The sequence below is a fragment of the Cricetulus griseus genome, chromosome 4, assembly GCF_003668045.3.
Source record: "Cricetulus griseus strain 17A/GY chromosome 4, alternate assembly CriGri-PICRH-1.0, whole genome shotgun sequence".
Classification (NCBI taxonomy): domain Eukaryota; kingdom Metazoa; phylum Chordata; class Mammalia; order Rodentia; family Cricetidae; genus Cricetulus; species Cricetulus griseus.
Window position 1 is genome coordinate 215960525 of NC_048597.1, and position 114624 is coordinate 216075148.

The window sequence follows — 114624 nt, forward strand, 5'->3', positions numbered from 1 at the left end:
CTAAAGTACCAAAGACAATGAAGCAACGTTGCTTTGTTTCAAATTTAGCAACACTAAGAAAATGTTTTGGTGAACAGTTTTAATAAAATACAGTCCTTTGCTTTTCATTTTAAAAAAATTTAAAAGTTGGGTTATGGAGTTGGAATGATGGCTCAGCAGTTAAGGAGTGCTTGTTACTTACTTTATATAGGGTGAGAAGATCAAACCGTGGTTTCCAGCACTCACATAGCTCCAAAGATCCCACACTCTCTTCTAGCCTCTAAATGCAATCCCCCCATCTCCATACACACAGAGAGACAAATAAAAATAGTAAATATTACTAATCAGAAACAAAAATATGCTGGAGAGATGGCTCAGAGGTTAAAACCACTAACTGATCTTCCAGCTACTTGGTGGCTCAGGACCATCAGCTGCCCTCTTCTGACCTGCATACAGAACACTGCATACACAATAAATAAAACCTTAAAAACAAGCAAACAAAAATAAAATTTTGGACCAGTGAGATGGTTCATTGGGTTAAAGTGCACTTGTCACCAAGCTGTCCTGAGTGCTGGGATTAAAGGTGTGTCTGAGGGTTTTTTTGTTGTTGTTTAAGACAGGGTTTCTCTGTGTAACTCTGGCTCTCCTGAAACTTACTTTGTAGACTAGGCTGGTCTTGAACTCAAGAGATCCGTCTGCCTCTGCCTCTGCCTCTGCCTCTTGACTGCTGAGATTAAATGTGTGTTCCATTACTGCTCTGAAATAATGTGAGGTTTTTGTTTTTTTTTGTGTGTTTGTTGAGACGGGGTTTCTCTGTGTTAACAGATCTTACTGTCCTGTAGATCTACTCATTCTGTAGATCAGGGGGGCCTCAAACTCAGAAATCCATCTGCCTCTGCCTCCCGAGTGCAGGGATTAAAGGTGTGTACCATCACCTGGTAAAAATGTGCATTTTTAACCACAAGACTTAAGTGGTCTCAGCCAGATGTTTGTGGCGCACACCTTTAATCCCAGCACTCAGGAGGCAGAGGCAGGCTCTGAGTTCGAGGCCAGCCTGGTCTCCAGAGTGAGTGCCAGGATAGGCTCCAAAGCTACACAGAGAAACCCTGTCTTAACCCCCCCCCAAAAAAAGAAAGACTTTGGTGGTCTCAGAAAGACCCTGGAGCACTACAAGCCGTCCTCTGACCTGCACATACATTGATTTGACCTCAGCTCCCCACCCCCAATACACACAAAATGAATGTTTGAAAAAACAAAAGTTGCCAGGGAATTTGATTGCTTGTAATCTCAGCTACCAGAGAGGCAGAGATATGATTATGAAGAGTTTGAGGATGGCCTGAGTTACAGAGTAAAACTCTGTTTCAAAAGAGCCTCCCACCCCAGTGAAATGATTTTTGAGTCTGTTAGAAAACAAAATCAAAGCCCGGTGTTGGTGGCACACGCCTTTAATCCCAGCACTCAGGAGGCAGAGGCAGGAGGATCTCTTGTGAGTTCGAGGCCAGTTTGGTCTCCAGAGCGAGTGCCAGGATAGGCTCCAAAGCTACACAGAGAAACCCTGTCTTGAAAAACCAAAAGAAAAACAAAAACAACTCTCCCATTATCTGGCAAAAAATTAAAACAAGACTTTTGTCCCAGCATTGAACCCAATCCTCGAGCATAAAGTGAAAGTAGTTTTACTTTGAGACAGGGTAGGTTAGCTAAGGACAACCTTGAACTCCTAATACTCCTCCCTTCTCTGCCTGCTGGAGTGTTGGAATTTATACTGGTGTAACCATGATTCTAGAGATAGCTCAGTGGTTAAGAGCATTTGCTTTTAGTTCCTACACCCATATGGTGATTCACAACCTCCTGTAACTTATTTCTGGCCTCCTTGGACACCAGGCATGATAAATAAACATATACATGCAGGCACTAACATATAAAGATAAATCTTTAGGACTGGGTATGATAGTACACACCTTTAATTCTAGTAGTGGTGAAGCAGAACAGGCAGATCTGAGTCTGAAGCCAATCTTGTCTACAAGAAAAGTTCCAGGTTAGCCAAGCCTGACCCTGTCTCAAAAAGGAGGGAAAAAAAAAAAAAAAAAAAAAAGTGAAGGAAGGAAGGAACTACTATTAACTGGGTATTATTGTACCTCAAAAAGACGACTCTTACTTTAAGGGCTTATTAGTTTGGAATTTTAATTGGTTGGGTTGGGTTCAACCACTGTGGAGTCTCTTATCTGAACTCCTCCCTCTCTCATCTCCCCCCCCCCCCTTTCCAGAGACAGGGTTTTGCTGTGTAGCCCCTGGCTGTCCTGGAACTCACTCTGTAGACCAGGCTGGCCTCAAACTCACAGAGATCTGCCTGCCACTGCCTTCCTAGTTCTGGGACTAAAGGTATGTGCCTCCATTACCTGGCACTTTTCTTTCTCTGAACACCTGTCTTTACATACACATAAAATAGATAAGTAGAAAGAAAGAGCCGGGTGGCGAGGCACATATCTGTAATCCTAGCAGTTAAAAGGCTGAGATAGAGGGATATAGAGTTCAAGGCCAGCCAAGCCTAAATAATAAGACCCTGCACTAACTTGAGACCCAGGTTCTTATTTAGTGACAGTATGTGAGAAAAGTAGTTGCATGTGTCAGTAACAAATAGAGTAACATTGTAACTAGAGATTGCATTGTAACTCTAGAATTTCCAAGTTGCCAAAAGAGGTAGCACTGGTCTGAGGTGCCAGCACTCTGCTTAGATAGCAGGATCTTGAGTGTAAGGCTAGCTCCAGCTACATAGTGAGTCTAGCTGGCTTTAAATTTAAGGAGATCGAAGAGTGGAGGTGGCACATTCCTTTAAAACCAACCAGCACTTGAGAGGCAGAGGCAGATGTATCTCAGTGAGTTCAAGACCAGCCTGGTCTACAGAGCGAGTCCCAGAACAGCTGGGACTGTTCTACATAGAAAAACACTGTCTGGAAAAACAAACAAACAAACAAACAAACAAACAAACAAAAAACAAAACAAAAAAATCATGCATATCAAGAGGCCTCTGCCTCTTGAGTGTTGGAATTAAAGGCATGTGTCATCATGCAGGCTTTAAAAACAAAACAAAAAACTTACTTTGGAGAGATAGACCAACATGAAGTGATCTATAAAACACAGAAATAAAAGCACTCAGAAAAGGGGCTGTAGGATTTTATTTCCCCACATTCTTGGAGGTGGGCCAAAGAGGACTTCTGAATCTTTAACTAGTAAACCTACATATGAAAATGTGCTGTGCCTTAACAGTTAACAAAAATCGTAAGCAAAGAGAGGCTCTTCTCATGGCCCATGGCAGGCAGTGGTGGTGCATGCCTTATGATCCTAGCACTCGGGAGGCAGAGGCAGATGGATCTCTGTGAGTTTGAAGCCAGCCTGGACTACAGAGGACAGCCAGGGCTACCCAGAGAAACCCTATTTTGAAAAACTAAGAGAGAGGGAGAGAGAAGGCTCTTCTCACTGATTAGATTAGGAACATGAATCTAAAAGCCTGACAGCATCACGTTAGCTATGTTCACTCTCTTACTCTGACAGCAGGCAGTGTTCCCCAGCTCAACGCAGCACTAGCTGACCATTTCAGCATCAGATGTGCCCATATGGAGGCATTTTCTACTTCTTATCATTAGCTCTGTTCTTTATCCATTGTGGAAAGAAAAAAATTATCAGAATTCAGTCACCATTGAAAAAAAGTTTATTTAAAAAAGTTCTAGCAGCAAGAACAGTAACAAAACAAAAGAAAGAAGAGATGGACAAACAAAACAAGAAGGAGGTTGTGTCCTGTGGGGTGTCTCCACTCTTAATCGAGTTCTTTATATCGAGCAAACATAACTCTTCGAACAGCATCTCGGTAAGTTTCATTGGACTGTCTCTTGCTGGTTCTTCCTGGGGCACCACCAGGTCCCCTCATCCGGCCTTCAGTCTGAAGAACACAGAGTGAAGTGAGATCTTTGGATAAGGAGTATCACAATGCCATGATTTCAAATAAAGGCGTCAATGTTAGACACATTAGTTTTAACAGGAATGAGATGAGTCAGTCTTTGAAGGCTGGCAATTTCAGAGACCCAACCTTACCCAAATGGGCAATATTTCCTATGATTAACTTTTCCAGGGGCTCTTCCTGAAATATAAGGAGCTATGTTCTTCCAGGGAACTATGACAACTTCATGATCCCCATATCTTAGTTATCAAAGACCTCTGCTGACAATCCCTCTCATAGACAGGGGTCTCTACTGGCTCCCTGGCTCTTTTTAGTTCCTTGTGTTCCTCAAAGCCCCAAGCCCTTTTTTTTTTTAAATCAGTAATCAGGCTTGAGAAGTGAGTACTTTACTCCTAAGCCACAGCCACTAGCCCTCCCGGTTCTTTAACCAAATGACCCTTTACTCTTAAGCTTCCTGGCTCCTAAACTGTCCTCACTGCTTACTCTTTATATAAAAGTATGATAGACTCTATTCTAACAACTCTGCCTTCTTCTCACTGTCAGGGAAATCACCAAGAACTCAGCACAGCAAGTTATAACACAGGATGGAGGGGAGGGGATGGTGAGTTGGATCAGTGCAGAAAGGCACTGCCACTAAACCTGACAACCTAGTTTCATCCCTACATGGTGGAAGAACTCATTTCTAGAAATTGTCCTCTGACCTCTATTTTGTGCATATGCTGAGAGGCCAGATAGTAAAAGTTAAGTCTATTCTATGATCATATAACTCCCAGGAAGACAGAATTCATCTCACCTCCTCTGAAGAACCTAATCCAGGATGGCTATATCCCAGGCCTGTCCCTTTCCTCCAGCCAGCGGCTTGCTGGGCACAGCCTCCTTTGCTATTAGTGTCAGTGTCTTCTTTATCAACAGGGTTACGATCACTATAAGAAAAACAGATATACTTCTACCACCATTTTCCAGGTGACCTGCCGACCTCTTGGTTGAGACCTGTTTCCTATAAAGTATATTAAGCAAAACTTGATATCCACGTAACTAACTAGGTTTGTTCTAGGGGTGCAGAGGTGATAAGATAGGGCCCCGATCATGGGAAAACATGAAAACATTACCAATAGATGCTTAGAGGACAGTAAAGAGATCAATCAGAGATGTGGCAACAGTGGATATGCACTATAGAAATATAACAGAGGACACACAAACAGTCATCACCAAAAGTGAAAGGGACTTAAGCAAGATGACACATCTGAATGGATCTGGACAAAGGAGGCTAATGAGCTAGCAAGTGAGCTGATTTGTCTAGTGAGGGGTAGCAGGCACTGATAAATGTAAAGCTATAACATCTGATTGTAAAAATGAAACAAAAAATGCTGTGAATACTACATCACACTTGATACTTTAGGCAAAGAAACCTTGTAGGTCAAGCCTCTCATTAGGTAACACATGTATTCAAAAATAGCTAATACTGTTTCATCATTTTGTTTCTTTGCTATTCTGGGAATCAAACCAAGGGTCTCAGATATGTTAGGCAAGGCCTCTATACTCTCACCTTACAAAAAGGACACAGACTTCTTTCTGTCTTTCTTTTTAAAATTTATTTATTAGAGTGGGAGGGCTGCCTGAGTGGTTAAGAGCACTGGCTGCTATTTCAGAGAACCTGGATTCGACTCCCAGTACACACACAGTAGCTCCCAATTGTCCATAACTCCTGTTTGAGTTGATCTGTTATCTTCTTGTGGTCTGAGTTGGCACTGTATGCACTTGGTACACAGACATACAGACAGGCGAAACATTCACATGCATAGAACAATAAAAAAATGTTGTTTGCTTGATCTTTGTGGTGCTAGAGATTGAACCTAGGGACTCAGGCATGCTAGGCAAGGGCTCCGTTGTTGTTCCATCCTCAACACAACAAAAGTCAAGCTTCTGTACACCAGACAATTTTGGTAATAGAAAATGGATTAAAAATAGAAGAAGGGCTGGAGAGATGGTTCAGCTGTTAAAGGCTAGGCTCAGAACCAAAAATATAAGAATAGGAGAAAGAGTTGCCTTCAACTAATAGGGTACATCTTATCAGGACCCCTCTCTTTCTCTTAACACTTGTGCTTAAGAAAAGAAAAAAATCTATTTTAGCTGGGTGTGGTGGTGAGTGCCTTTAATCCCAGTACGTGGGAGTCAGAAGCAGGAGGGTCTTTGTGGGTTCAAGGCTAGCCTGGTCTATAGGGCAGAGTTCCAGGACAGCCAGGGCAACACAGAGAAACCCTGTCTTGAAAAACCAAAACCAAAAAAAATCTATTTTAAAATATCTTTAATAGGTCAGAAGAGATACTCAGCACTTAAGAGCACTTGCTGCTCTTACAGAAGACCCAGGCTCAGTTCCCAGCACCCATAACAGGTGGCTCAAAACTGCTTTTAATTCTAGTTTCAGGGAATTCAGCACCCTCTTCTGGCCTCTATGGGCACCTGAATGCTCATACAACTTCCATACACACAAACACATAAAATAAATGATACAGTCTTAATTTTCTTAGACTTACCCATTTTATGTGTATGAACCTTTTGGTTGCATATATATGTACCAGGTATGCTTAGAGCCCTCCCTCACAGGTGAGGAGGCACCAGATTCCCTGAATTGGGGTTATTTACAGTTGGAAGCCAATCTGTGGGTGCTTGGAACTGAAACTGAGTCCTCTATAAGAACAATAGTACTCATAACCATTTCTCTAATCCTCAAATACATAAATCCTTTACAAAATATCTTTAATAAACTCCCATTCCATTAAAAAAAATGAGAAGGAATGAGACCGGGAGTAAAGAATCCAGTTTAGCTGGGTATGATGGCACACACCTTTAAATCCCAGGACTCTAGGTAAAGGCAGGAGGATCTCTGTGAGTTTGAGGCCAGCCTAGTCTACACAGTGAGTTCCAGTAAAGCTCCCTCCCTCCCCAAGAGCCCAGTTTACAGGTGAGTCAGAATGAGGGGACAAGACTTAATTAGGAATTTAATCACTAATTGACATAGCTATAGTATAAAGAAAAAAGATTCCGGTGTGGGAGCATACAACTTTAATCCCAGGATTTGAGAAGCAGAGGTAGGCAGATCATTGTGAGCTCTAGGTCGGCCTGCTCTATAGAGGTAGTTCTAGGACAGCCAGGGTTTCTCTGTGGCTTTGGAGGCTGTCCTGGAACAAGCTCTTGTAGACCAGGCTGGTCTTGAACTCACAGAGATCTGACTGCCTCTGCCTCCCGAGTGCTAGGACTAAAAGCATGCGCCACCACCCGGCCTGCTCATGAATCTTTTTGTCCCTTTTTTTCCTCCTTTCCTTTCACAGCCTCAGATATCCTCTTGCTATATAAACACCCAACAGAAACCTAAGAATCTTCAAGCCCACCAATCAGAAAACCTGGTAGATAGAGCGTTTTTTCTCTGATCTAGTCAGAGCTTGCCTTTGGCAACCATTTCTCATTAGAACCACAACATAAGCATCATCATATTCTCTCTTGAAGCTTATCTTCTTTATGTTTAATAATCTCTAAAATAGATTAATAATACCCCACTTTAATGATTTCCTGCTAGTTTCAAAGAAAGTATTGAAGATGAATTGGCCTCTAATCTGTTGGGCAGCCTTATTTTCTGCCACTCAGCAACATACTCCAACTATTTATCTATGTCACAGGTCAAATGAATCATGAGCTCCTTAAAAAAAAAAAAAAAAAGAATCCTATTATATATAGATTTCTCCAATTGAAACACTCCCCTGTTCCCTTCTTACTGGCTTTCCTACGAGACACATCATGACTTAAGTCTACTCTATTCTTTGGACATAGAACCAATGATAATATATGGCTTGTCCACTTGAGTATTTTTTGTACTTAGTACAGTGGCAATACATCATGGATTTTCAGCAGATTTGATATAATTATGGCGTTTATAACTTGGGAACTGTTTGACTGGAAACAAACAGAGGAAGTTAAGAGGTTATACATAGCAGCAGCCAACCAATTACTTCAGTATGCAACTGTGAGAATGGAGATTCCAAGAGAAATAGTCCAATTACTAGGCTTGTAATAGAGGTACCGGTATTACAGACACAGAGTTTTGAAGACAACAACTGTAGCCCTGGCTTTCAATACAAAAGTACTTTAGGCACACATATTTTCGGTGTAAAGACAAGAGGATCAAACAGTCATGGTGGGTCTTATGTCCATGGAGCACAGATAAAACTGGCTTCTAATAACATCACATCTCTCTGAGAGAGAAAGTAGTAGAGCATTTGCAGAAGATAGTTCTATCATTAGCTCTCCAGGCTGCAGCTGAAAATCTGTCATACCTGTCAGTTTCCCTGGAGTATTTAATCCGTTTCCTTTCTGGAGAATCAAAAGATTGGAGCTTTTCTCTTCGATCGTTTCCTCTTTCTTTAAACCTTCCCTGTGGGGAACAGAAGAGCAGATGGGAGGGGAAGCTCTCACATAGTCGGGTGTTACGTTAGGGGTAGTTTAGGGTTAGGGACACAGGTCCTGCTATGCTCACAGGATATGAGATCATGCCAGCTTCTCACTTCAGACTCCCAAGTGCTGCCTGCGCATGAGCTTTATCATCATTTTTATGAGACAGGACCTCACCTTGTAGCTTAGTTGGTCTTGATCTCACTGTATTCCTCCTGCCTCAACCTCCAAGCACGGGAACTACAGGGAAGAGCCAGCATTCCCAGCTTTTTCTTTTCTTTTTTATCTTAAATAAATTTTAAAAATTTGAAAGCTGGGTATAACACCTTTAATCCCGGCACTCAGGAGGAAGAGGTGGGCAGATCTCTGTGAGTTCAAGGCTAGCCTGGTCTACAAAGCAAGTTCTAGGACAGTCAAAGCTACAATAAGACCCTGCTTTGGAAAGAAAGAAAAATTGAGACAGGGCTAGCTACAGGTGTGCTTAATCATGCCTGTCATGGTGTGGTCAGGGGATGTTCAGGATGACATGTGGGGGGTTCTTAAGGAGTGGGAGACACGTGGGAGCTCCCTTCTCTCTGGCCTCCCTACCTTGCTGCCTCAGGGCATGCTGTGGCTTGCGCTTGGCTGGTATTATCTGAATAAAGATATCTTAACCTACAGGCTCATGTCTCAGGATCTCACTAAGGCCTTGGCTAGCCTGGAACGTCATGTAGATCAGGGTGGCCTTGAAATCACAGAAATCCAGCTTCTTTTGCCTCCTTACTGCTCTAATCAAAGGCATAAGTCACCTTGCCAGGCAATTTATTGATTTTTGGTTTTCCAAAGACAAGGTTTCTTTGGTAGGCTTTCCTAGAACTAGCTCAATAGACCAGGCTGGCCTCGAACTCATAGAAACCACATGTCTCTGACTCCTGAGTGCTGGGATTAAAGGTGTATGCCACAACTGCCCAGCCTAATAATTTATTTTTAATTATATGTATATGTACGGGTCTGTGTATGTAATGCATAGGAGTAAAAGTGCCTGTAGAGACCAGATGTTTTATATCCTCCTGGAGTTGGAGTTATAGGTGCCTCTCATGGGTGCTGGAAAATGAACCTAGGTCATCTGTTATAGCAGTAACTCTCTTACCCATCTCTCTAGCCCCCACAAATGTATTTTTTTTCTTTTTTGGAGGAGGGGGTTTGAGACAGGGTTTCTCTATGTAGCCCTTGTTGTCCTGGAACTCACTATGTAGACCAGGCTGGCCTCGAACTCAGGGAGATATGCCTGCCTTTTCCTCTTGGGTGTTGGGATTAAAGGCATGCGCCACTACCTGGCTCATGAGTGTATCCCTTTTTTTTAAAAAAAATATTTTATTTATTAGGTATACAGTGTTCTGCCTACATGATGCCTGAACACCATAAGAGGGCACCAGATCTCATTATAGATGGTTGTGAGCTGCCACCATGTGATTCCTGGGGAGCAGTCAGTGCTCTTAACCTCTGAGTCATCTCTCCAGCACTCATAAATGTATTCTTTTTTATTTTTATTTTTTGAAACAGGGTTTCTCTGTATAGCTTTGGAACATGACCTGGAACTTGCTCTATAGACCAGGCTGGCCTGGAACTCAAGAGATCTGCCTGCCTCTGCCTCCCGAGTTCTGGGATTAAAGGTGTGAACCACCACCGATTATCGATAATTATATTCTTAATCATCACATAACATTCGCCTGAGGCAGCTTGGGTGGTAGTGACACACACACACACACACACACACTCTCTCTCTCTCTCTCTCTCTCTCTCTCTCTCTCTCTCTCTCTCTCTCTCTCTCTCTTTTAAATTTTTATTTTTCGAGACAGGGTTTCTCTGAAATAGTCCTGGCTGTCCTGGAACTAGCTCTGTAGTTAGTGAGCCACACACCTTTAAATCCAGCACTCGGGAGGCAGAGGCATTCCAGGACAGCCAGGGCTAAACAGAGAAACCTGTCTCAAACAGATTTGCCTGAGGCTCATCATGGGCTCTGTAACTGGAGGAGTGAGTCTGCCTAACTGTGCAGTTTAAGTAGCTAGTCCATTTGGACTAAGCTACTTCCTCCAATTTATCCTTTAAAATAGTAAGAGATATTATTTTAGTAGCCCTATCTAACAATCCTTCACTTTTTTTTTTCTTCCCTAAGACAGGGTTTCTCTGCATAGCACTGGTTGTCTTAGAACTTCCTCTGTAGACCAGGATGTTCTCTGCCTCCTAAGTGCTGGGATTAAAAGAGTGTGCCACCACCTCCTGGCAATCCTTCACTTTTTCAAGTGGTTTAAAAACTAAATAGTTAGCCAATGTTTACCTCACGTTCTCTCCTCTCCAGATAGGCTAGCTCTTGCTCAGACTGTTTTATCTTCCGGTGGATTTCCAGGTTTTGCTGAGAAAAGAGGAAATTTTATGAGTAAAGGTCTAGGAAAAACAACATAACAGTTCTAGAAATACTTCTAGGGCTTTCCTAAATGGTGCGTACGACTTCAGCTGTTTTGTTTTGACTGACTCTGAAAAATGACTATTATACCCTCCAATGAACAACCTCTAACTGGTTCTGCCTTAGTTCCATCACACAGATTATATAGAAAAACACATAAGAGAATTTCATTCTATTTTTGCCAAAATGAAGATAAAAATCTGGTTTATCGGGTCAGAGCAATGACTCAGAGGTTAAGAGCACTGGCTGCTCTTCCAAACAACCTGAGTTCAATTCCCAGCAACCACATGGTGGCTCACAACCATCTATAACGAGATCTGGTGCCCTCTTCTGGCCTGCAGGCAGAACACTGTGTACATAATAAATCTTAAAAAAAAATCTGGTTTATCTTTTTTTTTTTTTTTATGTATATGTACGAACCCTCTGGGACTGGAGTTACAGATGTCTGTGATCCTCCACATGGGTGCTGGTAATCAAATCTGAGACTGCTGCAGGAGCAGCTGGTACTCTGAACCACTGTGGTGGTTTGAATAGGAGTGGTCTCCACAGGCTCAAGTGTTTAAATGTGTGGTAATTAGGGCAGAGGATTGGGAAGTGCTGCCTTGGAGTAGGTACAGCCTTACAGGAGGAAGTGTGTCACTGGGGGTTGTGCTTTGGGGTTTCAAATGCTCAAGACAAGCCCAGTGTCTTGCTCTCTTCCTGCTGCCTACTGATCTGGATGTGGAACTCTTAGCCACCTCACTAGTGCCATGTCCGTCTGTGTGCCACCATGCTTCCCACCATGATGATAATGGACTAACCCCCTGAAACTCTAAGCCAACCCCAATTAAATGTTTTCCTTTATAAGAGTTGCCATGGTCATGGTGCAACACTGACTGAGACAATCATTGAACCATTTCTCTAGCCCATGGTTTACCTTTCTTTAAGGTGAAAACAATGAGAGAGAGGGTCTTGACAAACCAGAAAAGAAACTCACAAGCCCCACAGTCTGCCTATCAGTTTCCCATCCATCACCCCAATCACTAGATACCATTCCACAGGCCCAGGGATAAAAAAGGAGCACCAAAGCCCTGAAAGAAGAAAAACTCGACAGGCAGTGGTAGTACACAGTTGGGAGGCAGAGGCAGGCGGATCTCTGTGAGTTCTAGGCCATCCTGGTCTATAGAAAACTTCCAGGACAGGATCCAAAGCCACACAGGGAAACCCTGTCTTGAAAAACCAAAACCAAAACCAAACCAAAACAAAAACCACCACCAACAACAACAACAAAAAATGGAAGCATGAACCAGCAAAATGGTTCAGTGGGTAAAGGTGCTCATTATGCAAGCCATGGTGATCTGATTCACAGAACTCATGTAAAGATGGAAGGAAAGAGTTGACTTGACCATAGTTCTCTGACTTCCACATAAGTGCCCTGGAACACTGTGACCACACACTTATCATGCACTCAACCTGGGATGATAAAAACAAAGGAGGCTTAAGTATCTTCATTTGGAGCAATGGTAAAAATTGAAGCGGTCATGGACTCTTCCTGAAATACCTTGTGCAGGTCTGACAGCTGTTGGTGTTTGATAAGAACTTCTTTATTGGGAAACTGCCTTCTGCAGAGTAAACAAGCCAGTTTATTCCAGTCAGTGAGTTTGTCTTCTTCATTCTCTTTTTTAGTCAGCTCCTCCCGCTGCTGAGGCTGTGCTGTGCGAAGCTGCACCGGAGGGGCCTGTTCCTCTTCCTCTTCTTCCTCATAGTCACTGTCTCCTCCATATTCACCCAAGAGACCAATTAATGGGTTTACCACCTTAGGCTGAAAAGAAAAGGCCAGGGCTTATAAAAAGTTTAACTTACATTTGGGAATATTCTGATAAGGATATCTCCTTTCATTGTTCTTTTTTTTGTTGTTGGTTTTTGGAGACAGGGTTTCTCTGTGGCTTTGGAGGCTGTCCTGGAACTAGCTCCTGTAGACCAGGCTGGTCTCGAACTCACAGAGATCCACCTGCCTCTGCCTCCCAAGTGCTGGGATTAAAGGCGTGCGCCACCACCGCCCGGCTTTTTTTTTTCATTGTTCTAAATGACTGGGTTTGGAACATGTCCACTTTTGATGTTCATCTTCTAAATGTAAGTGGCACAACTGAGTTTGACTTTGTAAAGGGCAGGAAAACTTAGAAAAGGAAAGAATTGACAAGACCATGACTTATAAAGGAAACAGGAGGAGTAGTGAGATGGATCATCAGGTAAATGTACTTGCTATGTAAGCCTGGCTGAATTTAATCTCTGAAACCCACATAAAGGTAGGAGACAACTGAGTCCCATAAAGTTGTCCTTTTTATACTTACTTACTTACACACACACACACACACACACACACACACACACACACACACACGCACGCACGCACGCACGCACGCACGCACGCACGCACGCACGTACTAATTAAAAAAGGAAAAAAAAAAGAAAAAGGAGGAGTTAATACCCAGGGTGATGAGAAAACCAAAAGGTAAAGGAACGAAATCAGACAAAAGCCTCTGATTAATCAGTAACCCCCCTGATAGCAGGCAGCAAAGTTTCCTACTATTTATATGCAAGAGGAATTCTTACTTGGGATACACAGAGAATCAAGGGACCAAAACCAGACAGAGGCAGGAACCTTTGGGGTTCATTTCCCTCCCAGACCAGCCCACGAAATCAGAATTAGCCTTACTGGAGGGGGACTCTCTTCCTTCTTCACAGTAGGAGGCAGGGGCTTCTTAAAAACATCTTCTGGGGGGGACTTCCCCTCACTTGTACTTTCTTGAAACTGGCCAACGACAAAGGTAATTTTTATATAATAATCACTAATAAAAATGTGTTAATGAGTTAGTTTTGTTAAAATCATCCTAGTTTTCCAAATCTTTAAGCATGTTCAACATTATAGTGATTTTTGAAATGCAGACCTTTGAAAGTGTAACATTTGGGTTTGGAGTAGATAAGCAGCAGACCACTTATACAGCATTTCATGGACCCCAGTAAAACCCTCAGCACCAACAAATAAACACCCAGCGAAACACTAGTGTAATTGTGTGTGTACAAACATTTAGGTACTAGATGAGGTATTGATATACAGCATTGTTTTATTCAGCCTCTATTTACAACCCTCGTAGATTCTAAAAGGCATTACTATCCTCAAAAGGATTAAGAGTATGTTAGAGGGGGGCTGGAGAGATGGCTGAGCAGTTAAGAGCACTGGCTGCTCTTCCAAAGGACCTGGGCTCAATTCCTAGCACCCACATGGCAGATCACAACTGTCTGTAACTCCTGTTCCAGGAGATTCAACTCCCTCACACAGACATATATGCAAGCAAAACACCAATGTACATACAATACAAATAAATAATTAAAAAAAGAATATGTTAGAGGTAGAGACAGAAACTAAGCGCAAAGGAAGCATGATTCTCAAGTTTAAGTTCTTAGAGGCACAAAAGTGACAAGGGTAAGTCTCTCTTTTCTTTTTCTGTTTTTAGACAAGTGGAAATACCAGGAAGTGGAAAAGAAGTTACAAATTGAACCTCAAACAAATTCATTCATTTTCACTAATACATAACTGATATGAGGTGACCCAGGAGTGGTGGCGCATGACTTTAATCCTAGTACTCAGGAGGTAGAAGCAGGTGGATCTCTGTGGTTCAAAGCCAGACTCGTCTGCAGAGCAAGTTTCAGGACAGCTAGGGCTGTTACACAGAGAAACCCTGTCAAGACCCCCCCACCCCCCAGATGTTGGGATTTGAGTTGTCATTAAAAAATAACATTTTAAAATTATATTTATTTTGTGTGTCTGTCTACATGCACACAATGGCTTGAATATGAAGGTCAGAGGACAACTTGCTGGAAAGGTTTCTCCTTCTATCGTGTGGGTCCTGGGGATTCATATCATCAGGCTTAGCAGCAAGCACTTTACTCACTAAGGAATCTTGACAGCCCTTGTTTTTTTTGTTTTTTCGAGACAGGGTTTCTCTGTGGCTTTGGAGGCTGTCCTGGAACTAGCTCCTGTAGACTAGGCTGGTCTCGAACTCACAGAGATCCACCTGCCTCTGCCTCCTGAGTGCTGGGATTAAAGGTGTGTGCCATGGCGCCAGCTCTTGTTTTTTAAAAAAACAAACAAACTTTTTTTGAGACAGTTTCTCTGTATAGCTCTGCCTGCCTCTGTCTCCTGTTTTCTTTTGTTGTTGTTGTTGTTGTTTGCTTAATATTTGAAATTAGGTCCTGGTTGTCCTAGAACTTTTGGCAATCCTCCTGTCCCAGAATCCTGAGTAGTGGGATCATAGGGATATGATATCACGCCTAACTTGAGTTATATTTTTCTCATTTGTAAAACGAAGACAGCTACTATATGGGGTTAAAGGTAAGGGAACTACTACACCCAATAAACTTTTATTTAATTATTTCATTCATTCATGAATGAGAGATCAGGTCTCTACACAACCCAAGCTGTTCTGGAACTCACTATGTGGACTAGGCTGACTTTGACCTCAAAGATCTACCTGCCTCTGTAGTGCTGGGATAAAATGTATGTACCACCATGCCAGGGCTAAATTGTTTTTGTAAAGATTTGTGTTTATTTTATATGTTTATAGTGTTTTGCCTACGTACGTATGTATGTATGTATGAGTGTTGGAGTGTGTGTGAGCTTGAGCACACACACCATGTGCATGCCCAGTGTCCTCAGAGGCCAGAAGAGAGGTGTTGGATTCCCAGATACGGAGCTACAGATGGTAATAGGTTGACTTATGTATACTAGGAACAGAATCCAGGTCCTGCAAGTGCTCTTAACCACTAAGCCATTTCTCCAGATGCAAGAGCCATGGTTTTTCAGCCTGTGGATCATGATTCCTTTGAGGACTAACAACCACTTCACAGGGGTCACCTAAGACCATCAGAAAACACAGACATTTACCATTGAACCTGGGTCCTCTGGAAGAGCAATTAGAGGTTCATCAGTGTATTACCCCCCCCCCCCCCCACCGTTGTCCTGGAATTCATTCTGCAGACCAGGCTGGCCTAGATCTCAGAAATTCACCTGCCTCTACTTCCTGAGACCTGGGATTAAAGGTGTGCACCATCACTGCCCTTTGAGAATTTTTAAAGTGACTTTATACCTTAAACCTAGATCCCCTCTGTTCACAATGCCTCTATTTTACATGTAATTATGTGATAAAAGATAGCAGACTAACAAGTTGTCTGACCTTTGTTACTCCTCTGTCTTTTTTCTCTTTGCTATCTCTTTTAGATGTTTCTTTCTTGCTACTTGACTTTCCTTGACTGGTGGATTTCTTTTCCTTGCTCTCTTCTTCCTCTGGTGACTCAGGGTCCTGGGGCACATAGACTTCTTGCTGTGACACAGTAAGAAAGAAGTAAGTCTATAGAATGTTTGCTTTTCTAGAATTTCAGGTTTAAGGAACACAGCTACCTTCAAGGGAACAGAATGGCACTTTTATAAGGTGAAGAACCCATAACAATCTAAGAACCCATTTCAGGGGTTAGTACACATTTAGGTCACCAATGATTTTCCACATAGGCAACAGATTAGATTCCATAAACTTTTCCACTTTCAAGTAATGAGCATCCAGAGAATAAAATACTCAGAGTAACATACGATGAGTACTTTTCTCAAAAGGATTACTGACAATGTAAATAAAGCAAAAAAACCCAAAAAACCAAAAAACCAAAAAACTAACCTGGGTGTTGGGGTCATAGTAAGTTCCTGCCAAGGGGTCATAGTAGTAGCCAGTAGCAGAATCATATATGTAGCAGTCAGAGGATGCTACATGGAATAAAACCAGAGCCAGCATTAGTTCCTGTCTAATGAAATTACCACTGAGGGCTTACAAAGAATAAAGAAATAATTAGGGAGTTAGGGTGGCTAATTCAAATAGGTGCAGAGCCTACACAAGGTATATTCTCCTTGAGTGAGTGCCCCCAGTTAACAGTCTTTTTGCTACATTTGTGACTACCCAGTTTTAAGTAATAACTAACCAGTCAAGATCAATAAAAGAAAACAAACAAACAAAAAAACAAAACAAAAAGAAAAACAAAACAAAAGTTAACTTACACTGTTGCCCTTGTCGATTTGTATCTGAGGACCAATCTGAATTTCTGTTTCCTCCTCTCCTATCTCGGAAATATTTTTTACCCTAGCAGAGAAAGTCAAGTTAGAATTAAGGAACGGTACAACAATCATTAACCTCAATAGCTATCCTTTTAGTCACCTCAAGGTTTTAAAAGGACATTTTCCTACCTGATAGTAATGCATGTGGTCAGAATGGTCCCCAGAATCATTTCTGCAACATAAAACATGACATATCAAAAGCCTGAGCAAAAGGTGCCTGAGGAATGTGTAACCCTACAAAACTATCGTCCTCAATGTGTAGGAAAAGCAGATACCAACCCAGAAAACAAGCAGGTTGGGGGATCCAGGTACTTGAGTGGAATAGCAGTGCAATCCAGGCAAGGAAATTTGTTGGAGCAAAACAAACTACTAGAGAGGTGCTAGAGAAAAGCTGCACCATCTCTGTAAACTTTTCTCTCTGATGTGTTATCTCCTCGTTAATACCTTTGGTCAAGATGAGTATAGAAGTAAAGAGTAACATTCCAGGATGATTGTGTTTAGAAAAATGGGAAGGCTATACATTTATTTAGGATTCTAAAGAATGAGATAAGCTGAGAGGCGTGCCCCCCCACCCCACCCCAATATTTAAACACATCAGCCAGGTGTGTTGGCTCATGGCTGTAATGTTTGCACTCTGAAGACTGAGGCAGGGGGACTGCTGTGACTCTGAGACTTCCCTGGACCAGTAAGGGCTATAGCAAGAAATTTTGCCAAAAAACCCCAAAACCAACCAACCAACCAAACAATCTGAGCAGTGATGATGGTGCACGCCTTTAATCCCAGCACTCGGGAGGCAGAGGCAGGCGGATCTCTGTGAGTTTGAGGCCAGCCTGGTCTCCAGAGCGAGTGCCAGGATAGGCTCCAAAGCTACACAAAGAAACCCTGTCTCGAAAAACCAAAAAAAAAGAAAAAAAAAAAAAAAAAAAAGACAGCAGGCAGTCAAATTCCTAGCGTACCCAGAAATACTATTTATTCATTCATTCATTCACTTAGAGACAAGGTCTCAGCATGGAAACTTAGCTGGTCTGGAACTTGATCTCATAGAGATCCACCTGCTCTGCCTTCTTAGTGCTGGAATTAAAGGCCTATAACACCATGTTCAGGTGGAAATACTATTTAAAAATAAAAACAATTCTATAGTCAGAATAAAGCACATTACAGAAAAAATGTGCCGGGTGGTGGCAGCACACACCTTTAATCCCAGCACTCACAGGCAGATCTCTGAGTTCTAGGCCAGCCTGGTCTACAAAGCAAGTTCTAGGACAGGCTCCAAAGCTACACAGAGAAACCCTGTCATGAAAAACAAAAAAGAAAATGTGTAAGCATGTAATAGAAAGAGCTCATGCTGAGAAGTCTCTCACCCATGAAGAGCAGTTTCTTCCCTAAAACTGAAGTGAGGTCTTACCTTCGTTTCCCAGTAGCTAGGTTTACAGCTACCATCTTCCCATCAATACTAAATGGTGGATCAAGGTTCTGCAAAATCTTCACTACTCGAAGAGCTTCCTAAGGAACCAAAGACAAACTTGAACCCAAAAGAGAAAAGGCTACATCTTTAGAAAAAGAACTGAACATGGATTATGGATTTTCCTTCTTAGAAGATAAAATTGCTAGGCACAACGCTTTGGTAATAATTTTTTTGTTTTGTTTTGTTTTTTGGTTTTTTGAGACAGGATTTCTCTGTGGTTTTGGAGGCTGTTCTGGAACTAGCTCTTGTAGACCAGGCTGGTCTCAAACTCACAGAGATCCGACTGCCTCTGCCTCCCGAGTGCTGGGATTAAAGATGTGCGCCACCAACGCCCGGCTCTTTGGTAATAATTTTTAAAACTAAATTTTTATGTGACTTAGCATAGTGGTGTACACCTTTGATCCCAGCACTTGAGAGGCAGAGGCAGGCAGATCTCTTTGATTTTGAGGATAGTCTAATTACAGAGAGATTTCCAGGACAGTCAAAGCCACATAGTGAGACCTAGTCTGGGGAATAAAAAACAAAAGCAAAAACAAAACAAAACAAAAAACCCAACACCCCTCAACAAAACAAGAACAAACAACACACACACACACACACACACACACACACACACACACACACACACACACACACACACAATTTTACATGTATGGGTGTTCTGCCTGCATGTGTATCTGTGCACATGTACGCATCTGGTGCCTTCAGATGCTGGAAGGAGTCAGATTCTTTAGGAAGGAAGTTATAGATGGTTGTGAGCCAACATGTGGGTCCTGGGAGTCAAACCCAGTTCATCTGGAAAAGCAGCAAATGCTCTTCATCACTGACTCATCTCCAGCCCCTACCAGAAGAGCAAGCTTGTAAAAATAACTAGTATGCATGTGAGTGCACATGTGTATTTGTGTGTGTATTTGGTGTGTGTGTGTGAGAGACAGAGACAGAGAAGGAACTCATATTGAATCAAAGGCCTCATGCACTGAGCTACATTCCACTTTTTTTTTTTTTTATTAATTTTTAACATAGAGCGAGGTTGCCCACACTAGCCTTGAACTCACACTGTAGCCCAGGAAGGCCTTGAACTTGCCATCTTCCTGCCTCAACCTTTCAGGTAGCTGGTATTATAGGCTGTGCCACCATGTCTAATTAAAAATACACCGTAAAAAAAAAAAAGATTTATTTTTATTTTATGCTTAAGAGTGTTTTTGCCTAAATGTATGCACCTTATGCATGCCTAGTGCCCCTGAAGGTCAGAAGAGGCATCAGATACCACAGAACTAGACTTAAAGGCAGTTGTGCGCTACTGTGTGGGTGCCAGGAACTAAACCAGGCTCCTCTACAAGAGCAGCAAGTGCTCTTAACTGCTGAGCCATTTCTCCAGTTCCCAGGTAAGCCAATCTTAATGAAGGATTACGATCAGAATAAATATTGGTTTCTGGCATACATTTCAGACACTGAAACCCCTTCTCTTAGGCTGCAATCATGATCAGATGAGACCCCATTTACAGAGTACCTGATGACTTTTTAGCATATTTAAGACATAACCATTCTCACTACTATCTTTATATCTTCATAGAAAAGAGCCTTACAACTAAAAATTCAAACCACAAGTCTTTACTGAAACTAGGCATGGTGGCGCACACATTTAACCTCTATGCTCAGGAGGCAGAGGCAGGTGGATCTATGAGTTTCGAGGCCAATCTGGTTTACAAGTAAGTTCCAGGACAGTTAGGTAGAGCTATGTAGAGAGACCCAGTCTTAAAAACAAACAAAATTATCTATTATATACTTCATGGGAAAAGAGGAAATGTCCTACTATTATCACTATAAAACCATTTGGGACCAGAAGAAAAAAAAAATTACACAGAAAAACCCTGTCTTGAAAAATCATCTGAAAAAAAAAAATTAGAAAATACACTAAAATGTTGGAAGGGTTCAATGCTTAGATTCGTCTGGGAAATCCACACAGGGCAATAGCTTACCTAATTGAACATTAGTCCCAAAGGAGAGAATTCACTGATTCCCCCTGCCCCATATCTCTTTATAAGTTGAGACAGGGGCTCACTTTGTAGGACAGGGTAGCTTTGAACTTGTCATTTACATGCTTCAGCCTCTAGTGTGCTGGGTCTACAGGCCTGCACCCCTACACCCTGCTTCCCCAAACATCACTGAGGGCTCTTTAGTCATTAGCCTTCATTTAAAACAGGAAAAACTTGGGACTGGAGAGATGGCTCAGAGGTTAGGAGCACCGACTGCTCTTCCAGAGGTCCTGAGTTCAATTCCCAGCAACCACATGGTGGCTCACAACCATCCATTATGAGATCTGGTGCCCTCTTCTGGTGTGCAGATATACATGGAAGCAGAATGTTGTATACATAATAAATAAATAACTCTTAAAAACAAAACAAAAAACAAAAACAAAAAAACAGGAAAAACTCACTGCATGGGAGTCAAGGTCTATAAAGCCGTAAGTGTGACCCATGGGGCCAGTTCTATTCTTGATAATACGGACGTTGGCAGTAGTAAGATGGACGTAGGGCTCCAGCACTTCAACTATTACCTCAGGCGGAGTGGAACGGTAGATACGTTTTAGCATGATTGCTAAATGAAGCAAACACAAATAGAGATATTAATATGAGACAAATAAAAATTTGAAGTTCTAAGAATTCACTCTACCAATGGTACTTTTTGTTTTAAGACATTTTTTAATAAGTCATTTATTTTTACTTTATGTGCATTGGTGTTTTGCCTGCATGTATGTCCGTGTGAGGGTGTCAGATCTTGGAGTTACAGACAGCTGTTAGCTGCCATGTTGGTGCTGGGAACTGAACTTGGTCCTCTGGAAGAGTAGTTAGTGCTACTGAGCCATCTCTCCAGCCCCACAAGGTTCATTTTTATTTAAAATAATAATAATAATAATAATTTCCTACTTTTCTTTTCATTACCAATACTTACAAACAAAAAAATCATGTTTTACTGCATTTTTTTAAATAAAGCAATCTGCTATGTGGAAGATACATTCCTCTGACTAGTAAAGACAGTTGAGGTTGTACAGTTTTACTAGTGCATAGCTGGGTAGAAGCCACAGTATAAACCACCCACCTATGCTTCCAATGTGTCACACACACAACCTGAGAGATTTCCACTCACTTTTGCTCTCTCCATCCTGGCGTGTCTCTCCAGACCATGACTCCTTTTCTCTGTCTCTTCGGAAAGTAAGCCCTTCTCTTCGAGAGTGAGGAAAGTATCTTTCTGAGTCTCTCTTTTGATGTCCTGATCTTGATTCTTGTCCTTCTTCCCGCTTTCTGAATTCATGTTCCTTATCAGCTGGCCGTGGTTGGTTGGGTTGTTTTTCTGAGGGTACTGGTATGGATGTTTTCTGAGGCTGAGGATAGGATACCAGTTCTTGCTTGACTTCTGTCAGTAGGAATTTAAACAGAAAACACCTATGACTTTATGAAACCGACCAATGTTTTTAATATCATCTCAAAAATACCTACAAAAAAATCTTCTGATGGTTCTTGAGAAAAGGTCATTTTTAAAAAAGTAAACAGGGTCTAGAGAGATTGCTGGGCAGTTAAGGGCAATTACTGCTCTGGCAGAGAACCTGTTTCAGTCCCCAACATCATATGTCAACTCACAATCATCACCTGTAACCCCAGTTCCAGGGAGTCCTATATCCTTTTCTGACCTTGTGGGTAGGCAAATATACATATAAATTAAAAATAAATAAATCTGAAAAAAATTAATCATGGGGCTGAAGAGATTGATGCTGGAGAAACGGCTCAGCAGAAGAGCAGTCTTACATAAAATAAAGTTAAAACTAATAACAAAACTGGAGATGTGAGATCAGCCTTGTCTACAGATCGAGTTCCAGGACCACCTCCAAAGCAATACAGAGAAACCCTGTCTGGAAATAAACAAAACAAACAAACAAAAAAAAACAAAGAACAAAACTAATCACTTAATAAATGCTTACATACATACAACAAATTAATCCTAATACATGCTGGACCTGATTATAATGACCAACAATAAAAATATACATAGGATAGCCAGGTGTGGTGGCGCATGCCTTTAGTCCCAGCATTCACAAGGCAGAGCCAGGTGGATCTTTGAGTTCAAGCCAGCACTACATAGTAAGACCCTGTCTCAAAACAAAACAAAAAACAACAACAAAATCATTATTTTTGAGACAGGGTCTCACTATGTAACCCTGGTTGGCATGGAACTCTATATAGATAAGGCTGGACTCAAATTCATAAAAGATCCACCCATCTCTGCCTCCTGAGTACAGGGATTAAATGTATGCACTACCATGTCTGTTTCTCTCCAAGTTTTGTTTTCCACCCAAGACAGGGTTTCTCTATGTAACAGCCCTGGCTGTCCTAGAACTTACTTTGCAGACCAGGTTGGCTTCAAACTCCAAATTTTTAAATCAGTGTGTATGTATGTGACCTGTGTGTGAGGACCATAGTGCACATGCTGAGGTCAGAGACAACTATCAAGAATCTGTTCTCTCCTTCTACCATGCTTCTGTTGTACTGCTTCATATTTTAAACTAGCTGTCAGTCAGAATAAGGTTAGGGAGGAGAGCCAGACTAGGAGAATGCTGGGAGGAAGAGGGCAGAGTCAAAGGAGTTGCCAGTGAGAGGGAGCAGGAGATGAACATGCCATGCTAATAAACCTGCCAAATGGCAGAGTGTAAATAAGGAATATGGGAAATATAAAAGCTAGTTAGTAATAAGCCTGAGCTACTAGCTGAGCATTTATAATTAATACAAGCCTGTGCTGGTTATTTGGGACTGGCAGCTGGGACTGGAAAAGAAACATCTGCCTACAGGTGCTGGAATCTAAACTCAGGTCCCTGAAAAGACCATATATTTCCTTTTATGTTGCTGTTGTTTTTTTTTTTTTCTTTTAACTTTTTTTTTTTTTTGTTAGTTTTGTCTCGTTTTTGTTGGAATTAAAGGTGTTTACAACCACTGCCCAGCTAGGACTTTATATTTTTTAAAGCACCGAGCCGTCTTTCTAGACCCTGGGATTTCTAATGTTTAAAATAAAACAAACATAATTCATTTATTGTATAAGATAAAAGCCATCACTTTTCCCACTCACCTTCTTTTGGGCCCTTGCAGAATGAACAAGAAGACTGATGCCCACCTGTGCTGGCCTTACACTGCAAGGAAAAAAAAAAAAAAAGACTAAAATGTGACCAAAACCATTTTTAGAAACCTTAATGAATATCCAATACAGCAATACCTGACAAAAAATGAAAGAAACAAGGAAAATAACCCCATTTATTGATGATGACAGACAGAATATATGAAGTGACTTTGAGAAGTGCCTTTTGTTGTTGTTTGAAACAGGATTTCTTTGTGTAACAGCTCTGGCTGTCCTGGAACCTGCGCTATAGACCAGGCTGGCCTCAAACTCACAGAGCTCCAACTGCCTCTGCCTTCCAGGTATTGGGATTAAAGGCATGTGCCATCACCGCCTGGCTGAGAAGTGACTTCTAAGAAAGCATCTAACAAGGACCACAACACCTTTGACTTGAATAGGGACCTTCAAAAAACAAAAAACAAACAAACAAACAAAAAGCCCCCAAAACAAAAAACACATAAACAGACACACACACACTAAGGAAATTGCCTGTTAAATGGTTTAAAGGATACTACTGCCCAAAGCCATTGCCATTTATAGACCGTACCTAAACCTTAGTCTTATTACACAGTTCCTCATTCTCATTTGGTTGGATTTTTAAGAATTCACTACCAGCTTGCCTTTTATCCTAGCACTCAGGGGGCAGAGGCAGCAGATCTCTGTCTACAGAGTGAGTTCAAGGACAGCCAGGAATGCACAGAGAAACCAGGTCTCAAAAAACTAAAACCAAAACTAAAAAAGAATTCAACTATCAATTCCTTTCCCAGAAATGGTCAGTGAGTAATAAGGAACTAGACACATGGAGTACTTGTAGCACTAATGTAAAAGACTTTAAAGGAAAGGGAGTCTTCACTATCTTAAGACAAGGGAAGAAACACTTTGTTATATGAATATAGTTCCTATCTGAACTGGGTATGGGAGGAATCAAACATATCACTCAACTGCCAAAGCCCTGAATTTTCAACAACTAACCTCAAAAGCAGAGAGTTGGTTGGCACAAACAAAAGAACAGGAACCATGAAAAAGATAATATTCAAATAGGACTTTGTTAGGTAAGAGTTTGCCAGATACAAATAAGAATAGCAACAGCAGTAATGGCTAGTGCCTACTTTATATGTCATCATGCGATAATCCTAATAACCCTACCAACCTCACAACCTCACAATATAGGCACTAACAATTCCTGGTTTGTAGAGGGAGAATGTGAATTCCACAGAGGATAAATTATTTTAGTGGCATCACCACAGTCAGTTTTTCCACAAGTAGATCATATACACTTCCCTGTCTACTGTTAAAGTAGCAGTGGTGAATTCCTATCAGGTGAGGCCCTCTGTCAGCCATCAAGTGTCATACTAATAGAATGTAAGTAGATACAACTTATGCCCAGGTTTGACAGAAGCTTTAAGACCAACAGCTGCCGGGTATGGTGACACATGCCTGTAATTCTAGCATTCAGGAAACTGTGGCAGTAGGACTGAAAATAGATTTTCCCCCCTAACACAATATATCCAGATTATGGCTTCCCCTCTCTCTATTCCTCCCAGGTCCTTCCTATCTCCTCCCATCCAGATCCACCCCTGACTTCTGTCTCTCATTAGAAAACCACAGGCTTCTAAGGGATAACAATAAAATGTAACATAAAACAAAAATCAATATATCAGAATAGGACAAAACAACCGGCATGTTGAGAACAGTCTCACACTGGGGACTATCATTTAGCCTAGGTCCAAGAATGAGACATATGATTGAAGAATGTGCTTGCAATTAGTCTGTTTATGACAGCATAGTTGGAGTAAAAAAAAACTCCACTTGGGAGGCAGAGGCAGGCAGATCTCTGTGAGTTCGAGGCCAGCCTGGTCTCTAGAGCGAGTGCCAGGATAGGCTCCAAAGCTACACAGAGAAACCCCTGCCTCCAAAAACCACAAAAACAAAACAAACAAACACACAAAAAACCAAAAAACCTCCAGCTGGTCAACAGTGGGGTCAGGATCTTAACTCAGTTAAGTACTATAAAACTTACCTATTTTAAATGTACAGTTCAATGATTTCTAGTAAATGTATAGAATAACCACTGCCATAATCTTATTTAAAGTCATTTTCATCATTCCCAAAGAAACCTGGTGAAGTTATTTTCCATTATTAACACCAGGCCCATAACACATGATCATTTCATCAAGGTGACACTTCTAAGGCTCATCTAAGTATTAGCACTCCACTTCCTGTTATCTGTGCTGACGCTGGAGGCACACACCTTTAATATCAATACACAGCAGGTGCAGGTGGATCTTTGTGAACTGTCTACAGAGCAAGTTCCAGGTCAGTCACGACTACACAAAGAAACCCTGTCTTAAAAAACCAAAAACCAAAATAAAAAACCAACCAAACAACAACCATGGTATTGACATTATGGATAAACATGAAAATTAGAGACTCTAAAATAAATTTATAAGGAATTCTGATAAGAGTGTCAAATGATTAAATTGGTGAAACAGTTTCTTCAAATGGGACTGGTAAGAACTGAAAATCCCATATGCCAAACAACAGTTTGCACACAAAACAAAATAAATTAACAGAGACTAAAGATGTAACTTTATGGTAGGGTCCTGGGTTCTCCATCCCTAGCACCATAAAACAAATACAATCAAAACATTTCAATACATCAAACACCTCAATATGCCAGGTGTGGTACAACTATAATCCCAGTATTTGGGAAGCAGAAGAAAAGGCAGACAATCTCTATGAGCCAGAGCTGCATATTAGGACCCTGTCTTAAAACCAACAAACCAACCAACCTTCTCTTCACCAACCTCTGATGTATGATAGTAAAACTTTTAGACTTACACACAGGGTTAGTCTTCATAAATCTTATTGGGAAATTTGTGTTTAGCAACAAAACCCAAATAAATCAACTAAAAAGGGCAAAAGACTCACTAAGTATTTCTCCTAAGAAGCTACATAAATGGTTATATAAGTTACTCAATCATTAGTACTTAGGGAAACACAAATCAAAACAAAGAGATAGCTCACTGGGTAAAGGCATTTGCTGAGAAAACTGAGGATCTGAGTTTTATCCCCAGGCACCATAAGAAAAGGCAAGAGCCATCTCCTCCAAGTTGTCTTCTGACCCCCCTTCAACATGGCATGTTTGTGTACACACACACACACACACACACACACACACACACACACACACACACACATGAACGGCTGGTGAGATGGGTAAAGACTCCTGTGGCCAAGCCTGACAACCTAAGTTCAATCCCCTGGAGCCATAGTAAGAAAGAACTGACTCCCAAAATTTGTCATCTTCCATGATGCCATGGCAGGTGGGTACCCAAATACACATACAGTGCAATAAAAAAATGTTTAAATGATAAAATGCTGCTATATACCAACTAGGATGATCATCATCAAGAAATGGTAAACATTGCCGTGCAGTCATGGTACATGTTTTTTTAAATCATAGCACTCGGGAGGCAGTGAGTTTGAGGCCAGCCTGGTCTATAGAGCAAGTTCTAGGAAAGCCAGGGAAACGCCATCTCGAAAAATCCAAACATCAAATAAATAAATAAAAATATAACTATCAAATTTTGGCAAGATTGTGGAAAATTTGAAGTCCTTTATGCATGTATATGATACAGCAGCAGTGTATAGAAAATGGTTTGGTAGTTCCTCAAAGAGTTGATATAAACTACTATGACCCAGAAATTCCATTCTTGGGTACATATGCAAAGAATTAGAAAGGGGTGTCCAAACAAAAACTAATACACAAGTTGTTTTATTCACAATAGTCAAGAGGCAGAGATAACAAATACACATAATTTGATGAATGATAAAATGATGTAAATCTGCTTAATATTCAGCTACAGAAAAGAATGAGGCAATAGCTAATGCTATGAATTTTCTGATTCCATTGTAGGAAATGTCCAGAATAGGCAAATTCAGAGACAAAAATTAATAGCAAGGTAGGCCCTAGAAGAAGGGAGCATGAGGGAGGAAAGAGGTAATTAAAACTTTGGAGGGCCAAGAATTCAGCATAGTGTGTCTGCTTATTAGCATGCACAAGGCAGGCCCTGTGTTCAATGTGAAGCACCTCAAACAGATTTGATGGCATGTGCATGCTGTTACACAGAGAAACTACAAACAAACACAAAACAAACTAAGACAAAGGAAGAAAGCTAGTAGACAGCATTCCTCCATGGCCTCCATTTCAGTTTTTGCCTCCAAGTTCCTGCCTTGAATTTCTGCCCCATCTTCCCTTCACAGAGGACCATAACTGTTAAGATGACAAATCTGTCTCAGTTATGGTCTCTATTGCTGTGAAGAAACACCATGACCATGGCAACTCCTATAAACATTTAATGGGATGAGCTTGCAGTTCAGAGGTTTAGTCCATTAGCACCATGTTGGGTGGCATGCAGGGAGACATAAGTTCTACACCTTCATCTGCAGGCAACAGAAAGTGAATTGTGTCCCAAAATGGGTGTGGCTTGAGCAAAGGATGGATGCCTCTCAGCCCACCTCCACAGTGACAGTGACACACTTCCTCCAACAAAGCCACACCTCCTAATAGTGCCACTTCCTATGGGAGCCATTTCCTTTCATACCACCACATAAACCCTTTCCTCCCTAAATTGCTTTTAGTTATGGTCTTTTATCACAGCAATAAAAAGCAAACTAGAAGAGCAGCCATACCTGGGTTTTATATGGGCACTAGGGATATGTATTTATGTTTTCTTGATTTCACAGCAACTACTCTTACCCAACAAGTCATCTCCTCAGGACACAGACACACACACACACACACACACACACACACAGAGAGAGAGAGAGGAGAGAGAGAGAGAGAGAGAGAGAGAGAGAGAGAGAGAGAGAGAGAGAGAGAGAGAGAGACTATCTCATAATGGATGGTTGTGAGCCACCTTATGGTTGCTAGGAATTGAACTCAGGACCTCTGGAAGAGAAGTCAGTGCTCTTAACCTCTGAGCCATCTCTCCAGCCCTTGGTGTATAATTTTTTTTGTTGTAGTTATTATTATTATTTTTAAATTATTCTCTCATATTCTCCTCCCCCTACCCCCAGTCTCTCCCTGACATCTTCCTTCTCCCTGTGTAGTTAGTTTTGAAACAAGGTCTCACTGTGTAGCTTTGTCTGGCCTGGAGCTCATTTTGTAGACCAGGGTGGCCTTAAAAATCAGAGATTTACCTGTCTCTACCTCCTAAGTGCTGCTGCTGGGATTAAAGGTTTACACCACCATTAATAGGCAAGGAAGCTCTATAAGTAGAGACTTGTTGAGACCCCTTGTCCCACCTGTTCCTGTGCCAGATTTTTGAAAAAACTAATTTGCCAATTGCAAATTCCTTCCCTTTTTTTTTTTTTTTTTTGGTTCTCCAAGACAGGGTTTTTCTATGTAGCTTTGGAGCCTGTCCTGGAACTTGCTCTGTAGAGTAGTAGACTAGGCTGGCCTTGAACTCAGAGAGATCTACCTGCCTCCTTCCCCCCATTCCCCAAGTGCTGGGATTAAAGGTGTGGGCCACCACCGCCCAACATTTATTTTAAACTATTAGCAATAAAAACCCGAAATTACATTTCAGACTCATTGCAATAGCACCTCCAATAAGAAGAATGGCTTAAAGTTTTCATAGGCAGCATACCTAGAGATATGGAATGTTAATTTCTTTTCTTTTAAAGACCATTTTATTGAGTGCAATACAAGGAAACAGTGGATAGATAGTAACTAGAACATTGCCTCTGGAATGTTTACTTCTAGAACAGCTATTAGTACTTACTCGTTTGCAGTACCAAAAATCTGGGCTTGGTACATACTCAAGAGTGACCTCTTTGTCATGGATCATTAGAGTTCCCTGTAAAAAGAAAAACAGAAGCCATTAACTACAACTCTCAGAGTAACAGAGACATGAAGACAAAGGTGGCCTTTCCAGTCCCCAAGCTGAAACATTTTATGAGAAGAATATTCACCAATACATGAGATGGCTGTTTTAAGCCACAGACTCGGGACATTGTGGCAAAGCAAGCTTAAGTTTAGGGAAATGGGTGGGAGAAGGTAAACTTGTCTTCAGCCTTGGCTCCAACAGGCTGGGGTACTGTCCTTGGGCAGGCTATGCCCAGTTACTTCTCCAGGTCTCGTAGAACACTCTCTTGAGTTCCATCAAGTGCCTATCCCTTGCTCCCAAACACTATTAAGCACAGAGGCACAGGTTCTCTTTCAATTACCTTCTTTTCTATGGCTAACACAGCTCCTCGGAGAGGTAATAAGCTCGTAACTTTGTTATCTATAGTATTTCTTTGGAATACTGGCTATACGGCAAAAGCACCAGAAGAAAGTAGTACAACACCAAAGACAGGAAGAAAGGAGGAAGGTGAAGGTTTAACAGATTATATTCTTATAGCAGCAAACTGTGAATAACCAGTAGCAGCAACACCTGTGGTGGTGGTGGTGGTAGTGGTGGTGGCGGCGGTGGCGGCGGCGGCATCACCATTCAGATTTGGAGCCTACAGAGTGAGCCAACCCTAAGTCTGAGGAGCAACAATTGGCAAATAAGTCTTTGCAAAACCTGGCACAGGAACAGGTGGGACAAGGGGTCGCAACAAGTCTCTATTTATAGAGCTTCCTTGCCTATTTTGGATAAGTCACATATTCTTCTTCACATTAAAAGAGTTTTAATAAACACAAGCCAGCAGATATATTAGAACAGAAAGGGGAAAGGGTCCCTGCTTACTGAGAAGGACCCTCACCCACACTGGTAAGTGAACTAACCGAAGATGCGACTCTGGAACTAGCCCCTGCGCTGTGTTCATTCTCCGCCCTCTAGGGTCCTCTGTGTCTCCTCAGACAGGGCTCTGAATTATACAAGTCATTTCCTTGCAATTGGACCTCAGTTTCTTGCTTGAATCCATACATCTGCCAAATAATGCTTTACCTCTCTGCTTTTCACACCGAAAGAGTCAAGAGAAATACACAGAATAAGATTATTGTCTCATTAAGTAAAACCAAAGGAAAACTGCCCATCTAACCGGGTCTTAGCATGTAGTTTCTGACAAACTGCTTCAGTATTGCTCTAAAAGCTAAAGAATGATACTAATAAAAATTGCTGACATTTACTAAGCACTTACGTAGAGCCAGAATCTGGTAAATTTATTATGTTGTTTAATCCCTAAATGATCCCATGAAGCAATACTTTTACTTTGCAGATAAGGAACCACTTATAGGGAGGCTGGATGACCAGCTAGTGAATGCAAGCATAGGATTCATTTAGGTCTATAGAGAAGGGCCTCTTGGCTCATTTATATACCAATTTGTGCTTGGCATTAGGAACAGGTAATCTATGTATGAAGGGAGAGTCAGGATCCAACATCTCTGTTAAGCTCTATCCATGCAGGAAAACTGGTAAATATAATATCTTTCCAAACTAGAAGACAGTGCATCTCATCTGGGAGAACATGGGCAGGAGAACTGCCTACACAGCAAGTTCCAGGACAGCCAAGGCTACTCAGTCAGACCCCACCTGCCACTTCCTCCACAAAAGTAACAAACAAAAACACAAAATCAGGCTGCACTATAGCTCAGTTTGTAAGGTGCTTACTACCACCATGCCTGACAAACTGAGTTCAATCCACAGAATCCATGTGGTAGTAGAGGACCCATTCCTACAAGTTGTCCTCTGACTTCTACATGTATTCCATGGCACACTACCCACTAATACACTCTTCCTCTCTCTTTCAAGACACAGTTTCTCTGTGTAGTCTTGGATGTCCTCGAACTCATTTTGAAGACCAGGCTATCCTTGAACTCATAGAGATCTGCCTGCCTCTGCCTCTGGGATTAAAGGCCTGTGCAATCACAGGCCTTTCAATAAATATAAAAAACAAAAACCAAAAAAATGCTAAAATACCAGGTGATGATGGCCTTTAATCCCAGCACTCAGGAGGCAGAGGCAGTGGATCTGAGAGTTTCAAGTCAGCCTTATCTATAGAGCAAGTTCCAGGATAGCCAGGACTACACAGAGAAATCCTGTCTCAGAAAACAACAACAAAAACCCAAACAAACAAACAAAAAAGAAAAGAAAAGAAAAGCTAAAACAATGTGGACTCTGGAGCACATTCTCTACATTTGAATCTTGCCTACATTCTATGACCCCCAGAAGAGCACCTATTTTTCAGCTTCCTCATTTGTAAAGCGGAACTAACAATTCTTTGTTTTTTTTTGTTTTAAGTTTTTCAAGACATCGTTACACTATGTAGCCCTGGCTGTCCTTGAACTCAGAGATTCACCTGTCTCTGCCTCCCGAGTGCTGGGATTAAATGTATGCACCATCACAGCCTGGCCAGGGATTAACAATTCTTAAATCACAGGATAACTGTAAAGATTATGTTAATTAGTTCATGTAAAAAGTTTATTATGGATTAAAAAGTAAGGGCTTAAATAAATGCTGATTACTTTGAGAACACTAAATTCTCAAATAGGACTAGGTATCAGTAGGCGAAACTAGATGGGGTTAAATACTCAACTACTTCACCTTCCTAGTTTGTCAAGTAGAACATTTCACAACGTACTTCAGTCTTTTTAGAAACTAAGCTTTCAGAGACAAGGTCTCTCTATTTAATCCTGGCTAGACTCAGGTTGGCCTCAAACTCGGAGAGCCACCTTTCCACTGTTGGAATTAGATTCATCTCACTATTCCCAGCCAGAATCTGTATCTAGTAACATTTTGTATTAGCTGTTAAATTGCTGGTCCAGCTCCTAAAAGACCACACAGAATCTCGCTGACTTTTTGTTATCAGCACCAAACAAGTAGCTAATATAGCTTAATAAATTCTTGTTGCACAGATGACTGAATAGAATCAGGCCCAGAATGCTTGGCATACAGTACCCCTGGAGGGAAGTATTGCTTTCAGAGGACACATCTATGTATTCAACCCCTAAAACAAGAGGTTTGCCATTTGAACAGTGAACAACAGTCATCAGGCAAAGTACTACTATGAATTTGTATATTCTGAATTCACCACTTGGAAGTATCAGTAGATTTAGACATTTCTAAGTCAAGGGATACTTTTTATAATTCTCAAAAGACAAATACACTGTTCCAGTAGCTTCAATGAATAACTTTTTAATCACAAAAATGAACTCCTAGTCTATCCTAGCTAGGAGTCCTCATAGGTATGCCAACTTTGAGAGTATCTCGTGTGTTTCAAAAGTGGTCTCTCTTCTTTCTCTTTGGAGACATGGTCTTACTTTACAGCTCCAGCCTCCCAGGACTCAGAGAAATCATTCTACCTCTGCCTTCTGAGTGCTGGGAATAAAGGGATATATTTCACACCCAACTTAGTTTTCATTTTGTGTACAATTCCAGCAGGTCTTAGGTTTCTACTTTCCCAGGGCTGGAATTACAGGCATGTGCTAACAGGCTCAGCTTGAAAGCAATGATTATTTTTATCTTCTCCTACAGCTCAAACAGGCTTTCTATTTTTTCCCAGCCCCCCTTCCCTCCCTATGTATGTGGTTTTTTTTTTAAGATTTTATTTATTTATTATGTACACAGTCTTCTGCCTGCACTCCAGCAAAGGGCACCAGATCTCATTCAAGGTGGTTGTGAGCCACCATTTGGTTGCCGGGAATTGAACTCAGGACCTTTGGTAGAACAGTCAGTGCTATTAACCGCTGAGGCATCTCTCCGGTCCCTATCTGGTTTTTTGAAACAGGGTTTCTCTGTTTAACAGCCCTGGCTGCCCTGGAAGTCCTTCTGTAGATCAGGTTGGCCTCAAACTCAAGAGATCTGCCTGCCTCTACCTCCTGACTGCTAGGACTAAAAGCATACGCCCGGTTCCCAAAGTATATTTCAAAGAGTTTTAATGAGAAGCTGGAAAAGGCATACATACTTCTGCCTGAGAATGGTAAAGCAGAAACTCACTCTCTACTGCATGGGACTGAAGAAGAGCAAATTCTGAGTCTGAAGGCTACTGAAGCATCTACATCTATGTTTTTTTCACTAGTTGCTCCTAAGAGACAGCCTGTGAAGACTTGTGTTGAGCTCAGACTCTAGATATGCCCCACTTTCTAGTAACCAAGCCTCAAGAATTCATAAGGTACTGGGAAGTACAAGACTACTGCCAACACAAGTTTAGACACAATTATACTTGATACTGAGATTATGATTGCTGTGTAACATAAAAGATCTTTCCATGAAACATTAAAGTACACACAGAAAGGTTCATAAATAGAAGAAAATACATAAGTTTTGTCATTGTAACTTACACTGAAATATCACAATCCCTTTGCTGACTTTTCTTGCAAACACAGGATGAGAATGAGGTCACTAATGGCTGAGAACTAGCAGTGTTGATCAGAACAATACACTACAAAGGCAAACTATCAACATCACTTGATTCTCCTGAGTAGACTGCATGTAAAACCTAGTCAAATGGAACAGACTATCCAAGATTACAGAGTTAGTAATACATACAGTATGAAAGTCAGATTTTCTTTTAAATTAGGCTATCTTAGCTTTAAACTATAGTCAATTGCTTCATGACACTTGCTACACCAATGCGGTAGTTTCTGATAAGATGCCTAAGATAAAGATTAAAGAAATCCGTAAGCAATGGACCCAGATATAGTTTACAGAGACTTACTTCTTCTGCTGTTATTCTTCTTTTAAGATTTATTTTTATTGTGTATTGTGCCTGTGTGTATGAGTGCAAAGATGCAATGGCGGCTAGAGGCTAGAGCCTCCTTGGAACTGCAGTCATAAGCAGTTGCCAGCCACCTGATGCTGGGTGCTAGGAGCTAAACTTGGGTCTTCTGCAAGAACAGCATATACACTTAACCGCTGGGCCACCTCTCTGGCCCCTGTTGTAGTTTAAAGACAGAGTTTAACTATATAGCTCCCATTAGCCCAAAACGTACGATCATCTTGCCTCAGCCTCCTGAGAACTGGGATTACAGGGATATGCTACTATGCTCATTATCTCTTGCTTTTTGAAAGCACTGCTGGTCCCCCAAACTAGCTCTCTAAAGGTGACTGCTCTTCTCCAAAAGTTTCTACAATTACTTTAGGTGTTTCTCTGTGAGGTAAATGGTTGCTATCAAGTTGCTGCTACTTGCACATTCAAGTAATAAAAAATAAAATAAAATAATAGCTACTTATTTATTGATTCTCAAGTAGCCCAGGCTGGTCTTAAACTTCTGATCCTTCTATTTTCACCTCCTTTCTTTTGTAAGTGCTATGATTATATGCATGCATCACAGGCCTAGCTCCTATAACATCTTTTTAAAACAGACATATTCGAGTTGAGACCATATACAACTCAGTGGTAGATTGCTTGCCGGACATAAGCAAGGCCCTAGGTTCAATCCCCAGCACTGCAAATCAATCAAATATATGACATCTCTTTGAGAATAAAAGTGGTACACACCTGTAGTCCCAGGATTCAGAAGGCTGAGGTAGAAGGATCATGAGTTCAAGGCCAGCCTACATTACATTGTAAGAGCCTGTCATAATCAAAGGAACAAGCAAACAAACAGGACAAAAGGAAAAAAGCAAGAAATGAAGTACAGAGCAGAAATTCTGAGGGAAATACCGAGGATTGCCTTGTGGCAATTCTCTAGTTCAGCTGGTTGGTCTTCTCTATTCCCTATGTTTAGACTTGTCTTTGACTGAACAAGGTATGCGATGTCCTTTGAGAATCCAAGTGACGAGGCCAGGAACCCAACCTCAGGGTCCAATTTATGGCTGAGGGACAGACAATTGCAATTTGAGTCACACTAACCCCACATACCAAGTGCTGGGATTAAAGGCGTACACCACCACTGCCCAGCTCTATCTTATTTTTTAAGACATGGTTTCTCAGTTACTCTCTGGAGCTCACTGATTACGCTGGGCTGAACATCCAAGAACCTGCCTGTTTCCACCTTCGCAGTGTTCAGATTAAAGGTATATCCTATGACACTCCACTTTTTCTGTGGGAGCATGGGCTCTAAACCCAGGTCCTCATACTTGTACGGCCATATCCTCAGCACCCCCCCCTCTTTTTTATTGGATGAGGGGGGCATCTCATGTAACCCAGGCTAACCTTGAATTTACTATGTAAAGCTGGATTTGAACTCCTGATCCTTCTGCCCTCACCTCAAGTACTATAATTAAAAGCATGTACCATTATGCCCTGCTTTGTGCTTTAATTTTTTAATTTTTATTTTTATTTCATGTGTATGGGTTTTGTGCCTGCACATCTGTTTGCACCATGTGTGTGCCGTATCGTTGGAAGTCTGAAGAGTGTCAGATTTACTGAAACTGGGGTTATTGATGGTTATGAGCCCCCATGTGGGTGCCAGGTATCAAATACAAGTCCTCTGGAAGAGCAGCCAATGCTTTTAATCACTAAGCCAGCTCTTCAGCCCCTACTCATGCCATCCATCCATCCATCATTTATTGAGACAGGGTTTTGATGTATAGCCCTGGCTGTCCTGCAACTCACTATCTAGACCAGGCTGCCTTGAATTCATGGAGATGTGCTTGTCTCTGCCTCACAAGTGCTAGGATTAAAGGCGTACTCCATTAAGTTTGGATTACTTGTATTTTTTAAAGCAAGATGACAACTTTATGTTTTACTGAGCCCTACTCTAACAGCCTTTCTCTTGGGTCACCAACCAGCAACCAAATCATGACAGGGAGACTTACTATTATGAATGCTCAGCCTTAATGTAGGCTATCTTCAAGATAGCTCTCATCACTTAATTTAACCTGTTTCTCCTCACCTACATTTGCCTTTAGGATTGTTGCCCTTCTTTCATTTTCTATGTCCTACTTTCATGGCTGCCTGGTTGGCTAGCCCCAGGTGTCTCCCTTTTTCTCCCTCATTCTTTTTATCTTTCTTCTCTATTCTCCCTGCCCTCTTCTTGCCCCCTCCCTGTCCGGCCTATCCCTCCATTGGCCATTTACTGTTTCATTAGACCAATCAGGTGCCTTAGGCAGGCAAAGCATCAATCTTTACCTTGTTAAATAAATGAAGCATAAACAAATGTAACAAACCTTTATATAGTTAATGTAATATTCCACAACACCTTATTCAGTACAGTCAAACTTAACCAAGGTTTCAAGATTAATTTGGCTCCAGGAACATAATACATTGTCCTTGACATAAGGAATTATTTATTTAGACAGGATCTAGCACCAAGAACATAGTCTACCTACTTAATTAACATTCTCAATCTTTTTTTTAAAACTGTGTGTGATTTTTGCATTTAAAAATTTTCATAACACATTATTTATGTGGGGGAGGGTGACATGTCATACCATGCATTCATGTGGAGATCAGAGGACTTGTAGAAGTTTATTTTCCCCCCTCTATCATGTAGGTTCTGGTAATCAAACGGAGTCATCTCACTTACCTTTACTTCTTCTTTTTCTTCTTATTTTTTTTTTAGACAGGCTGGTCTCAAAGTTGCTATGTAGGTTATGATGGCCTTAACCCCTGACCCCCAACTACTGACTGGTCTTACAGACATTTTCTGCCACATATGCTCCCCTCTTACACCAATTACTTTGTTTTTATTTTAAATATCCTATTTCAAAAAAAAAAAATCTTTTGTCATTCCCAAAGGAAAATAATGATGTAGTCTTAAAGATAACTGCATTAACTTAGGTTAATATACATGTTTATCAGATTGGCAAGTCTTTCCATTAAATTTTCATTTGTGGCAAAAACAGAGGTAAAATATAAACAAGACAAATAAATATAGCAGCTTCCCATCCTTATCCTTGGTCTCACTTACCACCTTCAGTTGCCTACAGTAAACCAGTCCAAAATATTAAATACAAATTCAAGATAAACAATTCCTCAATTTTAAATTACAGTTTTTAGTAGCATGTTAAAACTTTCTATTGCCCCACTCCATCAGATCTGAGACAGACTCACACGGTACACACTGCATTAACCATTTAGTACCAGCATGTTACCAGATGCACTTAGATTCTGGAGATCCTTTGTATTCAGGTAGTATGGTGTAGAAAGACGCCCTATCTCAGTATCACACTGCTAATTAACATTCCAGTAGTATTTATTTTGTTAATAATGGATACAAATACTGAAGAAGTAATGCTTACAATCTGAATATACTAAAGAAGAGCTATTAAGTTGTTGTTGCTGGGGGCTGGAGAGATGGCTCAGTGGTTAAGAGCACTGGCTGTTCTTCCAGAGGTCCTGAGTTCAATTCCCAGCAGCCACATGGTGGCTCACAACCACTTTGAATGAGATCTGTGGCCTCTGCTGGCATGCAGGCACAAGACTGTTTACATAATAAATAAATAAATAAATAAATAAATAAAATCTTAAAAAAAAAAGTTGTTGCTGGATTTTTTTTTTCCTGGGTTTTTTCAAGACAGGGATTCTCTGTGTAGCCCTGGCTGGGCTGGAACGCACAGAGCTCTGCCTACCTCTACCCTAGTGCTGGGATTAAAAGGTATGTGCCACCACTGCCAGGCATAAAGTTCTACCTTTAATCAGAAATGTTAAATCTTTTAATTGAATAAGGAAAGGTCTTTAATAAGAATGAATCTTTTACCCATGAAACTATGAAGGTGAGTACTTAGTAAAATACTTAGGTAAAATACCAAAAGGCATTAAATTGTATTAAGTAGAAACAAAATATAGAAAAACAGGATAAACAGAATTTATCTGTGGCTGTAGGTACCTACCAAATGTGTTCTTTTTGGATAAATGAAAGCTACTGTAATCAAAAAGCCAAAGGAAGCGGAGCATAGCAGTGTAGGCATGTGAGCAGTCAGTCAGAAGGCTAAGGCAGAGGCAGGAGGGAGCACTGCTGAAACCAGGCAGTCCAGACCAGTCTGGGCAACAATGGGAGACCCAGAACCTATAGCTTTTTAGTTTCAATTGACAATTCCTGAGAAATAAAGTACACTATGAATTGCATAGAAGATGATGCTATGTAGTAATATGAATTCAAGCATTCGATCCTAGTGAGAGGTTCATTAAGACTAAGAGGGAAAAAAAATTTAGGAAGGAGATGGCTCAATGTAAAAGCATTTGTCACTACACCGGATAACCTGAATTTGATTCTCGGCAGCCATGGTAAAAGAGAAATGACTCTTGTCTTCCAATCTCCTTATCTATATATAGCATGTGCATGTTTGTGTGTGCACATAAAATAAATATTTAAAAAGACTCAAGAAACAAACCAAATTTGCATGTCCCAGGAAGCATTGAACAATTGCTGGGAAGAAGTTTCCTGAAAAGCCAAGCTGCCTGAAAGTTATACACGAAGTTCTAGGGATGCAGCTTTTGTGAGTGGTCACCCATTCTGAGGTGGGCTTTTAGGTGATGCAATTGCCTTTGAGTTGTCCACACTCCTGTTAATTAAATCCTCACCCATATTCCTGTTAAATAACACAAATAAATTCACTGGTTTAATAAGATAGACTTTGGTGCAACTGTTACTTTGGTCTGTCAAATATATGTTTATTCATCTTTCCCTGGCAAATGTCACACAGCAAACATATGAAGCTGGAGGAGGCTCAGAGATATAAAATGATAAGCCACCCTAAGACTGCAAGTAAACAGAATCAAGACACTTGTATTCTTGCTGCGATACACCTGGAGGAAATGCTAATGTTTTTAGACGGGAGGCATTCTACCTTTGCCTTTGTTTAGGCGAGTAAAATAAAGAATAACTGAAAGCACATCCAAAGTTGTCCTAATTAGTTTTTTGTCACCTTACACAAGTTAGAGTTGTCCGGGAAGAGAAATTTCAATTGAGAAAATGCCTGCATCAAAGGCATTGCTTGTAGACCAAGTCTGTAGGGCATTTTCTTGATTAATGATTGATATGAGAGGGCCCGGACCATCTAGGGTGGTGGCAGCTCTGGGCAGGTGATCCTGGGTGGTATAAGAAAGCAGGCTCAGTAAAGCAGTGATCCCTTCACGGTCTATGCTTCAGTTCCTCCCTCAAGTTCCTGCCTTGGCTTCTCCTGATGATAGACTATAACATATAGCCAAATAAACCCTTTCCCCCCAAAATTGTTTTTTTTTATCATGGTACTTCATAACAATAAAACCTAATACACCACATAACAACACAGTCCCATTCTGTAACTCTCAGCATTTGAGTCTATTAATCTTGTATTCAAACTGACTCTGACACTGGTATCAATGGTGGTTCATCCGGAGTAATGAGTTACAACTATATGTCACCATACCCAAATGATTTTTATTTTAGAAAATAAAATAGCCATGTAGTAGTGCCATACTCCTTTAATTCCAGAACTTGCGAGGCAGAGGCAGGCAGATCTCTAAATTCAAGGTCAGTCTAGTCTACAAAACAAGTTCCAAGACAGTCTGGGCAAAGAGAAATCGTCTCAAAAAAAAGAAAGAGAGAAAACTCTTTCAACCATGAAGCCTCATCACCAACAACATAGGATTTCTATTTTACTGTTCAAAGTTGCTGCTTTAGTACCAGCTGTTATTTTGTCTTATAAACTGAAAAAAATGAAAAGGGATGAAAATGAGACCTCACATTAATGATACTTTTTAAAAATTTTTCCAGACAGGGTTCCTCCATGTAACAGTACCAGACCTAGTTTAAGAGAATTAAGCCCTGGCGGCTTTACCTTCATGGATGAGCTAGTCTCCTGGAGTGGTTTGGGTCTCAAGAACAGATTAGTTTCTGACAGCAGATAAGGCCACCATTCCTATTTGGCCCTTTCTTGGTCATCTCTGTTGCCCTTTCCATTTTTTAAGCTTTTAAGCCTTTAAAACGTATTAAAAAAACATTCGTAACTATTGTACATGAGTGTGCTATGGAATAGTCATTTTGTACACTGTGAAGGTATGCAGCACTCACAGGTTCAATAAAGAGCTAAATGGGAGAGGTTATGTGTGACTTGTAGACAGGAAAAAAGTGGTGTGCGGATGAAGGATGGAGTTGCTAGCAAACTGAAAATGCCATGCTAAAAAAAGGTACCAGCATGTGATAGAGTATAGATAAGAAATATGGGTTAATTTAAATCGTGAGAGCTAGCTAGTAACAAGACTAAGCTATTGGTTGAGCATTTATAATTACTAGTAAGTCCCTGTGGGATATTTGGGAGTTGGCTGACAGGACATGAAACTCCCACCTACACATATGTGCACATGTGTGCCTGCACCAGTGCGCGCCTGGAGATCAGAGGTCAGTTTTTGGGAGCTGGTTCTGTAGTGGAATGCAGGGACCACGCTCGGGTTGTCAGGATTGGGCAACAAGTACTCTAACCCTCTGAAACACCTCACCAGCACTCCTTTCTGCTATACTGTGAGATGGGATAGCCAGCAACAGATGGCTATCAATGCTATCTGGACTTTCCAATCACCATATTCACGAAACAAGAAAGTACATCTCTTTTCTTTAAAATTATCTAGTGTGGGCATTGCTGTGACAGATCCAACCATGTGTTTTTTGGAGGATTGTGGAAGTACTTTGAGGGTTAGAAAAGTCATTGAGTGTTCAGAACTTGGCAAGCTGCTCTGTGGGAGCTTGTTAGATACCCCTGAGAGCATCGCAAATGAAGAAGGTCTGGCTTGTGAAGCTCAGAGGAACATTTTAAAACTCCATCAGGGTCATTTAGTAATGTGAGTTAAGACTCTGTGGTTCTGGTCAGCTAGGATTGAAAAATCAGCCATGATATACCAGAGACCAGCACCACTCAAGTAAAACTTTTGCTTTATTGGGACAATTGATGCTGGTCCGCTGAAGCTGAGAAATTAGCAGTGATTAAGAAAAATCGCCCGGACTGGAGAGATGGCTCAGAGGTTAAGAGCACTGACTGCTCTTCCAGAGGTCCTGAGTTCAATTCCCAGCAACCACATGGTGGCTCACAACCATCCGTTATGAGATCTGGTGCCCTCTTCTGGTGTGCAGATATACATGGAAGCAGAATGTTGTATACATAATAAATAAAATCTTAAAAAAAATTTTACAAGAAAAACTGACCATCAATGACGTGAATTCTAGGAAGTTTTTCCTCAGAGTTAGCACACAGAGGTGTTCTAAAGGCGGCCAAGGTTGTACTTCGTTCTGGCAGCCAAATTTGGTAGTTGATGAGTCACCCAGGGAGCAATGGTTTTGCAGGCATGAAGGGATCACAGAGAGTAGCTGAGGCTTAGCACTATGTGGCAGGGAAGTCACAGGAGAGGTTATTGGTAAAAGAGCAGTTCAGTTGCAGAAAGAGACCCTAGCACTTTGGAGATGCCAGGACCATGAGATGACCACCAAGAAAAGCAGCTGTAGAATAGAGGTGGTCTGAACTTAGGAGACAATCTGTGTGGGCTGCAGAGAGCAGAGCCAGAGATGTGGCTGCAATCCAGATCATGGGAGGATCCCATACAGTGGGCAGTGAGTTATTCACATAGTTAGAATTCAGTGTTGCTTTGACTTGACTGTGATTAAGCCCTGGCTCTATGCTCTTGAAATAAAATATTTAACTAATTTTTGACTTTATAGGATCCCACAATTGAGAGATGCTGAAATTTAAAAGAGACTTTGGATTTTCTTTTTCCTCCAAAATAGGGTTTCTCTGTGTAGCCCTGGTTGTCCTGGAGCTCACAGAGCGCTGGGAATAATTCCGTGTGTGCATCACACACCTAAGCACACTACCTGCTCTTAAGCACTGTGTTCTCTCTCCAGCCCATTAAACTCAGACTTAATAAAAAAATAAAAGCAAAATAGTGTAGCTAATACAATATTAAAGAAAACCAAGTAAAAGATTGATACTATCTTAACTTTTAGACTGACTATAGAAACAGTAAATAACAGAGCGTGGTACTGATAAAAGAACAAAGACACACAGTAGAGGGCATGAAAAAACTCAAACAAAGATCTTGGACAAGGAGGAAAGGCAATTCAGTAGGATAAGAATATTTTTTGTTGTTGTTGGGTTTTGTTTTCTGTAGCTTAGATTGGGTTGCAACTCACTATGTAGCTTAGGCTAGCCGTGAACTTAAGACTTGATAATTAGAATAATACATATTTTTGTTTTAAAAATTTATTAAGAGCTGGGTGGTAGTGGCACACACCTTTAATCCCAACACTCCAGATGCAGGCGGATTTCTGAGTTCGAGGACAGCCCAGTCTACAAAGCTACATTGAGAAACCTGTCTCATAAAACAACCAAAAAATATTTATTTATTTAATGTGTGAGTGTGTTTTACCTGCATTTATGTATGTGCACCATATGTGTGCTTGTTACCTGAGGAGGTCAGAAGGGGTCATTGGGTGTCCTGAAAATGGAGTTACAGAAGGTTGTGAGTGACTAAGTAGGTGCTAGGAATTGAACTTAGTCCCCTGCAAGAGCACGATACCCATCTGTGCTAGTTAGTTTTTTGTTACTTGACAGAAGACAAGTAAGTGATCCTTGGTTATATAAAAAGCAAGCTGAACAAGCCATAAAAGAAGCCAATAAGCAGTATTACTTCATGGTTCTGCTTTGGTTCCTGCCTCCAGGGTTCTGCCCCAAATCCCTTTTATGACAGACTGAAAGCTGTAAGATGAAATCAATCCTTCCTTCCCTAACTTGCTTTTGGTCATAGTGTTTATCACAACATGTGCAATAAAGTTCCAAAAATGACAAGACTAACAAAACCAGCATCTTACAAATGCTAAGTTTATAAAAATTCAAAATTAGCAAAAAATACTAGCTCAAAGAGAGATGTGATGAAAAGGAAGCACAAAGTTAAAATATATACTAAGTACTTTCCAATTTAGAACAAATTAGAACTAAATTATTTCAGTCCACTGAGATGTGACATCATTTATGTATAGCAAAAATGAGTACAAATTTATCTATCATAGGAGACATACGGGGAAGTTCTCATAAAACTGCAAAACGATTAATGTTTATTTTATCACATTTACAAGAAGTACTTTTTATAAGCTGGGTATGTTGGTGCATGTCTTAATTCCAGTACTTGAGAGGCAAAAGCAGGCAGATCTCTATGAGTTCAAGGCCAGACTGGCCTATAGAGCGAGTTCCAGGACAGCCAAAGATGTTTAAAAGAGAAACCCTGTCTCGAAAAACAAAACAAAAAACAAAAATTCTAACAAAACACGCAAACATTATTATAATTAGGGCCTGAGGTATAGAAAAAGCTAGAGGCTGGCTGTCAGAGCCTAGAGTTTTAAAGCCACAGGTTATATTTCTTCTACAGTTTGACCATACTGCATGTTGCACGTTCTGTCTCTTGCTTGCAGTTGTCAAAATTTAAAATTTTCTTAAGAGCTAATGCACTCATTAGAAGGACTATTCTGGCAGAAAACAACAACAACAACAACAACAACAAAACAAAAACTGAACAAAGCTTGTAGCCTGTGCTACAAGAAACCCTGTCTCAAAAAAGTTAAATCCAGAGACTGGAGAGTTGGCTCAGTGGTTAAGTGCACTGGCTTTTCTTCCATAGGACCCACGTTCAATTTCCAGCGCCTACATGGCAGCTCACAGCTGTGTATAACTCCTGTTCCAGGATATCTGACACCCTCACACAGACATACATGCAGGCAAAACATCAATGTAAATAAAATATAAATAAATAATTTTCAGGGAGTCAAAACTAGTAAATATTTTTAAAAACTAAATTAGGTCCAGCAAAACGGTTCAGTGAATTGGAGCACTTGCCACCAAGCCTGATCATCCAAGTTCTGTCCCTGGCACCCACACTTTGAAAGGAGAGAACTGACTTCTGCAAAATATTCTCTGACCTCCATACATATGCAACATGTCCCCCTTATACCCCACAAAATAAATAAAACAAATATAATTGCTAACAACTAAATTAAGGCCGGGCGGTGGTGGCGCACGCCTTTAATCCCAGCACTCGGGAGGCAGAGGCAGGTGGATCTCTGTGAGTTCGAGACCAGCCTGGTCCACAAGAGCTAGTTCCAGGACAGTCTCCAAAGCCACAGAGAAACCCTGTCTCGAAAAACTAAAAAAAAGCCAAAGGTTCTGAATTCCACTTTATCTTGTATTTTGGTTTGAATATACAAATTCTCCTAAGAACATTCACTAACCCTAACTTTACACTCTTTCTTACACTGTACTTCCCCACATTTATATTGAGGACAGCTAAAAGATACTGAAATAGATGTTTCCAGGAAGACAGGCAAGGATTGCATGATCCAAGACACAAGTTATATAAAGGAGTTCTATACAGGAAACCACACTTTCCTTAGTAAATGTTTTGCGGTGAAAGCTGTTTACATGAAAACACATTCTGAACACTTACACAGATTAATTTTTTACTGTTATGGGAAGAGCTCAAAACTTGCAAACAATGCTTCTTACTTATCTCCCCAAATCTTAGTGCAATGGCACGTATAACAAAAGGACGTGATGTTCTTCCTCAGTACCAATGGACTTGGACAAAAAAGAAAACAAAAAGTATATGACACTGTTAGAAATACATTTCCATTTCCAGGTCAGGCTTGGTGGTGTATATACTTAATCCCAGCACTCAAGAGGCAGAGGCAGGTGGATCTGTGTGAGTTCAAAACCAGCCTGATCTATATAGCAGCTTCCAGGTCAGTCAAGGTTACCCAGTGAGGCCCTTTTTCATAAATAAATCAATTAATAAATATTAAATACAAATGCAATGACAAAGATAAACACAACAGAGACCCTACCTCACAAACAAAACCACTACACACTTCCAGTGAAGGGTAAAATGAAGGTCCCACTTCACAAAGTTTGTTATCTCTTTCTCTTAGACAAAGGTGAGCTAACAGACTCACATCTTCGTATTTGCTGAAGTCATTTCTCTAGACAGACAGCTGATACACATTACTCTGATGAGTTTTCCTAGTCACAATACTGTTACAAAGATCCCTCCTGCTTGACTTCTGCATGCAGGCACTGAGAAGAGACTAGAGGGGCCTTGGTTACCATTTTGAGCAGCCTCACAAATGTATGCATAATCCACCATACTCTACAAAGCAAGCCAGGAGAATCCTCCTTTATCCCAATCCTCTAGATCTATAAATATCAATCAATGATAATATCAAGACAGCAAAAAGTTAGAACCCTCAAAAGTATGCAAAGATGCAATCAGGCCCTGCTCAGAGGCTTTCCGAAGCTCTCTGACAAATCAGAGACTTTTCCAACCTGTAATCCTGTAAGTAAAACTTGAAAAAAGGAGAATGGATGGCCAAAAACAATCTTCCATAAACATTTTATGTACTCTAAGGAATCCCACCTTTCTTTGCATTTTTTGTCCTTCATTAGACTTTCTTTTTTTCTTTCTTTTTTTTTTTTTTTTTTTGGTTTTTCGAGACAGGGTTTCTCTGTGTAGCTTTTGAGCCTGTACTGAACTCACTTGTAGAACAGGCTGGCTTTGAACTCACAGAGATCCACCCACCTCTGCCTCCTGAGTGTTCGGATTAATAAAGGTGTGTACGTGCCACCATTGTCCAGCCATAAGACTCTTTAATTATTGTGGCATTAAGGGCCTCATTCTAAATCCAGATAAAAAAATAAACTTATCTTCCTAGAATTATGATCAGAAATTATTTGGTATGTAGAAAGAGAATACAGAGAAAGGACATGTCCATCTCATTTCAAATGCTTACCAAGTGGCAGTTACTCTGTTAAATAGTCTTCATACATTATTCATCAACAATCACTTCTTGGATATAATCACATCAATGAGTTTCTCTGACTATCTTAATTGGCTCTCAATAGTCTGCTTCATTTTTAAATAGTACTCAGCACTATTATATATTATACTATGTTTAATGTTGTCAACTTACTTGTCCTATTTTTCTCCATTAAAATTAAGTTATATAGTCAATCTTGTTCCCTGTAGCATCCTCAGCATCCTGGCACACAAAAACACTCATGAATGAATGACCTTGTTGAATCCACATTAGGGCCCATTGAGATATTAGAAACAGTGTGATTTTAGACCCACAGAGGTTAAGAAATTTGCCACAGGTAAACCAACTAAGAACTAAGACCTGTCTATAAAACCTATATTCCTTTTTCATGTTGCTGTACTAAAGTTACAAAGGATTTATTTCCCTGGAGATTTCATGTTTGTTTTTTTTTTTCCATCAATTTTTTTTTTTTTTTGCCATCAAAATGATTTATATATGCCCTGAGGTATGAGAAAGGCTACAAAAGAATACTGATCTAATCATGAAGACTATGGAGTTCAGCAAGAGAGGATTCCAAGGTCATGGGAGGAATAACTGGAAATGGGGTTAACTGTAAAGAAAATGAAGATGTATTTTTCAAATTATTTGTTTTGGGGAGTGCACCACAGCACCCATGTGGGGGTCAGAGAACAACCTGCAGTTGGCTCTCTCTTTCCACTCCAGGGATTGAACTCGGTTCATCAGGTTTGGAAAAAGTGCCTTTACTTGATGAACTATCTTTGCCGATGGAGATAAACCTTCCCTCCTATAGGATCCTAAAAAAATAGTAGCCAGTGCTCTTAACCAGTGAGTCATCTCTCCAGCTCTGTAAACATATCTTTAAGAAACAACAACAACAAAATAGTGATTAAAACAAAGCAGTGGCACTCCAGGAAAAAACAGTACAAAAGAGAGAGCATCTGCCATGGTCCTCTCATTTATATTTCAACTACTCACAATGAGACAATGGTAAAGATTGTTAAAAACATTCTGCTTATGAATTATATAGATCAGAACTTCCATTCTCTCTCCAAAATTATAAGTAACACAATTTCTGATCATGAATACTTATTGATTAATGGTGGACAGGCAATAAGAACCCTGTTAAGTGAAGGGATATGGTCCTCTCATCCAGTTCTGTGGTGCCTGAATAGTAGAAAGCGCTTCTACTACTACGACTAAGATGCAATACATCAATAGTTTTCTCTAGAGATAGGTGTGTTGCCTATGCTGATTGGTTTTGTTTTTGTTTGTTTTTATTTTATCAACTTGACACAAACCTAGGGAAGAAGGAAACTCAACAGGGGCGGGGCGTTTCATAAGATTTCAATTGATTTGATAGTGCCCAGTTTACTGGGGGCGATGCCACACCTGGGTAAGTGGTCCTGGATGGTGTAAGAAAGCAGGCTGGGCAAGTAACAAGGCAGTAAGCATCATTCACTTATGGTCTCTGCTTTAGTTCCTGCTTTCCAGGTTCCTGTCCTAAACTCCTACCCTATCTGAACTTCATGATGAACTCTGAACTAAGCTGAGAGGAATCCTTTTCACCCTCAAGTTGCTTTTGGTCATGTTACTTTGTCACAGCAATAAAAAACCAACTAAGACAGTGTCTCATAACTAATCTCAGCACTTAGAAGCTGAGGCAGGAGAACTGTCCAAGGTTCAAATCTATGCTGGACTACAGTTAATTCTAGGCCTGTTTGGGCTACAGAATGAGATTATGCCTTAAAACAAACAAACAAACAAATAGGTAAACAACCCAGAGTACTATCTCCATTTCAATAAGGGAAAATCCCTCCCCTTGAAGAAGTAACAATAAAGCTGGGCATGGTAGTGCAGGTCTTTGATTTCAGCATTCAGGAGGCAGAGGCAGATGGATCTCTTTAAGTTCCAGGTCAGCCAGGGTTACATAGTGAGGACTTGTCTCAAAAAAAAAAAAAAAAAAAAAGAAAAGAAAAGAAAAGAAAAGGGTAGGGGTGGGAGCAGTAAATTCCATTACTCATGTTAAATGGGACATAGCTGATTAGAAAGCACTAGGCTACAGAAAAGATTTCATACAATCATTCTCCTTTGGCAGAACCTTCTTTTGTGATGCACAGATGCTTCTAAGTATAGACAGCAGATAGTTAACAGTCAAACTACATCCCTAAGCTGCCACTCCCATCTCGTGATGGAGGACCTGAGACAAAGCGAACTGATTTACCCAAAGGGGGGAAAAATACAAAATGAGAAGGATTCTATTTAGTAATTCCTTCCCAAACTACTAGCCAGGGTTCAATTAGACAGAGATGACAATTCCAGGTGGAAAGCTGAGTAATTCCTGAAAGTTCAAACGTAGCTGTGGCCTCAAGATTCATCAGCTCTGACTATAAGCAGCCAATGACTTGAACACAAACTCCAACTGGCAGAGAACAGCAGTAAATGAGACAGACACAAACTAACCATTCCTCTTTTTTCCTCAATGGCATCTTTCAAATATAACACATATAGGTAGAAACTTAGAGCCATAGGAATCACCATTAGTGGCCTTCATCCTAAGTCTGGGTATGACCACTGATTGACCTAGAATTCCTGTGCAGGCACATCCTTGAGAGCCTAGATAACAGAGGATCATTTGCATCAGGAACCCACACAACTTTATCACATTGCAGAGGGAAACACTCCAGGTCTGTCAGAATTCCCATGTACAGACTCTGGAAGCTAGTCAAACTGGAACTGGACCCTAGTTTCTAAAATGTAATCTATGCACATTAACTCTTCTAAATAAAAATTTCCCAGCTTTTAAAAAAAGTTTCTTTGTACAACTGGGTTTTGGTAGGGCTTTCTTGTACCTTTCCAAGTGAAATTATTTGAAACCCTCCCTCCCCATATATAAAAATATATATCCTTTCAGCATCATTTGACCGAAGTATAAAGCAACCTGGTTGGCCTCCATGCATCCGATGGCATCTTCCAAGAGTGAAAACTCCACGCAGACATAGCCATAGTCGTAACCTGGGGACAGCATTTAAATACAGACGGGAGTGGTGTTAGTGCCTTGCAAACATAAAAGACACACTTATATCCCCTGTTCTGAACCCCTTAAACACAAGCCCTCCCAACTATCCCCTCCCTCCTTGACACTAGGCAAAGGTGTTTTCACAAACAGAAAAAGTACTGGAGGAAAAGTCTGGGTGTTTCTGAAGTTTGAAATTCATTCAAAATGGCTTTTTTTCCTATTAACCAAGATTCTTTGCCCTCTTCCCCAGATTGAGTAAAGTCACAGAAAGTTCATGTGGGACCCAAAACATTTTAATGGCAGGCTGAATCTTCTGGAAAAATAGCCAACAAGAACAGAAAGTATCTGAAAAAAATGTATCCAAAGAGAAGGAAGAAAAGCAAATTATTTTGAAGCTATGCTAAGAGTCATCGTTCTTCAAGCAGCAACCACCTTCAAAGAGAAGTGCTGACTGAATGATGCAACTATTCCATTTGGATACCACAGGAGGCTTCCGGTTGACAGGCAACAGACCGTTTCAGCCACCACCATCACCACCACCACCCCATTTCAAACTCAAGTCAAAACTAGCTAAAATCTTTATGAAAGGAGGAAGATATAAGAGCATAAATATGAATAGCTGGATCCAAAATTGTGCTTACATGCAAAAAGCTGATGGTAGAGCAAGCAGGGGGAAAGACAGCAGTTGTTAGTAATCAATGCATGTTCAATAACTCTAGGTATCATAAAATGCCTGTCATCTTAACCCTGGAAAAGCATAATCTGCAGCACATACCCGAGGCTCTAATGACCCATGAAACTCGGAGTCATGGGATTTACAGTCTGCTGAACTCTACTTATTAACCTGTCTCATAGTTCCCAATACTGCTGCCACGACTACAAAAATACACTTGTCACTGTGATGTTCCTTCCACATGTGGCTTCCACACTTCCTCCATTTCCTCATAGGATAAAGAAACTCACCTCTAGAACTTACACTATGCAAACAGAACAGAAAAAAATAGATCGTAATTTATTTAGATGAAAAATAAACAGAAGGGAAGAATATAACATAAAACCTATGTGGATTTTAAGCATAAAGTAGACAAGAAGAAACTGATACTCATTGAATTAAGGTATCAAAAGCCACAGTTTACAGGTCAAGTTCTAAGACAGCCAGGGCTACATAGAGAAGCTGTCTTGAAAAAGCACAAAAAGAGGTAACTTGGCTAGAGTCTAACTCAGTAGTGCATAAGGTTCTGGATTCAAAAATCTGCTACCAACAAGAGACCAAAAGAGAGAGAGAGAGAGAGAGAGAGAGAGAGAGAGAGAGAGAGAGAGAGAGAGAGAGAGAGAGAGAGAGAGAGAGAGAGAGAGAAAGAGAGAGAGAGTTGTGAGTTGTGGCTCATGCCTGTCATTTTAGCTCACAGGAAGCAGACACAAAGAAAGTTTCAATTCAAAGTCAGCCTGGACTAAAATAGTGAGACCCTGGAGAGTTGGCTCAACGATGAGCATATTGTTGTTCTTCCCAAGAACCCAGGTTGTGTTCCCAGTACCCACATGAAGTCTCACAATTCTCTGTAACTACAGTTCCACAGGATGCAATGCCCTCTTCTGATCTCAACAGGCACCAGGCGCACATATGGTACACAGACATATATGCAGGCAAAACATTCATACATATAAAACAATAAATCTTTTAGATTCTTTTTAAAAATTAAAAATAAACCACAGAAAAATATCAATTTTGGCAAAATGGGTTTGATTCCTTGTTACATGAAATAAATGGTCTAAAATGTTTTGTTAGTAATAACTTTGACTTTAGACTTGATAACTATTTTAACAACAAAATATTGTTATATAATGATATTATGATAGGAAATGACCAGAAAGAAGAAACTAATGTTTCTCAAAACCTCAGGACTACCTCACACTGAGAGAGAATTTTTTTTAAAGACAGTCTCGTCATGTAACTCTGGCTAGCCTGAAACTCACTATGTAGCCCAGGCTGTCATTCAATTTATAGAGATCTACCTGCCTCTGCCTCCAGAGTGCTAGGAATAAAGGTATGTACCACCACACCTAATTTCTCAGCTTTGGCCAACTCCAGCTTGCTTAAACTTAACACAAAAATCAGTTTCCTCTTATTAGTATACCATACTAATACTTTAGTATACATATTTGTATGCAACCTATTAACTATGCAAATTTTGTTACTCAATTACTATCAAGTGGAGTTTTCTAAACAAACTCAGGTTGATATATACAGTATATATTATATAAAAATATACATAAGACATTCCATATTTTGTAAATGGTTCTAAATATTCTTTCAAAGCATCAAAGAATAACACAAAAAAACATAGATACCTTTTTATCACCAAATTTCTACTTCGAAAACTCAAAAGCATGTCCATAATCAGAAAGGGGTGGCCATGGATCAAACAGATGTTCTCTTGAATGCTTTGATTACCACTAAAAACATTATCAAAGGAGTTCCCTAGAGTATGGAAAACAAAACTCTCTCCATAACTGTCAAAATGAAAAAAAAAAAAAATGACAACACCAGACTGCAAAGCCCTAAATTTCCTTGCTATGATTAAAGAAGCAAACACTGTGGCCCAGAGGAAAACAGGCTCTGTGGGAAGAACAAGATGACAACATTCATACTTTGTTCATGAATAAGCAGGTTTTAATACGAAAGTCACTGGGAAGTATACATAGGAGACACAATGAGCATCTGTATGTATCAACTTTACAATAATATGAAGTTCACAAGCCTACCACTCAAGTTTCTTCTGAACTGAACTCTGAACTGAAATTTTGCTATCAAAAGAACACATATTTAAAGTTTAATTATATAGTTTTTTTTTAAATGGTACCCAATCTTGATTCCAAGCATTCTCTGTATGTATTCAAACTTTATAGTTGTATCATAAAGATTTTCAGAAATTGCCAAAAAACAATGATAATAAGTATTTACATAGTACCTGTTACAAACAAGGTTCTATTACAAAATCCTTTACATGTACTGTTTTAATCCCCACAAAACTACTAGAGGTAATTATTTTGTTTACTCATGGGGAAACAAAGAAAGGATAAGTAATTTGCTCAAAGACGCCTTAGTTTTAATACCAGTGCTAAGCTTGTTAAACCCAAGCAGTTCAGATTCAAATAGATACCACTAATCACCACACTGTATTCTCTTTCATTTTTTTTTCAATATTAAGGGTTGAATACAACTGAGGTATATCAATCTAATTTTGTCTTCTATGCACTTAAAAAAAAAAAAAAACACTACAGCACATGTGTTTACATGCATGCGGAGATTAGAGATCACTTTTTATTGCTGTTTTTTTGTTTTTCCTGACAGGGCTTCTCTGTGTAGCCCTGCTGTCCTGGAACTTGTTCTGTAGACCATATGACCTCCAAGTCAGAGATCTGCCTGACTCTTCGAGTGCTGGGGCTAAAGGTGTGGGCCACTACTGCCCCAGCTCAGAGTTCAACTTTTCAGAATCCTTTTCTCTCCTTTTATCATTTGGGCCTCAGGGATGGCACAGAGGTGTCAGACTTAGTGGCAAGCACCTTTACCTGCTGAACCGTCTCAACAGTCTATCTTGTTATTCAAAAGTTTCTAAAAATTAAAATACAATTATTTCATTTTCCCTTCCCCTCTCCTCCCTCCAAATTCTCTCATGCCCCACCTTCATGTTCCCACTCCAATTCAGGGCCTCTTTTTCTTTGTTACCGTTACATATTTAAGCACATAAACCTATAAATACAACCTGCTGAGTCCACTTAGTGTTGCTTGTAAGGATATAATATTTCAGGGCTAACCACTTGGTATTATTCTCAGACAAGGCTATGCTGCCCAGGCTGACTTATTTTTGTTTTGTTTTACTTAGTTTAATTATCTGAGACAGGGCCTTGCTATGTAGCCCTGTGTGGCCTTTAACTTGGAGCAATTCTCCTGCTTTTACCAACAGAGTGTTGGAATTACAGGAGAGTGTCTCTATTCCTTGCTCCCAGGCTAACCTTAAACTTCAGGGTGCAGTCTAGACTGCTTAAACCTGCTATTCTCCTGCCTCAGCCTCCTGAGTAGTGTCTCTAGGCCCTAGCCTTTCACTCAACAACAAGACCCTAAGATTGATTTAAATAAATAATCTTAATTTCTATTTTTTTTCAGCCTCAATACGAGTCCCACATGCCTAAGGACAATGAGCCCTTTCTGTAACTAAGAAATACTGAAAAGAGCAGCACAATAGTCACTCCTGTTTTAATTTTTTTATTTAATTTTTTTTTCATTTTACATACCATCCTAGTTCCCTCCTCCCTCCCTATTTTAATATTTACAGTAGAATCTATGTGAATGGGCAAAGGAAGTATTCACCCTCAATTCTGGCTGCCACAATTCTTCTGAAAAGTTAAAAACTATAAATTCTTATTATAAAAGATGGCTGTAAAAATTATGCAGCAATATGGAAGTATATAGCAATTAAAGCTTTAAAAATGAATACACCCTTATGGATAATTATGTAAATTGTACAAAAAAAGCCTAGAATTAAATACAAACTGAATCTAACTCATAAGTTAGAGACAAAAATTAGCATATGAGATAAAAACCATGCACTGTCAAAATTATACTTGGAGAGCCCAAGGTGAAGAACAACATACCATCTTTCAATATAGGTAAATCCAACATTGCCAGTTTTTCCTCCAGCGTTGCAACAGATCAGTTTTCCTTTGGTTGACACCAGATGAAGAGGTTGGCTTGCATTTAAGGGCCACAATTATGGAAAATATATCACTTTAAATAACAGAAGCACAGCCAGCACAGTAAATGCTCACACTCAGAGAAACTTGGAATCAGAAACCAAGCAAAGCCTTAGCCAGGTCTTATCCCTACCTCCACGATGATTCAGTGAAAAGGAAAACAGGACACAGAATGTAAGGGAGGGAGGCAGGATTCAAGCAACCAGATGATTACACAAATATCTGAAAATTACTGCAATACAATTGTATACAAAACAATATGATTGTATTGCTATGATGAAATAACCTGGGATTTTCTTGTTTCTCAAATTTTACAATTATGGTAATCTGATAATTTATAGGAAAAGTATAGTAGTCACAGAAGATTATTTTATCTAGAGAAGTAACATTCTGAAGCCCAACAATGAATCCTGTATTCAGAATTACTTGGACTCAAGATGGTAAATACTGCTAACAATTCCACAAAAAAGATTTTTACCAAAGAAAGTAACAAAATGTCTATTTTATTACCTTTTAAGCTAATGTTGGTTTTCTGGAAAGACATCTCGGTAGGCTAAAGGTCTTTGTACTTATTTATATGACTACTAAAAGAAGCACACCTGACTCCATTTTCTAACCTAAATGCACACATCTTCTAGAATGTAAACATCCCTTAAGCTTTTTCAGACAGCTAAGAAAGATAAAAATAGAACAGGGGAAAGAAAAATCTAAAAATGTAACACTTGCAAATCTTGGCTAACAAGATCTGAATTTGCCTGCAGGACTCATGGTGGAAGAAGAAAACCAATTCCCCCAAGTTGTCCTCTGATCTCCACCCTAGCACTCTCTCTCTCTCTCTCTCTCTCTCTCTCTCTCTCTCTCTCTCTCTCTCTCTCACACACACACACACACACACACACAAATAAGTAAATGTAAATTTTCAAATCTTATCGATCTTTATTAATCATTTAATTACCAAAAAGTATTTATGAAAAATAATTAGGTATTTAAAGAGGAATAAGGTACAGAAAACAATCCCAGATTGTTTAAGTCAAATGTTAGTTTACAACAGGCCCACCTTTTTTTTTTAATATATTATTTTATTGATTCTTTGTGAATTTCACAGCATGCATCCTGATCCCATTCATCTCCCCATCCCTCCATATCTGCCCTGTGCCCTTATCACCAGCCACAACAAAATAAAGTTTAAAAGAAAATCAAAAAAACTTAAACCAAAACCAGAAACAAACATTTTAAAAACGAAAGAAAAGTCTCAGCATGGAAACTTTAGTACCCTTTAATCCATACATCTTAACTTGTAGGTGTACAATGCATTGAGTCTCGTTTGAGGCTTCTGGCTTCTGCTATACCCACTGGAACTCCTCTTGGATATCCTGTTGCTGTCCTGTGTCATGGAGATCCTGCAGCTTTGTATCTGCAGATCTGGCCCCTTCACATGCTCCAGCAGTTCATAGATGAGGTAGACGTTGGGGTGGGCCAAATCATAGCCCTGGTTCTGGGCCTGGGTGTTAGTTAGCCTGCCAGTTTCCCCTCATTCACATCACCAAGGCTAGTTATCCAGCATTACCCCATCTAGCTCACCCACTACAGCAGGCAGCAAGGGGCAGGACCAGGTCTTCTGTTCTCAGGCCTCACCAGGACCAGCTCTACTGTTTTGCCCAGGCCAGGTGCAGTGCCAGCTCTCCCACTCTTGTGCCCTGAGGCTAGCTCTCTGACTGCCACAGGTGGCAAGGGGTGAGGGCATGGCAGATGGGGGGGGGTCAGTTCTCCTACTCTTATGCTGCCACCCCCCAGTCACCTGTGCCCCTACCAACAGGTTCAGCTCTATTGTGCTGTTTGGGTGAGGAGCTGGGTCCACTCCACTCTCCCTAGTGCTGCAGCTGGTGACAGGCAGGGCCAGCTCTCCCACCAGGCACAGGCAGTGAGGGTCGGATGACAGGAGAGGGCTCTCTTGTCCATATGGTAGTTGAAGGGTAGGGCCGGATTGCCCAGGGCACACTCGATGGTCAGATCACCTGTGCTCCAATCAACAGGGTCAGCTCTATTGTGTTGCCCAGGCGAGGTGCAAGACCTACTCTCCCAAGCGCTGCAGCTGGTGAGGGACTGAATCAGTTCTCCTACACTCATAACCCAGGGACCAACTTTCCCAGCGGCAGTAGGTGGGGAGGGGCAAGGGGCGGGCCCACCTTTTGTAACAAACATTTTGTTTAGGCACATGAGACAGGCAACACTTCCTTTAAATTTCTCTAGAAAAGCTCAATTAACATAAAGCCAGATGAATTTCCTTCCTATTTAAGAGACTACTGACTGACATGCAACAATCCTAGGCTAGATATACCAACTACGAAATGTAAAAAGGGGATTATGGATATAGATTTTTATCTGTTTTCTTCACTTTGTGTACTTGTGTTCATCAAATCCCCTATAGCTGAGAAACAGGCAGTAATGAGGTGCCCAACATAGGTGCTGGGAACTGGACTTGGGTCTTCTGGAAGTACACAAGCACTCTTTTTTTAAGGCAGGTTCTCACCATGTAACTCTGGCTGGCCTGGAACTCCCTACTTCCGCCTCCAGACTATATGGGATTAAAGGCATGCAAGCACTCTTAACCCGAGAGCCCTCTCTCCAGGATTTTAAAGAAATCAGGATTGTGGGAGTTTCAGTTTATTTTATTGAAATCTGATTCAAATAAAACTCTCTCTAAACAAAAAGTATTGTCTGTATAAGCAAAGTATTATGAATTTAAAATGTACACAAAAACAACTGATAGAATAGGCATAGTGTTGCATGCCTTTAATCTCAGCACTCAAAAGACAAAGGCAGACAGATCTCTCTGTTTGAGGCCTGTTGTGGAAAATTATTTTAACTAGGCAAAGATTTGTTGATGCTGTGGAACATTACTTTAATGGTGTAAAGGTGTGTTACATTTGTTTATGCTGTATTTGTTTAATTATGAAAAGATGTGTTGCATTTGTTTCACCTTGTCTGCCTAAGGTACCTGATTGGTCTAATAAAAATCTAAATGGCCAATAGCTGAGCAGGAGAGGGATAGGCGGGGCTGGCAGGCAGAGAGAATAAGTAAGAGAAAGAGAGGGGTACATCTGGGGCCAGCCAGGCAGCTACCAGTCGGCCAGACACAGGAAGCAGTGAAAATAAGATACACAGAAGAAAGGTTAAAAAAAAAAAAAACTCTGAGGCAAAAGATAGATAAAGAAAAACAGGTTAATTTAAGGTTTTTTGTTTGTTTGTTTGTTTGTTTTTGGTTCGAGACAGGATTTCTCTGTGGCTTTGAAGGCTGTCCTGGAACTAGCTCTTGTAGACCAGGCTGGTCTCAAACTCACATTGATTCACCTGCCTCTGCCTCCCTCATGCTGGAATTACACAAGGTGTGTGTCACCACCACCGCCCAGCTAATTTAAGTTAAAGAAAAAAAGTTACCCAGAAGCAGGCAACTCTAGGTTGAGCATTCAAAACTAATAACAAATTGCCGGGTCATGATTTGGGAACTGGTTGGTGGTCCAAAAGAAAAAGCCTATTACAGAGGCCAGTCTGGTTTACACAGTGAATTCCAGGGTGGCCAGCGCTATGTAGAGAGATCCTGACTCAAAAAAGAAAACAGTGATAGAAATTGTAGGGAACCAACCTCCCTATTTTTATTTCTTTGAAAATATGGGAGTTTAGAAGAAAAGTAATGTATCAAAAAGGTAAGAGATTTTTAGCAAAAACCAAAACAGAACTGATTCAGGTATCTGGATTGCTATCAATGGGCAAAATACAACAAAAAGCCTAGAAACTTGTTTTTTAAAATTAAGAAAATCTCTGATTTATATGTCAAACTACCTTCTGGGAGGAATGAACTGGTCACGTGAGACTCATCACTTTGACATTTTATGAGTATTTCTAACTTGCTTCCCTTCAACTATGTATATAAGGATTGCTTGGAGGGGAGGTGCGGCTGGAGAGATGGGTCAGTGGTTAAGAACACTGACTGCTCTTCCAGAGGTCCTGGGTTCAATCCCCAGCCCCCACATGGCAACTAACAACTGTCTTTAACTCCAAGATCTGGCATCCTCACACAGACACACATGCAGGCAAAATACCAATGCACATATAACAAAAATAAATTTTTAAAAAGGATCGCTGGTCTATAATAGAGCAGATAAAATAAGGAAAACACACAGGTGGCTAAATAAATAAAATCTAAATAAACAAACAAACAAACAAACAAATAAATAAAATGCTGTTTTCCTTTTTACATCTTCTGAGACAAGATCTTACTATATAGGCTACCTAGACTAGTCTTGAACTCACTACATGGACCAAGATGGTCTCAAACCCCTAGTAATCCTACTGCTTTAATCTACCTAGTGCTGAGATTATAGGTAGGTATCACCACAGCCCACTGGTTTTTATTTCAAAATCTAAAATTAGTCATGGGGTCATTTTATCCTGATGATAATGAATAGTTTGGGTCCAAGGAAACAATTATTAGAAGGCTTTCTTATTCAATTTATTTTCACTACACTGGCAGTGATGGTACTGTGTGAACACAAGGAGGATAACATCCTACCTTAGAGACCATAATCTAATGAATGAGTCAAGATGAGAAGAAATAAGCACAGGCTACTTTAAGTTAATTATGTCAAAGGGGAGCAGATAATTTTTTTAAAACAAAGCCAGTGATCTCATTCAAATTATATTCTCACTTCTCCAAATTACCTTCCACCCATCCCCTGTGCACAAAACAACCAACCAGAAAATCAAACAACAACAAAAAGCTTTGTAAATCTGTTTTTCCCAAGGCAAGAACACACTTCATCCCAGGAGGACGGACAGAGTAATAAAGGATCAACACAGAAGATCACCTGTAGCAAACTGACCAAATAACTGAGGTCCCAGATAGAGACTAAAGTCTTTTCATTACTGTCTCCAATCCTAGCAAAGCACTTGGCACAGAATGGTGCCTCTGTAGACACTGCATACATAGGGTACACTTATATACATGCAGGTAAAACACTCATACACATAAAGTAAAAACAATTATTTTTAGAGAAGGGAGTGGTGCTGCAGGCCTTTCATCCCAGCATTTGGGGGCAGAGGCAGGTGGGCTGCCTAGCAAATTCCTGGACAACTAGAGTTACATAATAGACCAAGTCTAAAAAACAAACAAACAAAAAAAAGTAGTGATATATCCTGATAACCCCAGCACCCAGGCTGTATCCATTTTTCTCTACTTTCCTAATCATTTCTTACTAGACCCCTGAAAAGTCCCGACTTATTTACCCCTTATAAAACTTAGATATGCAACAAATAAATATTTCATTTCCTTCCTTCCTTCCTTCCTTCCTTCCTTCCTTCCTTCCTTCCTTCCTTCTTCCTTCCTCCTCCCTCCTTCCTTCCTCCCTCCCTCCCTCCCTTCCTTCCTGACAGGGTTTCTCTGTGTAGCTTTGCAGCCTGTCCTGGAATTTACTCTGTAGACCAGGCTGGCCTGGAACTCACAGGGATCCACCTGCCTCTGCCTCCCAAGTGCTTGGATTAAAAGTGTGTGCCACCACCACCCGGCACAAATAAATATTTCTAATATTTATTGTCTAATCCTCTACACACATGATACAAGTACATACATGCAGGCAAAATACCCATATACACAAAAATAAAATTTTAAAAAGCTAACAGAATGGTAAGTTCTTTAAACTTTGAGGCCAATAGAACTCATGAGCGTAAGAAATAACAGATGCCCTTACAAAGGCTGAATCATAAGATGTTACCAAAAAATAGAATACACAAGCCAGAAACCCATGTTCTAAAATCTGTAGATTTAGGCTGGGCCCAGTGACCTTTAACTCCAGCACTCTGGAGGCAGGTGGATCTCTAATCTACAAAGCAAATTCCAGTCAGCCAAAGCTATTTGGTGTGACCCTATTCATACCACCTCATCTTACCTGACAAAAAAAAACAAAACAAAAACAACAAATAGCTCAGTTGACAGAATGCTTACCTAGTATGCACAATGCACTCACTGCTAGCATTGCACAGACCAGGCATGACAGTGGACACCCATGATTACAGCATCCAGGAAGGAGAAGCTACTTCAGGGTCACCCTTGGCTAAATATACAGAATGAGGCCAGCCTAAGGCACATGAGAACCCCTCCCCTCCAAAAAAAAGTGCAGGGCTAGAAACATAGCTCATTGATTAAAAGTGTTTATGGCTCTTACAGAGGACCTGGGCTCAGTTCCCAGTACTCATAGTGGCTCATAATCATCTGTAACTTCCAGGGGTCCAAGGCCCTTTTTTAACTGACACAGGTATCTACACTCACATGGTACACAAAAATTCACAAGGTACACATACAAATAAATAATTTTTAAAGTATATAATTCAGTATAGTCACAATATTGTACTACTTAGTTCTAAAACATTTTACCATCTTAAAAAGAAATCCCATATCCATTAAACAGCCATTCCCTATTCACACTAATTTTCTTTCTGTTTCTGTGGCTAGACCTATTATGGATATTCAATAAAAATACAGTCACAAAACCATGTGGCAGATTGTGTCTGGCTTCTTTCATCTTTTCAAGGCCCATCCACATTTCAGTGTATTTTAACAACTCATTCCTTTCAATGGAGATTTATGTAAGTATATATTGTGTTAACTGGTTTCTTTCCACCCACACAATTCCTTTGTTATCATATACGAGCAGTTTCCTTATTTCTAGTGCTGAATAGTATTCCAACTGTATGCAGTATACTGCAAAGATTATCTAATCATTGAAAGACATTTTACTCCTGACACTTTCCCAGGAATATAAGTCAAGGTAATATGTAATTAAGGAAGCTATGTTCACAAAGATTAAATGAAAAATGAAAAGATGTATAATCTCTTATTTGTAATTACAAAATTCAAAGATATCTTAAATAACAAGTTTCTCGTCAACATTTCAAAGGTGGATTTTTATGGGGGGGGGAGAGCAGTAAACAGATGGACAGTTTTATCTAACTCCAGACTGACCTGAAACTTGCAATTCTATACCTTGGTTCCCTCGGTGCTGGAATTACAAGTGTGTATGTATCATCGTTATCTGGCTTTATAATGAAACTAAAAGGATTGGTTCTACACATTCTAAATCCATCTACTATATTATAGGTAACAATTATCTAGCATTGACTCTGGCAGGACATCACCCAATCTTTAAACAACTGGCTAGTTCGGTTGTCACAGTGGTTTTAAGACTGGGTCTCAAGATATAGACTGGCATTGAACTTTTTATACACTGTAAGCAGACCTTAAACTCTTTATCCTTCTCTTTTTACCTCTTAAGTACAATGATGTATGTGTGTGGAGGGGGTGTCTTATAAAAAGGCATTAGATCCTTTGGGACTGAGTTTCAGATAGTTGAAAGTCACCATGTAAGTGGCTGGGAATTAGGCCTAGGTCCTCTGCATGAGCAGCCAGTGCTCTTTTACTTTTTTTCTTTTTCTTTTTCTTTTTTTAAGACAGGTTTTTCTGTTTAACAGCTCTGGCTGTCCTGGAACTCACTTTGTAGACAAGGCTGGGCTCAAACTCAGATCCACCTGCCTCTGCCTCAGAAGTGCTGGGATCAAAGGTGTGTACCACCACTGCCTGGCTATAGCCAGTGATCTTAACCACTGAGCCATCTCTCCAACCTCTCCATATTTTTTGAGACTGGTTCTCCCACTGAAACTGGAGCTAAGCAATTTAGCAAGAATGGCTGGGTAGCAAGCATAGGGATCTGAATCCACCTCCACAGTGCTGGGATTACGGTTGTGTGCTGAGGTGCCAACATTTTATGTGAGTGCTGGTTCTCATACTAAGGTGACAAGCACTTTAACTAGTGTGTCAACTCCTCAGCCTTTAGCTGCCAATCTTAATTTTTAAAAATATATTTATTTTTAGCCCGGCAGTGGTGGCACACGCCTTTAATCCCAGCACTTTCAAGGCAGAGGCATGTAGCTCTCTATGAGTTCAAAGCCAGACTGGTCCACAAAATGAGTTCCAGGACAGCTAAGGACTGCTATACAGAGAAACCTGTCTCAAAAAACAAACAAAAAAATTTTATCTATTTGGGTGTTTTGCCTGAATGTATGTTTGTGCACAACATGCATGCCTGGTGCCTGCAGAGGCTAGAAGAAGGCATTGAATCCCCAGGAATTGGAATACAGATGGCTGTGAGCCTCCAAGTGCATCCTGGGATTAGGATGCAGGTCCTCTGGAAGAGCATCCCATACTTTTAAAACACTGGGCCACAATCATAACTTATGAGCCACTTTTGGGCCAGGCATGGTAGTGTGCTCCTTTAACTCAGCACCTGGAAATCAGAGGCAGGCAGATAGATCTCTGTGAGTTTGAGACCAGTCTGGTCTACACAGTAAGTTCTAGTCCAGTCAGGGCTACGAAGTAAAACCTTATTTCAAATGAAAAAAAAAAAAAAAAAATTTTCCACTGATCTTTTTGCCTTCGATCTTCGTAGGTAGTCCAAGCATACCAGTGGTGTTAACTTGAGAATAAGAATAAGATGCAAGCCGGGCGTAGGTGGCGCACGCCTTTAATCCCAGCACTCCAGAGGCAGAGGCAGGCGAATCTCTGTGAGTTCGAGGCCAGCCTGGTCTCCAGATTGAGTGCCAGGATAGGCTCCAAAGCTACACAGAGAAACCCTGTCTTGAAAAAACAAAACAAAACAAAACAAAACAAAAGAATAAGATGCAAAAAACACCAGATGGGCAGTGGCAGGAAACACCTTTAATCCCAGCACTCGGGAAGCAGAGGCAGGAGATCTCTGAGTTCAAGGCCAGCCTGGTCTACAGAGCGAGTTCCAGGAGAGCCAGAGTGCACAGAGAAACACTGTCTTCAAACAAACAAAAAACACCGAAAGTGTTAATAGTGATATATCCTATATATCTAATAAATAAGAACTTATAAATCAAGGTTAACTATGGAGGGATGGTGGATAAAGCTTCAAAAGTGAAGTAAAGGGGAAGCCAAGAACTAAATCCTAGAAGATAAGTGGAGACTCAAAAGGAAGAGAGTAGTTAAAAGAAAGGATCTGACAAAGAAATGAGCAGGTTCTGATCAAAGACTGACAACAAGCTCAGCTTGGCTACAGATAATAGGAAGTTAGAAAATGATACAAAATGAGGCCAAACAGTCATAGACCAGCTTACATTTTGCTTTGTAAGTTAGAAAAGGGAATTGGGATTCCTTTCTTATGAGATAAACAACTATACAAAGGTTTTGGACATGAGAGTAACACAATCTGACTGGTGGTGTTTAAAGTTCATTCTACTTGTCACCTACAGTTATAATACCAATAACATGGAACTGGTAACCCAACTTTTCATTAGAAAAAGAAAGACAGAAACGATATATTCAATATACAATCATTCTGTTTACTTAAGGATTTTATTTCTACCATCCTAAATAGTTTTATATGTATATCAATACCTTAAGTCTGCCAATTATGATTCCAGTAACTATTTCAGTTAGCAAACTTTAAATCTGCCCCTATGGGTCATAGACATTGGTATAATTTTACCTTGCTTGCAAACCTGACTGTTGAAATGAAAATCCTTTAGTACTAAAGAAACTAAACAGTTTGCACTGCTGCTATTTAAACAGTAAGATATCTCTTCTTTACTAATGATATCAATACTTAAGGAAAGCATAGTTCACAACACAAGACTGAAATTCAGGCTATCACCCTGTAAGTTAAAAAGCGTATCTAGCCTATAAATACTATCTATAGTTCTCAAAAAGAGCATTTATCAGACACAGGCAACAAACACCTACAAAATTACAAAATTAAAGCTCACAAGAACAACATATCTACTCTTAATCATGTTTCCACAAAGTCAGGGAGGGTGTATTTAAAACAAATAACTGTTTTCTGAGAAATAATACTTGTGATTTTTCTCTCAAATTATAGGAAAAGTATACCTATAGATGTAAAAGCCATACTATTTTAAGCACAATAACTTATTTTTGTGTTTAACTTTTCACTGCAGAATCCATGAGAAAAAACAAGCTATCTTATTAGAAACAAAAATTCCATTCCAAGTCAGGCAGTGGTGGCAAAGCTCTTTAATTCCAGCACTCAGAAGGCAGAGGCAGGAGTATCTCTGAGTTCAAGATTAGTCTGGTCTACAAATCGAGTTCCAGGATGACTAGGGTTACACAGAGAAACCCTGTCTCAAAAATTCACTCCTTCCCCTCCCAATTCCATTCCCATGTAAATTATTTAAAAGTTAACTATAAGGTCAGTTTAATAGCTCAAAGATAAAATGCTTGTCCATCCCACATACAGCCTCTGTTCAATCCCCAGCACTAGAAAAAAAATAACAGGTTAAACAAATAATAAAAATAAACTATATCCTATAAAATATGACATATTGTTGCTTGAAGATGCCTTGAAATGTATTACTATGACTCCATGTTCTGTGAAATGATAAATGCTCATATTCTTCAATTCAAAAATTTTACAAAACAGATCACTTAAATATTACCTGAATTTTTATTTACTTATTCATTTGTTTTTGGTTTTTCAAGACAGGATTTCTCTGTGTAGCTTTGGCTGTCCTGGAACTCACTCTGTAGATCAGGCTGGCCTTAACTCAAGAGATCCACCTGCCTTTTCCTCTGAGTGCTGGGATCAAAGATGTGCGCCACTACTGCCCAGCCCATTATCTTTAATCTATTTCATATTATGGAGTCCCAAAAATACTTGGCAAAACTTTTGAGTGCACGGTATTTCACTTCTTTTTACTTTCCTATATTAAGATTTAAAGGAGGTGATCAAAGGTGGCACTCAAAAATACTAGCAACATACATTGCATTTCAAATTGCAGACAGAAGTTAAAGAAAAGGCTCTTCCAGATGTATTCATAGATTTCAAAACTGAGCTGTGGCAGGACTCACCTCAGAGCAAGACAAAATTAGAGAAACCAGTTAAATTTAACCTAGTTAAATCTCACTAGGCTCAGATGTAAGCATTCCACAATCATGAATAACAAATATATAAAACATCCAAGGGTAGACACTACAGCACTCACTTTTATATCTCACAGGCACTCACAAGAACTGGAACATGCATCCTCACTGTCCATGTGTGGACAGACAGCCATACAAAGAACCAGTTAAGACTAAAGCTTCTTGTTATTTGAAGGCACCAACAGGAACTTCTGGAAATCTTACATGTGATTTCAAAAAACAAATTTTTGAGTAGCACACAATGCAGACATCTGTTGAAGACCCTTCCTAACCCAAGATAACATGCACATTAAAAAACTCACCTGTGTTATACTCCTTCAACTGCAACTCCTTCACAGGTATGCCATCAGAAGTCCGAAAGGCGTTAAGAATCTGCAAAAATATGACATTTACACTAATGATACAAATCATAGTTAAACACTAATTTTTTATGTTTTTGTTTTTGGAGACAGGGTTTCTCTGTGTAGCTTTGGAGGCTATCCTGACTCTTCTGTAGACCAAGCTGGCCTAGAACTCAGAGATCTGCCTGCCTCTGGCTCCCTAGTGCTGGGATTAAAGGTGTGTGCCACCAACACCCGGCTAGTTAAACACTAATTTTTATATTTCCCTACTGGTTTTCACTCAATACAATTTAAAACTATGATTTTTTAAAAAGATTTTATTTATTTATTATATATACAATATTCTGCTTCCATGTATATCTGCACACCAGAAGAGGGCACCAGATCTCATAACAGATGGTTGTGAGCTGCCATGTGGTTGCTGGGAATTGAACTCAGGACCTCTGGAAGAGCAGCCAGTGCTTTTAACCTCTGAGCCATTTCTCCAGCCTAAAACTATGATTATTTTATAAAGACAAAATTAATCCATGTTGCAGGAATCTAGAAGAGTCACTACCTATGGTAAACATTAGAATGACATTAGACTAAAACAGCTATTTTGTAGAAGTACTTTGACCTTAAAGAAGTCATTGTGGAAAACAGTGATGCTTTCTGTGACTTAGAGAATTGTTTTTCTGAGGGAGCTTTACGGCCTTTGCATGACTTTGGTCATAAGTCGCTCCTGGCACACCTGAAGTTGCTGGATTACCAGGTACCAAAAACAGTACACAATAAAGAATAAAGTGGCAGAGTGTGATGTTTTCCTTCAGAAAAACATATGGATTAGATCAGGGACCTAGGTATGAAACTTGTCTACTCAAAAAACAACTTTGTGTAACAACCAATAAATATGCCTTTGTACAGCTGTTCGAGGTTCAGTTCAACAGAGGCTGGACCTTCCTGCTGTCACAGAGAGACTAAAATTACATCTTGGTGTGATCTCTTTCTTTGACCAACGAACAGAACACAGAACACCCGACAATACCACACACACTTTGCATTCAAAAGGTGATAAATAAAGTTAGGCATGGCCACCCAGACCTATGATCCCAGCTAGCCAGAGTCTCAAGGGCACTAATCAAATAAATGGAGGTTGGGGATGCACAAGAGAAAAAGAAATAGAAACATAGGCAGAAGAAACTAGGTTAACAATATGACTCAGGAGCCATGCATGGTGGCACACGCCTTTAATCCCAGCACTCGGGAGGCAGAGGCAGGCACATCTCTGAGAGTTCTAGGCCAGTTCTGGTCTACAAAATGAGTTCCAGGACAGCCAGGACTGTTACACAGAGAAACCTGTCTCTAAAAAGCAAAAACAAAACAAACAAAAAAAAAAAACAATGCTTGCCTAGCGTTGGCCTATTCAAGGCCTTGGATTCACACTCAACACTCTGCAGAAAAGGCAAAAGAGCACAGTTTTAAAGAGCACAGGTTTTGCATACAAGTTGTAATAGTACAAATGGAAATTAGTCATATCAAATGGCAAATCACATAAGTGATTTGAAAAGAATTTTTAAAAATATAATAAAAATAAGTATTTTATTTAAAATATTTTTATATATAAAAAAAGAGCACAGGTTTTGAAATTTATATGTATTCCAAACCTATCTTTACTTACTGTGTGTAATACTTTAGTGCTTTGTGTCTCATGTACAAAATAATGCACTGAGTACAATCTGGTCTAGTCCAGGGCATTAGCATTTGAACTTAGTCTACTTATTTGTTCTGTTTTGAGTTCAATCTCAAATGGCCCAATCCTGGATCAGATAAGATACTCAGCTGGCAGGGACATTTGAAGGAACAACTGAAGAACAGTAACCCACCTGAGCATGTGTCTCTGGCAGGCTCGTCCTTCTCCCCCATTCCCTCTGCCTTGCTAAAAAACCATTAGATTACATTGCTAAAGCTAGCCACCCTGGTCTATTCCCTTATTTGACCACTTCCTGCTCCTGAGGCTGACTACTAAAGTCCAGCAATCAGAAAGCCTCCTTTGGTTCACCTAATTAACATGTCCAATTAAAATTAAACATCTCATTCTAATACAGGTTTCCCCTTTACCTTTACAAACCACCACTTGCCTATGTAACACATCCGTCTCCTCTCTGTCCAGAGACAGTCCTTCATCCCTCTGGACAAATACCCCTGCCCTCTTTCCCTTGTTCCCATCTCCTTTGCCACTGCATCCTAGCCCATCTAACACAGACCTCCCCTTCTCCTCTTAAAAATTATACCTGCAAGGTCACTTGCAGCTGTTTTCTGCCTGAGTCAGAGAGCAGTCACTTTAACTTTCTTAATAACAATCTCTTTGTAAAAACAGGTGTTTGCATGTGTGGTTTGTGCCTAATCTGGGGTCTGGAAGGGAGCCCCCCACCTCCATGTGGCAGTCCCCTTCACAAACAAGCAAACACACACACACAAAAGAAAAAGATAAAACCAAGTCCTGCAAATTGTTCTGACTTCCCTATGTATGCCACAGTTGCAAACACTAGATCCCCGAAGCGCTGCCTCCTGAGTGCTAGGGTTAAAGGCAGGTGCCACCACACCACTACACTGACTCCCGGCCTTTACTGCTGTAAATCAACTGCATCTCTGTGCAAGTACTACAGATAGAATATGGTCTCAAGAATAATTATCATGTCTGAAGGTAACTATCATGTGCCATTTTACAAACTTTGTATCAGTGACATCAAATAAGCTCTACAGGTTATTCCAAAGTTATTTCCTGGCTTCAATACTGTACTATAGGTATTCTATATGTTAAAACTAAGTAAGGTAGGTTGAAAGTAGCTAGGTAGTTGGCCCAGGGTAGTCTCCCTCTCTCTTTTTTTGGGGGAGGTGTGGAGGTGAGAGGCACTGGGGATTGAACCTAAGGTATGCACAAAATAAATACTGTATTTACAGTTCTTTATACTTTTATTTTGAGACAGGGTCTCACTAAATAACCCAGGTTGTCCTGAGCTCATTCTTCAGCCCAGGTAGGCCTTGAACTTACAATCTTAACTTACAATCTTGACTCAGCCTATGCTACCAACTTTTGTTACCAAGCCCAACATTAGCACTGAATTGTTTTGGAATTTTAATTATTACTTTTACTTAGTATATCAAATAATAGGTTTCACTGTAATATTTTTATACATAAATATCATTGTACTTGCTCATCTCTACCCTGCCCCACTATCCTTTCCCAGGGCTCAAACTCTTCTTCATCCTTCTGTCTCAGCCTCCTGAGTACTGGTTATAGGTATCTTGACTCTGTACATTTCTTTATATGTTCTGTTAAATCTATAATTTTTGAAAGTGAAGTTTATTTTATTTTATTTTATTCATTTTGAGACAAAATCTCACAATGTAGTCCAGGTTGGCTTCAATTGGCAATCCTTCTGCATGTATCTCCCAAGTGTTAGAATTACTGGCATGTGCCACCACATCTGGGCTCTTTTTTTTTCATTGACAGAGACAGAGAACATATGCCTTACCTCTTCTTTTGTGGCATTTTTTGGCACCCCACTCAATCGAATAAGCCTGTTAGGTTTCTCCTCACTTGGGCCAGTCCTATAATCTTGATCCTTGAATTCAGAATGTAAAGTTATTTCACAAATAGATTTATTTTTACATGTAAAATAAAACCCAATACGAAATAAAGATCAAAAGTGATTTGCATTATGTTGAAGAAATGAGAGCTTAAAATTATCTCTCATTTTTCCCCTAATATCACTGAATTATAAGTATGCTAAGACCAAGGCTCACTGAGGGAGTCTTAAAACAATAAAAAAAGCATGCTCTAAAATTCTCAAAACCTACTATTTTGTTTCCAAGTATTAAGATCACCAGGAGACAGGCCAGGCATAGTAGAGCATGCCTTTAATCCCAGTACCTAGGAGGCAGAGGCAGGTGGATCTCTGAGGTCAAGGCTAGCCTGGTCTACACAGTTAGTTCCAGGTCAGCCAGGGTCACACAGAGAAACCCTGTTTCAAAAAAACCAAAAAGATCACAAATAAACCTTAGTAGACATAGGTAAAAACTATTTTAAAACAATTTTCATATTTAAATTGCAAATATAACTCTCCTTGCTTAGATTTAAGAAACTTAACATTTAAGCTAATTAAGCTAGCTATAACAGGAGCCTTGTAACATTAACATCATATCCTCATGAATGTAAAAACATTTCTAAGCATTCTCTAAATGACCTTAAATAAGAAAATAAATCCTAAATCACAGGGACTGAAAAGCGGTGAGACCTACTCCTGAAGAGGGCTAATTTGAAATCAATTTATCACAGGTCATTTAAATAAGCACAATAAAGCAAAATGACGACTAAACATACATAAAAAACACGATCTGAGTCAAGGGTCTTTCTCTGGATATTTAAACTCCATTATTCCACTTTCAAATACAGAGTTTGCTTTGAATGGCTGTATAAGTGCATTCTACACTTCACCCTTGAGAAAAGCATTATGAACTACCTCATCAACATACCTGAAGTTCCTGTTGGGCATCTCGGGACATTTTGCCTTGTGGAAAAGACTTGTTTTGACCATAGCCAAAAATCTGGCTTCCTGGCAATCTGTGATCTACATCACAGTATTCAATGTTTCTGTAATCAGTGTCTTGTCGGCCAAGAAAGTCCAAATCACCTTCTTCTTTAAAAAGACCAGCATCTGAACTCTGCTGTTCACCTCCAGGAAGCTTTGGCTTGTCTTGGTCTTGAACTGGACTTTGGCTGTTCTGAAAGTCTGATGGAGATTCATGTTCAAAGGTTCCACTTTGTGTTTCTCCTTCTCTTGTTTCTGAATGCTCAAATTCTCCCTTCTGAACACCAAACGCAGCCATTTCCATTGCATGGTCATGTGTGGGTTCTTCTCTCTTGTTCACATTCACACCAGAATGTTCTCTCTCTTGTGTAGAAGGCTGAATGTAATCCAAAATTTTTGGATCCACAGGAGGCATCTCCCTATCTTTAAATTCCATACAAGGTCCTACCTCTCTGCCCCTAAAATCTTGGTAAGTCCTAGAACGGTGTCTGCCTCTGAAATCTGAATGCGCTGCATCTCTACTCCTAAAGTCTAGATCAGTAGTAGCTGAACCGCGGCCTCTGAAGTCTACCTGTGTTCCTTCTTTATCCCTCAAGTCCAAATCAGATACATCTCTGTTCCTAAAATCAGAACGAGACTGATCTCTGGATCTAAAATCCAAATCTGATAAATCTCTTCCCCTAAAATCTGCATGGGATCCATCTCGGCCTCTAAAATCTAAATCATAAGTGCCCCGCCCCCTAAAGTCAGATGGAGGAACATCTCTACTTCTGAAGTCAATAGGGTGAGAATCCCTGTCTCTGTAATTCATATGAGGTGTTTCCCTGCCTCTATAATCCATAGGCGTACCATCTCCACCCCTGTAGTCCATAGGTGGTCCTTCTCTATCCCGAAAATCCCCAGAATGCATGTCCCTATTCCTGAAGTCCAACTGTGCTGAATCTCTGCTTTGGAAATCCGAGGATGAAAAGTCTCCCCCTCTGAAATCATGTCCAGGTCCCTCCCCTCCTTGATAGTCACCGTGTGGTCCATCTCTAGCTCCATAGCTGAAAGAATGCTCCTCTACATTTGCAAAGGGAGGTCCTGAATGCCCCTGGAAATCAAAGGGAAGTGAATCTCTGCCAGGAAAGTTGCCAGAGTGTCTCTCTTGAGCATGACTCTTAAGGGGAGGAGGAGGATAATCCCTGTTCCACCCGGGAGCAAACCTTTCTTCTTGGCTCCCACTGTAGAAACAAAGACAGGGTTATTCATATTGTCCAGAGAGTTTGAAATCTACACACCAGCATATTCTTCTCTAATCACAGCACATTCTTCTGTAAACACATTTTGGGGGGCAGAGTTCTGTAACAAGGTCCTAGATCTGCAGAAAACAGCAAGTTTTGCTATTTTAAGACGAGGTGTCCGAGTAAACTTTTATGCTCCCATTTCAGAACACGAGGTAAGTCAACACAAGGTTTTCAACATGACTGCTGCAGAAAAAGCTTTCACCCAGTCCTGCAACAGGGAAAATCCGCAATACCAGATAAGCTAACAAAGGAACAGGCTACAAAAATTCCCATTTTCAACTGCCAAGGAACTTAAAATTCCAAGGTCATCACGACAATTACTATACATGTGGAATCAGGGAAATCAATGCAATTTTCCATTTGTTTGGTTGCTTTGTTTTTTCTTTTGTTTTTGAGACAGGGTTTGGTTATATAGCACTGGCTAGCCTAGATATCACTATGTAGACCAGGCTGGTCTTGAACTTGAAGCAATCCTTTGCTTCCTGAGTACTAGAATTATAATAATAGGCAACCATGCTCTGCCTCAAAGTGTAAAATTTCTTTTACATTTTAGGAAGTGTCTTTCTCATTGCTGTACCCAATGGTGAACATTCCAAAAATATGCTATTATATCTACATCAAAGATTCTACTCAATCCAATGAGTAAAGGCCTAAAAGAGGAAGACGAGTTGTATATCATCATGACTAGTAGCTGCACTAAACCCCAGTTCTACTGTGGCTCTACCAAAAGGACCCTCAGCTGGGCCCAATTATAAGTACTCAAAAGTATCATCATAGAAGGCAATATCAATCAACCATAAAGCATGCTTAAGGCTAAAAGTGACCCAAATCTTTAGGCATAATCTCCATGTCCCAAATAAAGATGTTGATACACCAGATCCTAATGCCTCAAGTTAACTTCGAGGCAGGGTTTCTCTGTGTAATAGCCCTAGGTGTCTTGGAACTTGATTTGTAGACCAGACAGGCCTCAAACTCACAAAGATTGGCCTGCCTCTGCCTCCCAAGTGCTAGGATTAAAGGTGTGTGCCACCACACCCTGGCTCAAGCTAACTTTTTATTGCAATAAAACATTTAAAAAATACTTACAGTTAGGAAAAAAACAACAATAATAAAAGTATAGTTGGGACAGAAAAGATGGTTCAGTGGTTAAGAGCACTTACTGTTCTTCCAGAGGACCTAGATTTGGTTCCCTCTGCCCACATGATAGCTCACAACATGTATACTCCAGTTCCAGGGGATCTGACACACTCTTCAAGTAGCAGGCACAAATATGGTGTATATACATTCAGGCATAACATATACTCCATTTACATAACTCAGTAAGTAAAGGAGCCACCACTGCCCAGTGATAATGCTGAGTTTAAGGCCAGCCTCAGCTATAGAATGAGACCCTGTTTCAACAAACCAAAAGATCAAGGAACTTAAATAGGCAATTAAGTGCCTGGAAATCCCAAAGAAGGTTTGTTAAAAAAGGAAATAAAAGTGACTGAAGAGATATCTACTACTTGGCAGTACAACAAAAGCATGGAGATTATCAAGACCAACTCAAGTCTCTCCTCCCCCAAAACACAGAGATTCTATTATATGACCCTTGGGCTCAAAAGACAACTGACTCTAGGTCACTCAGTTCAGGAGAACTGTTAAAACACCATCACCACTCCCTTTGTACCTAACTTTTAATTTAGTATGTGTGTGTTACACACACACACACACACACACACACACACACACACACACACACACACACACACACACACACGGGGGTGGGGGGGTGCATTTGCTTTGCTTGGGTGCATGCAAGGAGGAGAACACTGGGCATCTTCTATGGTTCTCTACCTTATTTATTGAGACATGGTTTCTCACTGAATCTGAAACTCACTAGGCTAACTAGACTGAGCTTCCAGTATCCTTCAGTCTTCATACCCCCAACACTAGGTTATAAACACATGTTGGTTTTTCGGTTTTGGTTTTTTGAGACAGGTTTTCTCTGTGTAGCCCTGGCTGTCCTAGAACTCCCTCTGTAGACCAGGCTGGCCTAAAACTCACAGATCCTCCTGACTCTGCCTCCTGAAAGGTGGGGGGGCTTGCACCCCCCACCCCCAAACTGTTGGGGTTTTTTTTTTTATGTAGATACTAGGGATTTAAATTCAGGTCCTCTTGATTTCACAGCAAGCACTCTTGCCCAGTAAGTCATCTCCCTAGAACTACCAAGCCCTTTCATTAAGTAAAGACAAATTTAAAATGTTAGCCTAAACATTAGAACAATGTACAATTACTGGATTTTCAAAACATGACAACTTCTATTGATTCTCAATAACACTAATATTAGTTATGTCTTTGTGGTTCATCATAAACAAGTTTAAGTATTCTTTATAAGGAATAAAATTTAACACAAAAATTAGAATGTTACCATTAACCACAGTGTCTCCCATACTTAAAAATCATTCTAGTCCTATTAATTGGCTTTCTGGAATACTTAAGCTTCCTCAAACATGCATGGAATGACTGCTGAGACATCTAAAAGTATGCATTTTCTGACCAGAACACATCTAGCATTGTCCTTGAATACTGTCATGAGGATCATCTTACCCTGAAGTCAAGCAGATCTAGAGTAACCTACCACACTATAGTTTTTTTGTTTTGTTTTGTTTTGGGGGGATTTCGAGACAAGGTTTCTCTGTATTGTTTTAGAGACTGTCCTGGAAGTTGTTTGCTAGACCAGGCTGGCCTCAAACTCACAGAGATCCGCCTGTTTCTGCCACCCGGCTCACACTATAGTTCTTATATCTATATTTTATAATCTAATCAAGAAACAGTTCTATCAATATAAAACAGCAGTAGTGGCAAGAGTGGTGACCCATGCCTTTTATCTTTGTGAGTTCAAGGTCAGAATAGTCTACATATAGCAAGTTTCAGGCCAGCCAGAGCTACATAATGAGACCCTATCTCTACATAAAGAACAGCAGTGGTTGTAAAAATTATTTTAAACTAAAGTAAAACAATTTTATGAAGAAAAGTATTTCAAAGAAAAAAAAAGTCATTTTCCCAGAATATAACTTTTTTTATTTTGTGAGTCTCCCAAAAATGGGATGTTATCTCCCTCTGGTCAAAGATCCTAAAAATCAGAGGTTAATGAATTAGGCAGAGGTAGGAAGATATCTATGAGGCCAGCATGGTCTACATATTCAGTTCTAGACAGCCAGGAGTACATAGAGAGGCCCTGTTTTGAAAACACAAAAACAAAATCCCAAGCACTTAGGGGCAGAGCCCAGAGATCTATGTGTTGGAGCCCAGCTTAGTATGTATAGTGGGTTCCAGGCCCACAAAGCTACAAGTGAGATGGAACACACACATCACTCATACACACACACACACACACACACACACCACACACACACACACACACACTGTCTCCCCCCCCCCCCCCACACACACACAAATTGTATAAGAGCTAGGTGTGGTACATGCCGGTACATGCCTGTAACCCCAGCAATATAGTGGCTGAGACAAAGGATCATGAGTTCAAGGCCAGTTTAACCTACACAGAAAGACCCTTCATCAAAACAAAAACAAACCAGGTGGTGGTGGCGGCCTTTATAATCCCAGCACTTGGGATGTAAAGTCAGTTGGATCTCTGAGTTGGAGGCTAACCTGCACTACAGAGTAAGTTCCAGGACAGCCTCCAGGGTTACACAGTTCCAGGGTTACACAGAGCATAAAGAAACCCTGTCACAAAAACAACAACAACAACAACAAAAAAAAAAACAAAAACAAAAACAAAACAAAAAACCCAACAACCAAAAAATAGTTCTTAAAATTTGGGAAGGGGGAAATTGTGCAACAGAACCAAATCTATCTAATGCTGTGTATGTGTTTTTAATTTGTTTTTATTTCATGTGCATTGGTGTTTTTGCCTGTGTGTGGATGTCTGTATGAGGGTGTCAGATCCCCTGGAACTTGAGTTACAGACAGTTGTGAGCTGCCATGTGGGTGCTGAGAATTGAATCCTGGTCCTCTGGAAGAGCAGCCAGTATTTGTATCCACTAAACCATTTCCCCACCCCTAAAGTTTTTAAATGATTACCTAAACCATCCTAATTCTATAAGAAATAGCCTGACATATAAAATAGTTATCCATAAGCAGACTAAGAAGACAGACAATAATCTAAGTATTTTTAAATGTTACATATAAGCACTGATTTTGACTGGAATTAGGCAAATTTTTTTTGGGGGGGGGGTTGAGGCAGGGTTTCTCTGTGGCTTTGGAGCCTATCCTGGAACTAGCTCTTGTAGAGCAGGCTGGTTTGGAACTCAGAGATCCGCCTGCCTCTGCCTCCTGAGTGCTGGGATTAAAGGTGTGCATGACCCACCCTTTATTGGTTTTGGAGGAAGGTTTTGGAAACAGAGTCTTTCTACATAGCCTTGGATGTTCTGGAACTCATTACATAGACCAGGCTTGGCTCAGACTCACAGAGATTCATCTGTTTACAGCTCCCAAGAGCTGGCGTTAAAGGTGTATGCCACTATGCATGGACAAACTTTACATAAAAGGCCAGGTAGTAAATGTATTGGGGCTTTATAGAGTATACAGTAGCTACCACACACATCTGTAAACAAATGAGCATGGCTATGTTTTGATAACAGTTACTTCCAGTGCTAGACTGATGGCTTAGTGGTTGCAAGCACCCACATGGCTGCTGACAACTGCCTATAACTCCAGTTCCTGATGTGGGATGTCCTTCTGAATATGTGTTGCTGGTTAGCCATGGTCATGTGATGATACAGAGATTACTAGAAATGGGTTAATTTAAATGTGAGAGCTAATTATTAATATGCCTGAGCCATTGGAAAACAATTATTAATATTAAGCCTTAGAGTGCTTATTTGGGAACTGGTGGATAGGATGAGAAACCTCCAACTATAAGTTCCAGGGGACCTGATGCTCTCTTCTGACCTCTGTGGGCACCAGACACTCATATGGTACACATACATACATGTGAGTAAACATTCACACACATAAAATAAAATGAATTATGTACATTTACTTATTTTTATTTTGTGTACACAGGTGTTTTGTCTGCATGTATGTCTGTGTGAAGGTGTCAGATACTCTGGAACTGGAGTTACAGTTTTGAGCTGACATGAGGGTGCTGGGAATTGTGTATGGATCCTCTGGAAGACCAGTCAGTGCTCTTAACTGCTGAGCCATCTTTCCAGCTCCTAATTATATTAGGAGCTTTTTTTAAAAAAGTTTATTCTCAGTCCTTTGAGAGGCTGAGATTAGGAAATTGCTAGTTTAAAGTCAATATGGATCATTCAAAAAGACACGGTCCTAGCATCCTATAAACACTAGTAACACCAACTCTGAGGGTTCTGTCACCCCCTCCTGGTTTCCACACACACTCACACAGACACACATACACATAAACATACACTAAGTATTTTTTAAAGTATTCTCTATAAGCCAAAAGCACAATCCATTTATAACTAAGTGCTACATCTTTTCTACTCTTTCTACCCAATAACCCTTAAAACTGGCATTCGTGTAGCTTAGAAAAGCATATCAATGTCAATAACAAGATAAAGCTCTAGAGTCTAGACATAAATTAGTGAAATTAATAGAGCTTTCAAGATTTGATTTTATTTTTTAGATTTTATTAATTTATTAATTATGTATACAACATTCTGCTTCCATGTATATCTGCACACCAGAAGAGGGCACCAGATCTCATTATAGATGGTTGTGAGCAACCATGTGGTTGCTGGAATTTGAACTCAGGACCTCTGGTGCTGGTGCTCTTAACCTCTGAGCCATCTCTCCAGCCCTCAAGATTTTATTTTTATGTATGTAAATGTGTGTTTATATGAGTATATGTCATTTGTGTGAAGTGCCCTGAGGAGTTCAGAACAGGAAGTAGGAACCCTGAGAGATGGAGTTACAGGAGTTGAAAGCCCCCTGATGTGAGTTCTAGAAACCACACTTGGATCTTCTGGAAAAACAATAAATGCTCTTTAACTGATGAGCCATCCTTGCAGCCCCTTAATGGAGTTTTCATAAACACTTAAGTACAACACATTTTGCAAGATTTATAAGTATACATTGCTTTGCTAAAAGAGATCAAAGAATTAACAATTATAAAGAAAGCAAGAGTGATGGTGCATACCAGCAATCCCAGCTATCAGGAAGCTAGGACAGGAAGACCAGAAGTTCAAGGATAGCCCAGGACACACTGCAAAACCTTATCTCAAAAGTAAGTAAATAATCTCACACCTGGGCTGCTAAAGAAGGATTCCCATGACTTCAGTGTCAGTCTGGGCAATGTAGAGAGTTCAGGCCACTAAGAGCAAGAGTGACACATTGTCTCAAAAACCCAAAACAGAAAAACAAATAAATGACTTTGAAATATTTTTAATATTTGAATAATGTTATTGGTTGAGCATGCTGTCTCACACCTTTAATGCCAGCACTCCAGAGGCAAGAGCAGGAGGATCTCTGTGAGTCTGATGACAGCCTGGTCTACATAATGAGTTCCAATATAGCCAGGATGACATATACATAGAAAGATGAGAAACTCTGTCTCAAAAAAAAAAAAAAAGGATATCAAGAGGCTAAGGCTATATAGTTCAGGGCCAAAGCATTCGCCAAGCATACAGGATGCCCTGGGTTCTAGACACAATTTCATATACAGAGAGATAAAGAGAAACAGACACATGCTGGGCATATACTTTCAATCACTTTAGAAATGACTAGAAACTTGTAAAATATTTTCCACTTCTAAAAAGCTTATTTTTCACAAAGAAAATATATGCCTTCATGGTAGGCCAAGTTACATTGTAAATATTTGAAATTTTAAATATTTAAAATTTAAGACTTACCGAAAAGGTCCTGTTCTGTTAGCAGATCGAGAATCCCCCCACATCTCTTTCTATATCAAGAAAGCTTCAATAAGTAGATCTTTTTCCTACCAAACTCTAGTAGAGTAGTACCTGTATAAAATAAATCACAAGTAAGTTACTTTAGAACATGAAGTATAAACTAAACTACTTAATCTTTGCTTGCTAAGTTAATCAGGGACCACATCATCAAGGATATTTTCAGAGACCATTTTAAAATATTTATACAGGGCTAGTGAGAAGGCTCAGTGGGTTACAGCACTTACCCCCAAGTCTGACAACCTGAATTCAATCCCCTAGATCTATATGGTGGAGGAACCAACTCCAAAAGTTATCCTCCAATTTCTTCAAGGACACACAAACACACGCACGCACACTACTAAATGCAAATATGTATAGATAGCAGAAATTTTTTTTAAAATTATTGGTTATGACGGTGCATGTCTTTTATCTCACCACTCAAAAGGCAGAAACACAAACACACACACACATTTTAAAAAAAAAATTATAAGTATACATTGCTTTTTAAAATTTTTCAGCCAAGGTAGTGGCAGCACTCTGGAGGCACTTAGATCTCTGAGAATTTAAGGCCAATAAGGCCAATAAGGAATACAGTGAGAGCTTGTCAAAACAAACAAACAAGAGTTTGGAGCTGTGGGATGGCTCAGTGAGTAAAGGAGCTTGCCTCCAAAGCCTGACTCCCTTTTCCAGGACCTGGAAAGTACAGGAAAAAATTAATTCCCACAAATTGTCCTCTGACTTCCACAACCATGTTGTGGCATGTGTACGCACAAGAACACACAGAGAACACATTAGCCTTTCGTTCTGTTTGGCAACAAATTAACTTTTTAAAAGGGAAATTTTTTTTCATTAAAAATGTGTGTTCTGAGCCAGGACAGCCTGGTCTAGAGTTCCAGGACAGCCAGGGCTGTTACACAGAGAAACCCTGTATGTGTGTATATATATATGTGTGTGTGTGAGTGGGTGTTCTGACTCTCACAGATACCCTTTGACTTTCACACAACTAATGCGCGCGCGCACACACACACACACACACACACACACACACACCTTAAAAAGCATTGTTTTTCAAAATTCAAGGTCTCACAAAAAAGAATTATGTTCTAGGGCATTATAAACGTTTTCATGTACAAAGAATGTTTCCCACTCAGTAATTCTTTTCCGAGTGATTTCTCCAGTACTTATTTGTCCATTACGGGAAAGAGCATCTTAGCATCATCCTCAGGCTATGTGGCTAACCCTACACTACTGAGCACGATTAATCAGAGTACTTAGTATCCTCACCAGCGACTGCTTTGAAGACAGGCATGTAACCTAAATCAAGCTGAGAAATTATCTCCAGGACTTTCCTTGTGGCTAGTGAAAGATCTTCATGGATTTACAAGCGTTTCCTAAATATGACACAACAAATAAAAGAAAAAATAATAAAGTGTACCATCATAATTAAATACTTTTGTGCACCAAAGGACTCTTGATGTGGTGGCGCACACCTTTAATCCAGCACTCAGGAGGCACACACAGGCAGGTGGATCTCTGTGAGTTTGAGGCCAGCCTAGACAGCCAGGGCTCTAATACACAGAAAAACTCTGTCTTGAAAACAAAAAACAAAACACCAATTCACAAGTTATCAAAATGGCTGACAAAGTTTTCAAGGCCTTATTCCGCCAAAGAAACATCTAAAACAACAAAGCAGTAATCATAAAAAAACAAAAACAAAAACAAAAAACAAACCTGCAGGGCAGATGGCAAGATGGCTCAGGGGGTAAAAGTGCTTTCGCCTAAGTCTAACCACCTGCGTTCCATTCCTGGACACCTCTCTGGAAGGAGAAAACTATCTCCCAAAAGTTGCTTTCTGACCTCTATACATACATGTAATATATATATACCCACCTTCATACACATCACATACAATAATAAATTCAATTAAAAATTGGGCTGACGAGATAGATGGCTGAGGATAAAGGTACTTGCAACCACACCTGACTACCTGGGACTCAAATAGGGAGAAGAGAGGACTGACTCCTAAAAGCTGTTCTATATCCTCTTCTTGTGTGTCATGGCATATGCATACACACACGCCCATGCCCTCCCCCCACCCAAAATAATTAAAATGTAAAAAGCTACAAGAAAAAAAAAAAAACGACATCTTCAAAGCAGTAGGAACACTGTATGGTGTTTTATCTTTCTTTGCCCTCTTCCTCTTCAACACAAGAGTAATTCTGCTCTTTAAGCAACGCAGCCCAATTCTGATCTCCTCTCCAAGAGCAAATGTATTTACAAGTTATTTTATGCATTTGTTCTCCCTTGTCAGGTGGACAGGGAGGGGTATCTGAAGGACTGATACAAAGGGTTTGTTTGTATTTCACCTAACTTAGGATTCAAACAGGAGCCCCAGCCTTCAATCTCAGTACTCAGGCAGGCAGATCTCTGGAGTTCTAAGCCAGTTCTGGTCCACATAGTAAGTAATTCCAGACCAGCTAGGGCAGCATGGTAAGACCCCATCTCAAAATGACAACAATAGCAATAACAATGACAATTGTTGTTGTTATTTTTATTTTTATTTGCTGTGAAGATGTGTCTCTGCCAGGGCACCTTCTGATTGGTTTAATAAAGAGCTGAACAGCTAGGCAGAACCTCCAGGCAGAGATAAAAACTCTGGAAAGAATCTGAGGCTCTCAGGATTCACCAGCAAGAAGTAGAACAAGATGTGGAAGGCTGGGTGGTGGTGGTGCACGCCTTTAATCCCAGCACTCAGGAGGCAGAGGCAGGCGGATATCTGTGAGTTCAAGACCAGCCTGATCTACAAGAGCTAGTTCCAGGATAGATTCCAAAGCCACAGAGAAACCCTGTCTCAAAACCTGTCCCCCCAAAAAAGATATGGAGTAAGTCAGACGTATAGAATGGAGGAAAGGCTAATTTAAGTTATAAAAGCTAGTTGGGAACAAGCCTAAGCTAAGGCCAAGCTTTCACACTTAATAAGTCTCCGTGTCATTACTTGGGAGCTGGCAGTCCAAAGAAAGCCCTACTACTACTACTACTACTACTACTACTTATTATTATTATTATTATTATTATTATTATTATTAAGGAAGGAGAAAAACTCTTTCATTCAAGACTAATGAAAGCTGTAAAGCAAGCTATAGGTTCAGATACTGGCACTAAAAGATAATAGGTAGAAAACCAAGAACAGCTGGAGTAATTGGAAATTAGGCCATTCAAAAGTTGTATGTAAATAATAATATCTGCATATCCTATGCTCTGTGTTTTTGGAAATCATTAAATGGGATTTGACATATGAAAAAAAAAAAGCTGTATGTAAAATGGGCAGTGGTGGTGCATGCATCTAATCCCAGCATTTGGGAGGCAGATGGACTTTAAGTGAGTTTAAGGTCAGCCTGGTCTATAAAGTGAGCTCCAGGACAGCCAGGGCTACACAGAGAGGCCCTGTCTTCAAAAATAAAACAAAGCAAACAAACAAACAAACAAACAAACAAAAGCAGTATGTAGGGGCTGGAAAGATGGCTTAGTTAAATATAACTCAAGCTAGGTTCAGACTGACTTAGCCATAGATGATCTTGAATGCTTGATCTTGCTTTCACATTCCTAGTGCTAAGATTACAAACAAGTCACTCCCTACACTAGGCTTTCTCTTTGGTTATTTATTGTTGTTGGTTTATTTTTTTTTTAATTGGTCATGGTCTCACATCATAACCTAAGCTATCTATACTTGAACTCACTATGTAACCTAGAAGCCAAGGGAATCTTGTCTCAACCTTTGAATTACTTGAATTAAAACATGAGTCTCATCAAGACCTAGCTTTTAATGGACTTAGAAAACAAGATCTCACATAGGCCAGCAGGGCCTCAAACTTCTTATATAGCCAAGTTTGACCTTAGCACCTAATCCTCTGGCCTGCATATTCCCAGAGCGGTTCACAAGCAGCTACCACCACACACAGGTAGATTATCTGGATAAAGCAACTGAGGAAAATACTCCAGCAAAGAAATCTATACCAGACACTTCAGCTACTAGATGTTGGTGGCACACGCCTTTGATCCCAGCACTCAGCAGAGACAGGTGGATCTCTGTGAGTTCAAGGCCAGCCTGGTCTGCAGAACAAGTTCCAGACAACCTCCAAAGCAATACAGAAAAACCCTGTCTCGAAAAAACAAAAAACAAAAACAAAAACAAAGGGGACACTTCAGCCAAAAATGCACAAAACCAAACACAAATGTAAAAAGTCAACAACCTCCACATCAAGATCAAAAGGTCAAGAATCTTTCAGGAACAACCAGACATGTTGGAGGCAGGGGCTAGTCTGATTTACATACACATCCATCTCCAGAACAGCCAGAGCTACATAAGAGAGACTGACTCAAACTCAAAAAGCAAACAAACAAAAAAGTAGGAGAGCCGGGCATTGGTGGCGCAAGCCTTTAATCCTAGCACTTGGGAGGCAGAGGCAGGTGGATCTCTGTGAGTTTGAGGCCAGCCTGGTCTACAGAGTGAGTTCCAGGATAGCCAGGAGTACACAGAGAAACCCTATCTCGAACAGCCACTCTCCCACCCCACCCCCGGGGAGGAAGGGAGGGAGGGAGGGAGGAGTTCAAAACTTGGTATTGTGATAAACACCTATAATCTTAGAAATAAGGCAGAGGAAGCAAGAAGAAGGGTTCAAGGCTATCCTTGGCTACATGGCAAGTCCAAAGCTAGCTTGGGCTCCCCCACCTCTACCAAAAAAGATAGAAAACCATTTAAAGCTGCATGCAGTGGCATACATCTATAATACCAGAATTCAGGAAACTGAGAAAGGAGGACTGCTAGTAGTTCACAAAGCCAGCCTAGATAACATATGGATATTTTCTTATTAAAAAAAAAGAGAGAGAGAGCAAGGTATTATACACCTGTAACCTTACTTAGCCTTGGGAAATGAAGGCTAGAGGAACAAGAGATCAAAGCTGGACCAGAGAGATGGCTCAGCAGGTAAATTGCTTGCCACCAAACCTAATAACCCAATTTTGATTCTGGGGAGCCACATAGTAGGAAAAAAAACAAAAAAACAAAAAAACTCTAGCAAATAGTATAGTATACATACACACAAATAAAAAAAATTTTTAAAGAGATTTATTTATTATGTATACAGTGTTCTGTCTGCATATATCCATGCACGCCAGAAGAGGGCACCAGATCTCATTACAGATGGTTGTGAGCCACCATGTGGTTGCTGGGAATTGAACTCAGGACCCCTGGAAGAGCAGTCAGTGCTCTTAACCTCTGAGCCATCTCTCCAGCCCCCTCAAATAAAAATTTTTAAAGGTAAAAATCCTCCTCCTCAGCTTCATACTGAATCCAAGGCCAACATGACCTATATGGAATCATCTTTTAAATTTTTTTAAATAATAATAAAAACAAACAAAAATACCAGGAATGGTAATGCATGCCTGTAATCTCAGGAAGCAAGAGGCATGTGCATCTCTGTGGGTTTGAAGATAGCCTGTTTTATACAGTGAAATCTATGATAGCCAAAGCTACATAGGGAGACCCTGTCTCAAAACAAAACAAACCCAGCACTCAGGAAAGAGAAGTAGGTGAATCTCTGTAATTTGAGGCTGGCCTGGTCTACACAACAAGTTCCAGGTCAACTAGGGCAATACAGTAGGACCCTGTCTCAAAAGAAAAAAAAAAAAAAGAAAAAAAAAAAAACTCAGTTTGTTGAAAATTTCTGCCTACTTACATTTCTGTAACAGTTAATACATGGAAAGTAAGAACTTCTCTACCATGTTGGAATATCAAGACAATTCATTTAGTGGTAAAGGTGGTCGCACACATAAACCTGATGACACCTATAAAGGTTGAAGAGGAGAACAGACTCCACAAAGTTGTTCCCTGACCTCTATATGCCTCCTCTTCCTGCTACACCCACACTCAATAAACAAACAAATTCGAAGAAAAGATAATCAAGTTAAGCATATCAATATCGAGAAACTACAGTGCTTATAATAAAAAAAGCTCACCATAGATTTCAACAACAGCGTTGATTGAGCAAGCAGAAGAAAGGAGCATAAAACGTGAAGACAGGACAGTATAAAATTATCAACTCACAGAAGCAGAAAGGAAAAGAATGAATTCAAATGAATCAATGAAGGATACAGACAAATGAATGAAGGGTAAAGACAAATGAAGGAGCACCATCAAGTAGACCAACATATGAACCAAAGGATTTCCAGAAGAGAGGGCTGAAAATGTAGCTAAGAAGATCACTTGCCTATGATGTATTAAGACCATCATTCATTCAATCCTTAGCACCAAAAGAAATAATTTTTTAATTTTATTTTATTTATAAAAGAGAAGCCAGGCTGGTAGCTCAGGCCTCTAATCCTAGCACTTGGGAAAGAGGTAGGACTACTCCAATGAATTCAAAGTCAAGGTTCATTACATACTGAATTCAAGACTAGCCTGGGTTACATGTGACTGTCTCAGAAAAAAATAAAAGACAGGGCTGGAGAGATGGCTCAGCAGTTAAGAGTACCAGTTAATCTTCCAGAGGACCTGGATTCAATTCTCAGCACCCACATGGCAGCTCACAACTATTTGTGAACCCAGTTCCAGGGGACCCAACACCCTCACAGACATACATGCAAATAAAACATCATTGTACATAAAAACAAATAAATTAGCCAGGCAGTGATGGAGAATGCTTTTAATTTCAGCACTCAGAAGGCAGATGCAGGAAAATCTCTATGAGTTTGAGGGTCTAAAGAGTGAATTCCAGGACAGCCAAAGCTACACAGTAAAACATTATCTTGAAAAAAAAAAAAAAAAAAGAAAGAAAGAAAGAAAGAAAAGAAATGTAGTTTAGTAACCAAAGCAAATACAATTCCTAGGGGACAGCAAGGTAAGTCACAGGTAATATTGCTTGCTGCCAGCCTGATGGCCCAAGTTCAACACCTGGTACCCACAAGGTAAGAGAGAACAGATTCCACAAGTTGTACTCTGACCTCCTCACAAACACAGCATGCATGCACATACACATACAGAGACACACACTTTAAATTTTAAAGAATCCCTAGATTCAAAATAACCTTAAACTATTATCAAAGTGTGAAACATTTTTAATGTGTATGAGTATTTGTCTGCATGTGTGTGTATATGTATGTATGTATGTATGTATGTATACATTTTATATGCATGCTGTGCATGAGACCAAAAGAGGCACCAGAACCTCTAAAGACACTAAGTGGGTGCTGGGAACCAAACCTGGTCCTCTGGAATAGCAGCAAGTACTCTTAACCACTGAGCATCTCTCCAGCTCCCAGTACCAAAGTATCAATGGAGCCTGAAATATTAATGCATGAACAGCATGACAACAGACATAAAGGTCAGATACAGGAGTCATTAACTGTATTAACTACTTCTAAAAATAAATGTTTCTAAATCATTATCCCCATAAGACACAAATACTAGTCTATCTTACAGCCCACACCCATTACATTCTACACATTGCAAATAGTAAAAGGGTCCTGTAGCAAATTTTGAAGACAACACATGCCTACAAGTGCAGATCCTGGAGCTAGTAGTATATATAAATATCCAAATGAGAGCTGTGAAAGTTCAAGTAAAAAAATAAATTTCACATTGGAAATGGCTCATATGGTTCAGAGAGAGGACAAGCCTCTACATTAAACTAGAAACAAAGTTTGTAGTCACATCCTTCTATCAGTTCTTTAGTTTCAGTTTAGCAACCAAACTCCCCCAGAACCCTAGTATGGTTTCCGGGTTAGCCAGCACATACCTGTAATCCCAATGAGAGAGAGGAGAGGAGGGGAGGGGAGGGAGGAGGAGAGGGGAGGGGGAAAAGGGGAGGGAGGAGAGAGGGAAGAAGAGGGGGAGGGGGGAGGGGGGAGGGGGGAGGGGGAGAGGGGGAGGGGGAGGGGGGGAGAGAGAGAGAGAGAGAGAGAGAGAGAGAGAGAGAGAGAGAGAGAGAGTGCTACCATAAATTGGAGTCAGATAGAGCCACACAGTAAAATTCTGTGTCAAAAGAAACACAAGAGAGCCAGGTGTGGTGGCTACAATCCTAATGCTTGAGAGGTAGAAACAAGATGACAAAGAGTCCAAGATCAGGGTGAAGAGTGGGATCAGTAGTTAAGAGACTTTGTTGCTCTTAAAGAGGACCTCAGTTCAGTCACCCACAAAGTGCCCCATAACCATCTACAACTCCAGTTCCAAAGGATCCAATGCTTTCTTCTGACCTTCTCACCAGGCACACACAGGGTATACACACATACCTTCAAGCAAAACATTCACATACATAAATTTTTCATTATTTATTTATTTATTTATTTATTTTGGTTTTTCCAAGACAGTGTTTCTCTGTATTGCTTTGGAGGCTGTCCTGGAACTCACTCTGTAGACCAGGCTGGCCTCGAACTCACAGAGATCTGTCTGCCTCTGCCTCTGCCTCCCGAGTACTGGGATTAAAGGAGTGAACCACCAACACCCGGCTCACATAAAATAATTAAAAAAAAAAATGAATTCATGCCAGGTGGTAGTGACACACACCTTTAATCCCAGCACTCAGGAGGCAGAGACAGACAGATCTCTGAATTGGAGGTCAGCCTGGTCTAGAGAGAGTTACAGGACAACCAGAACTGCAGAGGGAAACCCTGTCTTGAAAAACAAAACAAAGTGAGCATCCTTAAAAAAAAACAAACAAAAAACAAAAAAAAAACTAGGGCAAGGGGAGGCTGGTTGTAAGCTGCCTGATATGAGTGCTGGGAATTGAACTTGGTTGAATTCTCTGGCAAAACAATGAGTGCTCTTAAGCACTATGCCATCTCTCCAGCGGCCACTTTAAAAACATCTTACCTTGTGGCCAGAGCTCAGAGGTTAAGAGCACTTGCTTCTCTAGAAGAGAATCTGGGTCTGGTTCCTAACACTCACATGGCAGTTCACAACTGTCTGCAACTCCAGTTTTAGGGGGTCTGACACTCTCTTCTAATCTCTACAAGCATCAGGGACATTTATGATATTTACACATATTGGCAGGAAAACATACACACACACAAAATAAAAAAATTTTAAAACACATAAAAAATCTTTGATCAGTTCAACAGTTAAGAGCACTTGCTAAGGCCGGGCGTTGGTGGCGCACGCCTTTAATCCCAGCACTCGGGAGGCAGAGGCAGGCGGATCTCTGTGAGTTCGAGGCCAGCCTGGTCTCCAGAGCAAGTGCCAGGATAGGCTCCAAAGCTACACAGAGAAACCCTGTCTCGAAAAACAAAAACAAAAAAAAAAAAAAAAAAAAAAAAGAGCACTTGCTACTCTTCGAAAGGACCTGGGGTCAATTCTCAAAATACGCTTCTTTAAATCCAGCCCCAGGGATCCAAAAACCTCCTCTGAGCACAAACATGGTACACAGACATACATGCCAGCCAAACACCCATACATAAATTTAAAAACACAAATTGTAAAAATATTATTTTTGTATGTATTGCACATGCATGTATATGATGTATGTGTGGGTATGTACATACATTCATTTAAGCACAGGTGCATGTGTGCCTTGGCAAGCTTGTGGACATCAGAAGACAACCTCAGATGTAGTTCCAAACTGTCCACCTCCTTTGGAACGAGTCTCTTTACTGGATGGTGCTGCATACAACAGGCTAGCTGACCCACAAATTTAGGAAGGCTGGGATTGCAAGATACTTATCTTCCTTCTTCTTTTTTTTTTTTTTTTAAGATTTATTTATCATGTAGACAATATTCTGCCTACATGTATGCCTTCAGGCTGGAAGAGGGCACCAGATCTCACTAGAGATGGTTGTGAGCCATTATGTGGTTGCTGGGAATTGAACCCAGGTCCTCTGGAAGAGCAGTCAGTGCTTTTAACCTCTGAGCCATCTCTCCAGCCCCTTACCTTCCTTTTTTAAGGCTAAATAATATTCTAAAGTATAAACATACATAAAGACATCATTTTGCTCATCCATTCATCTATCAATTAGCTCTTGGATTGCTTTCTTATTTTAGCTATTATAAATATTGCTGTATGAGCATGGACACAAATACCTGATTGAAATTATGCTTCTCCCTTTGGGTACACCTGTAAGTATAATTGCTGGTGTTTTGAGAATGGATCGTCTATATAATGTAAACCAGGCTCTCCTCAAGCTTACAGCAATTCCCCTACCTCTGCCTTCCAAGTGCTGGGATTATAATTGTATATCACAATGCCATAGGAGGTATATATCACCTGGAATCCCAGTACTTGAGAGATAAGAGGTCAGGAATTATGCCTACATAGTGACTTCAAGGCTCAGGCTGCTACACGAAACCTTATTTCAAAAATACAAAATAATATATATTATTACATATGGTATCTATAGTCAGGGCTATAACAGTAAGTTAGTTCCAGGACAGCATGGGCTACAGAGTGATACTCTTGTTTTAAAACATCATCATCATCATTATTTAAATTTAAAATATTAAATTAAAAATGTTTAATTTTACTAATTTTTGTTTTGTTTTGTTTTTCAAGACAGGGTTTCTCTATACAGCCTTGGCTGTCCTGGAACTCACCCTGTAGACGAGGCTAGTTTCAAACTCACAGAGAATCCCTGCCATTCTCTGCCTCCCAAGTGCTGGGATTAAAGGTATGTACCACTGCCTAGCTACTATTTTTTTTTTTTTTTTAAGAAAAAAGGTTAATACTGAAATAGAGCTGGAGTAGAGGTTTTAGCTTAGTAGTAGGAAGCTTGCCTAGCATTGAATTCGTAAAACCTGAGGTTTAATTTGATAGAACACTGCAAAAACAAACTAGATACCAAAGACACTAACATATCAATGTTCACAGCATTATTTACTACAGCCAAGTGTTAAAATAGATGACTGGGGGTTTGGTGGTGGTGGGGGCTGCTGCTGCATGTGCCTTTAATCCCAACCCCTGGGAGGCAAAGGCAAGCAGATCATTGTGAATATAAAGCCAACTTGGTCTACAAAGCAAGTTCCAGGACACCTAGGGCAGTTACACAAAGAAATTCTGTCTTGAAAAAAACAAAACAAAATAGATGATTCGTGAGGCAGAAGCAGGAGGAATCTCTGAGTTCAAGGCCAGCCTGGTTACAGAATGAGTTCCAGGATGGTTAGGGCTACACAGAGAAAACCTGTCTCAAAAAACAACAAAAATTATAAAAAAAAAAAAAAAAGGTGATTGCATTTTTTTTTTTTTAATGTATTCTAAAGGCTAGAGAAATGGCTCACTAGTTAAGAGTGAGTACAACTCTTGCAGAAGACCAGCATCCACGTCAGGTGATTCACAATTGCCTATACCTCCAGCTCCATGGGGTCCAACACTTTTGTCCTCCATTAGCATCTACAATCACTTGCACATACCCACATGCAGAGTTACATACATAAATTAAAAAATAATAAGCGCCAGAAAGTGGTGGCACACTCCCTTAATCCCAGAACTTGGGAGGCAGGCATAGACAGATCTCTGAGTTCGATGCCAGCCTGGCCTACAGGAAGGCAGGGTTGTTACAGAGAAACCCTGTCTCAAAAAATCAAAATAATAATAATAAAATTAATCTGTTTACAGGTCCTCTAAATAAATAACAGAATACTATTTAATCAAAAAGGTATAAAATTCCGAAACATCCTATCCTATCAATCAACTTTATACCAAGCCAAACAGGCTAAACACAGAAAAGACCATATTGTATCAAACACAAATTCATAGAGAAAGAGTAAAATTTATTAGGAGCTACTTGGAGAGTTACTTGCTTAATGGTTACAGAGTTTCTGATAGATGAGGTGGCAAGTTTTAGCAACAGTCATGGCTGGTTGCAATACTTTGTGACTGTAACTAATGCCACCTGAACTATATACTTTAAAAGGTAAATTTTTGTTACAATGTATATAAAAATACATTTAGTATAATTTTAAAGAATAACAGTACAATGGAGGATGAGCTGACATACCCTATAACCTCAGTACTCTGTAAATGGAGGCTGCAGTAATAGGAATTCCAGGCCAGCCTGGGCTACATGAAATTGTACCTCAAAAACAAACAAACAAACAAAAAACAGGGGGAGGGAGTTGCCAGGCTTGGTGGCACAGGCCTTAAATCCCAGCATTGGGAAGCAGAGTCAGGTGAGTCTATGTGAGTTCTAGCCAGCCAGGGATCCATAGTGAGACTGTCTTAAAGGGGGTGGGAGTAGGGAGTTGCTGGGGGAAAAGCTCAGCTGGTATACTACTTTGCTGAGCAAACAGAAAAAGCTGAGTTCAATACCCAGCACCAACAATTAAAATGTGGGAATGATGGTTCATTCTTGTAATTTCAGCACTGGAGAGATAGGAACCTAGTCCAATTAGTAAGCCATAGGTTCCAGGAAGAGACCCTGTCTCAAAAAAGGTGGGGGCTGGTGAAATGGCTCAGTAGGTAGCTTGATGCCAGGCTTAACAACCTGAGTTTGATTCTCATAACCCCCATGGTAGGATGAAAGAACCAAGTCCTACAAATTGTCCAACCTCAGAAACAGCCAGAACTAAAGTTGGCACTAGCCTGGGCTAAATGAGTAAAATTATTATCTCAAAGGGAAAGAAAAAAAAAACAGTAGTGGTGGCTAATATTTAGTGAACACTTTCTGTATACAAGACATTGTCACAGAATTGTTATAAAAGGCACTCAGATTGGCTTGTAGGTATGCAGCTTTCTTTAATCCCACCGGCAGATGTAAATTCATGAACAGAATACACAGCCAGTTCCAGGCCAGCCAGAGCTGCAAAATAAGACCCTGTCTCAAATAAGTAAACGAATAAATGAAAACTTTTTGGGGGGTGGTGGTGTGCACCTTTAGTCCCAGCACTTGGGAAGCAGAGGCAGGCAGATCTCTGTGAGTTCGAGACCAGCCTAGTCTACAAGAGCTAGTTCCCGGGCAGCCTCCAAATCCAAAGCCACAGAGGAAACCCTGTCTCGAAAAACCAAAAAACAAAAAAAAAACCTTTTCAAAAGTTTTACTATCCATGTAACTCTGATTCTGAATCAAGGCATTAGCATATTCATACATCTAAGCTTGGTGACAAATTTCTGATTTTAGAGTACCTTTAAGGGCTGGGGTACAATGGTAGAACACTTTAGCCTAGAGTACATTTATTTAATAAACCCCCCTTAGCTAGGAATGACAGCAGCCCATTGAAATACTGGGAAAGTAAGTGGACAGATTGGGAATTTAAGGCAAGTCTAGTCATTCAAATCCAGGATAGGCCATAATAAACCGTGTCTCAAAAAAAGGGTGTCAGGAACAATAATTTTCCCATTGAAAATTCTTCCTTATGTGAAGGGCTACAAAAACCTAGGATTCTAAAGGTAAGAAAAATAAACTCAAGGAGGCTGGGGCTATTTGCAGTTCAGTGGTAGAGAACTTGCCTAACAAATATAAAGAGAGCCCTGGATTCAATGACCAGCAAGGGTGTTATGCCTACTCAGAACTGAGTCCTATCTATCCTAGAAATTTTATAATTGCACATACTATATATATATATATACTACTATAGATTTTATACATAGATTAGTATTTATGTAAGTGTACTAGTTAAGGAGTTATAATTCAGATTTTTGGGGGGGGCGGGGGTTTCGAGGCAGGGTTTCTCTGTGGCTTTGGAGGCTGTCCTAGAACTAGCTCTTGTAGACCAGACTGGTCTCGAACTCACAGAGATCCTCCTGCCTCTGCCTCCCGAGTGCTGGGATTAAAGGTGTGTGCCACCAACGCCCGACCCAGATTCATTTTTTAAAAGTGTTGTAAGTGTCTCAATGCAGTTTAGAATGGCCTCAAACCTGACATCCTCCTAAATGCCAGGATTACAAGTATGCTCCACCATGCATGGCATTAGATTCAACCTGTATGTTTCCTCAAGATGTAACAGCACTAGTTACTTTCATTAACTGTTATTCGCCTTAACGCCTTTCCCTTTGATCCGCACAAGGTTGGCAACTGTGACATATTTAATCAACAGAAAGCTGGAAAGAAACTAACAAAGCTGAAGCACAATCCAGAGTTCAGAAATTGACCTGGGTGATTAGGAGACCCCCGCCGCCCCCCCCAAAAAAAACCTACTAAACTCCTTCACTTATATCTAATTAGTATGAAACTCTGAACTTAACAAGCACGCCCAGAACGTGCAAAAAGGGAAAAAATAAAAATTTAAAAACCCAAACTACTACTAGTCTATGTGCCCTACAAATCAAGCCTTTTTCTTTTTATTAAGAAACGCAGCCCCACACTTGAATTTATTAGCTCCACGTCAATTGTAGAGTTAAAAGGAAAACAATATTTACAGCATCAAAAGGAATCTAAAGCTCGAATATGTGGAAATATCACTCCTCCTACATTCGCCCAACGGGTACAGAACCCACCAGCCACCCTCGCCCGCCTCCCGGTTCCACGGGCCCGCGGGCCAGGTTCTGAGCTCTCGCACCTTCCTGTCTGGGCGTCCTGTGTGCGACCCAGGTTACTTGCAGACACAAGAACTCCGTATCTAGTGATGTCTCGGAACTGGATCACAGACACAAGGGAACAGAAAAAGAAAGAAGCCCGCCTGCAGCTCCACGGAACAGAGCGCCGAAGCCGCTACCGCGCGCCGGCCCCTCGACCCACAGCGGGCCGCTGCGCGGTGGGACCGGTAATTCTACCGCCGCCGCGGGCCCCGCCCCGGGCCCGCGACCGTTCCGGGGCGTTCCGGCCGCGAGCGGGGCCTCCCTCAGCACACCGCCGCTAGGCTGTCTTCGCGAGCGAGGCCGCGGCCGCCCCGTGTCTTCGAAGCCACGGCTTCTAGGCCGCGCGGGCCCACGATTACCAGAGCCGCCCCGACAGCTGACCCCGTCCCGGCAGCTCGGGCACGCCCTCTCTCCTGTCCTGGGCCCTTACCAAAGCAGCGCAGCCCCTGCGACCCGCTCCTCCTCCTCCTAAGCGGCCGCCACGGACCCAGCGTCGCGGAGACCGGAACTTCCTCCCGGTGGGCTCCGGCTTCCACAAAGGCGTCGCGCCACCGCCTTCACCGCTGGGCCCGCCGGGAGATGAAGTACGGCCGCAGATCCCGCGGCCTCCACTCCCGCCGTGCCCCGCGCGCAGCGGCTGGAGGAGCCGCTGCCCAATGGAAAGGCACGCTGCTAGCCTCTCCCCAATGGGAAGGCACGCCTTCCCTCCCCGCCGTGGGGCCTGCTGGGAGTTATGGCTTGGCCGCCCGTGTCGCGGCTGCTGGCTCTCTGCTGCTGTCCTCGCGGATAGATGTGCGAGGGGTACGGGTGGCCTTGACATGACAGCCCTAGGTTTACTCCCTGCCAGGTGCTCGGGCATGGTCCTGGCCTTGCCCGTGTGGAGAGAGACTGATTGTGTGCAGAAAACGGGACAGGATCTTTTCCGACTTAATCCGATGAGGCAAAGGACTGCTGGCCATTCAGGTACAGAAGACTCTACCACCTGAGACCAGAAAATAAGTTCAGAGGAGGCGCTTGAGTTGAGGGAGCCGTCCGACCCAAAGACTCGTCGTTTTTACCTTCTGATAGACTTGGGATATTCCAGATCAAAAACTCCAGGCAGACATCGGCCGTGGAAAAGGTTCTACTGAAAACCCACAAAAGAAAATACAACCGGCTTCCACGGGGCCTTGCTAGGTTGGGTAGTAAATGTAGCCATCGTATTTCTTAGGGAAAACAAGACAAAATAACTTTATTAGTAACTTCTTCCAGAATCTTCCAGTTAATGATCTTACAACAGCTGGCTCCACGTTCTAAGGTAGATTGTCTTCATTTTTAAGAGGCTTGCTGGTCCCAGCCACCTGGTATCATGACTGAAGGGACTTTGGCCAGCTCGAACTTGGTCGCCATGGCTCTGACAGACCTTGCCCTTCTCCCGTTCCCTCTGCCTTGCTCTCAAAACCGTTAAGCTTACATTCCTAAGGCTAGCCACATAAAGCTAGTCTATTCCCTTACTTGTCCACCTCCTCCTGAGGCTGACCACCAAAGTCTAGCTATCAAAGTATTGAAGTCTAGCAATCAAAAGCCCCCTTTGAGCCTGGCGTTGGTGGCGCACGCCTTTAATCCCAGCACTTGGGAGGCAGAGGCAGTCGGATCTCTGAGTTCGAGGCCAGCCTGGTCTACAGAGCGAGTGCCAGGATAGGCTCCAAAGCTAAACAAAGAAATCCTATCTCAAAAAACCAAAAAAAGCCCCTTTTGGTTCACCTAATTAGCACGCCCAATTAAAACTAAATACCTCGTCCTTACATGGGGTTTCCCCTTGTACCTTTATAAACTGCCATTTTTGTAAGTTTCATGCCTGTCTCCTCTCTATGCAGAGGCAGTCCTTTGACCCTCTGGGACATATGCCCCTTCTCTCTCATCATCTATAACCTGTCTCTTATTTCCTGCCCTCTGTCACTCTTGGGCAAATAAATCTCTGTGCTGAGAACTTGATCTTGGAGTCCCTTTCAATGTCTGTATGCCCCTGTCAAATGTAACCTGATGTTGTAACCTAAATTCAATACTATAAGATCAAAGAAGGAAGACTGGAAAGATAGCTCAGCAATTAAGAGCACTGGTAGCTCTTGCAGACATTCAATTCCCAACAACCACATGGTGGCTCACTACCCTCTATTCCTTCAGGTCAAGGGGCTCCCTTGCCCTCTTCTGGTCCTCTTCTGGCCTCTGAGGGGACTGTACATGTGTGGTTCGTAGACATACACACAGACAAAACATCCATACATAGAAAAGAAAAATAAATCTTCAATTTAAAAAAAATAAAATTGGGGCTGGAGAGATTGCTCAGAGATTAAAAGCACAGGCTGCTCTTCCAGAGGTTCTGAGTTCAATTCCCAGCACCCACATAGTGACTCACAACCATCTATAACAAGATCTGGTGCCCTCTTCTAGTGTGCAGGCATACATGCAGGCTGAACACTATATATAATAAATAATTCTTTTTTAAAAAAATCAATAGTCTGCTCCCATAAATGCCCATAAAAAAAAAAAAAACAGGGCATGGAGCCAGGCAGTGGGGGTGCATGCTTTTAATCCCACCAGTCAAGAGACAGAGGCAGGTGGATCACTTGAGTTCGAGGCCAGCTTGGTCTACAGAGTGAGTTCCAGGATAACCAGAGCTGCACAGAGAAACTCTGTCTCAAAATAAGGTACACACACACACACACACACACACACACACACAAAATAAAAGACCCAGAAACATTTTGGGGTTCAAGCTTCAAGCTGAGGCTCAGAGAAGCAAAGCAGCCAAGCCAGTAGCTCTTACCTCCACAAAACTGAAACAGCTATCCTGTCTCCATGAATCTTCAGAGACAATGCTATTTCTATGAATTCTTGTCTCCTCCTGCCTTATACTCCTTTCTCCATCCAGACTACTTTGATAGCCAGCGCTCAGAATTTATCTCTGAGCTTTCTGGTCACTGGATTCAATTTAGCAGGGATTCAAATGTCTTTTAGGTATGGATATTAAAGTTGTTTTGCCAGATGGTGGTGGTCCACATTTTAGTCCCAGCACTTGGGAGGCAGAGGCAGGCAGATCTCTATGAGTTCAAGGCCAGCCTGGTCTATAGAGCGAGTTCCAGGACTCTTGGGGGGTAACAGAGGTTCTTGTAGTCACAGAGAAACACTGAGAGAACCAGGAATATTAATCACAGGGGAGTCTCTTCAATGGAGGAGATAAAATCAAATACCTGCCTCCCATCCAGAAAGCTGAGAGTGGAGGTTGTTAATGACCCAGTGACCTCTTTGCTATCTGTGGGGGGAAGACCTCACTCTAATTCCCCAGAAGGATCATCCCAGACTCTTCTGTCCCTAGACCATTCCCCATCCTTAGGGGAGATGTCACAAGTACTTTATGGCCAGCTGACCTCTATGCTATCTATAGGAGTCCACACCAGATTCAAGGCTATGAAAACCCACACTCATGGTCACACGTACTGTGTAAAACAGCCTCTATGTAGTCACAGCTTAAGCTTAATTGTGCACCTGGAATTGGACTGATTGTTGCCTGGAAACCTTTTCCCAAATTGTTCTGTGTTTTTTAAATTATTTATTTATTATGTACACAGTATTCTGCTTACATGTATGCTTGGATGCCAGAAGAGGGCACCAGATCTCATAACGGATGGTTGTGAGCCACCATGTGGTTGCTGGGAATCGAACTCAGGACCTTTGGAAGAGCAAGCAGTGCTCTTAACCACTGAGCCATCTCTCCAGCCCTGTACTGTGTTTTAAATATGCTGACAATGAACAGCCTGGCATTAGACTCCCTGAAGTCTGATCCACGTTGGCAAAGTCAAACTGCACCAGGTTTTCATTCTCATCTCATTGTAGAGTTTGCTTCCCTCTATGATACCTGCAGGGACCTCCTCACAGGACAGCCAGGGCTACACAGAGAAACCCTGTCTCCAAAAAAAATTTAAAGTTGTTTCATGTTGTTTCACTTTATTGAAAATGTGGCTTTAGAGTTGGGTTATGGCTCTACCTTCTCTAGACCCAAGCATGCTTATTTAAAAGTTTCTTCTATGCCCTGTGTCAGACAAACCACCTGATTCAGTGACAGAGAAGAGAGAACAAAAAATAACAGCTAAAAAAATTGGGCTATTGGTGTCATTTAACTAGCTAAAACTTCTGTTAAGATACAAACTTTATCAAGATTTGTAAGACTGTTATGTAAACTTTATGTATCTCAAGGTTTGTAAGTTTATTGGATGTGGTTAAAAAATCTGTAACAAAGTGTTAAACTTGTAACACAGGGAATTGACAATTACATAAGTAATTTTTTTTTGAGACAGGGTTTCTCTGTGGCTTTGGAGGCTGTCTTAGAACTAGCTCTTGTAGATCAGGCTGGTCTGGAACTCCTGAGTGCTGGGACTAAAGGCGTACGCCACCACTGCCTGGCTTAAAGTAGACTTAGAAACGGCCAATTTTTGTTTTGTTTTGTTTTTTCTGAGACATGTTTTCTCTGTATTGCTTTGGAGCCTGTCCTGTCACTCACTTTATAGGTAATCTTAAGAAAAACTATGTGGTGTGCCTAATGGCACACACCTTTAACCCCAGTGCTTGGGAAGCAGAAGCAGTGAATCTCTGAGTTCAAGGACAGTGTAGTTTACAGAGCTAGTTCCAGGTCAACCAAAGCTACACAAAGAAACTGTGTTGAAAAACAAAAAAAGGGGGGAGGGGAGAAAGAAAGAGAAAAGAAAAGAAAAAAAGAAGGAAGGTATGAAAGAAAGAAAGAAAGAAAGAGAGAGAGAGAGAGAAAGGAACCATGTGGTGTGATGCCATGTGAGGATATAAGCAACAAGTAGCTATTGTCCACATGGTATAAACCAACAAGGAGGTTACAACAGATCTCCAAGATATTCTGGATTAGGATGGATTTTTGTATAATTCCTGACCTAAAACTAAGTCATAAAAACAAAGTTTATGGGCTGGAGAGATGGCTCAGAGGTTAAGAGCACTGGCTGCTCTTCCAGAGGTCTGGAGTTCAATTCCCAGCAACCACATGGTGGCTCACAGCCATCCGTAATGAGATCTGGTGCCCTCTTCTGGCCTGCAGGCATACATGCAGGCAGAATACTGTGTACATAATAAATAAAAATCTTAAAAAAAAAAGTTTATAAAAACTAGGATTTAAAAACAATTCAGAACACTCGGGAGGCAGAGGCAGGCGGATCTCTGTGAGTTTGAGGCCAGCCTGGTCTCCAGAGCAAGTGCCAGGATAGGCTCCAAAGCTACACAGAGAAACCCTGTCTTGACAAACAAAACAAACCAAACAAACAAACAAACAATTCAGAAGATGGTGGTGCACCCCTTTAATTCCTGTACTCAGGAGGCAGAGGCAGATGGATCTCTGTGAGTTGAAGGCCAGTCTAGTCTACAAAGCAAGTACCAGTATAGCCAGAGTTGTTACAGAAAAACTCAGTATCAAAAAAAAAAACAATATTTGTTTAATGAGATATTAAAGCTGCACCTCCATGTGTTCATATACAAGAATGTACCCCATGCTAACTGAAAGCGTTTTCCAGCACAAGGGTATCTTGGCAATCAGGAGGAAGGAATTCCACAATGTCACAACAAACAACAAACCTCACACAAGAAATTTATTGGGGAGAAACAGAATGGTGGCTGCTTCTGAACGGGAACAGACAACAGCCAACTGGGTGGAGAGGTCAGATTTTATAGGGTTTTTGGAGCATGTGCCATGAGCTAGTAGGGCGTGCTCAGTGAACTAGTGGGAAAGTACAGTATTTATGGTCCAATGTCCAGTTGGAGTCAAGTGTTGGTTCAAAAGGCAGGGTTCACATTTCATCTGTCTGAATGGATCATAGAGTTCCCTTGGATCCAACAAAGAGAGGCCCCGGGGGAAGAGGAGGCAGGGCTGGAAAGTTACACAGGCCCTTTCCACCTGGGAAGTAGACAGTGACAGTGTGTGTCTCAGGTTTTTATCTTTATATTTGTTTCTGAGTTTTATTATATAATTAATAGTAAGAGAAATTTCAATATCTAGTGCCCACGTGGGTTGTTACTAAACCACGAAAAGGTGGCATAATTCTGCCACACCAACCACTACATCTGCCCTGTGGTGCAGCAGAAAGTGTTTACGCACACTTGCCCCGGCCCCTTTTAGACTGCGTTTGGGAGTTTTCTGAACCTCACTCTGGGCCACCAATCCAGGCTAGCTCAGCCACCTGAGACCTGCTCAGGACTCAGGCCTTTGCCGTTGCTGTCATGAAACAGCCAAAGTAGCAGCTGGTGGGAAAGACATTTCCCAAACAGTTGCAGTTGCCTCTAGCCAGGCCCATGTGGCACAGTTGACACTCTCAGGCCCATTCTGCATGGTGCTCACAAGCACCAGGGCAGAAGCTAGTCTGGCTACCTGGCCACCCCTCCCCATTGCCATATGCCTGTCACCACCACCTGGCCAGAGTACACTCCTGGCATACTGAGCCAGAGTGCTCACTTCTCTTGCACCTGGATCTCCCCCTCCTGCCTTGGAGCCATGCCAGCTCCACCTGCTGGTCAAACATCATCATTGTCACTACTTATGATCACCTTCACACAACTCAGTCCTTAGAGCTGAAAATTTTTAAATGGCGAACTAGGCTATTAAATAAATTAATAGAAAAGGGGGAAGGACAATCTTAAAATCTTTCCCATTTTAGAAACTGGAAATATCACAATGCAAGGGAGTTAGGGCTCTGTTGACTGTTACTATAGATGGGATGCAGACAAAAAAGATAAATGAGGGGATAAACAATTTAGTTGGGATCGACTCAATGTTTGTCATAACTATTATCAGTTTGGTAATCCATATTTTATCCTTAAAAAGTGGTTTGATACCAGGTGATGGTGGTCCACAATTTTAATCCCAGCATTTGGGAGGCAGAGGCAGGCAGATCTCTTCTAATTCAAGGCCAGCCTGCTCTACAGACTGAGTTCCAGCACAGCCAGGACTGTTACACGGAGAAAGCTGTCTCAAAAAACAAAAAAAGGTGATTTGATAACTGTACCAAATATGACACATTGACTGATAAGATATAAACTTTAGGAAAACTTGCTATTCATAAGATACAACACTTAGAAAAGGTTACTACTGATAATATACAAGCTTTATGAATTACTAGTGAAAATAATAATTTGAATCATGAAATACAAAAATTAGAAATACAAATGAAAGTAATAAAAATATGACTAGGTCGGGCGGTGGTGGGCACATGCCTTTAATTCCAGCACTCGGGAGACAGAGGCAGCCGGATCTCTGTAAGTTCGAGACCAGCCTGGTCTACAAAGAGCTAGTTCCAGGACAGCTTCCAAAGCCACAGAGAAACCCTGCCTCACAGAGAAACCCTGCCTCAAAACAAAAAAAAAATATGACTGGTAAGATACAAGCCTTAGAAATACTAATGAAAATAATAAAAAATAGGATTGATAACATACAAGCCTTGGGAAAAACTAGTAAAAATATTCAGACAAAGACAGAGGAATTTAGAGGAAAACTTACCTCACCATTATATTATGAAACTGAAGATGAGCAGCCCAAGGTTATCAGAAAACCAACCTCAATTTATCCAGTCACCATACAGAAACAACTGCCAAATGGTAGGATCCCCAAGGCTATGGAGGAGCTTACTGGAATCTGGTGGAAATATTAGATTTGAGGAGATTTAAGGAAACAATAGTTTCTTATGGTATGCATTCACCTTTTGTGAGGAAGATGTTAAACTCTCGGGCAACTCAGAACATAATTATTCCACAAGACTGGAAAGATTTAGTTACAGTAGTATTGGAAGCTGGTCCTCAGTTACAATGGAGACCTGGCAGAACAATGAATCTAGGGTCATCAAACAATGACATAGGGACAGAGGTATTGAAATTTTCCAAGATCAATTTCTCAGCAAAACGAATCATGCTGATTTGCAGATGGTCTATAAATAAAGAACACACTGTGACTCTATGCCATATAGCAGCTTTGAATGCTTGGGACAGGGTTGAAGAAACCAGAAAGAGAACCGAGTCATTTACTAAAATTATATAGGGCCCACAAGAAGACTTCACTGATTTTTTACAAAGATTGACTTCAGCTGTGAATAGAATGCTATTAGCTCTAGAAGTTAAGCAAATATTAATTGAATCTTTGGCTTTTGAAAATGCTAACTAACAGCCAGGCAGTGGTGGCGCACACCTCTAATCCCAGCACTTGGGAGGCAGAGACAGGAGGATCTCTGTGAGTTCGAGGCCAGCCTGGTCTACAGAGTGAGTTTCCAGAACAACCAAGAATGTTTCACAGAGAAAACCTGAAATGCATCTGTTAACCCCCGCTCTCCAAAAAAGAATGGAAATTGAGGGTTTGGTAGACCCAAAGACAGATGTACCAACAATTGCACTAAACTGTTGGTGGCATCCAAATTGGCCTCTTCAGGAGGTAAATCTTCAGCTCCTAGAGATTGGAACTTTATCTCAGGTGAAACAAAGTCCAAGATGGGTTGAACACATAGGGCCCGAAGAACAGAGAGGAAAATTAAAACAATGTGTGGCTAACATGGCAATGAATGTATGGGGATGTGCTTTTTTTTTTTTTTAACACCAATGGAATACACATATCAACACTGCTCCAAGCTCAGAAACAAACAATAAAGTAGAGAATGCTTCTGTGAGAAATATTAGAAGGTATTCTCAAGAGTGGTCACAGACTGTTCAGATTGTACATAAACAGTACTCAGCAGCTGGTGATGTTTCAAAGGTACCAACAGCCCTATCTTCAAAATGGTTAACTGACAAACCTGTTTGGGTGGAACAATGGCCTTTGACATCAGAAATATTACAGGCCTTAGAACAGCAGGTACAGAAGCAGCTAAATGTTCAACATATGGAAAATGGACCTGTCCTTGGAATTCTATATTTGTCATTCAAAAGAAATCTAGAAAATGGAGAGTATTAACAGACTTGAGAGCCATAAGTAAAGTAATTCAGCCAATGGGCTCTTTATGGCCTGAAATTTCCCTACCTTCTCTATTACCTAAATGATGATCTACTATAGTGATTGATTTTTTTGTTTGTTTTTCAAGACAGGGTTTCTCTGTGGCTTTGGAGGCTGTCCTGGAACTCACTCTGTAAACCAGGCTGGTCTCAAACTCACAGAGATCCGCCGGCCTCTGCTTCTCGATGCTGGGATTAAAGATGAGCACCACCACTGCCCGGCTAGTGATTGATTTTAAAGACTGCATTTTTACTATACCTTTACAAGAATTGGGTAGAGAAAAATTTGTTTTCATGGGCCAGCCCATTAAAAGATATCAGTGGTTGGGGGTGAGGGGAGGGAGAGGGAGAGAGGAATTACATGTGAAAAAAGCCTGTTCCCTAACTTGAATTAATAATAATAATAATAATAGTAATAATAATAAAGAGGGAAAAAAAGATATCAATGGAGCCAGGCGTTGGTGGCGCACGCCTTTAATCCCAGCACTTGAGAGGCAGAGGCAGGCGGATCTCTGTGAGTTTGAGGCCAGCCTAGTCTCCAGAGCAACTGCCAGGATAGGCTCCAAAGCTACACAGAGAAACCCTGTCTCAAAACAAAAAGAAAAAGAAAAAGAAAAGATATCAATGGGAAATTCTCCCACAAGGGATGTTAAACAGTCCTACCCTGATGGGGGATGTCCTTCTGTATATTTATTTCTCTTATTGGTTGATGAATAAAACATTGTTTGGCCATAGAGGCAGGAAGATAGGCAGGACTAGGAGACATGGAGAATTCTGGGAAAGGTAGGCACAGAGGCACCATGAGGGAATGCCATGTAGAGATAAAGAAGATAGGATAAGGATAGGATAAGAGAAACATATGTACAGAAGATATCCCCTTCAGCTCAGCAAGGAGATAAACAGATTAAGAAATGGACTAAAGGGAGTGTGTCCTCAGGGAAAGGTCCCATCCAACTAAATTCTTAGTTTGTGAAAAGGAATTAAAGAAAAGGTTAGAGCCAGGTATGGTAGTGCATACCTTTATTCCCAGCACTCAGAAGGCAGAGGATAGTGGCTGAGTTTGAGGCCAGCCTGGTGTACACAGCAAGTCCCAAGCTGTGAAGGAAACCATGGAAAACAGAAAACTGGTGACAATGTAATTGAAAGATCTCTGAGTTCATGGCCAGCCTGGTCTACAGATCCAGCTTTAGGACAGCCAAGCTTAGGCAGTAAAGGAAACCATTAAAAACAGTAAGCTAGTGAAGATATAATTGAACAAGGGGCCATGTTCCAGCCCCAGAAATAGCAGAATTTGTAGTTTTAGCGACGTGGTTCTGGCTTTAGAGTCAAGAACAGAAGAAAGGAGTTGCAGAATTTGCATCCTCAACTAAGGAAAGCTGCAGAGGCCAGGCATGTATCAGGAGTGTACCTGAATGGAGGCCTAGAGAGGCCATTGTATGAAGCTGTGAAGTTGAAGCCTGGATTGCCTTGGAGACCCCAAGATGTTGGAGATTCCAGAGCCGTGGGATACCTGCCAAGGAGAGCTGCTAACAGGGAGTGGAACCAGCCCAAGAGAGAGAAGTGTGCTGCAGTCAACAAAGCTGAAAGGAGCTGGAGAGCTAAAGAGTGTTTTAACATCAGACACGGAGGTACAGTTTAGAGTTTGCCCAGCAGGTTTTGGGTCTTGCTTTGGTCCAATATTTCCTCACTATACTCCCTTCTCTATATTTTTGGAGCAGTAATATATATTCTGTGCCATTATATGTTGGAAACATGTGATTTTTTTAAAGTTTTGATTATTTTGTTTGTTTTTTTTTTATTTTATTTTTTTCCCGAAACAGGGTTTCTGTGTGTTATAGCTCTGGCTGTTCTAGAACTCACTTTGTAGTCCAGGTTGGCCTCAAACTCACAGAGGTCCACTTGCCTCTGCCTCCTGAATGCTGGGATTATAAATTTTTATTTTATAGGGGATTATAGTTAAGAGATTGTGTACATCTCAGAAGAGACATTGAACTTTGGACTTTTAAATGTTATTGAGACTGTGATAGACTATAGGAGCTTTTGAAGTTGGCCTGAATGCATTTTGCATTATCATATTGTTAAAAGTGTTTGGGGGCCAGGGAATGGAATGTGGTGGTTTGAAAGAAAATAGCCCCCAAAGGAAGTGGCACTATTAGATGTGGCCCTTTTAAGTGGGTGTGGTCTGGTTGGAGGAAGAGTGTCACTGTGGATATGGGCTCTGAGGTCTCACATATGCTCAAGCCATGCCCAGTGTCTCAGACCACTTCCTATAGCTTGTGAGTCAAGACACAAGAACTTTCAGCTCCTTCTCTAGCACCATGTCTGCCTGCATGCTCTCTTGCTTCCTGTCATGACGGCAATGGACTAAACCTCCAAATGTAAGCCAGTCCCAATTAAATGTTTTCCTTTATAAGAGTTGCCATGGTCATGGTGTCTCTTCACAACAATACAAACCCTAAGACAGTTAGAAATATTTTCAATATGTTGTTGAAGAAATCTAGACAAGAATTTTGTAAGACAAGATACAATTAGTACGCCAGGTGGTGATGGCAAACGCCTTTAATCCCAGCACTTGGGAGGCAGAGGCAGACAGATCTCTGTGAGTTCGAGACCAGCCTGGTCTACAGGAGCTAGTTCCAGGACAGCCTCCAAAGCCACAGAGAAACCCTGTCTTGAACTCCCCCCCCCAAAAAGATACAATTAGTAGGATTAGGAAAAGGAGGAGAAGTGAAGTTAAAAAGGGCAATATCTGCTTCCATATTGAACTATCAACTATGTACTGGCTAGAGACAGCAAACTGTTCCTTTTGTTTTTGGATCTATCTTGAGCTGTCATAACTTGTGTTTTACCATACCCAATTGGTTGGCATAGAGGCAACACTCCTCTCTGAGGAAGAGGCAAGGCTGCCCTTCTCCACTGTTAGTGATCTGCTCTTCACCAATTGGCATTACAGCAGCCAGTGAGTCTATTAGGCCCCGGAGGGTAAGGATGGTCTGAGCCACCCACTGGAGGTCTTGGATGAACTGTGAAGAAAACTGACGGTAGATTATTAGAGAAGTAGTTGGTCCCACTGCTCCAGTTGTGGTGCCAGCAGACTGTGAGAAAGGGTAGGATTTAAACTGCCCATTTATTGTGCCATTCCACTATAAAGCTTGTGATGGGAACCAGCAAGAATTCTTCCCTAGGTGCCACCCCTAGTTTTGCATAGATGAACACCAAGGCACAAGTCCCAGACCACCCAGGTAAGCAACAGTAAATCTGAGTGCCACAGAGGATGGTGGCGTTGTGAACATTCAGGGATAGGGGCTGGGTACTGGTGCTGAGGGTTAGGGTGTCATTACAGTCTGAAAATTCCAGTGTGCCCACAAAGTGTGTCCCTGTGGAGTTAAAGTAGTCTGTGGCATCGAAGAGAGAAATGTGGGGACGATAAGAGGCAGTGGTGATATTTGGCTCAGAACAGTAGACAAAGGGTAACAAGGGGAGAGGTGGTAAGGTGGTGGCTGAAGTGGCGGTTATGAGCTCAATCTGAGGGGACGCACAGCCAGCGTTCTCCAAAACGCCAGGCAGAGTGTTATTCAGTAACTGATATGCGGAGGTCAAGGTGTGAAAAGAGAGATGCAGTAGCCATGAGGACAGAGAGATGGGATCCATATCATCCAAGAAGGATGTTAGGTGTGGAGGTAGGAACCTTTGATGAATGTTGGATCACATCTGTTATTTTTCTATACCTACATTTGAGAGATTGGGTTGTACACTCTTTGTATTTTGATCATTCCCACCAGGTACCTGCTGAACAGTTTGCCAGTGACACCTTCCTGATGGAAAGTGTCTCATGGGTCTAGAATGTAAGGGTGGATGGATCCCTCCTATATGTAAAGATGGGGGTAGCAATTAGGATGGCTCAGATTTGTCTCATTGTATTTGCAGGACCAATATAAGCAACCTCTGTAAGTTTCTGGCCACTTCTTACAGTAATCTTTCTTTTTTTTTTTTTTTTTTTTTTTTTGTGTGTGTGTGTGTGTGTGTGTGTGTGTGTGTGTGTGTGTGTGTGTTTAAAGAGTATTTATTTATCATATACACAGTGCAGGCCAGAAGAGGGCACCAGATCCCATTACAGATGGTTGTGAGCCACCATGTGGTTGCTGGGGATTGAACTCAGGACCTCTGGAAGAACAGTCAGTGTTCTTAATCCCTGAGCCATCTCTCCAGCCCTACAGTAATCTTTTGGTTATAGGGAAAACAAGCACGGGGGGGGGGGGCCGGGGTAGGCCCCTGTGAAGGAGCAATGGATAAGGGAGTTATAGGAAACTGGGTAGAGCAATTTCTTGACCCTATTAGCATGGGCTGTAGGTTAGAGGTGGGGGTCTCTTGGGTGTTAAACATCCATATGTGAGAGCTGCCCTGGATACCTGTAGACAGGAAGTAATAGAGGAGGCAGAGCAAGGCCCAATCCAGCAGAGTTGAGCATGGTCAACTGTGTGAGGCCTCGTTCTTCTGATCAAAGGCAGTCTCCATGTCTTCTGGAACTTAAGGGAGCTAGGGCCTGTGGGAGTGAAAATGTAAAATGAAGACTTACCCCATTATTTTGAAATTTGGGGAGCAAAGGGTTTAAGATATGAGAAGTGTATGGGGAAGGGGAGAAGAGGGGGGCTTCAAGTTTATCTGCAGGCAGTGGGAGCTCAGAAAGGGCCTTTCTATTTTGGGGAGCGGGTAGGGGGTCAAAGAGAAGGATGAAGTCCCCAATATTAAAAGATGATAAGCTGGAGTGGTCAGATGACCATGGTAGAGAATGGCCAGTGAATGTCCAGAACGTAGAGTGCAGGTGTGTGAGCAGAGGACTAAAGCCGGCGTGTGGGGAGAAGTGAAGGCTGAGGTAAGAGATCAGGAGTCAGGATTGGTCACCCATGCAAAAGCTCAAAGGGAGAAATGGACTGAGGCCATTTGGGGTGGGCTCTCAGCCTGAGGAGAGCTGGAGGCAGGAGCTTTACCCAATCTAGGTGAAGTTCTTGTGAAAGCTTAGAAAGAATATTTTTGAGGGAACAATTAATTTGTTCAACCTTTCCTAAGGACTGGGGATGATATGGGTTATAGAAATGCCAAGGGATCTTTGAGAGGTTTGGCTAAAGTTTGAGAGATTTGAGAAGTAAACTCAAGGGCCATTATCTGATTGAAGGGAGTCTGAGGTGATGGATGACCCCGTTTTTTGTTGGGGGACGTCTCCTCCCACCCTAAAAGAGTCCACCAGAACCAGAAGGTATTGGATTCATCTGGTAGTGGTCATGTGGGTAAAATCGAGTTGCCAGTCGATCCCTGGGAGAGCCCCTGGCCTAGTGAGTGGGGAAAGGGGAGCTGTGGTAACTAGAGTTGGCCCAAGTGAGTTTGGTGGAAAGGTAGGTGTCCAGGTCAATCCAAGACAAAGATATTTTGTGATTAAGGGCCAAGAGGAACAGAAAGCATTCACTCTTGAGGTGTAGGTCAGAGAAATGAGAGGTTTCTGAGGGGACGGTGGACAGGAGAGTATAGGGCTTGGGTTCTGCGGGGTGAGGGGAAACCACCACAGAGTTAATGAGTCAGAGATCAGTTCTGTACCAAGAAGTAGGTTCTGTTGGTTCTTTTTAACCACAAGTATGGGGGTGTTAAAGGGGGAAGACATGGGGCACAGAAGGCTTTTCCTTAAGGGGTCAGAGATAAGAGGTTTAAGCCCCTGAGACTTTGGAAAGAGAATAGGCACTGGGCCTGGGTGATGTAATTGGTAGGTTTTTGTACCTGGATGATAGGAGAGGGGTGATGCTTAGCTATAGAGGGGCTTGGCTAGCAAGGGGAAAGGTATGTCAGATTGTGTGGTTTGGAGAAAGAGGAGAACAGCTAGCAACCCTGAGGTCAAGCAGATGGGGGAGTGAAAGAAATAAAAGCTCTCGCTTTGGCTAGGAGGTCACTTCTCAGCCAAGGGGAATCACTAGGAAGGGTAATGGGAACATCCCTAAAGATACGACTGAGTGGTATGGTTTGGTGAGGTTGGTAAGACTGTCCCCTGCCCTGACAATAGTGGAACAAGGAGGAGAAGTTGGTCCCCAAACCTCCATCAGGACTGAGTAAGTGGCCCTGGGGCTCCCTGTTGGGGATAGCAGTGGTTGGACCAAGGGATCCTGGGCCCCCTCAGTTGTCCATGTCCTGGCTGAAGAGGTCAGTTGAAGGGCAATCTGGGTCTGATGTCTCCACACTGCAAGGGACACAGGGACAGTCAATTGCACAGTGTTCCTCTTGATGGCATCTTGGACCTGGTCAGGGTGGTTTGTGAGAGTCTGGACAGGCCCAGCCCCAGTGACCCTCTTGAATGCATTTGAAGCAGGGACCCAGAGGTCCTCACGCCTGGGAGGCCAGCTGGAAGACCTCAGCCAGTATCTTAGGGTTTCTAGTGCTGTGAAGCAACACCATGACCATGGCAACTCTTACAAAGGAAAAATTTGTTTGCTTGTTTGTTTTTTCAAGACAGGGTTTCTCTGTGTAGCCCTAGCTAGCCTCAGACTCAGAGATCCACCTGTCTCTGCCTCCCGAGTGCTGGGATTAAAGGCATGTGCCACCATCACCCCACAAGGAAAACATTTAACTGGGACTGGCTTACAGTGTCAGAGGTTTAGTCCATTATCTTCATGGTGGTGTGTAGGCAGACATGGTACTGGAGAAGGAGCTGAGAATTCTACATCTCAATGCTCAAGCAGCAGGGAGAAACTGCCACACTAGGCATGGCTTGAGCATACATGAGACCTCAAAGCCTGCCTCCACAGTGACACACTTCCTCCAGGAGGCCACATCTGCTCCAACAAAGCCACATTTCCCATTAGTGCCACTCCCTATGGGCCAAGCAGAGTCTATGGGGGCCATACTTATTCAAACAACCATGGCCAGCAGCTGGTTTTCAGGCTCTTCATCTCTCCCATGGTGCACCTTGAAAGCCAGTGCTAAGACTTCTGCCTATGGAGTCAGGGGCCTCCCGATATTTGAGTTTGGCCCTAATATGAGGAAAACTCTGGGAGAAGACATAGGTCATGAGAAGTTGTTTCCCATCTGGGGTCTTGGGATCCAGACTGGTATACTGTAAGAGGGCCTTTGTGAGGCGGTCTATGAATTGAGATGGGTTTTCATGTTTGTCCTAGATGACCTCTTGGATTTTTTCATAGTTTACTACTTTAAGAACAGCTTTATAGAGACCAGAGAGGCAAGTAATAAACTGATCTCCAGCTAAAATGCCAGCCCCACCTCCAGGATTTTGAAATTCTATCAGGACCACCTCAGCCCTGGTCCGGTAGGCAGCATTAGTTTGGTGGATTTCATCTGCATGTGCCCTAGCCCGCTCCCAGATTTGCCTGCACTCCTTGAGGAGAAGGTTGTTTGTGAGAATCATGTAAATGTCATGGAAGATGAGGTTGTAAGATTGGGTGATCTACTGGACTTTTAATGAAGGTGAAGGAATTAACACTTTAAGACCCCAGTCTCTTTTCCATTTGAAAGAGTTCACTTAATGAGAAGGGGAAATGTGCCCTGACTACACTCTCCACCACCTCCTGGAAAGCCCGTTTTATTGGGTTGTTAGACGTGAGTCAGGGTCTTTACAGGCCACCCTATCATTTTCCCTGGCACCCACTGGCAGCCCACTGGCAGCCTTCAGCCTCTGGCTAATTGCATACTGCATTTATAGGTATTCCAGCCGCCCCAATACCAGACAAAATCAATTCTAAAGAAAACTTCATGATAGCTTAAGGCAGGATTCACGGTTGAAGAAGCCTGCAAGTTCAAGGCCTGCCTTGGCTACAGAAGTTTAAGGGCAGACTGGGATACTTAGAGAGAACCTGTCTCAAAAAGAGTTGGTTCTACTTTGCCCATATTACACAAACTGATGTTATTAGTGTTTTTGTTGTTGTTGTTTTTTGTTTGTTTGTTTGGTTGGTTGGTTTTCTTTCTTTTTTGGGGGGGGGGTTTCGAGACAGGATTTCTCTGTGTAGCTTTAGAGCCTATCCTAGCACTCGCTCTGGAGACCAGGCTGGCTCGAACTCACAGAGATCCACCTGCCTCTGCCTCCTGAGTGCTGGGATTAAAGGCGTGTGTCACCAACGCCCGCCATTATTAGTGTATTTTAAGATAAAGTGTTGCAATCTAATGTCAGGTTTTTGTTTGTTTGTTTGCTTGGTTGGTTGGTTGGTTGGTTGGTTGGCTGGCTGGTTGGTTGGTTGGTTGGTTGGTTTTTTGAGACAGGGTTTTACTGTGTAGCTCTGGCTGAACTGGAACTCACTCTGTGTAGACCAGGCTGGCCTCAAACTCAGAGATTTGCTTGCCTTTGCTTTTAAAAGTGCATTTAAAAGGATTAAAAGTGCATGCTACCACCAACAAAGTTAGCAAAGAGAAAGACCTTAGACATATATCCTAAATCAGTCTCTATTAGCCTGAATAGACCTTAGGTAAGGAGAGACATTCTATAGGTTTGGTTTTTTTGTTTTGTTTTGTTTTGTTTGTTTGTTTGTTTTTTGCCAGACTGGTTAGGTCATTGTCTTGCTGCACCATAAGATAAGAATATCCCAGTTTCTGGTGTTTGGTGTCCATGCTCTTGAAGGCCAGAAGAGGGCTGTTGGACTTGGAGTTACAGGCTGTTGTGAGCCACCTGATATGGGTGCTGGGAACTAATCAAGGGTTCCCTGAAAGAGCAGAAAGTGCTCTTAACCACCAATGCATCTCTGTAGCCTCATTTTATTACATTCATTTCTGAGAGGGAAGGAAGAAGAGAGGGAGGGATGGAGAGAGGGAGGGACAGATGGACGGATAGACAGTTAGTTTAGATATATGTGCAGAAGTCAGAAGACAACGTGAGGGGGTCAATTTTCTCCTTCCACCATGTGGGACCAGGGAGTGGAACTCAGTAGTCAGGCTTAGCAGTAAGTGCCTTTGCCTAGGGAGCCACACAATAACCTCCTTGTTCTACACAGAGCAGGTGGAGTGCCCTATCATGCTGCAGAACTACTTCAGCTAATTAATCTACCTGTCTATTTGGTAGATCTGGGTCTCTTTGGTGTTAATCGGTACCTTTCCTGGTATGCCAATAGTTACTATAAGGTAGCAGTTTTGTCCCTGTGCCAGGGAGTTTCCTTTTGACCTAAGATCCCAGCCTTTCGTAGAAGAGAACATTCTCTCTTCTGTAACTACTTCCTTTTGAAACTAGGACATTGTCAGGGCCCAGGAAGGCTGGAGTGCCAGTCAAAGACCAGAATGGGATTCAGGCAATGGGGCATTCATCATGGGTTTGCTGACTCGGCAGAAGAGTCAGGGAGCAATCACATCAGCTGGACTGGTTCACATTAGCTTTCATCGAGTCCAGAGCTCACTGCCATTTGGAGCAGGTTTTAGTCAGCAGCTGATGCTTGGATGGTGTCTGTCAGCCAAGTGGAAATCTGCTGAGACAGATACAGACTAGGGACAAAAGTTAAAGTTTAGGAATTTAAAGGAAAATCTTACAAGTGGAATTTTCAGGCCCATGGTCCTGGTAGCTGGAGAAAGGGAGGAGTCCCAGGACCAGGGGAAAGAGACCCCCAGGACTATGTAGGTAGGGAAACTGAGGCTCTACTTATCTGGAGTCCATTTAGCCTGTGAGAAGTGGATCCAAGTCTTATGACTCCCTCAAATCTCTGAATCTTTTTTTTTTATCATTTTTTATTTGAATTAGAAATAAGATTGAATTACATGACAATCCCAGTTCCCTTCTCCCTCCCTTCCTCCCCTTCAAATCCCTGAATCTTACATATATATTTTTTTGAGACAGGGTTTCTCTGTGTAGCCCTGGCCATCTTGGAACTTGCTCTGTAGACCAGGCTGGCCTCCAACACAGATTCACCTGCTTCTGCCTCTCCAGTGCTGGGATTAAAGGTGTGTGCCACCACCCTGGTGCTTGGATGAATTTTTTTGTTTATAAAACGAGATAAAAATTTTAGACATATTAGCATTACCACTGTTTGCAGTATGTACTAAAATCCACATTGTAGAAACAGCAGCTAACAGGTGTCTGTAAAATAGCTGGAGTAGATTCACGCCTTTGAGTCACAGCACAAGTCCTGGCTTTGGGCTAAAAAGCATGAACATTCTTTTCTCTGTCCATAAGGCTGGATATATAGATTGGACAGAGATATTTTTAGGGTGATGAGAAGCACCTTTTAGCCTTTATTTAGAAAACAATTTAAAATTTAAAATCTTGGGCTTGTGCATAATAACAGTAGTCAGTGTTTACCAGCTTATCAGAACTCCATTGATCAATGTTAAAACTCTCAACTTTTGAAATCTTAGTATAACAATAGCATAGATGAGGAAGAAATCTGAAACATTGTTTATTCCCTTAAATCACTTTCTTATACCTTTACAACTTGCATTCATATACCTATAAACACTTTCCTAGACCCTCAAAAATTACTTAAGCTTTCATATCCTCAGGCCTTTACATACCTTAGATCACTTTCTTACACCCTCAGAACTGACATAAACTTAAAATCTGTTTTGTCCAATCATTTACCATGAGATACATGGTTGGTTACTGCGCATTCACTGCAAAGCCAGTAAGTAAAAAGTCACATCTGAAACCTGTTTATCCTTCATTTTGAAGTCTATTAGCAAGGCAAACATATCTGACTTTCTCAGCAGGAGATCTAGGAGCTCTAGAAAAAGCAAGGCCTGATTTTTACACATGAAATGATCTAAGAAGGTAGCTGGTTACCTGGTGCTATTAAACTGACAAAGCTATAGTTAGCTTAGTCATTCATGCCACCAGAGATCTGAGAAGGATAAATTATATCAGGAAGTATAATCCAAATGGTCTATGTATCAATTAGATAACAGAGACTTACCCATTACCTAGACAGTTACCCTAGGCTCCTGGGGTCTCGATGGCTTAGTTGTGAGCAGAGGTCCCAGAGCAGTGTCAGTCTTTGACTGCTAAGCCCAGATGATCTGAGAGACTTTCCAGTGGTGGAGGAACTTGGGGGACTGGCCTAGCTTGTCTAGGCAAAGTGTGGCACTCTCCAGTGTCCTGCTTGCCCACAGTTTGGGCAGGGTCCTGGTGGCAGCTGAGGCAGGGGGCAGTGTTTCCTTAGTGGTTAGCATTACCACAATCCAGGTAGCATCATCTGTGCCCCATAGTCTTCTTTGGAGACCTTAGGATGGCCTCTAGGAGCCGGCATTTCTGACTATCACAAGATAGTCAGAACCTTTAAACCTTTAAATGCCACATTCAGAAGATCTCTGAAGAGTCTGTGAACAGCAATCTACTAAATATACCTGATTTTAAACAAACTTTGTTCTTAGTTACAAGTTTTAGACTTAACCTTAAAAACACATACAGGAGGCTAAATAAAACTGTTGTTGTAAATGAATTACATTTGAACAAGCATAGTTCTGAGAACATTAAAGAATTGGATAATATATAAGGTGACTGACCATTAACTTTCATGTTTTAATTATCTTTAATAGGTTAAAATAAGTTAGGATTTGCAAGCCGGGCGTTGGTGGCGCATGCCTTTAATCCCAGCACTTGGGAGGCAGAGGGTAGGTAGATCTCTGTGAGTTCGAGATCAGCCTGCTCTACAAGAGCTAGTTCCAGGACAGCCTCCAAAGCCACAGAGAAACCCTGTCTCGAAAAACCAAAAAAAAAGTTAGGACTTGCAACCTTATCTCTGTTAAGTTTGAACTTTAAAAAATAATCATTTCCTAATTTAAGCTCTTTTAGTATCAGAACTTTAAACCATAAATACAGTTCATGGGGAGACTGCAACTTTACTTTCCTGGTTCTTTTATAGTGTACCATTACAAAGTATCAGTTTCCTTTCTTTCTTTCTCTTCCTTCCTTCCTTTTTTTCTAACATGGTTTCTCCTTTTTTTTTTGTTTGGTTTTGTTTTTTTGAGACAAGGGTTTCTCTGTGGCTTTGGAGGCTGTCCTGCAACTAACTGTGTAGACCAGGATGGCCTTGAACTCTCCACCTGCCTCTGCCTCCCGAGTGCTGGGATTAAAGGCGTGCACCACCACTGCCCGGCGTAAACATGGTTTCTCTATGTATCCCTGGCTGAACTGGAACTCTGTAGACCAGGCTGACCTCAGACTCAGAGATCGGCCTGCTACTGCCTCCCAAGCTTGCTAGGCATTGGTAGCATATGCCTTTAATCCCAGCACTCGTGATTATTTATTTATTTTTTAAAATTACATATTAATAAAGACATACTATAAAACATTTTATATAACTTTTTTTTTTCTGGAGAAAGGGCTTCATTACACAGCTCTGGTTGTCCTAGAACTCAATTGTAGAAAGGCTGGCCTGGGACTCACAGACATCCATGTGCACAGGAAGAAAAAAAATTCCACTCATTGTGATCAACACTTGGGAGGTAGAAACAGGAGGATCAGAAGTGCAGGCCAGCCTGGGCTACATGAAACTTGTCTTCAAACAAACAAGATGTTTCAATAAGTAGCTTGCTTTTAAGAGTGTTCTAAGAACAAATCTTAGAAATGTTTGGATGCATGGTCACTTACTTGTCTGAGTAGATAGACTACTCTGTGAATACAGTACTCACATCTGATGGGACTTTTGCACTTAGGAGCAAGAGTGAGGACTGGGGAAAGCAATGACTCAGTGGGTAAGAGCCAGGCACATTGGTAAGCATCTTTAACCCCAGTGCTGGGGCTACAGGTTCACATGCATCCCTGAAGCTTGCTGGCCAAGCCAGTCTAATCAATCATGAGCTCCAGGCCCAATGAAAGGCCTTATCTCAAAAAATAAAGTGAAAAAACATCAAGGAAGACACCTGTTCTAGTTTCCTTCCTGCTGCTGCAATAGAACATCTCACCAAAGGTAGCTTAGGGGAGGAAAATGTTTGTTTAAGCTTATAGGTTACAGTTGATCCTTGAGGAAAGTCAGAGCGGAAATCAAGCAGGAACTTGAAGCAGAAACCATGA

At 41.1% G+C, this 114624-nt stretch overlaps 1 protein-coding gene across 6 annotated transcripts; it reads right to left on the bottom strand.

Annotated features, from left to right (window-relative positions):
- Nucleotides 1–3667: 3667 nt before the first annotated feature.
- On the bottom strand, nucleotides 3668–93196 carry Rbm6 (RNA binding motif protein 6). 6 transcript variants are annotated; one of them, XM_027414497.2, is made up of 22 exons: nucleotides 93061–93196; nucleotides 79420–79526; nucleotides 78097–78207; nucleotides 69880–71158; nucleotides 68880–68969; nucleotides 65326–65395; nucleotides 49186–49259; nucleotides 29368–29442; nucleotides 23534–23594; nucleotides 21566–21832; nucleotides 20856–21016; nucleotides 18359–18456; nucleotides 17083–17125; nucleotides 16897–16978; nucleotides 16523–16608; nucleotides 16031–16177; nucleotides 13513–13608; nucleotides 12358–12618; nucleotides 10692–10766; nucleotides 8260–8357; nucleotides 4725–4854; nucleotides 3668–3913 (listed from the first exon to the last, which is right to left on the bottom strand). In XM_027414497.2, the coding sequence occupies exons 3-22, from the start codon at nucleotides 78138–78140 to the stop codon at nucleotides 3791–3793; spliced, it is 3360 nt and encodes a 1119-aa protein (XP_027270298.1). In that variant the 5' UTR covers nucleotides 78141–78207; nucleotides 79420–79526; nucleotides 93061–93196; the 3' UTR covers nucleotides 3668–3790. The 6 variants fall into 6 exon arrangements, with proteins under 6 accessions (XP_027270298.1, XP_027270299.1, XP_027270297.1 ...); XM_027414498.2 differs by lacking the exon at nucleotides 93061–93196 and adding an exon at nucleotides 92612–92767; XM_027414496.1 differs by lacking the exon at nucleotides 79420–79526.
- Nucleotides 93197–114624: the final 21428 nt, after the last annotated feature.

Bases quoted from the DNA above. Each gene is read 5' to 3' on its own strand.
- Rbm6 (XM_027414496.1), bottom strand. From the start codon at position 78,140: ATGTGGGGGGATTCTCGATCTGCTAACAGAACAGGACCTTTTCG. The intron at 16,609-16,896 runs GTAAGTTAACTT...TATTCCATGTAG, and splicing joins AAATCGACAAGGGCAACAGT to CATCCTCTGACTGCTACATA. The intron at 8,358-10,691 runs GTAAACATTGGC...TGTTCCCCACAG, and splicing joins TGGAGAGGAGAGAACGTGAG to GGAAGGTTTAAAGAAAGAGG.